Source organism: Phodopus roborovskii, unplaced genomic scaffold (genome assembly GCF_943737965.1).
Source record: "Phodopus roborovskii unplaced genomic scaffold, PHOROB, whole genome shotgun sequence".
NCBI lineage: Eukaryota > Metazoa > Chordata > Mammalia > Rodentia > Cricetidae > Phodopus > Phodopus roborovskii.
The window spans coordinates 2,356,751-2,500,929 of NW_026125278.1; the positions used below are offsets into that span (position 1 = coordinate 2,356,751).

At 38.1% G+C, this 144,179-nt stretch overlaps 1 protein-coding gene across 2 annotated transcripts; it reads right to left on the minus strand.

Moving 5' to 3' along the window:
• Positions 1–3,580: 3,580 nt before the first annotated feature.
• Pkn2 (protein kinase N2) lies at positions 3,581–108,698 on the minus strand. 2 transcript variants are annotated; one of them, XM_051194544.1, is made up of 22 exons: positions 108,615–108,698; positions 68,566–68,866; positions 56,201–56,355; positions 46,532–46,649; positions 45,245–45,390; positions 44,941–45,154; positions 35,769–35,954; positions 34,831–34,940; positions 26,079–26,222; positions 25,690–25,765; positions 24,870–25,044; positions 24,528–24,654; positions 23,945–24,075; positions 23,788–23,863; positions 23,620–23,711; positions 17,219–17,395; positions 11,339–11,401; positions 10,012–10,088; positions 8,951–9,093; positions 6,454–6,561; positions 6,145–6,225; positions 3,581–6,058 (listed from the first exon to the last, which is right to left on the minus strand). In XM_051194544.1, the coding sequence occupies exons 1-22, from the start codon at positions 108,660–108,662 to the stop codon at positions 5,855–5,857; spliced, it is 2,952 nt and encodes a 983-aa protein (XP_051050501.1). In that variant the 5' UTR covers positions 108,663–108,698; the 3' UTR covers positions 3,581–5,854. The 2 variants fall into 2 exon arrangements, with proteins under 2 accessions (XP_051050501.1, XP_051050506.1); XM_051194549.1 differs by lacking the exon at positions 26,079–26,222.
• Positions 108,699–144,179: the final 35,481 nt, after the last annotated feature.

A 144,179-nucleotide genomic window follows, 5' to 3' on the forward strand; every position in this document is an offset into this window, starting at 1 on the left:
GCGGGACTTCGGTCTCTTCATAGAAACTGCTTTCTATGACGCCAGACCACAGGGGATAATTTTACAAGAAGTTTGTCGCAGGACTGAGGTCAGCTGTATTGTTCAAGGAGCATTCTATTAAAGAGACTATTTAGAAACAAAACATACATATAGCTTTTTACAAAAAGCTTTTTAGTGTGCATTCTAGCCAATAAGTGGTGGCGCACACCTTTAATCCTGGTACTCTACTCTGGAGGTAGAGGCAGGTGGATCTCTTGAGTTGGAGTGTGACATGTCTACATCGAGAAACCCTGTCTAGAAAAAATAAAAAAAAAAAAGTAAATTCTTTTGAGAGATTGGAGAAAAGGGGTAAAACCCTTGTCACACAAACTTGAGTTTTATGCTACAGAACACATCTGAAAGCTGGGTGAGTGTGAGAGTCCACCTGCAAGTTGGCTAAGCAGAGTAGTAGAAACAGATGAGCTCTGGGTTGTCAAGAGTGGTTTAGAGCCACCTGAGGTCAGCTTTGAGCCTCTACATGCATGCCCATGTGTGCTTGCACACATGGGAGCCACATGGGAGCACAAATGTGTGTGTATACCATACACATGCAAATAAAGTAACTTTTAAATCAGCCCGGTGACAGTTAATAACTAAAAATTGCCCTTTAGCTATTCTTCCAAACTAAAAATGCCTGCCATTTGATGCCTCTTGACACTAAGCATTTGTGTTCACAGCAGTAAATGTACTCTACCTATAGCTGTCTTGAACTCATTTTTATCACAGGTGTGAGATTTAATTATCAAGGTGAACAGCTGAAGGGGTCAGCCTAGTACCCATCTGGTCTTAATCCAGGCAAAAGGTTTCTGTGCTCCATGCAAGTATTTCCAATTGTCAGTGGCCCTGACTTTTCCTGATGCTGGATTATAGTCTTAGCAACCAATTGTTGAGCTACTAAAGACTCCCCAACCCCCTCAAGTCATGCTCTTTTCACCCCCAGACACCTGTACGTATGCCCCAGGAGACCAGAATTTCATGGCATCACAATAAGGGCATGACCAGTTGATCTCCAGGTCAGAGAGACCCCAGCGTCTTTCCCATAATTCCCTCATTACTTTTTCACTGGCTGAGGTTGGGGAGGAGTGGCCTTTAGACTGGTTTTGACAGAAAAATGAAAGTATGACTTTGAGAGGAAAAAAAGCTTTTCCCTTACATGCCAATCACCTTGACAGTGTGTGTATAGGGTATGTGAGGGGCGTGTTTCCCTAAGTAATACCTAAACAGGTCTTAGGAATGATTTCCAACACTACCTACCTGGACATAGGGTCTGATTCCACAGATTCAGGACTGAGCCACACTTCAGATGCCCCATGATGTCCCTGACTGAAAACTGAAGCTCTTAACTTTAATTTCATTAATGTGTTACAGCAGGGCCCAAGGAGACATGCCTGCTAGCTTGTTACTTACAATAAAAGGACACAGTTGAACAGACTGATGATCAAGCCAATGTGCTAAGGGCAGAACTCGGAGACCCTCTTTGGGTACTCATCTACCAGGAAGTTCTTAACTGCTGTGTGAGTGGTGTGTGTATGATTTGCCTTTCTTCTTTCTTTTCTTTCCTTTTTCTTCCTCCCTTCCTCTCTCTGTCTCCCTCCCCCTCTCTTTCTTAATGATTTGCATATCTGAATAGGGTCTCTCTATGGAGCCTGGAATTTGAAACCGTTCTACTTCATTCAACCTTCCAAGTGGTGAGATGATAGAATTGAGTCACTCCATGCCCTTTAGGTTTTTATGGCAGCTTTCTTATGTGATCTAAGTGATGATTACATTACTGGCTATTGATATCAATATCCCTCAGCACATACCCCCATGTCAGGGGGTAGAGGATACTGGGTATTAGTGTTGGAAGCTCTACCTTCTAATCATATGGTTGGTTCCTCCTGGCAAGAATCATCTCAGAATAAGCTATCACCTAGGAAATTACAAACATCTCAGGAGTTGGGACAAGGAACAAAATTTTCTCCTATTGCTGGGAAATAGTTTTAGGGTACACCTGTAAGGGACCATGTCAGAGACAATAACGTCACAGCAACCACAAAACCACTTTTCTATCACAGAAGAACAATCCTCATGCCTTTTCCTTGGAATATTCTGAGTAGACAATAACATCCATGCACAAATAATGGCTATTTTGTTTCCTCTTTTGAATCTTGGACCATGGTAACAGTAAAGTACAATGTCAAAAAGACGTAATAATGACATGTCCTAGCCTTAATCCCAACTTAAAGTGTTCCCCCGACAATAGAGGATGCCGCCTTTGGTTATATCTCTTTGTTTTTAATAGACACTATTACTTCCTTTCCTTAAAAAGCAGGAACACAATCACCTTTAATCTATCACTTTTTAAAATCTATTTAATATGGCAAATAGCCCCATGTACTTGCTAGTAATAAACCACACTTGTAATCCTACAATGAGTCCAATTTCATATATAGCAGTATAGATTTTCAGATGCTACTCACTCTGACTTGGTCATATTTGACGCAGTACAATTGCTAGTAAAATAGTATCATCACCTAATTTATCTAATTATATCAATTTCATAGTACAAAGTGAAATATTTTTCATTATTAAAAACTTCTGTGAGGTGAAAAACTCTTACTGGGATGTTTGAATAAACTTATTTTTTCATTCAAAAAAAAAAAAGTCAATGTTTTATTTATTTTAGGGGGGGCAGAATTACACAATGTAGCCTTGGCTGGCATGGACCCCAAAGCTGCCTCAAACCTGCAGTGGGTCTGCAGCTACACCTCCTGAGTACTAGGACTTATAGGGACACAGCATTTGAATTGTAGTTTTGAGCACACTAATTCCAGCTTTGGGTGCTAAAGCCTTAGCCTGTCCACACTCCTGCACAAGCCCTTGTTTGGTATGCAGGGCTGCCAAAGTTCATTCCTGCCTTTGAAGAGATGATAATGCTTGAGTTTTTCCAGTGTCTTAGGGATTCTGCCTAGTCAGGATCCTAGAAGAGTGACATTAGGCAGGGATTTTGACAAACAGATTTCCAAGTTATCTAGGTACTTACCTCTATACTTGGACAAGAATATATACATGTAATTTTTTTCTTCCACTATGGGTTTTTCCTCACCAATCACTCAGCCGCCCTGGGAAGATGGGTAATACTTACACAATTTTTTGTCAGATTTGAGCCTAGAAGTCAGTTTTGATCAGGGCAGCATATCACTGTACATTTCTAAAATATACTTTGTTTAGCGTTATTACGAAGTGGCTGGCAATCTGCTTTATTACTTTGCCAATTTTCTGAAACGTCAGAACCTAATTAAAACGTTCCCCTGGGATGAATGAGAAAGCAGGAACGCTGCCACTGCTTCCATTGAACACTAGCGTGGGCCTCTTCAGGTTTGCAAAGCTCATTGCTGCTGGCCTCAAGTCTAGCGACAGCAGGCATTTTATGCATAGGGGAAAGAAGCTGAATGGAGAACTACAGTGTAGAATCTTCTCTAGATCTTGAACATAGCAGTACCAATATTATTTTTAACACAAGGAAAATCCTAAAAGGAATGAATACTTAAAACCAAAATTACAAATTTCAATCTATTTAAAACTTTAATTTGTGCATTTGTGGTAATTTATGACTGCAAAACACCCTTTTTCTTAGAATGATGTAAAGGCACAATTCATTTGGATGCATAGGGTACCATTCTAAAGGATCTGGTTTCTTTACAAAGTGCTTGAGCAGTCACATACATATACAGTAAAAGCAAAGTCTATTTACACTCTTAAAATTGAAAATATGCCTAAAATATATATATATATATTTAAACTACAGAAAAATTAGTGCTTTTCTCAGCATAATTGTGTGACTATGCCTTGACATCTAAATTTTTTAGTGATTGACTTCAATTAAGAAATTTCTGTACACTGTGTATATAACTCTATGTCAGTTTTTAATGCAAAAAGCCCATTTGAAACGCTTTCTATGCACATTTCAGAACCAACAAAGGTATGCAGACTGTACCTCAAAAGTAGTTAGTGTTTTATTTTGATATTGTGTTAACACTGTTCAAATTAAAGCTAGACAATTAGGCTATTTTTTTTTTTTTTTGTATTGTTCTTTCCCGAGGCAATTAACTGGCATTAAAGCAACTTAAAACAACATATTATTCCTCTTTTTATAAAATTTCCTTCCAAAGGATCTTGGGAGAAAAAGCATAATCAATTTGGAAGGTAATATAAAGTATCTGTGAACAATTTTAATTGTTCTCATGGTACAATAAAAATATGCCAGTATATCTCAGCAAGGCTGTTTTAAGCTCAACTCTTCATGTATCATCATGCTTTTAGGTCTCTCATCAGACTCAAATTTGGACAGCTTTAAGAGATGAGCTCACTGTGACTTGGTGGTTAATTCAAGTGTGGTTAGTTTCCAACTTGCTATTCCTGAGGTATAATGGCCCTAACATGCTAAGCACAGGATCATCAATGATACTGAATTGAAGAAAAACAATGAAGTGATAAGTTAGGAGGAAAAAAGTAAAAACAAACAAAAACCTTAAAAATTTCCAGCCAAGTGAAGTCATGATTTGTAAAAAGGCATACTGTAAGAAAGATAAAAAGCCACAAACGGATCCTCTGAAGATTGTAGAGTATTTGATCAAATTATTGGTGAGACTTTTGAGGTACAGTTTTAGTGTTATAATAACTTTTTATAAAATATAGACTGTTTTATCAAAAATATTTATACATTCTGTTACAATATATTGCTTTTGCCCTTAATAACTGCCAATATAAAATCTGGATCCAGTGGCCTAAAATGTACAAATGCACTTAATGTAAATGCTGGAGTCTGAGGTGTCTGCTTGGCCACTGTACAAAAGTGATGAAGTGGTGAAATTAAATAATATGCCTACAACACAGAATACATTACAACTTGTACACATACATGTTCACAGCATGTATACCACGATAAGCTCTATGGTTTAACAAAGAGTTCCCTTCTACAGCAGACACAAGAACAAGATGACTGGGTTGATGAAAGTGTAGAATGCATATCAATAAAGGGCCAGTCAGGCTTACTGACTTCGGAGTAACTGACTGAGCATCCTCCAGGGAGTCTCCACTTTGGGAATGCACAGTTAGCATGGTATCTTGGTTCCGGTTCATCACAAGTCCTCACTGTTCCTACTGTTTGCAGCACTGTTTACTAAGGAAAAGCTTGTTTGGCAGGTAGCTCTGCTGGAAAGCTATGGGGCTCTGCTGCACAGCTGGGGAAGTTAAGGCAATAAAGAGTGTTCTCCTGATAAATATAGAAAATTTATAAAATTAGATATTAATACATTCTCCTTTTTTTCTTTAAATCAAGCCACCAAAGGTGTACAAACTGCCACATTTTTCATATTATAGTGATTTCTTAAAAATAAATTGCCTTAGCCAAACAGAATCACACTTTATGTGAACAGTAATAGCTTCTGAAGCCCTATTTTTTTTTTTTTTTTTTCTTTTGTAAAACATAGTTAAGTGACTAATCTTCCTTCCATTTAAGGCAGGCCTAGGGCACAGATGGGGTCTATTAAAAGAGTGGTTCTTCTTTTTAAAAATAAGAGTACTGATGTAAAAGTATTTATTTGTAATGGATTTTCACGGCAAATGTTCACTCAGCCTAAACTCCATGAAAGAGCTTCCAGTGTTCAGGTTTATGTTAAAAACATTGAGAAGGTATTTAACAGTACTTTAGCCACACCTTCATGTGCTTTCAAAACCGTGGAAGCTCCTGGTGGCACAGCAGGCAAATGAAGGGCGCTGTTTTCAAGAGGTCTTGTCAGTCAGTTTACTTGGTTTCACAGTGTCCAGTAATTTAACACCAATCAGCAATGTAGTCAAAATCACGGAACATTTCCTGCTCCTCTTCTGAAAGTATCCTTGGTTCTCGAGGTGGAGTCAGAATAGGTGCTTCTGAGGTAAATTCATCATCAAAATTACTAACATCTTCCCGCCCTCTGATGGTTGGTACAAATGGTGGCTTGACTTTTTTGTCCATCAGAGCACTCCAGTCAGTTAGCTGGGTCATAAAACATAAAACAACCAGTTCAGCTTTCTGTTTCAGTCACTCAGGTCCCATAAAAACCTCTGCACTTTTGCACTTACCCGGAAAAATGGGTGCTTTTTCACATCCTCCGCATCTTTCTCACCAGCTCCCAGGCGCCGCTCGGGGTTTCTTCTCAACAGCTAGCAACAAAGCGAGCATGTGAGTCAAAATGTGTTTCCCTGACAGCGACTCGTGTCACAACTATCAGAGGCTTAGCATTTTTTGTTGTTGTTTGTTTAGATTTGTCTGAAGCATGCAGCATCTATGAATTAAAAACTTCTAACATTCACAGGGAACTTTTCTTCAACATAAAAATTAAATCTTAAATTTTTTTTTTAAAAGAAGAATTCTTGATCCTAATTTCTTACCCTTCTCATTATGGAAATGGCTTCTGTAGATAAGAACCTTGGATACCTCACTTCGTCATTTACAATACTGTCAAAAACCTCTTCTTCATCATCACCAGGAAAGGGAGACTAGAAGAAATATTTTCTAGTAAGATAAAAGTGCTAAGATAATTAAAAACAAAACAAACAAACAAAAACCCAACCCCACATATTCAAAAGTATAGCCAAAATTCAGGCCATGAGAATGAGATGAAATAAAACAGGACTATTAGAGTGTCTGCCTAGCAAGCATGACACCCTGGGCTCAATCTCCAGCATCTCCAGCACCACACAAACCAGGGATGGTCGGACAAGCCTGTCATCAAACCGCGTACTTGAAAGATAAAGGCAGGAGGAATAGAAATTCAAGGCTGGCCCCCATGACATAGTGAATGTAAGTAACTTGTGCTATGTCTGGGCTACATGAGACCATGTGTCAAACAAACAAACAAACAAGCACACAAACAAACACACAGTATATGAAGTTCAGATTGTGAGCTGGGCATGCTGGCTTATACCTATCATTCAAGCAGTATGAGGACCACAGTTGATTCCAGGTTACCATGGGCTACAAAGTGAGACCCTACTTCAAACCACCCCACAAAACAGGACAGGAAGTCCCAATGAGACAAAGAAAAAAAAAAAAAAGAAAGAAACAATCCAAAACAAATAAACAAACAAAAACCCCCAAAAGAAGAGTTTAGCCAAACCACACTTTGAACAGTTAAAACAAAGACCATTATCAATGAAGCTTCAATAATGCTATAAAATTATAATACAGACCAATAGGTTTTAAGTTTAATTCCTTTCTTGATTACCTTCCTGGGGAAGCACTGAAGACAGATGGAAATGAAAGGCAACTATAATGGAATAGCAATGCCTTCTGGGTATGTTTAAAACTCAACAATTTGGAAACCCTTTTCAAAACCAGAAAGCAGGAACTTCCTCACTTGTTTGAACAGAAAGTGGCAAAATCAATAGCCTATTAATACTGGATGATTCATAAAACTAATTTTTGCATGTTATTTCTAACACAAAGTACTTTTGGGGGTGGGGTGGGGCCTGAAACAGGGTCTCACTATGTAGTTCTGGCTGTCCTAGAACTCACTATGTATTCCAGGCTAGCCTCAAATTCAGACATCTGCCTGCGTCTGCTTCCTGCATCCTGGGGTTAAAGGCATGCACCACTATTCCTGGCAGAAAGTAAATTATTTTGAATCAGAATTAAATCTTAGTCTTAAATGCTATATTTAAAAATATGGAAACAGAAACTTTTTTTTTTCCCAAAAACTAAAGCGGGGACAAAGTTTACCACAGCCTCCAGCAACAATATTCATCACCTTAGGAAGACCATTACGTATTCTGAGGCTAAAACAATTTTATTCCATTCTCAATACCTAAAAACTGCTTTTCTAAACAGAGGTGGAAGATTCTATCTGGACCACGTGTCTCAGGAAAATGAATGGGGCCAGATGGACTTGATAACTGACCCTAAAGCATGAAGTGTGCAGCTCAGAAACAAATTCTGAAAATGACGAGAATGAATGATCGCAACTCTAACTCACAAGTGCTGTGGGACTTGTTATTAACCACTTTGTGTCTACTCATGTCCAGTTTGGAGTTTATTAAATGTTGATGAAAACTAAAAGGTAATATTTGTAAAATTCATAGCTCTTCTAATGAACCATGTCTTTCCCCTTTTTTGAGAGAATCTACTCCAATTTGACACACTGAAAGGACTGTTGTCCACGGGGCAGGTCTGTTCATTAATTAGGGTTAAGTGCCAGTAAACAACACAGACTAAAACTTCAGAACAATCGAACACACAGGAAGGCATCCATTCACTAAATGATTCACACCTGGGTAAACGCAATGGGAAACTACATGCGGTTGTGAGCTCTCAAAGGGTGCTGGGAAGTAAACCAGGGTCCTCTGCAACAACAATACAAACTCCTAACTGCGGGCCTATCTAACACTGCTGTTGCTTTTGAACGTCACATTTATTTCCAATAAATGGCTTTTCTTTCTAGTTGGCAGTTTTTGCTTTTTCTTTTTGTTATTTTAATTCAATGACAAGACGTTTGTGCCATGTAGCCCAGATTCATGATCTTCCTGCCTCTGCCCCCATGTGCTAGGGTAACAGGTGTGTACCAATACACCTGCCTGTAGGCACATATTTTATTAGTCTCCCGCTGTTCTATCCCCAATGAGATACCACTTACGTTAAAATCACAAAACATAACCACCTCACAACACTTAAACATAAGATGCTGTCTGAAGATATTCATGTTACAGTCCATCCACTATATAAAAATCTAAACTAGACTAGTAAAGACATTGTAGAAACACGGCTGGTCATTAGCATAAAAATGACTAATTCCTTCTACAGGAGACACATGTAGGTGTCTTTATAAAAATAACATGCTTTATCCTTCCAATCATCCTCCCTCTCTTCATCTACCTATTTCCTGCTGCTTACCTCTCCGACGAGCATTTCATATATAAGTACACCAAGGCCCCACCAATCTACAGCCCTTGTGTAGGATGTTTCTGTCAATACTTCTGGGGCAAGAAATTCAGGAGTGCCACAAAATGTGCTTGTCCTATCTCCATACCCCATTCCTGGAGATAGATGATAAATTCAAACATTTATTAGCAAAGAAAAAAACTGGCATGAAAATTACAAAGTGTGCTTAGAAAAGAAATTGACATTGCTGTACATGATATCTAACTCAAACATACCAAGACTTTACAAATCTATTTCACACATCAACCTACTGATTTAGTAAATATCACCAACAGTAAGATATCCAAGTAGTGTATTTGTAATCTATGGAAACAAAGTAATAAAATAAAACTACTAGTGTATAGGGGCGAAAGCACATATTCACTACAGCGTTAAGAATAAAGAGAATATCTTATTTAAAATATTGCTTACTGTATCTCATATTTACTATCATTTCTGGGAGAATGCATTATATTCACTTTTACATGAAAACTGGACTCAATGAATTTAAAGCATGTTCTTCAAAGACACACAGAATGTAACTGGGACAGCTGAGAGTCAAACCTGACCTAGAAGTGTGTTGTGTTACTTCCTCACACGACCTTTCGTTTCAGTCGTCTCAGCTTACTGCTTTATTTAGTCAAACACATAGAAGATCGTGAGATACTGACATACTTGATTTTTCCAACTGAAACTGTTAACGGTTCCAAGAAGGTGGCAAGGTCATTAGGTGCATGTATTTCCCTTGGCACAGTCCCAATCAACAAGCCGGCACTAAGTACTGTCTTAAAGTACTGTCAAGTTGATGGCAGAACATCAACCATACAGACAAGCTGAGCCTCACACTACAGCTTCTGGTAACACCAACTATTTGTATCCACAGAACAAAGTCTTGATGTGGTTACTGGGTTATATGAACACTCCAAATGCTTTAATGGAATAAAAAATTAAAACTAAAAATATATTTTTTGAAAGCCACTAAAGTATAAAGGTAGAATAATCTATGAGAACAGGAATTTAAAAAGTACAATTACCTTCTTTGCAAAGACCAAAGTCAGCAATTTTCACAAAGCCTTCTGTATCTAGTAACAAATTATCCAACTTCAAATCTCTGTTCAAGGTAGAAACATGGAAATAAATCAGTAAGCCACATAGTACAAAACAGAATTGGAGACCAATTTTGTCTTCTAGGAACATTTTCTTCCCAGTTATAGTTTTTCTTGATATATATAATGCAGTTACAAAATGAAAATTCTATCTCTTTAAACATTTATTTTAAATACAGAATCAGTTTAAATACCTTTTATCCAAGTTTAAATTTTTATTTATAGTCGTCTGAGTCCCAATTTGAAGTTTGCTTATATGCACTATGAAAAAATTAGAGCTAACAGTATAAAGTAGATGATTTAACTTTTAAGAGTAGAATTTGAAATAATGAGAAAGCTAGTCAATTACAGATTAAACTAGTTTAAAATACTAGGGACTGGAGAGATCACTGTCTGCTCTTCTAGAGGTTCTGAGTTCAATTCCTAGCAACCACATGGTGGCTCCCTACCATCTATAATGAGATCTGGTGCCCTCTTCTGGCGTGTAGGTATACACGCCAGAAGAGCATTGTATGCATAATAAATAAATAAATCTTAAAAATAAAATACTTTATTAAGTAAACAGAATCATGAGGAAATCTTTACCTTAAAACCCTTTCTAGAAGTTTGAATAAACACTGGCTGCCCCATGAGCTTGCTCTCAGTACCATGCAGTGTAGCAGTGTGAAGTAACAGCAGCCACTACTCAGTGTGGCCAGGGGCCAGATGCTGGCCACAAGCTGCTCTGCTGTTTGATAAGGAGCCAGAGCCAGGATATGAATGGGCTATATAGCAATACAGTTTTTAGTTCAGGTGATGGCAGTACTTCCTTATTTATTTATCTATTATTGTGATGGCGATCAAACCCAGGGTGTCACATATCATAACCTCTCTACCGTTGTGCTCAGTCCATGTTACTTAAAACATCAAAGGAAGAACAGCATGAGTTTACATTCTCACTGTTTGTCTCTCTCTGGGGCCATTGGTCTATACAAGTTTTTTGTAGTAGATGATTAAATGTAATCACTACATGAAGGTTGCTGGAGAACTGTGTCACCACAGGCCAACTCACACTTTTACTATTTAATTAGGAAATGAGCAGAAGTCCATCACACAACTCTCCATGCTGGTAACTATGTTTCCAAGTTGCGGTAGGACTCACTTAGGACTTAGGGGAAAACTAAAAAGTTGGTTAAACACAAAATATCCTTGTTAATTATCCTGAATTCCAATTCACATGGAAGTAGGCTATTAGAAACCAGACAAATGTACTTACCTATAAACAATTTTGTGTTCATGTAAATATTGCAATCCAAGAACTACACATGCTGCATAAAATCTGTTGGAAGATTTAAACCAAATGTTTAATAAACTTCACTATTTTTGGGCCCTTTTATAGTTCAATGCAAATACTTATTCCTACTACATATAAAGTACTGTGCTATTCAAGATGAATTTAAAAATTGAGGGTATGGGTACAGCAATGGACAGCATTTATTTGGCCTGGTGGTCACTGAGAGTACTTGTGGTTTGGTTCTGTAGGAGGAATTACAATGTGCTATAAGGATGGAAGGTCAAAAGCAGCAAATACAGGCCACTCCCTTGAAGGAGAGAGAGAACAAACGGGCATGGAAGCTGACAGTTTGACAACTAGTAAGGAATTTGTTGTGTTGTGGGATATGTATACACTGTGTAAAGATGTATTCACTGTGATTGGTGTAATAAAAAGCTGAAGGGCCAATAGCTAAGCAGAAGATATAGGTGGAATTCCCAGCAAAAGAGAAGAGGAAATGAATCTAGGCAAGTAGGGGATGCTGGGAGACACGAAGAAGAGTCAGGAGGCACAAGATGGAAGAGAGGTAACACCTCATGACAGAACATAGATTAACATAAGTAGGTTAATTTAAGTTGTAAGAGCTAGTTAGGAACAAGCCCAAGCTATAGGCTGAGCTTTCATAATTAATAAGAAGTCTCTGTGTCATTATTTGGAGCTGGCTGGCAGGACAGAATTGACTCACTATCTTTGGTGCCCAGTGAGTGGCATGTACTTCTACAAAGAGCCTGAGGACACTTAAAAGAAAACTTGAGGTAGGCAGTGTCTGCAGCACACCTGCACAGCTCTTTCACTAGGTAGAAGTGCCAGCCTGAGCTGGGGCAGATAGACTAGCTCCAGGCCCAGAGGCAGACCTGAGGTCCATTCTCGCACACTTGACGTGAGCAGAGCCATCGGCCAGGCCAGGCGCTAACTGGAGCCAGCAAAAAGGGCCTAGCCACTGCTTAATGTTTAAGGCTTAGCTCACAAGGACAGAAAAGCTACAGGTGAGCAGTAAAGTGGTCCAGACCAAGAAACCATTTAAATGGATACAGGAAAAAAAAAAAAAAAAAAAAAAAAAAAAAAAGGGTATAGACAGCCATAGGGGGGAAAAATAGTGTAAAAATGAAGTCTTAAAAAAATTAAAATTAAAAAATAAGCCACATAAGGACAGGAAATACACAGAATACCTTGATCTTGTATGGTGTTAATTTGAAATTATTTTAAATGCTATTGTGTGAAAAAACAACAGCTCTGAGAGACACTGGATTATGAAAACTAAATTAAACCAATCTAGATATTTTAAGAATATCTTCACTTCAGAATAAAAGTCGAAAGATATATTGCATCTTTTGTTATGCTTTTGTTTCTAAAGCAAACAAAGAATTATGATTCTCTTCAAATTAATAAAGATCAGATTTGATTAGGGGAGACCTCCTGAGGATCTTAGCTACAGACAAGGGGGGAAAAAAGACCACAAGATGGGTGACATATACGCTACATAGAAACAGCCCTGAGACTGGTTGAGACATGATGAATGCTGTTGGCTACAACGTCCTCATGACTTATTATTGCATGCCACCCTTTCATATGGCATGAATAGAGTTATAGTACAGCTTAGTTACACAGTCTAAATGGACTTACAAAGTTGTCAGATGCCTTCTATAAAACACAAAAAAAAAAAATCTTTGGCTGATTTGTACACACTGCATTCCATACTAATGCTAATACAGACATGGATGTTAATTTTAAAAGTTTATGTGTTTTCAAACAAGAAAAGGAAAAAAAAAAAAAAAAAAAAAAAAAAGACTACACACCAATGAAGACAAGTAGCACAGGTGATCAAGCCTCTCAAAATTCTACTTCCAGGACAACTTCAAACCTGCTACCAGAGATGGATTTTAGGATGGTAATACAGGTTATGATAGAAAATGGTTTAGGTCTAAAACTTTAAAATTCATCACAATAAGATAGATAATTGAATATTTTCTCTGAATATGCCAAATACAAATGAACTGGACAGTGTGAATGTAATTCTCACATGATAATTGTTCTTATTGTATCAGTTTTACTATGTTAAGAGTTAAAATTTTTCGAATTTGTTTAGACAAAAAAAGGGGGGAATGTAGAATATTTGCATACTGTGTGAAGATATTTGCTATGATTGGTACAGTAAAAAAGCTGAATGGCCAATCACTACGCAGGAGGTATGGGCAGAATTTCCAGGGAGAGGAAGAACAAGAGATTAATCTAGACAAGCAGGAGATGCTGGGAGACATGGAGAGGAAACAGAAGATACAAAATGGAAGAGAGGTAAAAACTAATGAAAGAACAATAGATTAAAATAATTTAAATTATTAAGAGCTAGCTAGCAACAAGCATAACCTATAGGCCAAGCTTTCACAATTAGTAAATCTCAGTGTCATTATTTGGGAGTTGCCAGGCAGGACAGAAAAATACTTGTTACAGTTGTAGATAAAGCACGGGATGGAAGTCTATGGAAGTCTAGCAGGACATCAAGCTGAAAAGACCTGATTAGGATCATGAATGTCATACAACAGATAGTCCATTTTCCTCTTATAATGATGGGAGATCAGGTCATTTTAATGAGGGAAAACATTTATATTAGGACATTCTAAGTACTGGAACAGAAGTAGATAGTGAAAAGAGAAAACAAACAGGCTTTTACAACAGAACAGAAGATCACAAAGACTTCCAATACAGTGCTAGCAAAGAATTAACTGCTACCCAAGAAAAGGGAACAGTAAAAAAAGGAAATGAATTGGGAACAATTAAAGAAATAAAGTATTGTTGAGAAAATGTTTGGCTATAGATGTGCAGACTTATAGGATTGTTTGTGGGGCCACAAACAGAGTCTAACATGGATACATAGTCTTGGGTTCCAGGAAAAACAGCCTGCTGGAATATCACTCTTAAGGGATAGCACAATCCTGACTCATAGTAAGTTTGCTGAGTGAGGAGGAGAATAAATAAGTGAATGAATTTACAAATGCAAATATAGGAAAAGTAGGTTCTTAATTATATAAAAGCATATTTTTATAGAATATGCATTATTACCTACCCTTTAACCAAATATAACATTCTACTCAGCAATCTATTCCTATCACTCCAACTCAACTGCCATACACAGAGATAATTATATTCTTTTAAGCAAAGTGAATACATTAATATTACATGGAGTATTATACTCAGGTTTAAAGTTTACTCATTTTTATGAAAATGGAGCTGTAATTTAGAAGAATTTTAAAATGCAACTACTTACAAATATATATTTAATTGTACATTAATAACAGTTAAAGCATTCCTATGCCTTTTGTTAAACTTGATACATGGATAGTTTTTCAAGCATTTTAAAAAAGCAAACATTATAGCAGTAAAACAATATTGCAACAATTAAAAGAGTTCCTCCTTTTCTGGCATTTATTTCATTTATTTATTTATTCATTTATTTATTTGGGTTTTTTTTTGGGACAGGATGTCTCTGTATAGCTCTGGAGCCTGTCCTGGAACTATCTCTGTAGACCAGGCTGCCCCTGAACTCACAGATATCCACCTGCCTCTGCCTCCCAAGGGCTGGGATCTTTTCTGGTTTTTAAATAGATTACACCGATTATACTCAACTTACAAAACAAATGGAAAACACTAAGTCTGGCATAGTCAAGTATTTTGTTAGTTGCTTTTCTTCAAGTCTCTATTTCACAGAAGCAGAAAAGAAAACACACAGAGGAAGTCTTTGTTTAGAGCCACACAACTGGAAAACAGCATGGCTATGAACACTAAACTGCTTTGGTTACACAGTCTCAGGTGGTACATATTCCCACTGCCTTAGGTGCAAGGCTCTCTTCTAGGTATCACACTCAATAGAATAGATATAGGACCCACTCCTCTGCTAATAAGGGGAGTAAATGCTTAACAATATTTATATTTCTTCAAAATCAAACCAAAACAAAAACAATTGCCACATATAGTAAATATCTACTTAATATAGTTTTATGCGTTTTTGTTTTTTTGACTCAAAGTACTACCCATGTAGTTCAGGTCGACCTAAATTCAGGATCCTCCTGGGATCATCTCTCCTGAGTGGAGGGACGACTTTACAACAACCATCACTTTAAAAATGTTAAAACACCTACAGGGACCCTACTCCTCTTTCTGTCTTCTGTGGGCACTGCATACATGTAGTGCCCAGACATACATGCAGACACTCACACATAAAAACATCTGGAAAACAAATTTTTACTGACTTTCTACTACTCAGCCTACTTCTAAAATGTTGCTATTCATCAGAATTAATTCCTGTTTTCCTACGTGAAAACTAAAAGCTGTGAAACTATCAGTGTCTATATACACACACCTCTAACAGTTAACACAGAAAATCAAAGGTGTGAAAGAGAAATTATGTGTATCAGTTGATTTCAGCAGAAAATAAGAGTTAAGATGATTCAAAAGTAAAATCAATAAAGGTACTACTGGATTTTTAATCTAATGATTTGGGAATGTTCTGGAAAGAGTTGATTGGATATGCTAATTGTATGGATGTTACAGGTGAGGAAAAAAGAGGACCAAGAAAGACATTCTGCAGTCTACCTTAAACAATATGGAAGGTAATATTGCTATTTAATAAGATGAGGAAGACGGGAAGAGCAGTAGCGGGCTCGGGAAATAGCAAAAAAGAAAAATAAAGGGGGGGGGGGCAGGAAACAACTGGACATGCTAAGTGGGATTTTTATGAGCCTTACGAATGGAAAAGCTGGTCCTGAGCTGGGTACTATTAAAAGTTGGATCACTGGGGAAGAGACTGGGGCTAGAGATGAAAACTTGTATGAGTTTTGTATGTAAGATACAGCTACTAGGAGTACTTTCCTGGGCTTCTATGTAAAAGCTGTAAAATTAGAACAATAAATAATACACTGTATATTGTCTATAATCTAAAATGCTTTACTACTCTTGTTTTTCATGTAGTTGAATAAGTTAACTGTAATATACAATCTAGTTGAACTACAAAAATTGTTTATCCTGAAGTCTCTTTTCCATCTCCTTTTTTGGAGGCAATAAGAATACAGATTGAACATCCCTAATCCCCAAATCTGAAATATGAAAGGCTCAAACATAACATTCAGTTTCAGAGTTGGGTGTATTGGTACACACCTACAATCCTAAAACTTGGGAAGATGGCGGAAGATGGTTATGACTTTTGACGCTAGTCTAGAATACATAACAAATTTAAGGTTCACTTGGATAGCATGGGGAGACCTTATCTCGGGGTGGGGAAGTACAGAACTTGTAGAATTTTATGATTAAGGATTCAGGATACTTGCAAAAATTTCAGTATATGAAGAAACAAAAATCGAAAATACTCAGGCTTCAAGCATTTTATGTAATGGACAATCAACCTATAACAACCTATAAGTTTTTTTTTTTTAAATATCCATTGAGAAATATGATAAACGTAAACTTAACCTTTAAGACACAAAAATATAAATATTTTAAATATGAGATATCAACACTTCAATACTTAAATATAATTTTCTTTTAAGGTTAAGATTCTAGATGCCATTCTTCAGGGGGAAAACTAATAGCTAAAATAAAAATAATCTAAATTTAATCTAAGTTGAATGTAAACTATCAAGTATGAAATAATGGTTAACTCATGAAATTTTCATGATGGACAAGAGTATATAAACATAAAAAATATTCAGAAAAAATATTTCTTACAGGGTCTACATTTATTAGGGAAGAGCCCAGGATGTAAAGGTTACAGCTCCTTTTGGTCTCAGAAAGGCATGAGTCACGAAGAGAGGTGGATGTCTAAGGCATACTCACACAGCTCTGGGTTCCGAGAAGACGTCGGTATGGATGTGCATCATCAGGTCCCCACCCGCAGCATACTCCATCACAAAGCACACATGTTCTTTTGTTTGGAAACATGCAAAAAGGTTCACCAGAAATGGGTGCCTGACGCTATTCACAGTCTCAAAAATTCTTTTTTCACACATTAGGCTGTAAGAGAAAAAATTATTTCAAATTTCTATGAATTTAAAAATCATAAAAATATATTTTACAGTATTATAAGAAATGCTTGACCTGATATATAATGATAACTGAAAATATATTGGTGAATAGCAGAACATATAGATTGTACAGTTAACATGATAATATCAGCCTGGGGCTAGTAGTTATAGTTAATTTACATAGAGACCCAACAAGTAAATAAAGTTTGTGACCATGGAAATTCCAAGGACAGCATTTATAATTTATTAGCTTGAGTATTCCAATTTTTATCATATGAAATATAAAGCTAAGAGATACAGATAGGCTGATAAAAATTTAATCTAGAAGAGTGACTAGAAAGCAAAGATAATTCTATACGTTTCAAAAGGGAATTCTTTGAAAACATGATCTTCTGTGGGGTCATACAAACATTTCTAGAAATCCCCAGAAGAGCAAGACAAGCTCTTGAAAGGAGTGTGCAAGCTCTTCGGATATAGAACATTTAAATTCCCTGAACAGCTAAAGTAAAACAATTCTTTCTCCAGAAAACATTTAGTAAAACTCAAAGTGAAAGAAAATTATGTCAAGTATTAAAATCAAATGACAATATTATTTGAATAAAAATATTTCTAAAGCTTAGTTTAATACTTTTCTTTCCTTAAATTTTTTGATATGCATTGGTGTGAAAGTGTCAGATTCCCTGGAATTGGAGTTACAGACAGTTGTTAGCTGCCACTTGAGTGCTGAGAACTGAACCCAGGTCCTCAGGAAGAGCAGTCATTGCCCTTAACTGCTGAGCTCTCTCAGCCCCTAATGCTTTTATCAGTGAGACATTTGAGTGGGTAATTAGCTATTTGAGGTCAGTGTCTATAACACAAAGCTGGGCAGAAGGTCACACCACAGACTTGCTCTCTGACCTCCATGGACACCCACACAAGACTATCTATGATCATTACCCTAAAATACTTTAAATGCTTACACTTAGATTTTTATTGTTCCAAACACACAAATGTCAATGTAAACCACTGATGTTACAGGCAGGTAATACTATTTCCTTTTGCATCTTTTTAAAAATGATAAAGTTGCCAGGCATGGTGGCACATGTCTTTAATCACAGGACTCGGGACTCAGAAGCAGTCATATCTCTGTGAGTTATGAGGACAGCCCAGTCTTCACAGTGAGTGGATCCAGGACAGTCAGGGCTATGTAGAGAGAGACTTGTCTCAAAAAACTAACCAACCCACCCACCCACAAACCAACCAATCAAAAAACCCCAAACCACCCCTCACAAATATGAGTATTCAAATTACATTATGAATGACTTGAAAATTTAAATAAGCCTGGTTACCATTAAGAATCATATTTATCACAAAGAAGTATTTTAAATTCTGTGTTTCTGTTCTACGAGGATAAGAGGAAACCCTTTCTTTTTTGTTGTTGTTCTTTTTTTTTTCCTTTCCCGATATAGTTTCTATGTGTAGCTTTGAAGCCTGTCCTGGATGTCCTGGGACTTGTTTTGTAGACCAGACTAGCCTTGAAGTCACAGAGATCCACCTGTCTCTGCTTCCTGAGTGCTGGGATTAAAGGTGTATACTGCCACTGCCCAGCAATACCTTTGATTTTGTCCTACTTAAATTTATTGAAAAATGTTTAAAAAATGTTTTTAGGTAGGATGGATTCTAAAAGGATAACATCTGTTTTGTTCAACCAAACTGCATTTTTTGAGTTAATGCAGGTGAAATACTCAGATGTTGTAAGACAAAGGTGCTCCAAGATACACTGGGCTTAAGCCAATTAAAAACATGAGGTATATTTATGTTATGAGTGAATTTATGACGGATCACCAGTCTACTTGATGGATGTCAGTTGGATATGAACTGACCATGTGAGAGGCAGTGTGATGGCTTGAATGAAAGTGGCCCCAAAAGGAAGTGTCACTATTGGCAATTGTGGCTCTGTTGGAGTGGGTGTGGCATTGTTAGAGGAAGTGTGTCATTGAGAAGGTCTCATATATGTTCAAGCCACCCCCAGTATCTCAGACTACTTCCTATTGCCTCAATATCTCTCAGCTTCCACTCCAATGCCATGTCTGCCTGCATTCCTCCATGTCTCATCATGATAGTGAACTGGACTGAACCGCTGAACGGTAAACCACCCAGTTAAATGTTTTCCGTGGTCATGGTGTCTCTTCACAGCAATAGAAGCCCTAACTAACAAGACAGGTAGAAAAGACATATTGACAATATTAAAGATAAGAATTAGAGAGGAAGAAGGCTCTTTAACAATTCAAATTAACAAAAATTTTAGTGTGAAGCATTTTACAGCATCCAAGAAAACTATATAATCTTTAAGCTGCTCCAATGTTGTCTAAACTGCATATTCCCCTTAAAAATTTTTCACAACAATTTAAACTTCACTATTTATATTTATGTATTTATTTTGTGCATTGAGTATGTATGTTGCTACTTGGGCTACTGCACAAATGTGGTCAGAGGGCAATTTGTGAGCACTAGCTGACTTTTTCCACCATGTCCAAAGATAAAATCAGGTTGTCAGTTGTCAGGTGTACCAAGTCTCATTTAGCCATCTTGCTAGCCCGTAACTTTAATTTCTGTATCTTTCAATTCCCAGTATAATATAAATTCAATTTCTTCTTTATTAAAAAAAAAAAAGGCCCTAAATCTACTAGGATATAATGATATAGTTCTAATACACTGTTATTGTCTGTAACACTTATTTTTAGGTTAAATTTATTTAGCCTTCTTTATTAATAATGATTAATAATGTTCGCCTAAGTGACCAGTTTTGTTCAGAGTTCAGCATTTATTAAGAGATAAGAACGAATAATGTTAATATTAGCTATTAAAATATATAAAAGGAATAAAAACATCTTAGCCAGTAGAAAACCAAACCATTAATAAATCTCAGGTTTTTGGATTAAAAGCTATGTAATATTAAAAGCTTTGGCTTTGTTCTATAACACACATACACACACACACACACACACACACACACACACACACACACACACACACACCCAAACCTGAAAGAACTTCTGGTTCTATTCTGTTACAATTAATATGAACTGGAGTGAGTAAGTGAGTGGTTACCATAAAGCAGGCAATGGAAGAGATGAACTGAATGTTCACAACAGCGGCAGGAAAACTGACAAGACTGAGTGCGATGAATTACATTATATTAAAGAAACTTATTGAAATGTATGGTAACCTAGGTAAAGTGGCTCATTTCTAAGTGGAATAATATAAAAGCAACACAGTTCAGACTACAGAACAAATTTAGAGACCTGTGATCAAGGGAAGGGGGAGGAGCATGACTGAATAATAGCACACGCCTGTAATCTAAGAACATGGAAAGCAGGACCAACTGCAATCTGCAGGCCAGCCTGGGCCACATAGAGACTATCTCTCCCAAAAGAACAACAGCAAAAATTTAAAAAAGAGTAACATGGAGTAAAAATGAGCTTGACAGAATTATTAAAAGGACAAAATACAAAGTAAATACAAATGATTTTGTTTAGTTTTAACTAGTATGAGTTATTTTCCAGTCATATTTATAAGTAATATATATCATTAAAAATATATTGGTTTATTTTTTGAAGTGATTCTTTTTCATGAGTTCTAGATGTACTAAGTTACCTTCCCCAAATTTCTTCAAGAGTGAGTTTTATTGACCATTCCTGAAACATTCTCCTTTTTGGTATTCATATTTGATATCTGTTTCCATGTTACCCTGTTGTGAAACAATCTTTGTACACTGTAAATATGTCTTACTCTCATTGGTTGATTAAGAGCTGGGCAGGAGAGACTAAGAGAATTTTGGGAAGAAGGCTGAGTCAGACAGTCACCTGCCAGATGGAATGGAAGGACTTGCAGAAGAGGTAAAAGCCATGAGCCTTGGGGTGGCACATAGATGCATAGAAAGGAATGGGTTAATTTAAGTTGTAAGAGCTAGTTAGTAATAAGTCTGAGTTATCAGTTGAGCATTTCTAATTAATATTAAGATTTCAAGTGGTTATTTGGGAAGCGGCTGCTGAGACAGAGAAACTCCACCTCTATTACCCAAAGCTGGAAAAGCTTAAAACTGAAATTATGTCAGTTTTTATCCAAGGCTAGGTTCCATTACACCAGAGGTAATGGCTTAGGATCTAGCCCTAGCTTAGGATCTTAGGATCTTAGGATCTAGCCTCTCATCTAAACCTTTTTATTTGTGGTAATATTAGGAATACTCTGACTGAGTTAATTAGAAAGCATCTTTTTACAAAGATCTGGTTCAAAGTAGTAACTATGTAGCAAAAAGCTATAAAAGCCATAGCATAACATAGTACTAAAGATTAGAGATATTATCTGAAGCACTCAAGGCCAGAATTGTTTCTCATCACAGGTAATGAGATACAACACTAATGGGCCCCAGATCTAAACACAAAATTCATTTTTGTTTTATATACCTTACATCCCAAATCAAAGTAATTCTATAACAATATTTTAAATAATTATGTATGACTACTTGGAAACACTGAATGATAGGGTTTGGCATCACACCTTCAGTCAAAAAGTTTAGAATTTGTGCATTTCGGGTTTCAGAATTTTAGATTATAGATGCTCAATCTATAACTACTATGTTTCTTATTATTTTAGGAAACAAACTCAAGACAAGGTCTCATTATGTAGCTGGGTAATGTAGTTTAGCGGTAAAGTCCTCACCTTTTATGTACAAGGCCTTGGGTTTAATCTCTAACTATGAAAATAGAGAATTAAAGCAAACCAAAAACCAAAAACTAACTACCCATATGTGGGAGTGGACAACCAAACCTGGTCCTCTAGAAAAGCTGTAAATGTTCTTCACAGATGTGCTCTGTATAGTCTCTGCAGAACTACTTTCTATTAATACTCTTAGTGGTGTAAGAAAAACACTACTAAATATCATACGAAAGCCTTTCTGAGAAACAAGTCATTTCGTTTTTACTGGTTAATGACTTTTTGTTTCTATTTATTTAGACATTTTTAAAATAATTTATTTATTCTTTAAAATTTAATTTTACTTCCCAACCAGTTCTCCCTCCAACCCCTCCCTATTCCCCTTACCTCCCCCAAGTCCACTCCTCTTCACAGGTGAGGGCTCCCATGAGGAGTCAACAAAGTTAAATATGTCATTTTTATAAAATAATTCCACATATATGCATGTATGTATGAATCACATTAAAATGTATTATTGAATTTTAATCTTTTATTCCTAAAGCACTTGCATTTTAACAACCATATAAAGATATATCCACAGCATTTACACAAATTAAACTCTTTGAAAGGAAAGGCACTATAGTAAAAAATATAATTTAAAAAAACACAAGGGGGGGTAGGGGCCTGGAGAGATAGCTCAGAGTTAAGGAGCACTGACTGCTTTCCCAGAGGTCCTGAGTTCAATTCCCAGCACCCACATGGTGGCTTACAACTGGATCTGTAATGAGATCAGGTTCCCTCTTCTGGCCTGTAGGCATACATGCAAACAGAACACTGTATACCCCCCCCCCCAAAAAAAAACCCAAAAAAACCCAACCAAACAACAACCCCCTCCCAAAACAAACAAACAAAACCACAGAAGGGGGGTAAGAAACGGCTCAGTGGTTAAAAGCACTGGTTTTCTTCTAAAGGAGTAAAGTTCAGTTCTTACCCACATGTTGGCTCACAACTGTCTGTAACTCAAGTCCTAAGGGATCCAACACCCTCTACTACTGGCCTCAATAGGTGTCACATGCACATGGTACACAGACAAACATGCAGACAAAACACTCACACATATAAATGATCTCAACTTGTATGCTGTATGCCAATGCATGTGTGTATATACAGACACTAATTATAAGTTTGTTAGAACACAGAGAAGGGAAAATTCATAAGGTGTACTTCAAAAAGTGATGGTACAGGCCATTGAGTAACTTGTGGATTATCAGGAAATTACATTTTATCTGCTTCAAAGGCTAAAATGTGGCTAGTTTACTTAAATTAAAAATGAGTAACAGTTCCATGCTAATACTTTATCAACAACTCAACTTATAAAAATGTAATAGAATTAATTTAAACATCCCACTGTCTTTACTTGATATCTACTAACCCAGCATAAGGCAGAGAAGTTACTGGGGGGGGGGGGGGAACAGTATTTAAACTTCATTGTCCACTCAATCTCTACTCAATGAAAAACTTTCAGTTTACAAAACTGACCTGTCTACTTCGTCTCGAGCCACAATGTCTCCTTTCTTTAAGGCTTTTATAGCAAACATTTCATTTGTGTGTTTATATTCAGCCAACAGCACCTGAAATGAGATTAAAATAATTCATTTTCATTTGACCTACCATTCTTGTATGTTCTCCTAAGTTTTGATAGATTACCTTTCCAAAATGTCCTCTCCCCAATACAGCACAGCACCTGAAGTCTTGCAGATTGAACTGAAACCTTGGTTGAGATCTAAAACAGTAATAATTAAAAATAAGGCAACTACAGAACCAAGCAGACGTCAGTAAAGCATTGTACCTACTTCTTCCTTACCTTTTTTCCTCAAGCTCTCGAATACTCCAACAACTTCGACCTGAGTCAGGAATGTCAAGCTCATATTCAGATTTGGATTTTGGACGCATGTTATTTCTGTCATTCTCAATATCGAAAACAGTTTCTGAACCCTGTAAAGTATCAAGTGCTCATTAATCTAGAAGAACCTCCAGGGGGAAAAAAATTGATAATCATAAAATTTGAGAAACAATTCCAAAAGCATCAGAGAAGAAATATCAGATTTGGTTACTTGTTCTTATTAGAAAAAATAGAAACAAAACCATGAAAAATATAACACATTATCTTCCAATTCATGTAGCCTATTGTATTCCTTTTGGCCTGTGATAACACAAAGGCTAATGACAAGTGTTCTAACAGGAAGAAAGTGGCTATCTCCCAACAACTTCATCTCTTTGAGAAAATTTACACCTAAAACAAACAAACAAATCAAACAACTCCTTCCCCCACCCAAAACACAAACTCATACTTCATACCAGTACTTTTAACTGAAATGTATACTTTAGTCACTACGATGCTATTACTGTAAGAACAAATTGTAGAAGGAAGGGTTAGAATGCCTTGCCTGTCCTGGTATATCCAAAACTCTCAATTCGGAAGATTCATCTATCTCTCCAAGGGAAGAAGCACGTGGTGGGGCTGGAGGAGGTTCAGGTTCAAGATCAAAGTCCAATTTGGTTACTGTAGAATCACTTACAGAAGACAAAGCAATTTACCGAAACAGCAATCAAAGTCTTTACTTTTAAGTAGCTGCAAAACAAAAGCAAACTAACTTCTTTTAAATGAGTGTAATAGTTTCACAATTCTACTTGGGAAAGACTGGGACTGAGCACAGCCACTGTAATCCATGTTAGGAAGTCACGGTAATGACTGTGGAAGATATACTTAAGCCTTCTAAAACATATACCTGGCTGGAGGTGCTAGTTCAGGGATGCGTGCATCAACCACTGGTACTGTAGCTGGCACAGGAGTCTGAGGGCTGAATGTGCCAGAATGATTTACTGTGGGAATAGCTCGTCTCACCAGCCTTCCCCAAGTGGCAATATTAATATTCATTTGAGGAGCTCTGAGAAATGTTTTGCCTGTAGAAAAAGTGAATAACAAAAGCAAGATAAGTAATTTCTTATATATTACCAAAAGCCATAATTTTAAAAATCCATATTCATCAGTTTATAATTTATGAACAAATAAAATTGGCAACTTAAAAACTAGTTTTCTAGTTCTTAACTTCTGTTTTTTATTAAAAGCTAGTGTAAACAGCACAAACAAATTTTAAAAATAGATAAAGCTTGGATTTTTTTGTAACGCCAGAAGTTTGGTGTGGTTAAAGTTTAAGGGCATCTATGGTAATGAACAATAGGATTCAGTGACACCTGGGTTTGCTTCAAATGAGCTCAGAAGGCAGAGAGTGGGTGGGAAATGATAGGACACTCATGCGTTGTTATTACTGAAACGCGGTGATGAAGCCAGGCATGGTGGTGCATGCCTATAATCCAAGCACTTGAGAGACAAATGAAGGTCAGACAGTGTTAATTCGAGGTCATACGAGCCACTAGACTGTCTCAAGACAAAAGAAATGGAGTAATGGATTCTATTACTCAAGTTATGTTTAAAACTACTTAAAAATGTTAGAAATGAACACTAAAAAGAAAGAAAACACAATTACTTTTAGAATGACAGCCAGATTTTCTATAAATAAGAGACTGCATTGATTCTTAAGTAATTACCTTGTTGTTTTGAAAAAATTTTCTTTTGTCTTTGGAGTTTTGGTCTTCTTTCAATAACTGGATTAAAAAAAGTAACCTGCAATAAAGAAAACCCAAGCTGACATGAAAACCGTAAGGGTTATGTTTCGTGCAATCTACTAGACTCCTAAGTTTGAGAACTTAAGGGAATATTATCTATAACTTACTCCAACCCCTTCATTTTCCAGATGAGAACACAGACCTAGAGATGACAAATGATTTTTCTCAAGGTCACACCCCTACTGTGCAGCAGAGCGGCAAGAGTTGAAGGTACCCATCTGTGACACAACGCTCTTGCGTTTCCACATCATGCTGCCAGCACACACAAGTTCTACCACAGTTATGCACATTAAATAAAATACATTCATTACCTCTGCAAACAAAGTACCCTGTGGTTCCAAATAGAGACACATGCCATGCCGCTGGTTGTCTAAAAAATCTTCTAACCTCAGAAATTTTACAGCACACAGAGATCGCCAATCACGCCAATAAACTGAAATTTCCAGTTCACGTGACTAAGATAATTAAAAAAAAAACAAAACAAACAAACAGAAAAGACATCATTGGACACACACTTGAATAAAATATCACGAAATATATAAAATACAAATACAATAAACAAAATGCACACCCAAATCGGAGTACTTTAAAAAAAACTGTAATTTTTTTGATTATGTATCATTTTTATCAAACTTACAATCTTTAACTTAAACAAACTTTTACTCAGACAATCTCTGCTAACGCATTCCTAAAGCTCAAGGCCAGAACACACACGGAGAACAATCAATAACCAGAGAACTTTCTCTCCCACTTAGAACCAGGTGGTTCAGGTTTCTCTTCTCTAAATCCTGTTGCCTGCTGCCCTGTCCTGCTGCTGGAACCTCCCAATGCTTCCACAGGAAAACCATGTCAACAGCCATTTCTTTGACCCACTCCAGGCCGTGTGCCGTGCACTGAGTGCTGTGAGAACATAGGGTCACGGACTTTCCAAAGACGACCACAAGGCAGTAAGGCTGGTGAGAGCAGCAGTCTGGGTCAAATGGAAGGAGGGGAGGGCTTAACCCAGGCTTTATATAGAAAGTGTTCACTTACTATAATCTAAAACAGACATACAAAAAATTAGTAGTAACTTGAATATCCAGACCTTAAAAACAAGTATATATGATTTCCCATTCACGTAAGACAGTATACTGTGATTAGAAATAATGTTTACATGTAAAAACATACTTAAGATTTTGACAACTTACTAATAAATATACCTTAGACAATAGTTTATATTTTGGTATCAAGTCATGAAACTGATTTGTGAAGTATGTTATAATTTATGCACATTTTAATTGGAAAGTACCAGACTCTTCCACTGTTTTGTTTTTAGGAATTATGCAGATTACCCACAATAAAACAGAAATGTATTTCCCTTTAGGTTCTGCAATAAATTACTTCTTTTATATATAAGAATTTTCAATTTGTGAAACTGCATCTTATTATGTAAGCTCCTAGTATACATAATAGATTTTTTACTTTAAATTATGTAACTAGTTGATGAACATGAAAACATTTATAAAAATGCAACATGAAATAAACATGATTCAAAATAGAACATGTCAGAAGTACTCTGTTATCACATGCATGCTCTGAAGTGACACCCCAGGACCCCGCTGAGGGTTTATGCCAGGTAACAGTAGCGCTTCTGGAAAGCGGAGGAGGAGTGTGTGGCTGGAGGGTACATTGGCATGCTGTCCTTCTCTCCTTGCTCTCTGGCTGTCAGGAGGTGAGCAGCCACCTCCTTTGTATGCTATCATCATGCCTGCTTTCCCCTGCGCCTAAAAACAACTGGAACAAATGACTATGAACCCAGACTCTGAAGCTGGAGGTAGGCTAAAGAAAACCTCTTCCTCCTTTTAGATGATTTTTCTCATGTGTTTTGTCATAGTGACAATGTCTGGCTAATACAGACACATTGATGGCAATAGAAAGGATCAGAAAATACAATTTTTATATGGAATTCCCAGGATCTCATCTCATTTCTGACTCATAATTAATATGGCAAAAATACCTGGAGTAAAAAGTATGAGAATGTAAGTATTTTAGGATTAGTTAAGTGGCATGCGTGCGTGCGTACTTATATGCTATTAGAATTTTAAGTATTTTTAGGAGCTGGAGAGATGGCTCAATGGGTAAGAGCCTTGCTGTTCAGGCACAAAGATCTGAGCTGTCAGGTTTGGCTGTGGGAGCAAGCAACCCCAGTGCTGAGGCTGGGAAGGGGTAACAAGAGGATTGATGGGGCTCAGAAGCCATCCAGCCTAACTAAAAAATGTGAGCTCCATATTTACTGATAAACCCTGTCTCAAGGGAACAAGGTAGAGAGTAATAGAGTAAGATTCCTGAATCCCAACCCCTTTTCTGGTGTCCCCATGTATATACATTGGTGCACATACCTAAGCACATGTGTAGGTGAGTATACACATACAAACAAACCACATGCACATACAAGGCTTAAATATTTGAGTCATTTTTAGAAACAAACAGGAAGAATAAACTGAGGCTTTCTAATTTAGGTTTACTTTCCCTTTTCAATTCAGGTGAATGGAGATGTATTGGCTCCTGTCCTCCTCCACTGTTGTGAGTAGAAAGACATTAAGGATCAAGAAGATGTATGAGGCAAAGGCTTACAGATTAAGCAGACTGCGGGGGCACAAATGTTAGTGGGAGAATTACTACTGTTTGTTCTTCACACTGCTGAAGCGGTGGGACTATGTGGACAGCTGTCCCTGTCAATTCATTTTTGCTATCCATTATAGTGAGTCTATTAAAACTCTTTTAATTGATTTTTCCCCCCAGTCTCTAGTCTGTGTGCCAAAGTGAAATTAATCAGAGATCTGAGACTTGGTACAGAATGAGAATTTACAGAGCTAAGGTAACTTTCTTGGAGTTCTACAAGTTTCAGGGCCCTTTACTTTTTGTCCCTTTGCACTGTTCCTATGACCTAGAGATCCTATTAGTGCTCTACAACTTATACCAGTTATGTCAGTTTTCTTTAACCTCTAATACCCAGCGGAATTTAGGAAAGTTGGCTACAGATATAGAAACTGAGGCATAAAGAACCATACAGATCAACTAACCCTTCTACATAAAGAGATGCCACCACTGTCTAGAATGTAAATTACGGGTGAGTTTTAAAGTCCAAGTGCTTAGAAGTAATTTCAAAGGACAGGAGAAATACAATCTGGACACAGTACAATTCAAAAAGGCTGGCCAATAGGACCCAAGTTAAGCATTAACTGGCAATACTGGCTAACTATACAGCTCCTACTTCATTTTGTTTTATTGTGAATTTAAATATAAGATGAAAGGAAACTGTACGGTATGAAGAATCTGTGTGGCTTATCCCTCTAGGGCTAGAATATAAGTAGAAAAAGAACACAAGGCACAAAGCCACCTTTACAGTTAGCTAAGGTACACGTGTAACAAATATAGTACTGAAATGCAATTAAAAGAAAATATGCACATACAAAGAGGCATGAAGAAGGATGGACTTTCAGAGGGAACACAGTGACATCTATGGTGCAGCATGAGAACTACCAGGCGAGGTTTCGTACACTTTCACTATTAGCACCTTGATGCCATCAAACTTTTACTAAGTTTCTTTTTCAATAATAACAAAAGAAAATTGGGGAGGGGGGCACACATACAAGAAGAAATAAGGGTCCATTTGATTCCAAACTTTGTAAAGCTGCATTTTGGATAATACACAGATATACCATTTATTACTTTTAATTAAATAAAAACCAAATAAAAGCATTTAACACTTGTTTCCCTAATACTGACTTTCTAGGACTTAAATACAAATACCAATTAACAATTATTTATTTTGTTTTTGAGATAGGGTCTTACTATATCCCAGGCTGCCCTTGAGCTCTCCTGCCTCGACCTTCTAAGTGTTGGGATTACAGTTATGCCTCACGTGGCACTTACTTCCTAAGGAAGGCAACCATGGGATATTTACTTATTTTTGCATTGTGGCCTATAGAGACGTTATGAAAAATCACTGGAACACTAAACTGTCAAAGTTTGAGCTTTTCTAAAATAAAGGAGAATGAAATTCTACTGCTAAAAAGAAAACACAAAAACAGCAAACTATTTGTCCTAAAGTTAAAAAAAAAAAAAAAAAGGTTCAGTTTTGGAAATCCACAAGCTAAGGAATAGTGACATTTTTACAAAAGTGCACATAACAATTATCTATTTACTGATCTTCAGTAAGCTTCTGAGAAAAACGTGTTATTGCAGCAAGCAAGCAGGTGACTGTACTAAAAAATATTTGAAAACTTTATTAAGATGTTATTAAAGTTAAAGAACAAGAGATGAGAACATGAGTACCTAGCTAGAGCAGGTGTCATGCCCTCTCTTAGGACAAAGCAACGAGAGTCAATAATTATCAGAATCCAGTGACCCTGGATCTTGACAAGAGGACCGAGAAGGGGTGGGCCAAGGCCAAGAAGTGAAGGAAAGAGGGAGTGCACACTAACTTTCCCATGCTCCTGCCCGCTCATCTCCTGGTATCTCTTATTCTAGGACACCATTCAGTAATTCAAGAACTTCACTGCTATGTACCTACTGGGGCAAAGAATAGAACAGGGAAGGCAGATGCCTGGAAGCTCCTGGGGGCAAAGACAAATGAACCACTTAAGGAAACAGTAATATCTGGTTCTCTCTGGGAGTCCAATGAGGAGATTCTACAGCTGGAAAACAAATGTGACAAGACAAAGAATAGACACAGGGACAATGGACAATTTAAGTCAGCTTGCCACAGAAGCACTGCGTGCTCCCTTGTAGGGAAAGAGGCAGGCAAACAAGTTGAACTAAATGAACAAGAGTATAAGTTATGTGTAACTCTTTGCTGTGTCAGCTCACACTCTTCCACAGCCTTCCCTTTATTCCAAACTCAAATAATTTTCTGTCTCTATATACTTATTGCTCCTATTTCTAAACTTGAATATATTTCCCAAGCAAAATGAGTAGACTTTCCTCCTGGTCTTGCCCTCATGGCAGTCCAACTGCCTCTATTCATCAAAGTTAAACATCCATTTGTCATAAAGGTGCTCTGAATAACTTCAGACCCTTGCTTTATTTTTGAGATGTGGGTATCTTACTCATTCTTCCAGAAACTTGGATTCTCAAATCTACAATTCACAATTATAACTGCCTGGAGAATTCACATACATGCCTGCCCTCTATTCCTTCACTTTGAATTCTGCTTAGTGTGTTGGTCTTCTTGCTCTATCCTTCATATGTCTTGACCTCTTCTGCATGAGTTTTAGAAACCCTCTTGTTTCATACTCCAAATAACTTCTTTAGCTCCATCACAGAGCCATTCATCCTCAATTTCAAACATAACATTCGTCACTTTTATAAGTTCTATTAGTTCTTCCCATGGGCATGAACAACTAATGGTCGGTCACAATTTATTTTCTGATTTCTGCCAATTATATCAAAATGAAATTAACACACCTTTAATTTCATTTCCTTCTTTTAAAACGCTGACTACCCATTTTGGTTTATCATTCATTATTCATTCAAGTTTTCAAACACTTATTAGTTCTTTAAACATTTAAACATTAACTTTATATTCTTTATCTCGATCCCTATTTTTGCTAAACATTATATTCTCCTCTGTTTTCATATTTTGAATAAAGGCTCATGTTGAGCACAATCCAGCTTTATGATTCCAAACTAACTTATAGATTTTTATTTCACCACAAACAATGTATTTTTTAATCTGCCAATCTTAGGATCTTTAATGGGAGAAACACTTCTTTTTCATTTCTCTTACAGTAATTTTATCTCAGTGGAATAAGACAGAGTAATAGATGACACAGGATGCTCTAGTCTGGCATCTGAGCATGGACCTATGTAAGCAAGCACTGGTGTGTGTGTGTGTGTGTGTGTGTGTGTGTGTGAGTGTGTGAGTGTGTTTATCACTGAATGACTAAACTGTGCCAGGATAATAAAAGGCATCATATACATACTGTGGCAGTCTTTCCACTGCACATTACTGTAGTCCATCCTGACACCCATCTTACATCTTACAGACAGCCAGACAAATGGGCAGCACTAAACTTCTATCCCTCACCACACTATCAGACAATTAAAAGATAGCAAATGGACTCAAAGACTTGCATCTGCTATCTACTGGCTTGTGCTCCGTCCTTCGAAGTCACACAGCATAGTCAATCTCTTCTTTAAGCGTCTGGCAAACACTGTTAATTGACTAGAATTATCTCTGAAAACCAGGACCTGCCCAGGAGAGACCCTTACGAATGTGTGTTAAGATACAACCTGGAACCCCACTGATATTCCTAGTCAAATCCTTTCTCCTCACTCCTCCTTTAACTGCAAAGAGAGTCAAATCTTTGCTAGCGGTTTCTATTAATTAATAGGTTTAAAATACCCATTCCCCTTGATTGCTCATGTGTGACAGCATGTTTTACCATCTCACCACTCCGGCAACTCTTCACTGGATAAGCTTAAGAACATATGATGGTCTAGACACAATCATACATTCACACCCCTCACCGCCACCTCTCTCTGTCTGGGATACTGCCTACGAGAAACTGTTTTGTGTTTTTTCACTGTGGACTAGTAGTGGCTTCTATATCACAGTATTTCTTTCTATCATTTGCTGTAATAAACCAGAGATCGAGCCCCTATTAAAAAACCTACAGACATAGTAGAACACTTAGAAATCAGATCTAAAAAACAAACAAAATAACCACCCCACTACTACCCCCAACAAAACAAAAACAACAGCAACAACTAAAAGACCTTGTCCTCGCTTCTATCCCATAGCCTGTAACTGACTGACAATGTGGCACCCCGTCTCTGCTGTCTCACTTCACATTACACCTCTGTCTCAGGGTTTGTTCTTTTTTTTGCTGGCAACACATCAAGTTCCTCTCTGTGTAAGGGAAGTTATTTGTTTCTTCTTTTGGGAATACTCTTTGGATCTTAGCAATCTGTCTATGAATTCCTATACCAGGTCCCAGGTTAAGTATAATTTCCACTATCTATAGCATTCCCACACTCCTGACCTGTTATATATGGCTCCATTCCCTCACTTCTGTGCAGATTTTAAACTGTTTACTAGTTATCTTTGACAGGACCAATCACAGCCAGCAATGAGATACTTGGAATAGAATGTAAAATCAGTGACTAGTAAGCCTGTGAGTTACATTATAAACTATGTATCTCTGGAAACCTATGTCCTATAAAAACCCTGACACATATAAGCTGCTGAGTAGATACACAAAGACAGGTCTTACAGATGGATGGGATTTCCTTGTGATCTCTAACTACAAGAACTTAGAACTTACCCTAGGACATACTCTAGAACTTACCCTTCTTTAGTGTAATTATTTTCAAACCTTTGTGACATCATTTTCTGTTCTATTTTCTTGCTCTGGATCCAGATCTACTTGGTAATTAAGTTTTACTAGTTTGCCTTTCCTTTTTTACATAAATCTTCTTTCTATTCTTCCTACCATAATTTAGCTCTCTTCTCTTACTACCTACCTTATGGTTATATGTCAGTAACAGCTGTCCACCAATCTATATGCCTTCTAATTCTTCTCCCTCACATTTATTTTTCACATAAATCCTAAAGTCAAGTCTTCTTGTATGAATTTTCAAAGCACACTACCATGAAGTATGAATACCAAAGTCACTGACTTTTGAGATGAGATCATTAGAATAGAGATAAACCTTATGAAACAAGGTAGCGAAGCCTAGAACTAATGAGATATATACTGAAAAGCTGGTGAAGTATACATTTATTTCTTAAGAGAGACTTGTTGATGTTGTTTACTGTTAGTCTGTACCTGGAAGTTCTGGGATGAAACAACAGTCAATACTTGATTAAATAGGAGTGTATAATAAATGGGTCATTCTGATCTGGGATGAAAGTACCATCTGCTGATGATCAGTCTGGTGCTTACAGACAGAGACTGGTTAGATTACTTCAGTGAACACTAAGTTCTCAGCATGTCTCTAAAATGTTGTATGGATGTAGTCCTCATATACCACTCAAGTGGGATACAGGAAAGGTTAGATATCTGTAAAAGTCATCTGACAGAATTTTGAGACAATAAAAGCAATAATAAGTCTGAAACAAGTTGCTTGTTTTGGAGATAAAATCGGTTAAATCAGAGAAACATTTCACAGGTAGATGCTACAGGTGTAACTGGCAACACTTCTATAGCCTATAATAATCCCCTCAGGCAACATATATACGCTTTCACTCACTGATATACGTAATTTTTAAAAAGCATAGGTACTGTTGATCATTAAATAGTATTATCAGTGACTTTTAGATCAAAATACAAGAAAGGCTAATTATTTTTCTCCTAGACTAATGGATGAATTTAAATCTAAGTTATCTGGCAGATTTGAATGTAATGTTGACTTCTGTTGTTAAACAGACTAGATCCTAGCTAATTACACCATTCTTGAAAGACATATTGACACACTGACAGCTGGAAAAACAGAGCATAATTTTGGTCACTTCTGCAAATCTTGATATGGCAGAATCACTGCAGTAAGTAGATTGCATGTTATTGAATACAAATAGCTGAGCATGCAGTGCCAGAGCGCTGCAATTCAAACACAGGTTGAGAAGGAATACCAGCAAAGAGAAACAATACAAAACAACCCCAGAGCTAACTAGCATACTCTATTGGCACGTGCGCACGCACACACACACACACATATTCTGGTACTGGATTTCACACCACAGACTTTCCTAGCTGACAGAAACTACACATTTCAAATTATTGCAAACTGAAGCTATTGCAGCAATCAGATATCTATGTCTAAAGAGGAATATATATACATTCCTCAGATGAGTAATGTCAGAAACATGTAAGCTACTTCTACTTTCACAAACTTCATGGACCTTTGTGGTTGCATATGCCTTTAATCCTAGAAGGAGGAGGACCTCTGTGTGTTAGAGGCCAGCCTGGGCATATAGTAAGACCCTATCTCAAAACACAAAACAATGTAATATAACAAAACTTCTTAAAGACTTCCAATAAATAAAAATTACACTATTAAAGTAAATTCTTATCTTACCCTGTCTAGTTCCAGTGTAAACTTCTGGTCCCACGATTGATTGGAAATAGGCTTCCAGCTAGTTTGACCAACCACAGTATTATCTAGCTTCAAAACAGCACAGACATCATCTGTAATTAGAATTTATAAGTTTGGTTAAAAACTTTAAACTGTTAAAAGACAATTATCACTGTTTTATAGCACCAAAAGTCTGAAGACTCTTTGCAAATGATATTTTATAATCAATATTGAATTGTCAGAATCTTAATTAGCTCTCGTTTGTATATACAAACATTCCTAATAGTTCCTCCAAAATTATGCTTTGCTTTTGATAAAAGCACAAACACTAAATGGTATTTTGCATATGTAAGGATGCAAACTACCCTTATATGTGTAAACATATTAGCCATCTGATCATCTTCCACTACATTTGTTTGATAGAGAGCTTATTGCCTTAGATAGTTCTTTATTTGCAAAACTTTCCCAGATCCCTCTAAACACAAGAAAGCTACTTCTGCACTCTAGAATGAACTGTCATTTACCTTCCCTCTCGCAAAAAAAAAAAAAAAAAAAAAAAAAAAAAAAAAGAATAGTTTGTTATGTACTAGTATATCCTAAACGTGTTTCTAAATCTCTTATCCACTAGCTATTTACCAAAAGTTCAGTTTTACCAAATCCAAATCATTAAATGAACCAAGATGTAGAATACTAGGAAGAAAACTCTCAGTGTCTGTTGCCCTTCATTTTGTTGAAGATATATTTTTGCCAAATGATTTTGTTATTTGTCACATACTCTCATTCAATTTTAATAGAGTTTCTATTTCCTATACAAATTTTAATTTTTTAATTAAAGCAATTAAAACTTTTGGTCCTATCTGGACACTTCCCATTTTTTTTCTGCCTCCATTGACAAGGCCTTTTAATCTGTGGCATGATTTTAAAAAGCATGGTTACTGAACTGGACAAGTCGTCGGTTTTCAGGAGGTTGCGACTACTTCCACTTTTACTTTTACTAGTTCTGCTCATAAAAGATGATCTGTTTTCGCTTGGACTCCATCCAGGCAATGCAACTGAAGTTGCTTTTGACCGTCCAGGGACATTCTCTAGGATATCTTGGCACCCCATAAGACGGACTTCCAAAGTACCTGTTAATAAATATAAAATAAGAACAATTGTAATATATAAAGCCATGTCTGTTATCTGTTTAGAAGAGGAAAAAGAGGATGATTTGCTAAACTAATCAAAACTCTTCTACAGAGGATCTGTGAGGAATCTACCACCCTTCTGCATACACTCAAAGAAACAACTGAAAACTCTTATGACAACCACAACAATTTTAATGGAAAAGACCAATGCCACCCATCTTAGTTCACTCAAAGAAACAACTGCAACAGTTTTTATAGAAAGGAACAGTAGCAATCAAAATGGTAGGCTACACCTGTTATGCCAGAACTTAAAGCTGAGGCAGATAAGGCCTTTGGGCACAGTCCATGACTACAGAGTTTTACTCCAGCCTGAGTTATATAGGAGACTTGTCTTAAACTAAAACAAATAAGGAACAACAACAGGAGAAAAAAGCTAACTGTGGGACACAAAGTAAGTTACATGAACAACACACACACACACACATATATATTCGAACATTATTTTATAATCAAAAAGATTAAAGAATTCAAAAAGATTATAGAATTATGTGGTTAGAAAACATGAGAGAAAAAAATGAAGCTAAATATTAGCATTCAGATTACATGCAAAAAAATTCTCAGTGCAAATGGCAGCTGTGTTTTAGAGTTAATAGAGTCAACACAGAAAAGTACTTTACCATTCTGCATAAAAAACAGCTCCTGTTCTATTTGAAATGTAAAATTACAATTTAATTTTTCCATTCTGACAAAATAGCCAAGTAATTATGGGTTATAGTTAAGCATAAAATAACAATTTTCTTAAACAAATAGATAAAAAAGGTGTTCAAAATGAAATCAAAGAACTGTGACTAAAGCTATCTGGAAACATGGCTTTGTCACTATGTGGACTAAATACAATTTAAAATGTTGCCTCAGGGCTGGAGAGATGGCCTAGGGGATGAAGACACTTACTGGTTTTTGTTTGTTTGTTTTGTTTTGGTTCCCCCAGAAGACCAAGGTTCAATTTCCAGCACCCATGTGGCAGCTAACAACTGTCTGTAACTACAGTTCCAGAGTATCTGATACCCTCTTCTGTCCTCTAAGTGATTGGCTTGGGTGTAGTACACAGACATGTAAGAAGACAACAGCAAAACACATTAAAAAGTATGTTTAAAAATGCTGTCTCTGTGTTCAAATTTTACACAGTATAAATATTTTAGGAAGACTATTCTAGCAGAACTGCCCAGTTAATTTTTTAAATGATTAATATATAATATCTAAAGCTTTTACTTACTAAAAAGGTAATGAACACCTTACATTTTCAAATAAGAAGTAGAAACAAAACAACCAGACAAAAATCTTTGAAAGTGTTAAGGCACCAGGTCACAGGCAAAGAAACACAGTGATCCCTGAAGGATTAGAAAAGGCCCTATGTCTGCTCCTAAGACTACCCCAAGAGGTTTCAGAACATGCTACACCCGGGGGGGGGGTGGGGGGGTTGGGGGGGGACCAGAGCATGAGGAGACAAAAGCATCTAGAGACTCCTTAGATTTCCAAGTTTCCCTCGTACCTGCTTGAAAATGAAAATCTAGAGGTAGGGAGGGAAACCATGAGACAAGACTAGAAAGAACAATATTCTGTATACAAAGGTAGGAACAAGTGTCCCTACCAACAATAGGGAGGAAGAAAGAAAAAAAAAAAAAAAAAAAAAAAAAAAAAAGCAAAAACATCAATTTGCAGCACACTGGCAGGGGTGAGGGGTGGGGTGAGTGGAATTCAAAAAGAATTTTGTTGTAACAGTAAAAGGTGGTTACTCCCAAATGACATTCTTTTCTATATAGCAGACCCTAAAAACTATACACACAAGATTAAATTATTCCTGGGTATCTGCATACTAGAACAAATCTTAAGGATGCTTACTCAACAGCTCAAAATTTGCAATGCCTGCTATCTAATCAATGATTACCAGGTGAGTTTGTTTTATTAACACATAGTGACTTAGATACAAGTTAGTATACAAGGCCATTAAAACAATTACATCTGCATTCCATCTGTTCAAAGGTTGTATAGACACATGGAAGAAATTAAAAATCTCACAAGTATTAAATTTCTAGAGAAGGAAAAGACAATGTCTAAAATTTAAAGCTATGTAATGGATGGCCTGTTGAGTACTGCAAAAGAAAAGGTTGCCTGAGTTAAAGACAACAGCATCAGAAAAAATTAATTCACCAGGGAATACAATAATGCTTATGTAAACCATGAATTTAACTTAGACAGAACCATGGAAGTTTAAATGAAGTTTCCAATAAAAAGCAGAAGTATTTTTTTTTTAAAGTGGATAAAGGCTCTCAAAATTACATGAAAATTAATTAGAAGTTCAAGATTCTCAGTGAATACCAAATCAAATAATCATAAAGTGTATCATATTTATTTATTTGTTTGTTTGTTTGGATAAACAGGAAGCATCACAGGAAGCAAGAAGAAAAATAACACCACATACAGAAGAAGAGAGATTAGGATAAGAGTAGGTTTCTCATTGGAAACAGAGCAGAACTACTTTCAATATGCCTGAAACACTTGTATCACTAAAAAGTGATACATGTTTACTTTAAAAAGTCATCATATGGTATACATAAGATGAGTGAATCCTATTGAATAATTATGCAGTAGCACAATTGTTATGGTGGGAAGAAGAACAGTTATCTTTTTTTCAAGTTGTTAGGCTGTATGTAGAGCAACAAGATAGCAGAGTGGCTATCTTTTTTGTTGTTGTTCAAAAGAAGCAACTTGTTGTGCTTATGTTTTGTTGAAACAATGGCAAACTTTCCTCATTTCCAGTGTAAATACTCTGCTGTAAAATTTATCCTGGGGAAAACTGAAAACATCTGGTTACTACTTCAAATCCTGGTGGCTTATTAAATATTTCAGTAATTTCAATGTATCAGGACATGACAATGCTCACCACCTGCTTTCATTTAGAACAAAAAAAAATCCCAGAGGGAGTTAAGATCTTTATTAAACATCTAGGGGTTTCATCCTTTTATGACATGGTATAATTACAATTGCTTGTAACCACATCAGAAATAGGGTAAAACTACATTCTTCACCTCATAAACCATAATACAAAATATTTAAAACATGTGAGTCTAAGAGCTAAATGTATTCATAAGCTGTTTTACTAGCTCAGCATTGTAACCTGTACAATTGTGTTATTAACTGCTACTGTTTTGAGATGAGTTCTTGTATGTAGTCCCTTCTGGCCTTGAACCCTTGATCCTCCTCTCTCATCCTCCCAGGGTTGGGATTGCCAACCTGCATACTATGCTACAGTTATAATCTTGGTATAACTGATTAATAGATTTTTAAATTCTGAAAAAAAAAAAAGGTATCTTCATTAGGGCTACTACTACTGTGATGAAAACTATGTCAGGATGAAAGTGTTTGTATTTCAGCTTATAGTTCGACAGCATAGCCCATCATTGAGTGAAGTCAGGGCAGAAACTCAAACAAGGCAGAAATTTGGAGGCAGGAACTAATGCAGAGGCCATGGTAACTTGATGCTTGTTGGCTTGTTCATCATGGTTTGTTCAGCCAACCTTCCTATAGCACCCAGGTCCACATGCCCAGGGATGGCACCACCCACAATGGGTTGGGGCCCTTACACATCAATCACCAATTAAGAAAATACCCCAAAGGCTTTCCTACAGCCTGATCTTAGGGAGGCAGTTTCTCAATTAAGAGTCTCCCTTTTCATATACATCTCTAGCTTCTGCTAAGTTAACATAAAACTAAAGCAGCAAAACCAGACCAGAACAGAGATTGAAAAAATAAAATTGTAGGCATATGAGCTCAATTTCAAGTGTGGCTTTATTATTTTTATGTCAATAATATCAATTTCCAAATACTTGAAATGTTACTTTACCGAATGAATCTTGAGAAATTCTTAAGAATAAGCACTAACCTAAAATATCATCAAACAATGTATTAAGTACTGTAGGTCCCTAATTATCACACAGTAGTTAGTAGTCATTTGTGGAATAAATAAAATGGTAGGTTGGTGATCATCTCTTCATTCACTATAGTTCTACATTCCTGTTTTGAATTTGAAAAATATATACACCATTATAAGATAGATAATATGGCAAAGACATTTAAAGACGACAGGGGAAGATGGCTTACAATGTACTTGAATTGTCAATGGGATCTGTTGAGCCAGCGCAAGTACCATGGTATGTAGGCAGAGTTTCTTCAGTGTTACAGGCTTTACATAAAACAGTCTGCTAAAAAGCAGTTCTGACATCTTAACAAATTAATAGCTATTTGAAAAAGTAATTCACACAACTAGAAATCCTTTTTTATTTCACTCATTAAATAAGCAATATTATTTCCTAGTAAGGGGCAATATTATTTCCTAGTAAGACTTCCTGGTCTACTAACTTTTCACATAGTAACGAAGGAAATCTCAACTTTACAGCACAGACATCACTTGTCAGAAGGACAGAGTTCTAGCTGGGATTCAAACTGCATACAATAACCTAGCAATGTGGATAGTTAGCTTAGTGTGGTGATGCTGTGCTGCCTCAAATATATATATCCTGTTGTGTTTCTCTGAACTCATTTTGACACCACAGTGTGCCTCAGATTTACAAGTTCAATTTGGGAGCTACAGCTTAGGATGATTCTAATTACTAACAACAGTAAAGGTGAAGTGTAAAAATTTCATTCAAGTTTTATGTCGGTTTACCACAGTAGGCTGGCAAGATGGCTTAGCAGGTAAAGTCACTTGGAGACAAACCTGATGAAACGAGTCTGATCACCAGGTCCCTAAAATGGAACAAGAAAAACAACTCCCAATATTCTCTTTGCTGCCCAAGTTTACATCCTCAGAACCCATTCAAAAGCTGGAGGGAGATGGCTACAGAGAGAAGACTCCCTTGAAAGTTAAGAGCTAGGCAGCCTGGCATATCAGCAGAAAAACAAGAATAAGTCCCTGTTTCAAACGAGGTGGAGGATGAGGACTGATACACGAGACTGTCTTGACTTCCATACTTCTGCCATGACATGTAGGCATCCACACTCACATACATGAATGCATGAGCTCACACACTCATAAAAGTGCTGAGAGAAAATGTCAAAACTATGATGCAAAAACGAAAGACTAATTAGATCCTCCTATAAAAATAAAATCCAAGGCAGTCCTTTAGCACATTACCTACTCAGAAGAGATATTAATGAAAATGGCTTACATTTAAGGGAAAGGACACTAGAAAGTAAAACCAAAGATTTGAAACCAAAGAAAATATAACTGACACCAGTAACACAAATGACACTAGTGAATATTAAAGCAAATACCATGATTTATGGTTCCTAATTACTTGTGATTTAAAAGACAAATAAATAAACATGATAACCTGTCAATGAGCAAATTATGTACAAAGACTATTTGTAACAGCAGGAGGAAAGAAAAGGTATATCTGTATACAACACTTCTTGTAGAGTATTAAAGAAATGCTGGCATCTCATGTAAACACACACGCACGAAACCCTAGAAAGGTTACACATTTTATAACTCATGCTATAACATCCTAGAAAAAGAAGAATCCTTGAGTTGGGTGTGTTGGTAAATGCCTATAATCCCAGAACTTGGGAAAAGGGAGTGGAAGAAATTAATAAAAAAAATAAAAAATACAAAGAAAGGGCTGCCAGGCTTGTAGACTGGGAATGGGACAGGGACTGGTAAAACACAAAAGGGAAACATAATGGGAGACGCCCATGGTTACAGAAGGCTAACACCTGGGTAATGTGTACATGAAGAGTGAGCTAGTTTAAGTTATGGACTTCAGACCATAACGATGTGTCAGTGTAGATCCACCAATTATAAAAATCTGTGATTCATGCCTGTAATTCTAGTACCCAGGAGAACTGCCATCACTTCAAGGCCAGCCTGGGATACAGAATGAGACTGCATTAAACACTATACCCCTAAAAAACAAATGAGATGAGAGGAAACAAACAAAAACAAAACCACAAACCAACCCCAAACCAAAACACATCCATGCCTGTCTGGGAGATGATGAATATAAAGATATTTGGCTTGTGAAGACTCTTCTATTTCATATTCAAATTCTGTATGACTATTATAACCTTTGTAAAATTAATTAATTAATTAAATAGTAAAAGAAAAGCGAGGGAATAAGAGACTAGAAAAATCTACAGAGAGCTTATATAAGGCTCTACAAAGAAAGTACCATTTGTAGAACAAATAGCAGAAATCTCTAGTTTAAATTTTAATTACATTGATTGTGTATGTATGTGTACGTGCATGTACGTGTGCATGCACACCACAGCATGCATATTATCAGAAGACACTTATGGGGAATCAGGCACCGGCAAATGTCTTTCTTTTACTTGATGAGTCACCTCATTGTGTTATAATACAGGGGTCTCATAGTTGCTCAGGTTGGCCTCATTCTCTAGTAGCTGTCTTTGTTTTATTAAAAAGAATTTTACCCTTAGTTTATGGTAAGGAGACCCTAAACCAGACAGAAGCTGTCAACCTGTGGCTCCTGACCCTTGGGATTTTTCAAATGACCTTTTCATGGAGTTGCCTAAGACCTTCGGAAAATACACATATTTATATTACAATTCATAATAGTAGCAAACTTATGAAGTAGCAATTTGAAACTGTATTAAAGAGTCCCAGCATTGGGATGATTGAGAACCACTGTTCTTCTAAGCCCTTTGAACTGTCTCTAATATAGAAATAGATAGCGTGCCTCAAACCACGCTAGAGTTTATGTCAACAAGGTGTCTCACTGTAGGTTCTTAAACAGTTTCATGATTTTGGGGGGGGGGGGGAGATGATATTTCCAGAAAGACTAATCCTGACATAGGGGGTTGGGGCTTTGAGTCCTATAACAAAGACTGATGCCCTGACCTCCTGAGCAGGGCAACTGGCTGAAGTTGATTTTACTCACATGGCAATGATTCATTCAAACACACCCACATAATAAATTCAGGACACCGAAAGCTCAAGTGATTGCCCAGTTGGTGAAAGGCGCTGGCTGACATGACAGGCAGGGCGATAAACCCTAAGAACCAGGAAGACTGGCCTAGTGCTTGCATTTTTGCTTTTGGCTCAACTATCTCTACCACCACCCACTTCTTCAGTTACATTTTTTAGATTAGTACACAAAATAATGAATTTCATTATGGCATTTTTCATACATGTGTATCATTGTACTTCAGTCTCATTCACTTCCCTCCCCAGGCGGCCTGGCCCCTTGACTGGGTCCCTTCATTTCACCCTCTTTTGCTTTATTCCTACATCTTTCATTCCTCTTTTTCTGTTCTCTTTTAAGAGCTCTTCATCCCTCCTCACAATCCTTTTTCTAGTTTTACCTCTTATACAACACACTCTTAAATCTAGGTTCTCCATATTAGAGAAAAACATGTATTTGTCTGAGTCTAACTCATATCCTTTCTAATAAAACTATAATGTTAAATATAGCCCTTCATGAGTTCCTCAGTAAACTGTCTCAGGGAACAGAGCCTGACACTCCAAGGATTTGTAGGCTCCTGTCAGAAGTACAGATGACCTGGGACCTCCATGTCTGAAGTGAAGGCAATCATATAGAATAACCCTATAAAAATCTAGTAGTTATTAGCATTATAATTTATTACATATTACCGGCAGTAACTGTAATTACAAATGGATGACACTATGTAGTTAAAAAGACTCTGGCAGGACGTATTAAAGATGATCCAATTGCATATTATCAAAAAAGACTCATATTAGATCCAAATATACACTTCACTATAAATGAAATGATAGAAAAGGATATTTCTTTCACATAATAACCACAAGGGAGAGTATATATGTCTAACCTATTATCAGACAAAAAGGACTTTACATCAAATTTGTTATAAAAGACAAAAAAGAAGACTGTATATTGACAGAAGTCGATTCATGAGGAAGATAAACTTGTATACTTAGATGCATCTAACAGAGACAAAAAAGTGAAACAAATAACTGAAAGAAGAAATAGAGACAGCTCCACCAAAATAGCCAGGGACCTCTACCCCACCTTCAACAATGGCCCTACTAGGATAGCTACAATAATTTAAAAACCAACAACAACAAAGGATATAACAAACACTGGTGAGATGTAGAGAACCCTTATGCGTTTGTTTTGGGGAATATTAAATTGTACAACACCTGTCAAAGTTTGAGTGTTGTTCAAATTTTAAATACAAAAGAACATATGGCGCAGCAGTGCATTCCTAGATAATGCGTCCTCCTAGACTGTAAACAAAGACACATACACCAGTGTTCATGGAGGCGTTATTCACAATGTCCAAATGGCAAAAAGAATTCAAATATCCTAACAAACGAAAAAAGAAAATGTGGTATAAAACTCTAACATGGGCATCATTCAGTCAAAACATTAGTAAATGTGAAATACACCAGATAGAGAAGGCCACAGGGCATATGTAATCCCACTTACATGAACTATCCAGGAGACAAATGTATTGGGCCCTAGGAAGAAGGATGGGGCACGGAATGAGTACTGGTTTTCTTTAGGGAGGATGAAGTAAGTGTTGTAGAACTTGACAGTGGTGATAGTTGTACATTACAAGTCTCTGAATTTTATACTTTTATAAACACTTAGAATAAACTTTATTTCAAGGCTGGGGAATGAATCCTTGTGCATACTAGGCAAGCGGTCTTCCACTGAGTTACATTCTCACCACTTAAGTTAATTTTTACTTTGAGTCAGGGCTTCGCTAAGCTCTCTAAGCAAGTCTAGAACTTGGGACCCTCCTGCTTCAGCGTTTCAACTAGCTAGGTTTACAGAGCCATCAGCCCCAGCAAAACAACAAATTATACTGTAGAAACCTAAACTATGATTCAGGGAAAGATCTTTACACATGTTCTTGATCCAACTATTAATCCATAATCTGATATGAACAAAACACACAGAAAAAAGAGCCTCACGCTACGCACCGGTTAGCGCTGCTGGTTTGGACAGTGTGCTATACTGGTTCTGCGTGGATATCATGCTCTGCCGCGGACTTAGGGTTGGTGATGTAACGAGAGAAAGCTCCTCAATGACAACACTGCTTTTGGGATGATTCTTGGGGAGTTCATTTAACCTTTGCTCTAATGAATATTTTAAAAGGTCCAACTTCTGACTTGATTCATTAAATCTTGCTTGAGCCTTGCAAGGAAAAGAGATATTGTTGTCATCTAAGTCATGTTATTCTTCATATAGCATATTAAAAAGCTAAAAATTGTTTTTTAAAATTACTTCTGAAAGTGCTTTTCTGTCTGTTACTTTTCCTGAGCCAAGTAATTTCATGACATTCTTTGCACCTTCTGCTACTGCAAACTCTATCCTAAAATGATGCCTTAATTCTTCCATCCGAAGCTCAAGAGGACTAATCACGGGTTTTGCTAGGAGAAAAAAGAAACAAAAATTTATTAATTGAATTATTTCACTTTCTAACATCTAGTGATTAAAACCAATGAAATGAATTACTGACAATGAGTTAGTTCTTAAGTACTGTACTAATAAGAGATAGAAGGCTGAAATACAAATGTTGTTTTAGCTGTTATGAACATGTACACCACATATCTGAAAAGGTTTTAGGACTGAAGACAGTGGTATGTAGAATTTGATGAGATGGAAGCACAGAGGTTCTTCATACCAGCAAGTTCCATATTAGGAGTTCAACCACCTCCAAACAAAAGTGTTTGAGAGAAAAACCCAATCTGTACTGATAATGTAAAGTCCTTTTGTTCTTGTAAATACTTCTTAAACAATAGAACTAGTTATATTGTGGTTACATTGCAGTAGGTATGATAAGCAATTCAGAGATATCGTATGGGAGAGAAAGCAACAATAGTCTTTGCAGATACTATGACATGTCCCACTTAAGACTTGAGCAATCAGAGATTTTAGGATCCATTGGGGACTTGAAACCAATCTGCATTTACTTAAGGACAACTGTAGTTTCAGGCTCTACTTTCAACAATTAGCTCAAGAGGAATAAAAAACTAAATAAAATAAGAATAATGCTAAACAAAAAATACTTTAAAATAGCAACATGCTTCTTAAAGCATCAGATTTAAAAAATCCGATTGCTTATTCAAATAAAAAAATATTTTCTACATGTGAAAAACAAAGGTCAAATATCTGAAAGCAATCCGACGTAAAACTCATGATAAATAAAACAAAAATCCCCCAGACCAAAACTTTCCTTCCGCCCTTAACTCTGAATGACAGTTTTTCTTTCCCTTTTTAAAAAGTTTTTTGTTTTATTTTTTTATTAAGATTTTATTGTTCTATGGGTATGCACACTTTGCTTGCATGTATGTATGAGCATCAGTGCATGCTTGGTGCCCAGAGGTCAGAGAGGGTGTTGAATCCTGAGGCTGTAGTTAGAGATGCTGTGTGGGTTCTGGGAATCAAACCCAGGTCCTCTGCAGCAACAAGTACTCTTAGCTGGTGAGCCCCAACTGCTTCTTTCTTAATGAATTTAGTAACCATCCCACACTAGTAAAAGACAACAAAAATTTAAGTGTACTCCATCACCATTATCAAAAGCCAGCTCATTGGTTTGGACGGCCTGAAGAATCTGCATTCGGATGACTTCTATTTTTGTCTTGCTGTCCTGGAGCAGTTGCTGGGCTGTACCATGGAGTTTCCGATCCTATCAAAAACGAGTTAGAAAAGGTAAGCAGAGAAAAGGATAAATCTTTCTTATCTTCTGAAAAAGATCAGCTGATAACCTAGCAACAAAAAGAGTTAAAAGAACTGTGCACATTCTAATAATAAAGTTTCGTCTTTTGAGACAAAATAGCTTGGGTGGCCTAAAACTAACTATGTAGACCAGGCTGGCACAAAACAGAGACCCACCTGCTACAGTGGGTGGAATTAAAGGCATCTGCCATAATTTCCAGCTTCTAATAATCTTAGAGACAGACAGACAGACAGACAGACAGACAGACACACACACACACACACACACACACAAGTCATCAAAACTTTAAAGGTTAACAGAAAAGCATTATTGGTTCAGACAATGAAAGAAACGAGTATGACTGACTATAATAGGTGAGTGCTCCTCCACACACTTAGCTACACTTCCAGCTTGAGAAGGACAACGTGTTCTAACACAGACATGACCTTCTCTTTACCCTTTCAGAATATATGTGTGATGAAGGCACCAAAAATCTATAATACAGAGAATTGTTAACTCTTGTGATGCTGACCTCATCCAGCACTGAGTTAAACCTCCACTCTCTAAGCATGTAATATTAACTACAGTTTTCTACCTATACTTCAGGTCTCTAGACTTATTAATCCACCCTAAAACCGTGTAGCCTGCAAGACCTATTTTTCCCCATTTCCCCTCTCATGTTGTCCCAGAACATGAGAGGTCTAGTGTTAATATTTATTCAGTTTTATTTTCAAGGGTCCACATTCAAATATGATCACAGAACATTTTTCTTTCTGTGCCCAGAAAATTTCACTTGGCCTGATGTCTCTGGATTTAGCCATATTATTACAAATATAGGAATGCTAGCTTTCAAATTTAATTTTTTTTTTTTTAAAGACATGGTTTCTCTGTGTAGATCTGGCTGTCCTGGAACTCATTTTATAGACCAGACTGTCCTGGAACTCAAGCGTTCCACCTGCTTCTACTTTCTGAGTTCCCGGATTAAAAGTGTGCACAACTACAGAGAAAAATTAAAATTTATTATTGTTGTTGTGGTGGTGGTGTGTGCGTGCCTGTGTGTAGCTTGAGGACAACTTTTGGGAGTTGGTTCTCTTTTTTTGTCATAGGATCCTGAGGCTGCACTCAGATCAGGTTTGCAGAGCAAGCGTGTTTACCCGCTGAGTCATCTTGCTCCAGAATCTCCCTCTTATAGGCAGCACAGTATTTTATTGCATGTTACATTTATATTATACATTTATCTATTCATCAGTTAATGGGCACTCTTTGAATCCTAGTAATATTTTTAAAAATTCAAAATTGCAGTTTTCTTCCATCTTTAACACAAAATAGGATGGATGCTCCTTTAGCACAATCAGTAACTCCCAAAATCTGCAGCCCAGTATCTGATGCTTACTGCAATAATGACAAGCTGAAATATCTTTCTGTCTTACTAGATTTCAGTAAGTAAGGTGGAGAGCCAGCTTAGCAGTTAAGAGTGTGCTGCCTTTGCAGAGGACCAGAACTCAATACCCAACAAACATGGTGGGAAGACACAGCCACCTGTAACTCCAGTTCCGGGACAGCTACTGCCTTTCTGTGGCTTCTGTAAGCACCTGCACTCACATGCACGTACCCACATATATAACCACATAATTAAAAAGTCTTTAAATTTGAGTTAAAAGTTCAGGGAGTGTCACATAATGGAAAAATTTAAATCCTAGAAAATAGCTGTGTTCCCTTAAATTAGGCAAAACGACCAAGAAACAGGATGAGTTAACATTGGTCTTGATGGTCATTAATGAGTTTTTATAAATTGGGGAGGGCCAGGGGTTGGTGTCACACACCTTTAATCCCAGCACTTGGAAGTGAGAGGCAGGTGGATCTCTGTGAATTCAAGACCAGCCTGGTCCACAAGAGCTAGTTCCAGGACAAGCTCCAAAGCTACACAGGGAAACCCTGTCTTGAAAAGCCAAAATAATAATAATAATAATTAATAATAATGATGATAATAATAAATAAAATAAAATTGGGGAGGAGTTATCGTTTGTCATCTCTTAAGACTTCAAACAAGATTCTGAACTAAGTAATATTGTTGTGGTTCTGTTTAATTTTAGAACCACTGACTGTAAATGACATGGAATTACAGAAGACACTAAACAAATAATGGCCTGATCAAAGATGTCCATGTTCTAATGTGAGAATCTTCTAGTTACCTTACTCATAAAAGGGATTTTTGTAGCAGATGGATTTAAGATGGTTAATCACCTGACCTTAAAATACTGAGAATATCCTGGTTTATGAAGGTAAACTCAGCTGGAAGACAGAACAAGCTAGAGCGAAGCGATGGAACGTGATAAGCACTAAGCCCCGATGTACAGCTTCCAGAACCGGAATCTCCCCTGTACTCTCCAAGAGGAAACAGATCTGCCAATACCTGTTCTGCACTTTAGTGAGGTCTAGTTCTGACAAAATAACTATAAAACTGTCTCACATACACACACAAAATGTACACTGCTTTAAATCTCTAATTTGTATGATGTATTGAGTGAGATATCCTTCATAAGTCTCAGGCATTAAAGTACTAGATCCCTAGTTAGTGGCTGTTAGGAAAGATTAGGAAGTATTGCCCTGCTGGAGGAAGTATGTCACTGGGGTCAGGCACTGTGGTTTCAAAAGACCTGTACCAGTTTGCTCTCTGGTTCTTGCTACTGGTTTGAGATGTGAGCTATATGGGCTTTTCTGGCTCCATGCTTTCATACCACCATTATAAACACTAACCCTCTGAACCCAATAAACCCAATTAAACTCTTTTATAAGTTGCCTTGGTCACGGAATCACAGCAATAAACAAGTAACAATACAATTTGTTCCATACAGTAATCATAGAAACCTAACAGAGGAATTTTTAAAACCATCGGAAGTTAATGGTATTTCCTACTATAAGAATTACATTTTAGCTGGGTGATAGTGGCACACACTTTTAATACAGGGACTCTGGAGGCAGAGACAGATGGACCTCTGACTTTGAGGTCAGCTTGGTGTACAGAGCAAGTTCCAGAACAACCAGGATTACAGAGAGAGACCATGTCTTAAAAACAAAAATAGAAACAAAAAACAATTACATTTTTAAAAACAGGTATCCACAAAACTTGATAGACTAATTAGGTTGGTAAGTAATTATTTACATGGTAGGTTAATCTTCACATACTATTATTATTATTATTATCTTTAATCATCAAGGCAATCAGTATTAACCTGAGAAAAAAATAGAATATATAAGCTCTATTCTCCATGAGACTTAGGACCAAAATTCAAGAGACAAGAATCACTTAAGAGTACCATTTCAATCAATCAATCATGTAGAATGGAACACTGTAAAAAGACGAAAACAGATTATGTATGGGTAATGTTTTACAAAGAGAATAAAAGGTGAGTTCTTAATATATAATATATATGTTTAACAGAATTAGTATATCATGGGAGAAATGAGTGACATAATTGTACTTTTTGTTTTATTATTATTTTGCATTTTTCCTGCTCCTAAGCCAGTAATTTTAGGAGCTTCTACATTTTACCAGTGAGAACCTGCTTGAATTTTGTGTTTGTTTGTGACACAGCATATATACTTTTATGAAAAAAACTCTTAATTTTCTAAATTTAAAAGGAAAACATTTTCCTTTCTTCTGCTTCTCTAGTGTTAAGAACATCAGACAAATCAAAGATCTGAAATATATACTGGAGGCCAGATCAGAGTTAAGAGAACAAAGTGTTTGCTTTGAAAGCCATAATTTAATCAGATGTCTCATGTGTGAAAATGACTACCTTCTGAGAGCTGTTGGTCTCAGAAGGGGATACAGCTTTCTGTGTTGGTCTCAGAAGGGGATACAGCTTTCTGAATACAGAGCTTCTGCGTTAGTAATACTAAAATTACACTGCCAGTGCATAATTATGGTTAAAAAACTTCGAGAGCAACAAGAGTGGTACAGTATCTTATCTTTAAATGTAAAAATGTAACTAGTAAAGAAACTATGCAGTACTATGTTTTTCATTAAAGCCATTTCCTTTATTTTATCCTATAACAATTCGTTTTCTCCTCCTCCCTGCCTCCTCCCCCTACCCCATGAGAAAGTTTCTTATGTATCCAAGGCTGACATCAAACTCGGTATGTAACTAAGGACAGCCTTGAATTTCTAAACTTGTCTCCAACTTGCCTGGTTTATGTGCTGCTAGGGACTGAATGAGAATAGTGTGCGTGCACTGGCAGGCAGGCACTGTAGCAGCCAAACTGTCCTTAGCCAGAGGTTCTTTTAACCATTTTAATACAATATGCAAGGAAAACTCATATACTTCATTTTAAAATCAAATGGATTTCCCAACATTGACCGTTTTTAGAAGAGCTGCTCAAATGTTACAATGTGATGAAGGCTTTTAAAGCTGACTTTGGACACCATCTAACATCTTCTTTGGTATATACTACATAACAATTTTAGAACAATATTTACTAATTTTGAACTAAAAAGTAGTAATTTCTTATGGCTCCACTAGACTAATTAAAGTGAATACTAACAACAAGCACTTTATAATGCTTGATAATTACATTTGGAATGGATATTTTATATAATAAGTCAAAATAATTACATATGTCAACTTATGTATTTTTTTATCATTGAAACTAGATTCTTCTCTCACACAGTATTCTATACATCCTGACCAGTTTCCCCTCTCTTCACTTCTCCCAGCTCACTCCCACCCCCCACCTCCCCAGATCCACTCCCTCTCCATCTCCACTCAGAAAAGAGCAGGCCTCTAAGAGACAAGCAAGCATGAGAAAACAAGATACACAATGCAAAAGCGTTGTTCTTTACCTAATAGGAAACAGGTGACCAGTCATGGTAGTGCATTCCTTTAACCCTAACACTCAGGGAGTGAGGCAAACAGATATCAGAGAATTTAAGGTCAGCCTCCTCAACCACCTAACAAGTTCTAGACAGCCAGAGCTACATAGTGAGACCCCCATCAAAAATAAATAAATAAATAAATAAATAAATAAATAAATAAATAAATTTTAAAAATGTATTGCTTTGTAATTCCATGGTGGGTTAACATACATCTCACAAATACACAGCTATCAAATAAATGAGCTGCCATTATTATCTTAACTTTTCTATCATATTTGTAGCTTACTTCCTATATGTTAAACATTACCAGACATAGTTACAATACAAGGTTTGGCCTGTTAGAATCCTAACATCTGAAGCTTTTAGTTTGATAGATATCAGGGAGTAAAAAATAGATAAAGGGATAGTGCCCAATTAGGAAAAAGTATGACAAGGCTTGGGAGCAGAAGGAGGAAAACATGGGAAAGAACCCTAGATCTTAATAAATAGCTTTATGTATTATCTGACTGTAAGCACAGGTGTGTCTCTTTAACAAGCTGTATCAAAACCATCAGAGAATAAACTGAAAGTCACTGATGGTTACATGGCCCCACCACTGCACAATGAGGGAATGCTACGACATACTACTCCTTAGATATTAAGGTAAAATAGATGCAACCCACTCCTGGTCTCTGTATTAATAATAAAAAAAATCTTAGTCATAAAATGGTAAAGTAAAAGTAATTACAGTACACAGATATGAAAACAGAAAAGAACAGTGAGCACCAAGGGCCAATGGAAGACAGTGGTAATAAATGGGTGACAGAGATGTACTCAGTCTTGTAAGAAGTAATAAAGTATGTCAGGGCCAGTAGGTAGGGATTCTTCTAAACAGCACAGTGAAAGAAAGCACAGCAACATTCTTGACCTACATAAAATGTGCACATAAAATGTGACACAATTGGTCATGTATGCGGCAGGCATGGCTGCAAAAACCTAGAAGAATCTCACTGCTCAGAAAGCAAGAGGCAGGAGGATCATAAGTTTAAAACCAGCCTACCTGCATAATGAGTTCAAAGACAGCCTGGTCAGACAGGGCTTTAAAAGAATAGTACGGTGAATGGGAAGAAGTCTCACATCATGCAGAAACTAAGTCCAGGCTAGTGGCAGGGCAGTGACAGGAAGAACAACTTATTTCACCTGGGACAGTGACATGGTTACCGAAGCACTTACATTTAGGAGAAGAGAATACTTAAGACAAAGGCCCCGAGTTAAGTAGACTAACTATTACATTCAAGGGGGTGGGGGTGGGGGAAGGTCATTGAAGGTACAGGACAAGAAGAAAAGAGGTGCTTTTAGAAGACACCTGGGGATAAATTTTATGTGCTTACCAAATCAGAATAAGGACTCTGGATTTTGTCTAACCTATGATGGAAAGTTTTGGGGTTTGAAGTGGAGGTTGAGAATATCTGTCCTAATATTTGAAAGGGAAACTCTGACTATACTACATATAGGAATAGTGGTTTTTGCCATAGAGAAACCAGTAACCACACTGCTGAAGAGAACTTCACTGACAAAATGAAACTAATCACCCCTGCCCCAACACTTCTTATTCCCTCTTCTGAATTTCTTATCAATGTGAAAAGCACACAATTCAGTCTGCTACATACCATTTAAGGGTCATTTGAACTGTGTTCTTCCTCAACCAGATATCAACAGCTTGACTCCATCACTTTTCTTTTTACTGCTGCTTCAAGACACATTAAGTCATTTAACCTGTACTCCCATAAAAACGAACTACTTAAACTCTGGCCTCCCCATGCATGCACACTCACCTGCATATGAATTTGTATATACATACATATCACACACACAAAAAGTAAACTCTACTAACTCTCAACTTAGGTTAAAATTAATTCTACAAATTCGTGTTATAGTCCTACAATGAATGACCTCTGTGTCTTAACCAAGCAACTCACACCACCATCCCTAGAAAGTACTTTTGTTGGCAGAGACAGTGTCATTACATGGTCCATGCTGGCCTTATACTTATGATGCTCCTGTCTCAGCATCCCAAGTGTTGGGATTATAGTTATGAGCCACCAAGCCCTGCTGAATTTAGTTTTTAAGTACAAATTGTCTCTCTGATTCCACAGTTGAAACTTAAATGATTTGATGCTGCATTTCCATGGCTCTTCTCCAGGGTTCCAGAGTCCTTTGCTCAAGCCACTCCTATGATTTATATTATTCACATATACTGTTGCCTTTTAAAGACAGATCTTCTAAAAGCTTATATCCTAGTACCTATCATGAGTATTAAATAAGATCCTTTCAATAATCTATGTAATTTAAATTCAATTTTATCTCTAATCTCATAAAAATGTACTTTTATCCTTGGAGAAGTTACCAGTTAAGAACATGTCTAGACAGAAGAAAGATGTTAAGACTGCGTTGGAGGCTATAGCAGCTGCTAATAGGCTTTGGTCTTCTAATTAGGTATCATTAATTAAAAGACTTCCAAATTAAAATTCAAGTGCTACTGGAAAGTAAATATCTGCTTTAGTATGATGCTTTCAGGTCTGTTTAGTTTGGACCTGTGGCTTTTGTAAATTATCCCTGTATTTCTTTAATTTTAGTATATTCATAACATTATTCAATTTAGATCTGTTGGTTCTTAGTCTTACAGGTCTCCAAGAGCACTGGAAAATACAAGGGAGCCTATGGACCTTTTAGTCACACTTTTTCTTTAGCTTTAAAGGGATCTTAAACCCCTTAAATTAATGCATCTACTTGGGATTTAAAAAAATCTTATGACAGACAGCACTAACTGGCTTAATTTAATTTTAAAATGCTTGGCATCATGTAGTAGAACATTTCATAACCTTTTATAAAAATAAAAAATTTCCTATACTAAAGGCCAATAATAAAACCACTAAAGGCTAATAAAGCTGGGCACATTAGCAAATGTCTATAATCCTAGTACTTGCGAGGCCAAGGCAGGAGGATTGTGGGTTTGAGGCCAGCGTGGACTAGACAGTGAGACACTGTCTCAAAAAAGCATTAATCAGAGAAGACTTGGGGAATGCAGAGATTTGTAGTTTCTCAGATTTCAAAAACAAATGACAATTGAGTGCTCATTCCTAACCAAGACATCTATACTATCAGGGAACATCATGGAAGAGGGAGTAGAAAGAATGTAATACCCAGACAACAGAGAGACTGTTGAGGTAAGACACAACCACTGCAAACATAAACCCATAGCAGCTTTGGTGCAGCATAAGTGTAGGCCTTTCAACAGAAAGGCATGAATAAAACAGCAAAGACACGAATATAAGGAAGGGACTTGAATGGAGGGCACTGATAAGAAGACAGAAACAGAAAATTGTAATTTTATCTCAAATAGTAAATATTAAAGATTAGTGAAGTAACAGCCTATCAAATAAACATACTCCACTAAATTTTTTAATGTTATATAATCTAGCTAGTTTTCATAACTAACCTTAACATCTTACTTATTATACACATTCTTTGTTCAGTGGAAGACTGGGATGTAAGACATTAAGAAATGATCCTTCCCTCTTGTTTCACATTCTATCAAAGCGCTACACACACACACACACACACACACACACACACACATACACACACACACTGCACACACGCTGGGCCAAGTGAGGAGGTTTGGATACGTGCTGCCAAACCTGATGGCCTACATTTGATCCCTGGGATTCACACAGGGAAAGGTGAGAACTAACTCCACAGTTGTCTTCTGACCTCTACGCATGCTGTGGGTCCAAACATACAAGCAACACACAGAAGAACAACAAACACATGTGAGTTTTAGAATATGAAGAAACACTAATATTCAAAGATAAGAATCTTTAAAATAACTGAGATTAGATAGGTAGAATTTATAATAAATGCATTCCAGGTTTCAGAATCATAAAACCTATGAAACTTTATGTTGGGAAGACTCAAGAGGTTCCCAATATTTTTTTTTCCTGACATAGTACTCTTCAATCATATGTTCTCATTACTAACTTCTCCCTCAACACTGACTTTCCAATAGTAGTTCCAACATTAGAATTTCAAAAATGTACAGTGGTATGTCATGTAATCAGTGATGCTAGGATATTGGCTTTACACTTGCCCTTTCGCAAAGCCTGCTGGTGACTAGAAAATTCATCTGTTGGGGGAATAGACTTTCTTGTTCTGATGTAATTGTAGGTTTATAGAAATGTCACAAATACAGAAGTCGTTCATTTTCATTGTTCATTAGGTTTTCAGAGAACACACAATTTTTATACTATTGCTTTTAAAAACATTTCTATTTTTTTATTTGTATTTTCCAACTTTGAGGCTAGAATTACTATGTACTGCTTAAACTCCGAAATTATCAACCCAAACCAAAAATATATGAACACCATGGCACTAAATGGAATAAAAAAGACACTTATTTGCAGCGGGAATGCTTTAAAAGGCGAGAGTCACCTGCTGACCTCAGAGGGAGCTCACACTGATAAGGAGGCAGGCCACCACTCTCTGGAGGTCAGTCTGCCAGTGACCGTCAAAGTACTCCTCTTACTGACACTGGGGCAACAAATGAATCTTAGGGATTAGGCAAAGTCATAAATATGTAACCTACAACTACTAGAGATTTGCTTACCTTTGAAGAGCCATTTGAGTACATCTGTATCATGTTCTCTGCACCTTGCTTTACTTTAAGTTCTATATCCAATTGTTTCTGTAAGGCCATCAATCTATTGTTGCTAGTAGAACTACGAGAGTCACTATTTGGAGTATCTGGAGTCCTTGGACAATCTGTGTATAAAATATGTTAATGTTACTAGGATCAAACGCTGCTTAAAACTGGATGTCAGGGTAAATCTAACCAAAGAACATTATCTGCATGTGTGAAAATAGCACAATAAAACCCATTATATTGACAAATGATAAACGTTAATAAAAATTATCATTGAAAATCTGTAGGTTAATATAGTTAAAGAATAACAGAATTTGAAATGAGTTTCAAGTCACTTAAATGGAATTTCCTTATGTTTATAGATAATAAAGAATTAAGTAATTCAAGCAAAGGAACTACCTGAGTTGCAGAACTACTTGCTAATTTAGTTTTATCCTTTACAGACATGACCACTTTGGGCCTAGCACAGTACAATTGCTATACACAGGATGTTGAGATCAGTGTAGGTTACAAAAGTAAATTTGAAAGCAGTCTATCTTAAGCTGAATTATGCCAATCCAAGGTTTTCAATATTATTACTTTTAAATTAAATCACAGCAATTTAACTATTCAGTTCAATAATAATATTCTCCATTTGTCACATTATTAATAACAAAATAAAATATCCAAATATTACACAAATTTTATCCTGGTAATTTAAAAGGCGGTGCTGACATTAAGTGCTAATGAATTAAGCATAAATATGTTAACACTGTGTTTTATACTGCGAAAATGTTCAACTACAATTGAAATTGTTTAAGGATTGACATCAAATTGGGAAACTGTTCATTGACATCAAATTGGGATAGGTAAGGATAAAGAGATAAAATATTATGTCTATATACTGTACAAAATATCATGTTTATATTTACATTAAAAACAAAATATAAATGACTTCAGAAGTGAATGTTTTTGGTAATTGACTTCTAATACTTTGACTATGTCTCTAAATGTTCATATTGAAGGTCACTGGTTTCTTTCGTATCTACACTGGTTCCCCTAATTGAAAAACAACAGGTTAGGACAAACAAGTAGGCCAGACATAGTATGTCTGTCACACCTGTAATCTCACCAGGAGAAATAGGAGTAGCTTGAGTTCAAGGCCCGCTTGGGCTACAGAGCAACTCTGCCTTAGAAAACATACATGCACGCGCGCATACACATACCATTTATATACAATTTACTAGATAAAAGTACTAATCAAAATGCTTTTTAAAACATGATTACATATGGAAACAAGACTGTTCAGCAGGTAAGAGCACTTACTGTGATGGCTGACGACCTGAGCTTGATCCCTAAGAGCTACATGATGATGGAGAGAAAGAAGTGATTCCTGAAAGTTGCCCTCTCACCTCCACACGCATGCTGTGATATGCATGCCAACATCCACACACACACCCAAATAATTAGTACAGTAAATGCAAATGAGCAAACCTCAATCTTCACAAGCAGCCCTGAACTACTACATTCGTATTACAAATAAGAAAACCAGGACACAAGAGATTAAGAATGTCATACAGCTATTAAATGGCAAAACCAGATTTGAATGTAATCAATTGTTTTGACCCCTACCCTACTGAATGCTGTGCTATATTAGGTGTTCAGCATTTATTCTGTTTTGCATTTAAAAGCCTGTAAGCAACTATACCAAACTGTATATAGATATGAATATTTATGAAAACAATATAATCATGTATCCCAGGAGTATGTATGCTATTAATCCTTAAGTAATCAACTGAGATGGATATACTTCAAGACTCAGACAAAGCCTTCAAGTTATTAGCTAGAATTCACTTCAAGAAATGCTTCTATGTTAACTGAATTAGCCAAATTTAAGATGCAACTAGACCTTCTAATAGAAAGTTGATATAACATGTACCTATGCTTTCAGATTAGCACACAGGAATAATTAACCATAGCAGTACAGGGGATAAAAGTGCTTACCATAGCTGAATTTGGGGGAGCACGCCTTTAATCCCAGCACTCCAGAGGCAGAGGCAGGCAGACCTCTAAATTCAAGGACAACCTAGTCTACTGAGCCGGTTCAGGGACAGCCAGGTAGAAACGTGGTCTCAAAGGGGGACAAAAAAAGGGGGGAGGGGAGGGAAAAGAGAACACAGGAAAATTACTGAATGGCTGTGCCCTATGTTCTTCTTCTGGAATGAAAACACCATGTGCCTCATGAGATATGGTGAAGATTAAATGAGTTATGTATAAAAAGGGTGTGGTGCATAGTAAATATTTAATGGCTATCAAATGGCCACATTTACTATAGAAAACAATCTCAGCTGAGGTTATAATTCACAATATCCTTCTGAAAACATTCTTCCTTTCCCCTTTTTATATAAAGGTTGTATAAAAAAATCAAAATCACACAGGCTCTGGGCATAATTACCATGAAAGCACATTTATAAAACAACAACAAAACTACAGTGTAAAGAGAGTACAAAGCCCTCTGCAGAGACAAGAACAGGAATGTGTTGTTTGTAAAAGTGCGGATGGTGGTTAGCCTGGGATGAGGGGAGAAACGATCCCTGTCTAAACATTTCCTTTAAATGACATGAAGCTGCCCTCATCATGTTCCACATAGGTCAGAGAGTCAATGGGTAAAGGTGTTAAGGACACAGGTCCTATCATGAGGTGAATTCCTAGTAGTTAGCACTATCTAACAACAACAATGTGGTTTGCCTATTGAGATATTCACTTTGTCTGCACCTGTGGCACAGGTCACACCCACTGGGGGTGGGGACAGGGGCGGATGTTACCTGGGGGAACTAAGTCTGAGGAAAGGGCTCTGGGAGCTCTCTTGCTTTCAGCACAGGGACAGGAGAACATCCGGAGGCATCTTGGGACCAGGAACCTGCTGCTGGTGTTCATCTGTCTATGTTGTGAGTTATTTCTCCTGAATAAACATCTATTCGGCCTATCTGTTTCTCCTGATCCTTATTAAACCTCAATATTTGCCAGAAGATATAACATATTTCCTAGTCTCTGGAAACATGTTTCGGTGGCAATGGTGCATATTCTTGTATATTATAGTAGGCTGACAGACACTGAACTATTACTTTATGTAAAGTTATGGAAGTAGTATACACTGACTTCAGTCTCAAGGACACAGGAGCATAGGAAAAGAACAGGTAAACCAGGATTCTAGAGTCTGTACTGTAGGTTAATTATCAGTGTAGTTACGACTGCATACTTTACATGGCTGCACTGTAGCTACTAGCAGGATCAATACGTAAAGCATACCAAAGGTATAATAGATTAAATCAAGGCTCAGCTAGGCAGTAGACAGTCCTCTTCATTTAATCTTTACAAAGAAGGAATTTTCAAAGCACTGACTTTTGGTATGCTTTGTTTTAATGAGATACTACTCTTCTTTCTCTCTCTCTCTCTCTCTCTTTTTTTTTTCCTTTTTTTCTTTTTTCATTTAGAAATTAGAGAAATAGCTAAGTATGGTCTCTCCTGACTGACTTCCAGGATCACAATGCAAACTGAGCAAGTACTGCTGATAGGTGCTCAGGTAGATACCTGTCCTTTGGTGTGGCCACAGGTTAAGTTGCCCATGCTCCAGTGGATGAAGAGGAAGAGAAAAGAAGAGGAGGGAAGAAGAGAAAGAGATGGAGAAAGGAGGAGGTCGTAGAAAAGGGAGGGAAACGGAGTCGACATTGATATATTGTTTACACATGGAACTCTCAAAGAATACTTATTTTTTAAAAATTTAACATGTTATGTGTGATATGAAATAAGTTTAGTTAATATATAAAATTGAAAGTACCAAAACGATTTTTTAAAAATGAATAGGGATAGAACAGATACAAACCAGAGTGGATCCCAGCACTGAGATGAGTTAGAAGACATGAACTCCCACCCCCAACCAAGACATTATCTATCTCTAATGAATAGCTTGCAAAGGAAAATTGCTTTCTCCAAGGGAGTCTCACTGGTATGCAAACCCCTACACACAAATGTGGGTGTGCAGGGATAGGGAGGCAAGAGAGACAAAGCAAACATAACTGCAAGGGGAAAATTGCGAGTTGTGATTCATGGCAGAAACTGAAGTAGTCTGCAGATGTAAGGTTATAACGGGAGTCTCTAATATGCTACAAGTCTGCTATGTTTTATAGAGACTGGAGACTACTGAAAACAAATGAGGAGACAATGGGATCAAAACATTAGCAGCACTCAGGAGTCCCAGGTCACTGGTGGCTCCTACCAAGTTTGACCCCACCTCATAAAAACAAAAAGAAAAAAAAATACAAGGCAGCAAGTAAACAAACCAAACCAACTCCCAAATCAACAAAAACCCAACTCCCTACTGAATACTAGGTTAAAAATAATCCTTGGTAACAATGTTTAAATTGGAGTGGAGAAAAAGTATAGAGAAGAAAAGAAACAATTACAGATTCATTAAAGACAGACCCAAGCCTTGGTGATCTGAATGGGAAAGTGAAGGTGGCCAGGATGATGTTCATCATGAATGTCAAGTTTTAATTATGGCCACTAGGGTGAGGTCATTAACATGGGAAACACAAGCAAAGCTTTACAAGTAGCTCTGAAGTGAAGAGTCCCACCTAAGACATGACAAAGGCAAGAGGACACCTCCTGTTTACCAACTCTGTACAGCTCAGAGAACATACCCTGGCTAGAGGCAGAGCTTTTGAGTTAGCAGAAGGTAGAGTGTGTATAATGGGATGACACTTCATTTGTTATCGCTCATCCTCATCACACATTTGTAGTAATCTGATGACACTGCTTTGGGTGCTTTTTCTTTTTGAATAACATTTGTAATGCACACACTAGTGACACATGCCAATGTATCACAATGTGGGACAACTTGTAGGAGCCAGTTCTCAGCTTCTACCATGGGTGTCCTGGGGAAAGAATTTAGGTGGGAAGAATTTCCTCCTCTAAGCCATCTTGCTGAATGATTCTGGCATTCTTAATATTTCTGATACAACCACAACTGAGTAAGTACTTCAAAGACATATTAGAGGTTTAGAACACAGGAATAAGATCTTTAGGTCAATCGTTTCCCTAACTGTTCTTTTAAAAATATTTATTTTTATTCCATGTGTACATGTGTTTTGCCTCCATGTATGTAAGTCCCTCACATGCATGTGGTGCTCACATACAGGAGCAGTGGACACTGGCTCCTGTAGAACTGGAGTTACAGTGGATGTGAATTGCTATGTGGGTGCTAAGAACTGAACTCAGGCCCTCCCCAAGAGCATCAAGTGCTCTTAGGCATCTCTCTAGTCCACCTTGAACCTCGTTGAGATTAGGAATGTGGTTGACACTAAGTTTTTCCTCTCTGTGCTAAAAAACTTTTCTTAGGATTTTACTAAACCCAGCAAGGTTTCACATTATGATTCAGTGAACTTAAGTGCCTTATGTTTGACACATACTTTATTAAAACATCTTGTTCACAAAACACCCTTGGAACATACTGGCTAGCTTATTTTTCTTTTTAATAAATAATAAAAACAAGGTTTGAAGGTCATTCAAGTGGTGAGCAACCATAACACTATGTAATGATCTAGCTGGATGTCAACTCAATCATGTGTAACCTTTGGTTTTCATTTATAGCTGACTCTACACTCAAAATTATCAAGGTGTACTTGTACAGCCAGAGTGTCTGCTTATGGTTTACTTCATTTAAGCATACGCTTATGCTTTACTTCATTTAAAACTGTTAAGAGGAAAGACAGTTGAAGCAAACTGGGACAAATCGAAATACATAAAATGTTATATAGAAGCATACTCATCCACTTACCCATTTCCTTAAGCTTTTGTCTACAAGTCTATAAGACACTAAGTACTGCTTACTAACCAACATTTTGGTTTTCGCTTGGTACTCAAATTGGTTTAAAAACAAAGTGCTTCAGAAACTTGTCATGTTCCTGTTCATACTTTCTGCAAAGTCTAAATTTTCTACGGGTAGACTTACCTCATATAATCACCTGTAATCTACTCAAAATGTAATGGAGCCTTCATATTTTGTATATTCATACTGAATGTTGTCAGAAGTTATAAACTAAAGCAATTTTGCTATTTAATAAACTCACACCAACTTTGATTAGGTTTCTTAGAGCATTACAAACAATGGACATGAGTAAGACTGTGAGGTATGGCAGCTTTTGATTAAGGTAAGACAATGTTAATTCCCAGTGTGAATTCAGAATTGCTTCTATGTTGCATCTTATTGTCTGAAAGCGGTACACTGCATCTTCTAGGAAAGGGGACTTCATTCTGTATATAAACTCTGCACTTCTTTATATAAACACAAGGCATATGAAGTTCCCTCTTACATTCTCCTTAATGCTTTATCCTTCTGCTTCCTTTCTCTAATCACAACAAGACACACTGCCAACCACGGCACACCTTAGACTGGTTACAAAACACACCTGAAATGCTAAGGGCTGGAGAGCATGTGGTATTACAGACTCCCCATGCACTGCTGGTGAGAACACATAAAACAGTTTCCCTTAAAATATTTGGCAGTCTCTTTTAGGTTTAAAGACACTATAGCACATTGTGGTGGTTTGAAAGACAACAGCCCCCAAAGGAAGTGGCACATAGTTGGAGTAGGTAGTCTAGTTGGAGGAAGTGTCACTGTAGAGGCAGACTTTGAGGTATCACATATGCTCAAGTCATGCCCAGTATCTCAGACTACTTCCTGTTGACTGTGAGTCAAGATGTAAGCTTCTTCTCTAGCACCATGTCTACCTGCATGTTTCCTTGCTTCCTGCCATGAAGATAAGGGACTGAACCTCTGAAACTATAACAGAGCCACCCCATTAAATGTTTTCCTTTATAAAAGTTGCCATGATTATTCTGCCTCTTCACAGCAACAGAAACCCTAAGACATGCATATCTTTGCAATCTTAGTCCTAGGCATGTATCAAAATAAAAGTGAAGTCTTACTCATACAAAATGCCATTCATGAATATCATCAGCAGCTTGGCTGATGATTGTCTAGAACAGAACACTAACTCCAATATCCTTGGTGAATGAATAACCTATGATATATATACCCACAGGCCAACTGACCTGAGTCATCCTTCTTTGAGGCTTCCTCTAGGCTACAGTAAGTTGAAAATAAGTTAACTATCAGGATGGTACAAAAAAACAAAATAAACAACAAAAAAAGCAAAGCTAAGTTTACCATATAGCATTTTTTTTTTTTTTAAGTACATCAAAGAATTCAAGTAGTAGAGCTGAAGAAATGGCTGGGCAGTTTAGAGTATTTGCTGCTGCTGCACAAGACCCAGGTTCTCACAGTCTAATCTTCTCTGTTCTCCTTTGGCAAGGACATGCATGTGGTACACATATACATGTGGGAAAACACTAAAACACATTAATTATAAAGATAAAAATAATAAAAATAAGAATAATTGAAATAATAACGACTCAGACACTATTTTATCATATATGATGATAGTGATTAGGAAACAAATCCAGGGATGGAAAAAAAAGTGATTCTTAAAATTCAAAATGTTTGTTGAAGAGTGAGAAATTCATTAGATGGTATCCCTACTGAGACATTATGTAAGAAACAACTCCATGGATTTAGATTCCATCCTTTTTTTTTTCTTTTTGTGGTTTTTGAGTCAGGGTTTCTCTGTATACTCCCGGGTATCCTGGAACTCAAGAGATTTGCCTGCCTCTGCCTCTTAAATGCTAGAATTAAAGGCATGTGTTTCACTGTTGGGCCCATTGTTTATATTATACTACACATAAAATTCAGGTTTATTTTCACACCACATTTGGATGACAACAGGAAAATTAAATTTCTATTTCTACTGTTCAAGAATGGTTTAATAAATTATACTTCAGTCATTGGGGAAAAAAAGATAAGATTAATAACTCTCAGAAAAAAAACAAGCACAAACCTCAATTTTGTTACTTACAGACTAAGACAACGGCATAGTGCATGTGTACTAGATATTAAGGAAAATAATCGCTAGATTAATAATTGTAATTGTTCAGTGTATTTTGATGGTATGAGAAGATAGAAAACACACTCACATCACTCACATGAAACAGTGGGTCAGGGATATAACTTAGTAGATAATGGCACTTGGGGTTAACCTCAATCAGAGATCAAACTCTGGGACATGTGGCATGTTTACCTCTCTCTCTCCCTCTGCCCCCTCCCCCTCTCTCTCACACACACACAACCCCCACAAGAAATACATATTTTTTTTTAAAGGTGAAACCAGGGCACTGAAACCCTGCTGCGTGTGTTGGGTTTGTGTTTGCGACAGAGTTTCACAATTTGGCTTGGCCTCCCCGGTTCTTGTACCACCATGCCTGACACATGCTGTGGTTTTCTTGTTTGACAGAGCTGCACTGTGTAGCACTAGCTGGCCTGCAATCCACTATTCAGTTAGCCTAACCCGGGCTGGCCTGAACTCCTAACCCTCCTGTCTCAGCTATCTAATAATGGGGCACCACAAAGCCCAGCATAATTTTCTTAGCCTCTTTTTAAAGAATGATTCATTTAAGAAACCAAGACTCAGAAATGATTCTTTCCCAAATTGTTCCTTTTGGAGTATTAGGTGCTGATTTACACTTAGACTGCAGCTCCATGTTACAGAGATTGGTAATCATTCATGTATGGTACATTTAGTCTCAACTAACCATACATCCTTAATTTTTATGTGTGCTAAAAATAATGTCCTTTTTAAAGAATTTTACTTTTCATTGGTGAATATACAATATGGTGTTTCATTTCTACACCAGAAACGCCCAAATGAAGCTAATTAACCAGCTCTTTGTGCTCTATTTCTGAGTTGAATGTTTTTGGCTATGTATGCAAATGGCCTGGTGTGTGTGTGTGTGTGTGTGTGTGTGTGTGTGTGTGTGTGTGTGTGTGTATATATATATATATATATATATATATATATATATATATATATGTATATATATATATCACTTGTCTCTTTCCATACATTATTGTCCTAATGATAATTCCCACTAGGTTCACCCATGTTTCCAGATATTTAAGGGTATGATGGTATTCCCCATATATGTAAAAGCACATGAGGGTGCAGTGGTAATGAGGCTTGGTGCTTGTTAGAGTTCCCAGACTTAAGCCTACTTTTAATTCATTTGTTTATTGATGACCGTGTCAACTGCTCCCACAGCTTAGCTATGGTGGAAAATACTGCAAGGAACATTTGGTTGCACCCAGCACCTCTTAGGTGTGATGATTTTAACTTCTTTGATCAAATACCCAGAAGCCGGACAGAGTAATGAATCTTTTGTTTGCATTTGTATTGCTAGAGACTGAATGGGGACCGTGCACACACTCTTACCGGAAACCTACTTTTTCTATCTTTGTTTATGAGAAACCTCCATACTGTTTCCCAGACTAGTTCCACCAACTTGCGATACCACCAAATATACACAAGGACTTCCTTCTCTCCAATCTTGCCAGCATGTATTCTTCAACTTCTAAATAAATAACCCACCTAAGAGAAGGGAAGAAATATCTTTCTGTGGATTTCAATTACATTTCTCCAATGATTGGGTATTGAACACTTCCATTTGCATGTCTTCTGAGAAGTGCCTATCTTTAGGGTTTCTGCTTTGTTTTTTTGTTTTTTTTTAACCACACCCCACACACACATTTGTATTTGTCTCAAAAATATCCACAGACTACTCCTACAACTCTATTCAAGTAGTCTTAAGTTTCGTGAAAAGCACCTTAATACATGATTTGCACATATTTTCTGCATCACGTGTGTTGTCTCTCCAATCCATTATTTCCTTTGTCATGCAAAAGACTTTAAAATTCACTATAGTCCCATTTATCATTTATCTATTTTTCAAAGGCCTTACTCAGGCCAATTACATGAATATACTCTCCGAGTTTGCCTCTATAATTTCAAATATTTGTTTATATTTACTTATAATTTCAAATATTACATTTAAACATTAATCCATCTTTAATATATTCTGGTAGAAGTGTAAGTTAAGGGTCCATCTTATTTTTCTACATGTTTTCAGCTTCCCTAAACACTATTCATTAAAGAAGCCTTCTCTATTGTGCATTCCTAGTACTTTGTCAAAATTGACCATAAATGTATAGGCTTATTTCTGAGGCAGCTTACTTCATTAGTTGATATGTCTACTTTATGGCAATATCATGCTGTTTTAATTAGTACACTTTAAAATATACTTTGAAAACTAGTAATTTGACATCCTACATTTTACTTTTTATTTATTTATTTTAATGACTCTAATCATTCAGTTCTTTGTAAATCCATACAAGTTTTAGTAACACACACAAAGCTATCCAGCTTGTCTTTTGAAGGAACTCAGGAATTTGACAGTAGGGCTTAAAGGAAGTCATTAAATAAAAACAAATAAATCTTTAAAGAGATGGTCAATATAATATTCGAAACGATTTAATGTTATGTGTTGAACACTATTAGTAGCTTCCAGGAATGAGGACTGGGAATGGAAACTGCCTGGGAAGGTAAAGAAGGGATGCATTAAAGTGATGGAACCATAGATCTAATGGCATGTCCCTAGATACATTAAGTTTAAACCATCAAATCATATACTGAAACATATATATAAACCATTCACAATTATTTATCATAGGCAATTTTTATTCCAATAAAATTAATTTTTAAAGAGGACTAGACAAACCAAATGGGCTACATTTTGTGTTACTAAAATGCTCATATTTTAATGAGTCACAAGGCAATTCTCAGTATTCTATGAAGGAAAAAAATACTTTCTCTAAATAGAGTTTAAAGCTCTACCAGTTTCTTATTTTAGACTTCTAAAGACGCAATAGGAAAGACATGTACCTTGGCAGCAAACCAAACACAACAGACTATCATAGTTTATAAAAGACTACTACTAAAAACGGAATTTTCACAATACATGTTTCCATTTATAATATAATTATGAAATTTGTGGGTAAGAGACTACTAGCTGAAGAATAGAAAGTGTATAACTAGTTTGACTATTCTGAGGAAATTAATTCATAACTGCAATTTTTTCAGCCCTAAAACAGAAAGACTGGTTTCCTACTATTTACGTCATTTTAAAGATTAAATCCTTGTACATGGTTGAAGTCTATATACAGAGCCTCCTCTTGGTAAAAGTTCTAAGTCCCAGATATAGAAGGTAATAAAATAAAGGAGGAATATTAAATACTGTATTTTCTATTTTTTTTTAGTTAATTTTACACTTATTAACCCTTACCAGCTAACCACATGCTCATCTAAAATAAGTGACTTTTCTTTTGTCCTGTTATTTACTGCAAAGAGTTATATCACTTAATAATACTTCACTCAAAATATCAGCTTTGCAATAACAAAAACTATTACACCACAAGTGTCTTAAATGTTTTGTATAAAGTTATAGAAAGAATATACATATTGATAAGTGGATAATGGTGTGAACAACAAAAAAGCAATGCTGCTTTAGGGAAGTGGTCTGAAGGAGAGAGACAATTTTCCTACCTTTACTTTTTGTACTGAAAAAATTCTAATATGTGTTGACTCTTTAAAAATAATGGCCTTAGGTTGGAAACATATGTTACAGTTCCCTCTTATTGTCTATACTTACAGAGAAGTGAAAGATAAGTTTGGGGTTTTGTTTTGTTTTTTACTTTTTTTTTTTTTCTTATTAAACAATAAGCCTGATAATGGAGGTGCTTTATTCAGGTTCTCCATATACAAAGCATCAAGGTGATAAATTTGATTAATGGCTATAAACTCTCAGCTATCTATTTTCACAGAATGCATATTTTTTTACACATTTATTTATTTGGGAGAGGGCAAATGGAAGTCATGAGAAAATGTGTCTTTTCACTCTGTGGGTATGGGGTATTATTAAAAGGTCTCAAGTCTTCAGGCTCCAGGACTCAGGCTAGAAGCACGTGTCCTTGGTGGAAAGCTACCTTGTCAGCCACAAGGAATAACTTTTTCACTTTTAAAAGTCACCTAACAAACTTCCGCTACTGATCATAAGGTTAAAAGCATGTGGTTGACTCACTGCAAAACAATACTAGACAATAGCTGCTCATCCTGTCCTACAGACTGGGGATAAATGAATACAACAGCTGCTTATCTCTAAGTAAATGCTTCATTTTTTCACAGCCATCAACTCACTCACCTGCATGGTATATAAAGGAGGGTTAACCAGAGAGAATAATCTGTACCTTTAAAACAGCTAAAAACTACAGTCATAAAACTTACAGTTCTCTGGAAGGACATATATTCTGCTAATATACCACATAAACATCAAAGAAAGTACAGTACCTGCAGCATCCTCTGGATCTGATACAACGATGTGTGCATTTAATTCTTGTAGCTTGTGATGTAATTCTTCTAATTTTTTATTTGACTTTTTCAAAATATTGTCTACATATGCCAAATTTTTCTTATCAGTTGTGACTTTCCTCAGATTTTCAGCTCCTTCTTTGATTTTCAGTTCTTTCCTTATTTCTCTCTTTATTCGATCCTTGATGTCATCCAATTTTTGTTGCACCATTGTATCTGAAAAGTCTAATTTTTGAACAGCACTCACGTTCTCCGAAAATGGAAGACTCCGGGAATCTCCCTAGAAGAAATACATAAACAAACATACAATATTGGAATCTAGAAAAGCACATGTAGGGATAAGTATTTGCATCATGAAGAGATAAGTTATTAACTGAATTACATTTAAGTTTCTACTTAATAGGCAACAGTGTATTCATTTCCCTTCATTAAAACCACATGGGCCAGGCAGTGGTGGCACACGCCTTAAATCCCAGCACTTGGGAGGCTGAGGAAGGCAGATCTCTGTGAGTTCAAGACCAGCCTAGTCTACAAGAGCTAGTTCCAGGACAAGCTCCTAAAGTACACAGAAAACCAACATGTGGGATACTCTAGCTACTATCTAAGTAATATTATTTGACAAATACACTTACATTAAAATGAGGTAGGCATAGTGGTCCATACCTTTAATCCCTAAGGGAAGCTGAGGCAGAAGGATTGCAAGGTTAATGGTTAGTCTGGGCTATACAGCAGTTTTATATCTCAAATAATCTAGTTAAGTACATAAATCAACATTCATGTACAGTATAAAGGCATCACAGGGTTGTGTAAAGATGGTTAAACTGTCACTCTTACACTATAAACTCTAGACAGGTTATTTAATCTTTAAGAACTCAATTTAATTACCTATGAAATCTGAACAATAGTATAAGTGGCCTTTCAGAGCTATTTGGTAATTTAAGACATTCTAAGCAAAACAAAGGAACACCTTCCTGGACACTTTTTATCATATCACAGTGCATATTAGGCTTGTGAAGACAGTATTCAGAATTCCATATATATTTTTCATGACTATCTCATCTGCTAAATTTGGTTTGCAATACAAAAACAGAAAATTATTAGCAGAAGATAACTCTAAATTATGTCTTTAAAAGTACCTGTATAATTATTTTTCTTAAAATGGAACGTTAGGTAAATCCAATCTACATTTAAAACAGTCAAAGTTACATCTTAACTACTTTCACTTGTGTCATTAGAGTAATAATAATAGATATTAGTCTAATAGCATTGCTTTGAACACTTGTAAATTCTGAGAGGAATCACATATTGGTTCCCTTTGAGAAGAGCTGATTGGCTGATGAGATATAATAGAGGTAAACAGTTCACTGTACAGCATGTTTACCTACCTCTGGAAATACAGAACTAATGAAATAAAAGGTTTTCGTTCATATCCCTGTAAACTCATCACACACATACACACACACATACACACACACACACGTATGAGCAAGTACTATTAAAATTTTGGTATATACCTTTTACATCTAGTTCTTAATCTCTAATAAAAATATGTATCAGGCAAAGTAGGGGGAAAGGTGAACTAATAGTGGCATCTTATATAAAAGATGAAGAAGCTGATTTCTATTCATTGGTTTCTAACATTCTTATGTCTAAGATCTCCTTGACAGTCCGACAAAACAAAACACATTATCCAAAAAAAAAAAAAAAAAAAAATTTCATATGCATGCCTATATGATTTTTATACTGTACTCCATGCATCTCACCTAAGCTAATTCCTGAAATGTGACTATTGGTTTTAAATGTAATTTTTCTAATTGTATCTAGGGTGAAATTCTTCAACATTCATTCATTCATTCATTCAAGTGCGATAAAACTCAAGCTTCACATGCTAGTCAAGCATTGTACCACTCAGCTACATCTCCAGTTCCTTCAACATTTATACTCCAATGTGAGTCTCATCATTGTAGTTTCCAATTCACCTCAAGTTAGGTATTGGAAACACCAGACATATGACTGCCAAAGAAAAAGAAATTCCTTCTGTACAGACTTATGTAAAGCAGACTGAAGCAAAAAATACTTAAGATGAAAAAAGACTTTAACTAATTCAACTAGGTATTTTTATTTCAATTCTTGTAAGTTAACCAAAACATGTCACAGAATCACTTTAACAAGTCCTTGGATTAATGTTATGCAATAAGGCACAAGTCCTTAGTCCAACTACCTTAATATTTGTGTTTTAACAACTTAGTCATGGTATACAGTAACAATACAAGTTGAACCAAAAATTAAATATTTATATATCAGCTTCAAAAGCTGTTAGAATAAACAGATACAAATATATTTGGTGTGAATTCTTTGATGGCCCTTACTTACTTCAACTTTTTTTTCTTCAGATTGGTCTCCAAACTCCAACACTATCAAGTTGTGGGAAATTACTTTGAGAGACCATTTTTCTTGGCTCCATCACCACACAAGTTTGGGATATACTACCTCTCTGTCTCCAACTATTTCTTCCAAGTTCCTTCTTGGCCTGGGTAACTTTTTGTTTCAAAGTTCATGGTAACCTTCCTGGGGAGGAATTTCCTGCCAGTGTTCTCCCTTAGGAGTTAAATGACTCTCCTGTGTGATGGTACCATGGATCTAGTTTAAATAATTATCCCTTTTGTTACTTGATTTCTGCAAAGACTAAGAGCAATTTGAGGGCAGGGTTGTAATTGACTGATAAACGTTTTTTTAAAAAAAGATACAAAAACGATATGCCATTTAAAATAGTTTACACACACACACACACACACACACACACGCACGCACGCACGCATTAAAACCTCGTGCTTCCCTCTTTTCTGTTAAAAAGAATGCTCCTGGAAGTGCAGCAGCAAACTAGGATTTCACCATCAAAAAGTCAGGTATGAACTTCGACTGATAACAGGTTGGTTGGCTCCCTCTTCCACAAATCTGACTTTTTAGTAACCATATTTTTACTCTTATCTTTTTCTGTGATATGAGTCAAATGCCTTTAGGACAGAAACAAGAGATGTACACAATATAGCCAATAACTTAGGATAAACAAATATTACAGATACCAGACTTCAGACTCCAAAAAGGTTAGAATATCCTCCAGCCCTACACAGCCTTTTTTAAAGCAGTCTCACTATACAGCCCTGGTTAGTCTAGACCTCTTTTGTAGGCCAGCCTAGCCTCATAGAGATCTTCCTGCTTCTGCCTTCAGCATGTGCGACCACTGTCCTTTGGAAACATTTTAGTTAGAATTTAACTTTTTAAATTTTAGTTAGACTCAACCTAAAGTTTATTTTAAAACAACCCTAAGTTCCTTACATTTACAATAAACAAAATAAGGTATTTACTTCCCTAAATTGTGATGCTGTCCCCAAAACAAAATCAACTGTAATGACAGGAACTATTACCAGTCAATGAAATAATACTCATAACCTGAATAAACTAAATTAGCTATAGGAAAATAGTTCACAACCAGTGGGAAATCCTTAGCAGCAACTTCTGCCTTAGTATTTTCTGCTGAGGGGGAACTGACTACCTACATAATTACTAGCTTCATGCTTTTATCCACTAGTTCAGAACATCTTTCTACAGAAAGTACAGTGTAGTGGCTGGCATATGCCTATTATCCCAGCACTTGACAGGCAAACACAGGAAAACTGAGACTAACTGGCCTACTAGCACACAGTTCAAGGCCTGCTTGAGCTACGTAGTGAGACCTTATCTGAAAAAACAAACTGGCAGGGAGTTGACTAACATGCCCCATGTCCTCAATTTGGTCCCCACTGCTACACTGTAAAACAACAATCCTAATTACAAAGCTCCTTTTAAATTCACTAATACACTCTGAAAGTACGAGAACGAGAGGAAATCAAGTCCATGAGCTAATTCTAGACATAAAGCTTAACTAGACACAAAGACCCACATTTTCCCTATTTTATCATGGAAACTGCAGGCTTAGCCATTCTAATTAAAATAATCTAAAGTCTGCTGTTTACAGACATTCTAGTTTTACTGTTTTTCAAAGGATTAAATGTTTTTTAAAACTACTAGGTCCAACATTACCAAATGACTGACCAAAACTGTTTAAAACATGGTTTTCACTATCAATCCCACCTATACTTAATATGTACTAATTTTTCTGTCATCTTTTATCTGTAAGGCAACATTCAAATTTTAAACGTGAACCCATCTGTGAAATTAATGCCCTAAGAATCATCTTTACAGCTGAAATGATTAAGAAAAGATGTTTCAATTGGCAGAATGATAAAAACAACTACATGAATAGACAAAACAAAAATTACAAGGATTTTCAGAGGAAACAAAATAAATTTAAAAATTCAAGTAAGATAGCTTAAGTAATAGCTTAAGTAAGAGACTAGAGATAATTAGTACAACATCAGACAGATAACTGAGAAAAACAAATTTCCAATATAAAAGTTAAAAAAATTCATCTGAATTAGTTTCATTAAAGAAAATTGCTGCTTTGACAAAAGACTACTCCACTTTTTGTCCACTTGACAAAGATTTTAAAACTCATATCACTGACTATTCACACAGCTCTAAGACTAATAGCATTAAGAGAAAGTTATTAATATAAATAGAAACTCATGATTTCTTTTGATTCAGCAATTCTAATTATATAAATACAAGAAAATAAATAGTAATTACTGCTAGCTAAAAACCACACAACTATAAAAGAATTCATCCTCATCAGCAAAAAGAAAAAAAAAATCAGGATACTACTTAAGTGTCATAACAAAACATTTACAGAAAAACAAATCTTATTTATGACTTCCATTAACCCACTCACAACAGTCATATGTATCTCAGTATACTGCTAAGCATATACAATATTTTTTTATTTCAAATGTTATGTTTAACATAAGACTAGAAAAAGATAACAAAATAGCCATGATTATCACTGGGTCAAACTATTAACAGGGATCTTTTTTTTTTTTTTTTTTTTTTTTTTAACTCTGTTCTTCAAAAATTTTACATATGCCTTTGGAAATAAATTTTCTCTATTCTTTTATTCTGCCTAATAAGGACATTTTTCAGAAGAAACCAGAAGCAGCATTCACTTCATTTCAAATTTGTCAAATTTTAAAATGTATAATGGTATCACATACCATATATTTGCTATTTAAGTTTTTGATTCAAGCATTTCTACTATAAGAGGTGGAACTACATATCTTCTCTAAGTTAACCATATTACTGCCAGCCAGGTATTTCTTTTCTGTTTTGTTTTCGAAACAGTGTTTCTCTGTATAGCTTTGAGCTTGTCCTGGCACTTGCTCTGTAGACCAGGCTGGCCTCGAACTCACACAGATCTGTCTGGCTCTGCCTTCTGAGTGCTGAGACTACCAGCCAGGTATTTCAAATGAAGAAATATGTTGTTTTTAAAGCTATATTTACCAAATACATACTTTATGAAACAATAAAATTCTGGTTTTAGCCTAAAACATAAACTGGCATTTTTCAATCTACTATACTTCAATAAATTCACAATAAAGCTAAGAAAATATTGAAATAAGACAACCAGACTTGAAAATCAAGATGAAGACAAAGACCACTGCTTGTGACCAAATACTTCATTTAAGAGGACACAGGAAAGGATGTTTATGTCTCATTGGCAAACTTCCCAGAGACGTGAAAAGGCTGTATTTCAGAAACATGAAACAGTCTGACTTGATAGATGCCAAGACATGTTAGAACACCCATGAAAATACTGGGTGTCATGATACATGTACTATCTTGACTACAAGGATTTAAAAAATCATTTGGTATAATTCTTTGACTAAAGTTTGAGGTGATCGGGTTCACAACAGCCAAGCAAATAATCTAAGATCACTAAGAGTCAGTAACCTGGCTGGTTCAGCACAGTGGCCTTCTGACTCCTACTGTACCTTCTTTAACAAGGCCCTTCAGAATACTCATTTACTACATTTGAACTAAGCCTTGACCTAAATAACTTTCATTACAGATTAATCATAAATAGGGGATACTGGAAAATACAGGTCTTCATCTCTTATTTCACTATAACCCATGCTTTTATACTTCAGAGGCCAGATCTCAACAAAGAATCCAACATCAGTTCAGACATAGCCCTACTAGGAGCTATCCAACACAAGCAAGGCATACCACCACCTTCCCTCTTCCCAGTTTGCTAACAACAAAAAAGGGTCTTGGTTTTTCTGTTTTTTAGTTTTTAACTTCTTATTAGAAACAATACACAGTAGTATAAAGATAAAAGTGACATTTTTTAAGTGTTCAATTTATTTAAGAAACCCATGAAAACCAGCTCCAAAACCTTCACACAAAGTCTGGTGGTGGTGGTGCTTGCCTTTAATCCCAGCATTCAGGAGGCAGAGGTAGGTGGATCTCTATGAGTTCGAGACCAGCCTGGTCTACAAGAGTTAGTTCCAGGACAGCCTCCAAAGCCACAGAGAAACCTTGTCTAGAAACAAACACACGCACACAAGCACGCACACACGCACACTACATGGATATTTAACAGAAGGCCAAATCAGAATCTAACATGAAGGAAGAGTAATGTGTTCAAAATCAAAATGATCATGTATAAATTCTAATATTCCAATCAGACTAAAACTTCAATTTCCTCATTATTATTATCATCAACACTACCTTAATATACTATGTCTCAATTCTAACAGTGGTTATGCCCAGGACTAAAAATTGTTCTGGGCTAGAGCTGTTAAAGGCTAGACTCACAAACGACAATGCCATTACTGGCACACAGGCCTGAAGCAGACTGCTGGCTACTGGGTACCCTCCCTCACATTTTCTTTTGGACAGATGCATCCAAGTGTACAGATAAAATTCTCACTTCATTAGCCTTTCTTGTGCTTACAAACAGCCACATAGACAATTCTTGTTAAAGAGAACAACTAACACCTTCTTGGAGATGGTGTTCATAGCTTCTTTTCTTTCACCTGGAATACAGACCCAAGGTTTGAAAATGTAGCAATGATATGTGACAATGAAGTACAAATAGGACAAAAGCTAATTCACCATGAATGCATAGCATAAAAGTCTGTGTTCTAGATATCCCTATTTGTCTGGTACACAACTCCTACATTGCCTACCCTTTGCCTCCAAAACAATTATCAGCATATAATCGTTGTACACAATGAGTTTCCTTTTGACATTTTCATACATCTGTCATATACTCTACTCATATTTACCCCCTATAAATTCTGACATCCTTTCCCTACTCTTGCAGGTGTCCTTCCTCTTCAAAACAATCCCTCTTCTATTTTCTTGACTTAGGAATTTAATATATGCGTGCTTCCTTCATATGGACTCTGTATATGAGAGAAAACACAGTACTCGTCTTTCTGGGGGTGCCTTATTTCATTTACCATGGTAATCTCCATTTCTATCCATTTTCTTGCAAATGACAATTTCATTTTTTTCAGCTTGAGTAAAACTCCAGTGTACATATTCTACATTTTCTTTATTCATTTATCTACCGACAAACATCTAGGTTGATTCTATAAATAGTGAAGAGTGTTGTAGTCAATCTGTAGTCCTTCAGTTATGTGTATTCAGAGGCATGCCTGGATCATATGGTTATTCTGTTTTCTTTCTTTCTTCCTTTCTTTTCTGTCTCTTTCTCCTCTCTCTCTCTCTCTCTCTGTGTGTGTGTCTCCCTCCCTCCCTCCGTTTCTCCCTCTCCCCGTCCCTCCTTCCTTCTTTATTTTGTTTTTTCAAGACAGGGTTTCTCTATGTGGTCCTGGCTGTCCTGGAATTCACTCTATAGATCAGGCTGGCCTGGATCAGAAATCTGCCTGCCTCTGCCTCTTAAGTGCTGGGATTAAAGGTGTGAGCCACTCAGTTTGGTTATTTTGTTTTCAATATTCATATTGACTAGTACAGCAACTATATTAACTTCAATCCCTTCACACAAATGGTTTATGATAGTTCCTTCAGCATCATAAATACTGACTTGAATATAATAAAACACACAAGGGCTCCTTTACCAATTTAAGTATTTATAATTTTTACTATGAGTAAAATGGAAATTCAGGGCAGTATTTGGCAACAAAATGATAGTCTGATTTGTGCTAAGAAAAATGAAGAAAATTCCACCATTATGAAGGCAATGGTGTACTGATACAAAAGGCCCTGAATTACTCCTCATTCCTTTCATTCTGTCTCTGGGTAGTTTTTTGACTTACTCTTACTAACCGTATGTGGTAGAAGTGACAGCAGGTGAGGTTAAGAACATTTCCATGGTTGGTCTTATGAGGGCTCAAAGATTCTGCTTATACTCTTGCAATTTCAAATGCTATCCAAAACCAAGGCTCTTCTGCTATCAAGTGCAGTGAGCTCTGGAAAAAGGGTGGAGCCACACAGACGAAGCCCACTTAGAAAAGAACAAAGTCCTCAGTTGCTCCCACTATTACAACTGTGATGGCAGACACTGAGCCCACAGTGAACACCCAGCTAGCCACCAGCTGACTTGCTCTGTACCAGTGAACCCAGCTCAGACCAACACAAAAAACACTTAATATTTTTCCAAATTCACAGGGTATCTGTATGAAGAAGACCTTTGACAGTGAAGCTATACTCAATCCAGGCCCAAAGTAGTTTCTTTAATTATATCCTATTACTTTTTGTGGACCCTTAATGGAAGCATCACCATTTAACTTGAGGAAAGGGAATGTTAACAATATTATAGAAAAATGGCAAACAATGCAATTTTAGTTTTCTTAACATCTTCCCACACACCATCTTTATGAAAACATAAACTATACAATCCTCCCCCAAAATAAGGTACATACATAATAGTTAAAAAAAAAAAAAACAAATATATTGACTAAATATTTATAATAGATGTTATTCCTGGACACTAGGCATAAAATGGTGAAAAGACACAATTTACAAAACTACAATCCATGACTACATGGATCATTTCATTTCTATGACCATATGGATCATTTTAATCTCCCTTTGCTTATTTGCAAATACTCACTCCAGAGAGAAACCTGGAGTCTATCCATCCATCTTTAATGTTCGGCATTACAAACTGATGAACTCAACAAGAGTGGAATGGTTACATGACAATCCATTTTTCTGCAAATGTACCCAATAAAAATCTATTTCAGGAACCATAACCTTTATACTTAAGGAATATTATTCCAATGGAAAGACAAGTCACAACTAGAAACTGTATTATACAATAGAGGAAAAGACCAAGGCAAAGAAAAGGAAAAACAAACACACAAAAAGCAACTCAAATTTTAGATTAAAATGTTGAAGAAATAGTTGTACGATACTCTGTGGAAGTAATATGTATTTTAAGACTTGAGCAATGATTAGGAATTATCTAAAAGGAGAAACAGAAGAGCTGCCCCTGCTTGAACTAAAATGATAGTCAGAGTTATATCATTGGTTCTTGAGAAGATTTAATGGTTATCTCTCCTTCTATCTAGTAAGTACAGCGAAACAACACACACTCCTAAGAAACAGAAGGTAATAAGCAGACCAAATAGGGAGTTCTAGTCATGAGGAAGATAGTAACGAGTTCTCTCAATTTTCTCCAACTGTATACTTCTCCCTCCAAAGCCAAAGGAAGAAAAAAGTAAATAGATAGACAAATAAAAAAAGCAAACAAGAAGGCCCTGCTCTTTTGTCAGAGAATTGCAAAAGAGGAGAGATAGCCAAGAAGGATGTAAACTTTTTGATGCTGCTAATCCACTAATTTTTACACCAATTTAAAAAAAATTAATAAAAGAGACAAAAGAAAATGAGCTTTATAAATAGCAAATATACAAAAAAGTCAACATAAACTAGTCAGTCTTAAGTAGATTCTGACTTACGATGCTTAACAGTTACTTTCTATTCTATGATACATTCATTGTTATTAATTATAACCTGCCATGATTTAACAGTCATTTAAAATTTTACACACACACACATACATTCTGAATAACTTAGAATATGGTTTACTTTAGTTTTGATAAGTTAGTACATAATCATAATTGAAAGCACATTCCTCCTAAAGGTAGATGAAGAGAGTTGGAGGGAGCTAGAACTGGCCAAGAAAATAGTTAAGTAAACTCTGGCTAGAGAGTAGTTAAGAAAATTTGTTGCTTTTGCAGAAGACTCAGGATTAGGTACCTAATACCCACAAGGTGGCTCATAACCATCTGTAACTCCAGTTTCAGGAGATCCAATGCCTGTCATTCTCTGCAGGACCAGGCACATACGTACCACATAATACATACATGCAAAACACTCATATACAGAAAATCTGGGGTTTGTTTGTTGTTTGTTTGTTTAATGGAGGAGTGTGGTGGTTTGAATAAGAATGCCCCCCATAGAATCATACATAAACTGTTTGTTTAGTCACCAGGGAGTAGAATTCTTGGGTAGGATTAGAAGGATTAGGAGGTATGACCTTGTTGTATCACTGGGGGGTGGCCTTTGAGGATTAAAAAGCCCATGCCAGGTTCAGCCTCTCTCTGCAGATCAAGCAGATCAGCTACTTTTTAAATGCCATGAATGTCTCCCTGCCCCCTCTATGAAGATAACAGACTAAGCCTCTGAAACTGTAAGCTAGCCCCCAGTTAATTAATGTTTTCCTTAAGAGCTGCCTTAGTCATTGTCTCTTCACAGCAACAAAACAGTGACTAAGACAAGGGGAATTCTGAGTAAGAAAACCTAAATTCTAGTCATAATTCTGCCATTGGTTTATTGTAGGATGTTTTTCAAACACTTTGCTTCTTTTCTAACACTGCTAAGTTCAGCTACATCGGTTTCAAATTATTAAAAATTTGAACAAGATAATGTGAAAAGGATGAATGTCACAGAATTCTAGATAACATAAAAACTTCTTCCTTATTATGGTTAGTATAAAATATGGTGCAAGGTTGGGCTTGGTGGCACATGCCTTTGATCCCACCAGATGGATCTCTGAGAGTTCAAGGCCAGTCTAGTTTAGGCTGGATCAAGGCTACAGAGAGAGATCTTGTCTCAAAACCAAAAATTGGCAACAAAGTGTAGAAGAGAAAGGGTCTTAGAAAACATTTTCTCCCTGACATTTGATAATCTCAGCTCACTTCTAGGAACCCTCCTTTCATTAACTCATCTTAAATCAAGTTGTTCCTAATTATTTGGTATTTATACACTCAGGCTAACTTTGCTAATAACATGATTCAATACTTCCCCAATGACTTCCTAGAGTACATTCCACCACCCTAATTCCTAGAATCAGTTTCACATTTCTAGCTGCCTACACATACCTCACTACATAAACTGTTTCATGGATTTGAAACCCAGTATGCCTCAAAATAAACACCTTAATAGTCTTTCCAAATTTCCCTATTTCTGTTAGTGATGCCAAAATCCTCAGTCATCCTGTGTCAATTCTTCATGATCAATTGTCATAATCCATACCTTTAATCCCAGCACTTGGGAGGCACAAGCAGGTGGATCTCTGTGAGTTCGAGGTCAGCCTTATCTAAAAAAAAAAAAAAAAAAAAAAAAAAAGCAACTTCCAAGACAGCCAGGGCTGTTACACAGAGAAACCCTATTTCGAGAAAAACAAAAAAACATCTTCACTCTTCATAATCAATCAATGGGCCAGTACTATAATAGCCACTTTTCATTTTCTCTGTAAGAATTCTTCATACGCTATTTATAGTCAAAATCATAATGCAGGAAGAAAATGTTTCCTAAAATTTGTTAACTATTCAAGACAAAGGTTAATTTTTTAAGTTTACTTAAGGAAAAACACATCACCTAATAAATCATAAATTTAAGTCTCAACATATGTTTATACTTAATCAAGTGTTTTCATAAGTCTGTGTCATTTTTACTCTCAGTGACATTTTGAGAATGGTATGTATTTCCCAACATCAATTCTCATTTTGTTAAAAAGCTTACATTATGGCCTTTGAAACCAGAAATCAATGTTTTTTCTTTTATGGGAATTTGAACTGTATGTTTTCTTTACCCCTACCCTTCACTACTCTAAATTTAGCAAGTGATGCATGGTTCCCTTTAAGTCCCACTATTCCTTGCCTAATTATTTAATTACTCAAGAACCATCACTACCATATTTAATAGTCACGAGAAAAGAAAATATACTGATTATTATTAAATATGTTGCTAATTACTATATGAACAGGCCTCAAAATAATACTTTGCATCCAGCAGATGTTTGTAAGTATTCACTAAATGAATGGAGAAATGGTTACAAAAAATTAGCATACTTAGAAGTAACAAGAAAGAGAAAAAGAATCACACTAGCTCATCAACTTTTCCATAAGGAGTACACAAAAGAAAAGTCACACACGTGAGCTATAGAATACTGTTTCATTAAACAGAATAAAGTTTCTAAAGTGACACATTCCATCGTAGGTGGAGTTGAACAACAAAAACCTATGGAGAGCCTGCTAATACCCACAACTAGTTTCCTTACTCTTATTCATATAATACAAGAATTACAGGTTTAGCGGGTTCAACCACACAAACCAAATTAGAGGATAACAGGTAGGTTACCATTGTGCTTGTACAGAATATCAGTAGACATTATGTGTGGGCGGGAACCAAAAAACAGGGTGAAGGATGTAAAGTACTGGTAGACTATTTACCCAGCAGTAATACAACCCAGGGATCAAACTCCAGCACACACAAAAGCACACACACACACACACACACACACACACACACACACACACACACAGATGGACGGACACATAGGCAGACGACGGGACAGCATAAATATTGTATCCAATATGCTACTAAATTTTAGTAATGGGGTTTCCTTCAAACATAAAATAGAAATTCATCAAAACAAAAAATGACAATGATAGAACCCAGAACATTTACAATTTTAATATTAATTATACAGATTCATTTGTCATTTTCTAGTGTTCTGACATAAAGAAACGTGAAATGAGATTACAAATGCCTTCCCATAACATTTTTGTTAGGAAAATATAACCAGGTAACTTATATAAAAAGTGATTCAGAATAGGCAATAAGTGAATGAAACACCAATTCTCTGTAATAATGATGAAGATACAATTAACAGTATATCCTTTCACCAAAATATTGGAAAACTTTTAAATATGAACTTGTAAAAAAAAAAAAAGAAACTATAGTATACAGAGAAGTTTGGCAGTAACTATGATTCTAACTTGACAGTATTTATCTATGTAGAGCCTGCAATTTCATCTTGTAATAAACCGAGAATGAAAATATAAGGAAGTTGGCTCAGCAATACAGACATCAAGGCTTAGTTCATTGTGTGTGTGGTGTGTATGAGTATTGAGAGACAATATATATAAAACACAAAAGAAATGATTATCATGTCACAATTGCTACAGAAAAACCACCACAATCAATTTATATAATCATTATAGAAAATGAAGACTGAGGTAAATGTATTACATAAACATATACTCTTTAGATAAATACTGAAAGCAATGTTACTTTGATTATATCATAATAAATATAAAAACTCCCACATAAGGAAGCTGCATTAATACCCAAAATCTAGTAATAATTATAATGTATATCAACAGTGAAATAAACAAATTCTGGCACAATCCATATAATTTTATTCAACAAAGTTGAATTATTAATACATGCAAAAGCATGGTATATTCTTTAAAAAAATCAGTATTCGATTGAAGCCTGGGCCCCTAAAAAAGTACAGATGATATTAACTCTTTTCACAGAAAAAACAAAGAACATATAGAGACAGGAAGCAGAAAACAGTTGCCAGAACCTGAGGGAAAGAAAATAATGAACATAGGATTACAAATGATTACACAAAAATCTTTTGGAGTAATGGACATTTTTGTTATGTTGATGATAATTTCACAAGCATGAAACTATGTCAAAATACTTCATTATAAACATGCAATTTGCTGCCTACCAATTATTTGTCAATAAACCACTTACAAAAGAAAGCCTTTTTCAATTCTTTCAAAAACTTACTGTAAACTTATATTTTCCTCTGTATTAACAAAATCCCAGAACCTACAAGGCAGCTTACAACTGCCTGTAAGTCCAGTTTCAGGGAATCTGGCACTGGCACACACATGCAAGCAAAGCACCAGTGCACATAAAAATAATTTTAAAAACATAAACTCAAGGTGTTGAAAGCACATACATTCTAGAGCTAGTGTTCTTGAGGGTGGTGCTGTGTTTTGATTAATGCACTGTCAAAGTGTCAAAGGCTTTGTCACTGGGTGATGCTATTGGCAGGAGGTGCACCCAGCAGGTACTCAGGCCACTAGGATCACATCCTCCATGGAGCGGGGGAGTCTAGTTTCCTTCCCCTTCCTCTGTAGTTTCCTAGACATGAGGCCAGTAGTTTATTCAGTTATATGCTCACTGTAATTGCCATCTAGCATGCCCATAAGGGGGCCAAAGGTATGGAGATTGTAGATCTTAGACTGGAACCTCTAATAGAGTCAGCCAAATAAAAAATTCTCATCTTTTAAATTATGTCAAATATTCACCTCTTTTAAATTATGTCAAGTATTGCTATATAAAAAGGAAATAAACCCAGTGGACAAATCACTGAACCTCTCCAAGTCTCATGTTGCTGCCTGTATAATGTCTGTAAACTAAACTGACACTTTTGTGAAACTTCATGAGCCTATATGCTAATATCCCATGCTTTCTTTAACTCTCTCATGGTATAACATGGTAAATCTCATGTTATAAATCACAGTGAAGGAGGGAAACATTTACTAGAAAATACACAAATTTCCATTATCATTTGAAATATAAAATCACTTACATGGACTTATATGGAACTATTTCCAAATTCTAGTAGGGATACCTTGCTATGTAGCATGGACCCATTACTTCACCTGCCTCACTATAAAAATCAGTAACAAATTAACAAATGTCTCTTACCTGTATTATAAATCAAACCCAACATACATGATACACAAGTCATAAAGTAACTAATAAGAAAGCAGTAATTTAAATCATGAAACATTTATAGCCTTAGATTTTATAGTATTACATGAAAGTAACTGTATAACATCAATTAAAACTTGACTACTGGCTTTACAAAGAATTATTCAGCTGCTGTGCATGGATAAGGAAGGTTAGGTAAGTGTGGTGGTGTGTATGAGAATAGCCCTATAGGCTCATATATCTGAATGCTAGGCCCATAGTTAGTGGAAATATTTGGGAAGGAGCAGAGGGTATGGCCTTGCTGAAAGCGATGTGTCTCCTGGGGTTGGGCTCTTGTGATTTCACAAGTCCATGCGATTGCCACTTAGCTCTCTGCCTTGCGCTTGTGGAACAGGATGTAAACTCTATGCCTGCTTGCAGCCAGGCTCCCTGGCATGACCGTCATGGCCTCATAGCCTCACCCTCTGAAGTCATAAGCTCCGATGAACTCAGAACTATCAGTTGCGTTGATCACGGTGTATGTTTTTTACTTTGAATTTTTAAAGTTTTCTTCAATATCCTAACACGTAAACTCACAGAGATCCGCCTGCCTGTTTCTGGAGTGCTGGGATTAAAGACATGCACCACCACCACCCAGAAGGTCATGGTGTCTTAACATAGCAATAAAAAAGAAACTAAGACAGCAACAATACTTAACGGTGTTCATTAAGAACTACATAAAGTAAATAATATTACATTTCATTTAACCTGCAGAGTAGACCAATAACAAGGTAACGTGAGGACAGGAATGTTACATAATTACTTTTGTATTTTTATTCCTGAGCCTAGAGACTTGAACTGTTGAGATGGCTCTCCAGCCCATATAAAACTTAGTAACAAAAATTAACAAGTATCTTTTACTTTTATTGTAAATTAAAATCAACTATGAATGATACATAAAAGGTGTTGACTTGAATGGTAATTAAAGTAATTATTAGTAAGAAAGTAGTGATTTAAGTAATGAAGCTTTTACATGTCTGTTTTTATAGTAATACATGAAAGTAACTGTCACATTTTTATATAAGATGATCAGAAAAATGCTCTCCCACAGACATTTGAATGATATATTTATCTCTTATAAACTGATTTTTACACAGAGTAGCACTAGATCATTAGCCAGACTTCTTTATTCCTGTAACTTGTTTTTGTAGGCCATGCTAACCTTGAACTCACAGGTCTGTGTGCCTCTACCTCTTCAGTGTTGGGATATATATATATATATAGATAGATAGATAGATAGATAGATAGATAGATAGATAGATAGATAGATATAGATATATATGATCCTTAAAAAGAACATAGCTTTTATATCAAAAACAAGGACAAAAATGTTTCAAGTGGCAAAAACAATGCCACAGAATTAAATGCATTTCAAAGAACAAAGCCAACAATTACTGAACAACTTTTTCCCCCATAGTGGTGGTTTGAAAGAAAATGGCCCCCAAGGGGAGTGGCACTATCAGGAGCTGTGGTCTTGTTGGAGCAGGTGTGGTCTCAGTGGAGGAAGTGTGTCACTGTGGGCAGGTTTTGAGGTCTCTTTTCTCAAGGTTCACTCAGAGTGAACTTCCTACTGCCTTCTAGACAAGATGTACCCAGCACCCTAGTTGCCTGCATGCTGCCATGCACCCTGTCATGATAATGGACTGAACGTCTGAAAACTCTAAGCCACCCCCTCAACTAAATGTTTTAAATGTTTTCTTCATAAGAGTTGCGGTGCTGCACATGGTGCTGAATTTTCAATTGCCTTCCTCCACAGCTGCTCAACTTAAGCTGGCATCCCAGAAGGGAGCATGAACCTGGCTAAGCCCTTCAGGTGGTAAGACTCAGTAGTCTACCAAGTGAAAAGAGCTACAGCACAGCTCTCCTTTAAAAATGTATATTCCTTACATCTTTGTTGTTGCTTTTTTTGATGCAAACAAAGAAAACAATACAACACCTCCATTTTCATACTGTTGATCAAGTTTAGAAACAACAAATAGATCAAGGCTATCCACAGTTATTAGACAAATTGCCACAAGAGGGGGAAAAATTACAAGAACCTGACCCTGGACAGTCTTAATGAAAAGTAGAACAATTTCCTGCCCTCATTATCCCACTCTCCCTGAACTTACTACTACTCTTCAGATATGTAACTTAAATGTCTTATATTTATTTCTATTTGTGTGTATGTGTGTGAGCATGCAGGTGTCCACGGAGGCAAGAAAAGGGACAACAGACCTCCAGAACTACAGCTGCAGGCAGTTGTGCGCTACCCAATGGGGGTGCTAGGACCACATTCACATCCTCTACAAGACTGCAAGTGATCTTAACCAAAAATCATCTCTCCAACCTGCTGCTTAAATCTTAACTGGTAGTTTTTCATGACTGTCTAAGTGCCACTGTCTGTGTCAGTAGTATTAATCACATGTCTGTGTAAATTTAACTCTAAATGAAAAAGTCAGTCCCTCAGACACACTAACCCTTAATTCAAGTGTCGCTAACCATGTGTTCCTAGTGGCTACCATACTGAATGTTATCAATCACAACAAGCATTATCGCTAAACAATGCCGCTCTAATGGTTAATGGCCAGGTCCAGTGTTTCTTTCAACACATCATAGTTTTTAACATAGCATACTTGGCAATGGTAAGTATTAGAAAGTATTTGGTTTTGTTTATTTCCTTTGAGACATTGCCTTGGCAGGTCTGAAGCTCAAAGCAATCCTTCCACCTCAGCCTCCCAAAAGCAGGAATTACAGGTGCAAGTCTCTGTGGCTAGCAATTATTTCATTTGATAAAGACTAATCACTATAATGATGAATGTAGTTCTAGCAACACATTTTGTTTGTTTAACAGTCTTGAAAAGCAATAACATGAACACAAGTACCCACAGCTCAAGAGTGGCTACAACTCACTGGTTTTCTATGCACGTCCCAGTCCCCCTGCCCTGCCCCCCCCCCGTTATTGTCATTCTCATAAGGCATGCAGCAAATGTATCTTCAGCTGATTAATTGCCTGTAAGTTCTCACTTGCTCTATACTATGTGGGCTTTTACACATTTGTTATTTAAATACTAGGGTTGATTTAGATCAGTTTTCTGAGCTGTAAGGAGTGTGCTTTATGGCTCCATTTAGATTTGTAGTTTCCTTTAACAACATAAGCCCTAATTGCTCTTTTTATATAAATAAAAGTTCAGAATAAGAATTTTTCATTTGGTTTCTATTGGCAATGCCTGTGTAAGAAAGTTACGCAAATGCACAAGTCCTAACAATACAACTTTGGAAATTAATAGCAAAAGTTTCTCTGGGGACAACTGAAATGATAATGAGTCTACTTTAATTTCATGACACTTCATTCGCTCATATCTGAGTGCAAAGGTAGATAGCATGTATTCTAAATTATTAAATGAATTGTACTCTTGCTTATATATGGAAGGAAAAAAGCTGCTACAAGCATCATAAGATAAAATGCTAATCAAACAGTCAAACTATGAAACTCTGGTTTAGAAACAATTTAAAGAATTTTGCATTTGCTGTCTCTGTTATTGCCGCAGTAGAAAAATCTACAAAGCAAGGACAAATTCCATTTACAATATATCTTTTCTTGATCACTGAAGGGATTTTTCTAGATATCTACATATACTGTATTAAAAAAAAATCAGCTGTTTCCTCTGCTCCACATAGTATTAGTATTAGCTCATTAATTTTAATTGTAGTAAGAAGAGCTAATAAAAAAGCAACCAACCAAAGCTGGTGAGATAAAGAACTGGACTGTGAACCAGTGTTCTTGCTTAGCTCACCTACTGCAGTTAACCCAAAGAGAAGCCCTGCAGAGAGGCTCATTATCAGTGTATCACAGACAGGCAGACAGACAGAAAGATGGGCAGACCCACCACCACCACCCCTTTAGTTTTTTTCTAAAGTGATAACCCTTTATATATGCAGTTTTTCGATGTGGGATACTAACGGCAGAATAGTCCTAAAAGCATGGCTTTTGCTCATTAAGACTGTTTTCAGTAGAGCCGGGGAAGTAGCTCAATGGTAGATTGTTTTCCAGTATATGCTAGACCCAAGGTTCAATCTCTAACACTAAAAACAAACAATAAAACCACTCAAGGCCTTCATATGCTCATATGGACCCAAAGTCAGTCTCCTATGTTAAATATGGAAAAACTCAGAGACAAAAATTGAAATTGGATCAATTTCTTCATATTTACTATTAAAAAGTAAAGCAAAATAATTTATTACATACACACACAAATAAAATAGTTATTATGTGCACATGCACGTGCGCACACACACACACATACACATACCACTTAGAAATAAAAATCCCTTAGAAATAAGGGAGTTCCAAGAAACTAGTCAACAAAACACCAAATAACCCTATTAAAAAAATAGGGTACAGAACTGAAGAAAGAATTCTCAATGGAGGAAATCAAAAAGGCTGAAAGACACTTAAGAAAATGCTCCACATCCTTAGCTATCAGGGAAATGCAAATCAAAACATCTTTGAGATACCATCTTACCCCTGCCAGAATGGCTAAAATTAGAAACACCAGTGATGACTCATGCTGGAGAGGATGTGGAGAAAGGGGAACACTCCTCCACTGCTGGTGGGAGTGCAAACTCATACAGCCATTTTGGAGATCAGTATGGCGGTTCCTCAGGAAAATGGGAATTAGTTTACCACAGGACCCGGCAATGCCCCTCTTAGGCATATACCCAAAGGATTCACATCCATGCAGCAAAGACATCTGTTCAACTATGTTCATAGCAGCATTATTTGTAATAGCAAGAACCTGGAAGAAACCTACATGCCCCTCAACTGAAGAATGGTTAATGAAGATGTGGCACATCTACACAATGGAATAACACCACTCTGCAGAAAAAAATAATGGTATCTTGAAATTCGCAGGCAAGTGGATGGCACTTGAAGAAACCATCCTGAATGAGGTAACCCAGTCACAAAAAGAGGAACACAGTATGTACTCACTCATATATGGATTTTAGACCTAGAGCAAAGGATCACCAGCCTATAATTCACACCACCAGAGGAACTAGGATACAAGGTGTATTCTAAGAGATTCATATAAGGTCCCTCACAGAACTGGGAAGGGACAAGTCCCCCAGAGCTCAGGTGAAGTGGGGAAGGACAGCGAATGGAGAGAAGTAGGAGAAAATGAGGGGGAGGAAAGGAAAACCTGTGCGACCAGGAAGATTGAGCCTGGTTAGGAATAGAAGATAGGAGAGAGAGACAGAGACAGAGAGAGAGAACATAAAAGAGGGAGCCAATATTGGTTTGAAGATAAAATTGAACACAAAGAAAGGTCGAGAGAACTACAAGACTGCTCCCAACTAACAATCTCAGCTTCCGTGGAAAGGCTATCATAAATGCCCTTCCCGGAGAGTGAGATCAACAACTAACTTATCCATGGAGCCCTCAACTAATGCCTGTTGAAAATAGGAGCAAACACCCATACATAAACACTGAGTCCAAGTAGAACCCAGAAGCAGATGGAGAGGACAAGACCATGCGGCAGAAGCACATAGAGACAGCTTACCTGAACAAGGAGGAGCTAATGGCCACTAGACTGATAGCTGGGAAACCAGCATGGGACTGAGTCAGGCCCCCCTGAATATGGGTCTCAGCCAGAAGGACTGAGCAGTCTAAGAGACCTCAGACAGTGGAGCCAGGATGTATCCCTGGTACACAAAAGGACTTTGCGAACACATCCCCCATGGAGGGATAACTGCCTTAATCTAGAGACAGGAGAGAAGCCCTAGTCCCTACTTCACAGGACCTGTCAGATCTACATGACCCCAACTGGATGGCATTCCCCTACATATGGAATTGGGGTGGGGGATGGGAGGGGAGGGTGTTTAGAGTGCATGTGAGAGGGCAGAGAGGGAGGGAGCGCTGGGGGGAGGGAGGGAGGGAGAAGGAACTGGGATCAACATGTAAAATAATAAATTAAATAAAAAAATGCTTTGACTCCAAAATTTAAGTTGAAGGACAAGTTACTGGGGAAAAGGATTTCTATTTTTGTTTCCACAGAAAATGAAAAGATGTGGATTCCTTCCAGACTAATGTGGTTTGATCACACCAGACCGCCTGAAACAGAGTACAAGCTGATCCTACATTCAGCCCTACAGACTACAGCCAGGATATCTGAATCTTCTTCGAATCCCCCCAAGACAGAGCCCCTTACCAGCAGGAAGTAGTTTGGAAAGAACGACGCCCAAATTCCCAAATATTGTGTATAAATGTTTGTTTTCATTTAATTGGACTTTGTTATATAAAATTAAATAAAATAAAAAAAATGGTTAAAAAGAAATAAGGGAGTTCATTCTTTTTGGTTTATGTGTTCCAATAATATATTCAAGAAATAAGACTTTTAAAAAACATTTAAAAACACAGCCAACAAATTCAAAAAAATATCTAACAGTATCTTTTAAAAGTAATTTTACAGTACAAGTCAACAAACTGGTATTAGTAAAAAGCAATGAAGAAACCCATGTTATCAAAGATGCACTAGACAAACTTACTAATTAGCTATACCTGAGATCAACCTGAAATTCCTCAGAGAATGTAGTTCCTATTCCCTTATTAAAGAAAATGGCTACAAAATGACTTCAAACTCATACTTTCCTTTCTATGAATTTTTAAAACAAAAGTATGTATGAATTTATATCTTAATAAACTAAATCTCAAATATACCTATGTTTTTACTTCTCATTTGAAAGCATTACATAAAAATTTATATAATACTCAGCTGGGAAGTGGTGGTACGTGCCTTTAACCTCAGCACCAGGAGATAGAAAGCAGGTGGATCTCTGAGTTCTAGGCCAGCCTTGTCTACAGAGCAACAATAACAACAAACTTACATAATACTTAACCAACTATAACGCTGACACTTCTCAGCCAGATTTTAAGCAAAAACACAAGGACTCAGTCTAAGAAACCATCCCCACCCCCACCCCGTTTGTAGAGAAACAGTATATCCAGACTGTCCTGGAACATAGACCACACTGGCCTCAAACTCTGCCTTCTGAGTGCTGGAATTAAAGGTGTGTGCCACCACCACCAGGTTTAGGAAATTATCTTTAAATGGAATGATTTATTTTCAAATCATACTAATACATTATTTCATTGAGATGTAAACAGAAATATAATTTACAAGAACTTTAGGCCTCATCTAAATTGACAATATTGAAATAATTTTCAAGAACAGTTCTATCAATTTTATGATATCACAATCAAAGTTGTATGATAATCAAAGTTGACATTATCCAATATAACTCCAATATAACAGCCACTGGCCAAATATGGCTATTGAGTATTTTATTAAATTTCACTAATTTAATTTTAATGGCTAAACATTAGCTGCCAGACATCAAATGATCATGACTACGTATAGTAAATGATTACACAATAGTCGCTTTCTATGTAATAGTTATTATTTTAGAGTATACTCCTACCAATAAAAAATAAAATGTTAATTGCAAAAGAGCCAGGTCAAAAGATACTAAGCACAGATTACAGCTCTACATGTTATTTTCCTTGAAGACAAGATTAAGATGGGGAGATAAAAAAACAGTGATAGCCCTAGACTATGTTAGTGCCTACTTAACAAAAATATTACTGCAGTAAAACGATAAAAAGGTAATTATATCTGAAACAAAACTTTACAGAACACGTGTGTTTTTGTACAAATACATACCGTGGACTTTCTGTTGTTTTGTTTTCTGAGAAAGGGTCTCTCTCAATACATCCCTGGTTGGCCTGGACTTGCTAAGTGGACCAAGCTGGCCTCAGACTTACCAAGATCTGCCTGCTTCTGCCTCCATGATACTGGGATTAAAAGCACACCACCTCTAGCCAGTATTTGTTTTTTGGGGTTTTTTGTTTGTTTGTTTGTTTGTTTTTGTTTTTGTTTTTTTTGTTTCTGATTTTTTGTTTTTCTAGACAGGGTTTCTCTGTATTGTTTTGGAACCTGTCCTGGAACTAGCTCTAGACCAGTCTGGCCTTGAACTCACTCAACAGAGATCCACCTGCCTCTGCCTCCGAGTGCTGGGATTAAAGGCGTGTACCACCAAAGCCAGGCTCAGTATTTGTCTTCTTAAGCCAAATGCTATTACAGACCACCAAAGTTTTAAAAACTTCAAGTTTATAAAATATCAAGTTCAATAAGCCAATTATTGAAGAAAGAGAAAATATCTTACCAATTTAAAGACATTTCAATTCAGTGCCTATAAAATCTTTAGTGGTGCACATTACCCACTCACCAGGACTTCTAATTTGACCAGTAAGTACTTCTGACAGAATATGTAACAAAATTTTAAAGTCACCAAAGGAAATGAAGTGCTTTTCATGGCTAGAAATATCAAATGATGCATCAGGCTATAATACACAGCTACACATCCCAGGCTAGGCTCTAGCTGGACAGACCAGTGGGTTTTTTCAGAAGGTACAAGGCTAGACGAAATAAAATCAAAGCTGAATTTCAGGTGTTCCTGCTGCTGCTGCTGCTGCTGCTGCTGCTGCTGCTGTTGTTGCTGTTGTTAGGCACTGGCAACAGAGCTGGCTTTTAGCAAGTCACATATTGAGCAACAGGAACAAGAAAACAAAAGAAAAACTGAATTACAGTAATTTTCCTTCCTTACAAAGACAAGTGTAGTGGAAAGGATGGCTGTCAGGTTTTAAAGAACACAGAAGGGAAAACTGAGGATAAGCCATAGGAATAACACCATTAAGAAAAACATTTTATCTGCCAAGATAAAATTAATATAAACGATGAAAATAAAGTAGATCATCCTTTTCCTTATTATTCTGTATTTAATTCTGAAATGCTAGGAGTATTGGGTGTTAAGATGTTACAGAAAAAAAAAAAAAACAATGGCTTACAAGTTGGGAGAAGGCATGCTGGGATTTGAGGAGAGAGGGGGGAAATGGAGGCTGAATAAGCCATTTCACTGCACGTTTCTATAAAATTCTCAAGAACAAACATTAATTTTTAAATGATTTAGGAAAGCTTGTTAGATACCAAAGTGAAAAGGAACTGACTCTTGACCTTTAAAATACCTTGTTATTTAAGTCACTTGAAACACCTTTATTCCCTGCTATCGTTTGAATTGTGTCCCTGAGGTTCATGTGCTGGAAACTTAGGCCTAGTGGGTAGTGTTGAGGCACCCTAGAAGAGGGTAAACAAGGTCATGAAGAGTAGGTCTGTGTCCTGTGACTAATGAGAGCTAGTTGTTATACAATGAGTTCACTCCACATATTTGGTCCTCCTGCAGGCTACCAAGTTCCCTTTCTAATTCCCCAGCACCACAATTCAGCTGTGATGTAGCCGGGGAAATCACTTGTAAGGACATGGCACTGTGCTGTATGAACACAACAGCTAACAGAATTATGAGCCAAATAAGTTGCTTTGCAAGTCTGTACAGTGTGTGACATGTATGGCTTCTTTTAATGTACACATAATTCAACTCACAAATACAGAAAACATCTAACTTCGTTTGTAATAGCTTCTTCAAGTGATTAAGTTTATTTATATAAACAGTAAACAAGGATAGGTAATTTTAATGTTACTAATAACTACATCAAAAAACTTCAATACTATCATGTCCAAGTGCCTAATCATAAATGCCAACTCATGGTCATTTTCAGTTCTCCTGAAAGATATTTCCCAAACTCATTTTTAATATATTTGAAAATTTTAAAATTTTTTGGGTTATTTTCAAAAGCTCTAAAAAGTAACAATACTAGAATAAATCCTTGAAAAACCTTGGGTTTTGCAGGCAAACTAAAACTAAAGCCAAAAACCCTACAAGGTGATAATAATAGAATTATATAGAAAACTTGAATGAGAGAGGAGCCAGCAGATGGAGGTTCAGGTTAAAGGTGACTTTGACTAAATAAATACAAACATGCAGATTGGGTCTATTACCTCTTCAACCCTAACAAGAAGAGGCATTTTAAGAGTGCAGCCAGGCTGCTCACTCATGTAACCCAAATACTTAGAAGACTGAGGCAAAAGGACTGATACAAAGTCAAGACCTGCCTGAGCTACAAATACACACAACAACAAAAACCTACAACGATCATTAAAGAACATTCCACGAATGTCATTATAAATACTGAAGTTACTATTAATATTTTCCCACATAATTCCCTTTATTTTCTATGAGATACCTGTATTACCAATAGCAGTTCCTATCTATAACCATTGTAGTATAAGTAACATAATAAAACAATGACTTACCACTTTGCCAGCCTTAATGAACTGAAAATGCAAGGTGCATACCTCATGTAAAATATTTAAAGTCCTCCACTGGTTATAAGACAATTTTTTTCTAGTTTGCTCTATAAATTTATTTATTATATATGTATGAGTATTTTGCTTGCATGTAAGTATGTATATGTGCCACTTGTTTATCTGGTGACCATGAAAAATCACAAGAATGTGCTGGATACCCTGGAATTGGAGTTCCAGATGGTTGTGAGACGTCGGGTTGGTGCTAGCAGCAAGTGCTCTCACTGCTGAGCCATCTCTCCAGCCCTGATAAGACTATTCTGGGCAAACCAACACCGAGGTGGTCTGAAAGACAAAGGCCCCCAAAAGGAGTGGCACTATTAGGAGGTGTGGCCCCACTGGAGTAGGTGTGGTCTTGGGGGCGGTACTGCCCAGTGTCTTCAATCACTTCCTGTTGCTTACCCATCAGGATACAGGACTCTCAGCACCAGCACCATGTCACACCATGATGGCAACAGACTAAACCTCTAAAAATGAAGCCACCTCAATTAAAAGTTTTTTTTTCTTTCTAAGAGTTGCTGTGGTCATGGTGTCTCTTCAGAATAAAGAAACCCTAAGACAAACACTAACTACAAAATTTTCTGTGAAGTTTTTCTATGGGATTTTTAACATAGAAACTTCTAGTTGAGTGAAAATTCAAACTAGAACAAAAATGTATAGGAAAATGAACATTCTCTTAATATTGAAGTACAAAGATAGAGTTTATGTAAAAACAAAATGGAAATTCAATTATGCTAAATAAGAAGCAAACTGGGCATTTAATATAATTTGCACATCAAAGCTCAAGTATATTCAATTACAGAGTTCATATTATTTAGTAATATTTAGAATATTGCCACAAATCTTTTTATCTAGAACAAAATGTACAGGACCTTTTGTACTTTGTAGCTATATACAATCTTAGTTAAAACTGATAAGTATTTCAAAAGTCTCTGGGAAAACAACAAAGGCAGGACATGACTTTATTTAAGCAGACCCATGGAGTCTGCAAGCAGTGCTACAGTTCAGTATTTGCAATGCACAAATTATAAGCACCTTAAATTCTTCAATGAATGCTCAATCCTAGAAATTCATCACACAGTGTAAGATTTCAATTAGCAGGCACACAAGCTCATCTTGCTGTTATTTGGAATTACGGCTGTCTTGGAAACATCTACAGGTTAAGATAGCTATCTGCACTGTCCTCTGCCTGCCATGAACAAAAGAAGAAAGAGAGCCATGATCAGTTATCTAGATTTTAGGGCAGCCTGTAACACAAGGTCTCATTATATACCCTGGGCTGACCCTCAGATTTCCACATCCCTGCCACACCTCCCAAGTGTTAGACTTACAGAATGTGCCACCATGCCCAGCAAAATGAAACAATCTTAAAAAAAAAAAAAAAAAAAAAAAAAAAAACAGAAGCGGGAAAGGGAAAATTGCATAGATATTTCCATAATAGTCAAAATACTTTACTACAAGAATCAACTGAAGAGGCTAAGACAGCTACTAATAAAAGATGACTAGATTTCTAGCATAGTCAACAAAAAAGAGATCTTAGAAATTTAGAGAAATGGTACATTGGTCAGAAGACTAAAAACAATTTTACATTGCTTATCAACTTGGGCATTTATTGAGCAGAAGTAGTATGCCAGGTACAGGGACATACAGTGAGTAAATTGGTAGTGACACATAATTTAACCAATGCACTAAGTGATATATTCAATGATAGGAGCTGTAAAATTGGAAGTAGCCCATTTTACAAATGGTCACAAATGCTAAATGACTAACTTACTAAATTTACTCATTTATAAAAAGCATCATAATACAGTGGTGTATGCCTGTAATCTCAGTACTTGGGAAGCTGAGGTAGAAGTGGGACAACCTGAACTACATGTGACCCTGTCAAAGAAAGATAGGTGGGGGAGGGGCTTTTTGATTCTACATGAATGTAACTTTCTTCGTATCGTTAGAGAATTGTCAAATTTGCCAAGTACTATTTATGAAGACAGACATATTACTATTCTCAAAACTAGAACATTATAAAAGCACAAAAATACAAAAAAAAGAAATGTGGCTCATACATCTTCAAATAGTTCAACATGTCCTAGCTTATGACAGACACAGAGAAAGGTCTAGAAAATCAGGACCAGAAAATGGAAGGTCTATTTCATTCTACAATCAAAAGAAAGTTATTAAAGTTTAAACGTGTGTGCTTTTTCCTACCCTACACTCACTTCTCAGAAAATAATTGCCATCCTGAATACAATGTCATTCCCCAAGTTACATAGCTGAATGGATCAAAGTGAATAAGGCCAACAAGATTTTCTCAGCCTCGCATTTGAAACTGTGGCATAGAGCACACTGGTTGGTCAGTTAGCCATGGGCTTGTGGGTGTTTGATCTGCAAGGCTAAAGAGATATGAGAACACAGAATCCAAGAAAGAAGAAAAGGAAGCAGGAAAGAAAGGCATTCAGTTTTCTGTTTAGCACTATGGGGACTTGGTACTACATCTTATTCTTGAATTAAGTGAGATCTTCCTGTAGTACATACATGTCAGTTAGTCATGGACTCGGGAGTGAGCTTGTGTGTACATATAAAAAACACCAGGTTTGTGCAGGATCTTCAAAACCTAAACATGAAAGTTACAGGAAGTTGAAGTAATATCAATTGTCCGTAAGGATTAGAAACAGAAGACCACTAATGTCTTTAAGAAATTAATTTTAATGGAATAATTGATATATAGGTCATATTTAGATAAAGAAGTAGAAAGTAAAGATAAAGGTAGCTGGGCTGGAGAGATGGCTCAGTGGTTAAGAACACTAGTTGGTATTCCAGAGGTCCTGAGTTCAATTCCCAGCAACCACATGGTGGCTCACAACCATCTGAAATGAGATCTGGTACTCTCTTCTGGCCTGAAGGGATACATGCAGACAGAATACTATATACATAATAAATAAATAAACCTTAAAAAAAAAAGATAAAGGTAGCTAAGGGGAATTTCTTATTTAAAGTGTGATTATAAAAGAAGTTTGAAACATCATGGTATTAAAAAGTCTAATAAAAACATTAGACATGAACATATTTTCAAGCAATAAATGGGGGGGCACCTCAGACTTCAAAGAATAAAATATAGCTACTACAGAGAATGGAAAAGACCAGGGAAGTACAGTCACAGAAAAGCAAAACAATGTCTCCTTAATTTTGTAGTAGCGATGGAGAGAGCAGGGAGAGAAGGACTAAAGTCTTAAAGCTTAAAGAGAAAGTTAAGTAGTCTACATTGTGGCATACCATGACAAGGTAAGTGATTTCTTGATTACAAAGGAGCAGGAATGGGTTGGACTTGGAGAAAATGTAAAGCTTGAGCTATAAATGGTGATTATTACGGGAGTCAAGAGAGAAGTTAAAGAATGATCTTTACTGACACAGATTTTTAGGGAATAAAGTGACAAAATACAAATTAATGTTACAAGGAAGAAGCCAGCTACAAATTAAGTAAGGATAACTTCAGGCATAATTCTTATATACCTAGTATGTATGATACAGCCTCAATTCTAAATGGAAAAACTGGGTCAAATAAAGCTAATTTAGGCATGATCCAACAGACAAAAAGGTATCCTATCTAAAATTTATGAGTGTATTTTATACACATTACAAATAGTTTTAGACATTTACTCAATAATCAAAAATCAACTATTAAAATGAGACATGATACCTTTTAGAGCAGCTAAAATTGAGGACACTATTCCATGCCGCAAAGGATGTGAAGAAAAAGAAACTAGTATTCCTTGTAGGTGAGCATACACAGTGCAATCAATTTGGAATATGGTTTGGTAGTGACAAAATTAAATAGGCTCTTCTCACACAATCTAACAGTTACATTACTTGGTATTTTTCCAAGGAAATTAAAAACTCGTACTCACAAAAAAATTTTACAGGATATTCTTTAGTAGTTTACTCATTATTTTATAACTTGGAAGCAACCAAGATGCTCTTTAATAAGTAAATAAACCAAAAACAGTACATCCAAACAATAATACAATTCAAGAAAGAGGCAAGACAATTTTGGCCTAGAGATGTAGTTCCACTGGCAGACTACATACCTATTAGCCACGAATTTGATCCCCAGCACCACATAATCTGTGGTGTAGTAGCACAGACATATAATCCTAGCACCTGGGAAATGGAGGCAAAAGGATCAGAAGTTCAAAGTCATCTTGGGCTACATAAAAAGTCTAGAGCCAGTCTGTGATACATGAAACCTTCCCTCAGAAAAAAAGTACTTATCAAATCATGAATGGATATAGAGGAAACTGATGGGAGATGTCATTCTGTATATGTTTCTCATACTGGTTAATGAATAAAGCACTGTTGGCCAATAGGAAAGGAAGATAGGGGGGACTAGGATACAAGGAGGAAAGAGGAAGTAGTAAGGAGGAGTCAAGATGGAGAGTCTGGAGAAAGCAGAATGCCGGCCGGCTCCCCAGTAAGATAAGACCAGGTGGAAATACATAGAAATGGGTTAATAATTAAGACAGAGCTAGCCGATAAGAAACTAATACCTGGCCAACAGCATTATATCAAATACAGAGTCTCTGTGAGTTATTTGGGGCTGGCACGGCGGCGGGACTAGACCAGCGGTGGGTGGAAAAACCTTACTCCTTACAGGAAACATAAGTACATAAGTACATATTGCCGTGTAAAAGAAGTGAAAGCGGGAATGCTACATAATAATGTATGACTTCAACTGCATGCCATTCTGGAAAAGAAAAGCTACAAAAACAGTGAAAATATCAGTTGTTCTCAGAGAACAGAGCAGGGGGAGAAATAAAGAGAGGCACAGAGGATTCTTAGTCCGCCATTCTGAATGATACTATAATGGCTGTGCTGGCTAATTTTATGAGGGAGGAACCTCAAACTGAGAAAATGCCTCCATAAGATCAATTGTAGGCAAGTCTATAGGGCATTTTCTTAGTGTTTGATGTGAGAGGGCCCAGCCCATTGTGGGTGGTGCCACCCCTGAGCAGATGGTCTCAGATGCTATAAGCATACTAGACAAACCACAAAATGCAAGCCAGTAAGCAGCACTCCTCCATGGCCTCTGTGTAAGTTCCTGCCTCCAGGTCCCTACCCTGTTTGAATTCCTACCCTGACTTCTTTTGATGTGAACCTCCCTTTAATATGACTGATATGGAAGTACAAGCAAAATAAACCCTTCCTTCTTAAAGTTGTGTTTGGTCATAGTGTTTCATCACAGCAATAGTGTTTCATCACAGCAACAGAAACTCTTATGACAATGGTAAGTATGTGTTGTCATACATTTTGAGCAAATCTATCAAATATATTATCTCAAAACTGAACCTAATGTAGACTGGGCTTTGGATGAAAATGCTGTATTAATGCATATTAATGAATGTCAATACACACATTCTGGTGAGCATGGTAATAGGGAAGCTATGTTTACAGGTAGTCAGGAAATCTGTGCCTTCTTTGGTTCTGCTTCAAAAATAAAGCTGCTCTTTTACAAAGCCTATCGAATGAAAAACATAAAAATAATAAAGCATCACTTATTTTAGTAGAAGCCAAAGGTGGTGGCACAATCTGTGACTTCAGTGCTTGATAGTTGAGGTAGAAGTAGTGTAAATTTAAGACTACTCTAGGCTACCTAGGGAGACTATCTCAAAAATAATAATGTCTTACTAGAAAACACAGGTATGTGTCTTTTAACCCAGGAATTGGGTTTAAGAAGCAATTTCTTAAGAGTGTAAGGCAATTATAATAAGAGAAAACATGGACAAACACATTAAAAATCAAGAATCTTTCATTACCAAAGGATAGCACAACAATCAGATTTCTAGGTTTGAAAATATTAGTAAACTGTGATAATGAATAATACTTTTTGTTGTTGTTTTATACTCAATACTAAATCTGACCAACTTCAGAAATAAACTGACAAGCTATGTACATATGGGAACAACTGACTCAAACTCATACATATACTGTCTACTAAACATAAGAATTAGACATTAATAATGACAAATAACAGTATTAAGTAATTTAGGAAGTGGAATAGAAAAATGAGTAGTTTTATCAACTTTTCACATAAATAATTTGCATAGACACCCCGAACTGATGCTCAGTCACTCAGATGGGGGCTAGCTGGCCGGAGGTCACAAGGTCAATAGACACCTGGGGTCCTCCAGACCCTGGTTGGTGGGAAGACAGCCAGGGGTCCACCAGGCACCTTGTGGCGCTAGGCATGTGTGCCTTATTACAATAAGGAAATATGTAGTAGAGAACTGGAAGTAATAGAGAAACAGAATGGTTCGTGTGCTATGGAAAAATGCAGAAAGGGAAAAAATGAATATGGAAAGGAGTCAGCAGATGTTGGAGGCCTGCTTGCCACCTGGATGCATGGTGACGGTGGTAAGGAGTAGACTTGCCACCTAGGGCCAGCTTGCTGCCAAGGGCCTTGAGGTCCCTGTCCCTATAGCAACCATGGTCTATGTTGATGGACATGGCTCCTGTTTGAGTGTTATCCTGATTCCAGTGACCTGGATCACCTCCTTGTTTGGGTCCACAACCCAAGCTGATGCTGGGGCCATACCCATCAGGGCAAATTTTGCTGCCACGTAGGACTATGGTAACAACCAGGTCTAGGCTGCTGGCAAGGACCATGTCTGGGTTTGTGGTCCTATCACAGCCAAGGTCTATGTTGATGCTAATAACCCATGAAGCCTGGGGTTTAGGTGGCAACCTGTGACCTTGATGATATCCAGGGACCATACTGCTAGACAGAGTCATCCTGATCCAAGTTGCTGGGCTACCACTTGGAGCTAGGGTGTCACAGACCAAGCTGCTGCCAGGGTCTGTGTTTAAGTCTGTGGACCAGGTTGCCACTAGGGCAAATACAGAGGCCCAGGATCTAGGCTGGAGACTGTGAATTTAACCAAGTCTAAGGGCCATGTCTGGGTCTATGGCCTACAGCAGTGAGGGTCAGAACTGACATTTGGGGCTCATGTTGCGACCAAGCACCATGAGGATGCCCAGGGTCAGATCAGCCACCTGAGTCCAGGTTGGTACCTGAGGGCCAGGATGCAATCCAGATCTGAGTGGCCTGCACTGCTAATCAATGTCATGGTGATGTCCAAGCTAGAGCTGTAGTCAAGGGCCATGTCAGCATCTGTGGCTTTACTGCAGCCGGCATCTGTGCTGATGTCCGATATTATCATCGAAGGTTATATAACACCAGATATGGAGGGCCATGTTGGGTGTCTCAAGGTTACATATTACCTGCGGCAGTGGGTAACAACCAGACCCAGCCACTGCTGAGGACCACATTGGGCCCATGGTTCTACCATGTCTGGGGTCTGTGCTGAAGTCTAAGTCCTGCATTGCCATCAAAAGTCACACAGAGGACCAAGGTTAGGGCAGCAACCATTCCCACCTGATGGCCAGTCCCTCCACCCACACAGAGCCAGGATATCTTATTACATTTCAACTTACCACCGTGAGAACTGAAAAGATTCAACCTCCAAGAAAACTATTGATTTTTATAGTGTCAGGCGGCCTTTTTATAAGCTACCATGCCCAAGCTGCTGCTGAGGGCTATGTCTCTATGGGTCTGTGGAGATGTCTGTGGTCTGTGTCACCCCAGGAGGCCCTAAGAACCATGAGAGATGAAATCAAGAGGGCCATGCTGAGCCAGCCATGCCTGTCACTGGCCCTGAGAAAGCTGGCCTTGCCTATCACTGGACACTACAGCTAGAGAGTTGGCCCCTGCACACTGGAGAGATGGACCCACCCCTCTCCATAGGCCAGGGTGAACTGACTCTGAGGGTATGAATGTAGGGGAGCTGATTCTACCCAGGGGTACAGACTGGCCAGCTTGGCTACTATCCAAGCCCACAGCCAGGCCTTGGGTTGACCCACCCTAGGGGTTTTTTTATTTTTGTTTTTATTTGCTTTTGTTCGCTTGCTTGCTCACTTTGTTTCCTTATGTGGGGGTCATGGCAGGGATGAGAGATGGATATGGAACCTAGAGGTGAACAGAATTGGGGTATATGGGTCAATAAAGAAGTTATTTAGAAAATAATTTTCATATTTATTTGTTTCTATATTTACTCTAAGTTATCTAACATTTAAATGCCTAGAATGTGTGAGATGTACATTTTATACAACTACCTGAAACTTTTCATTTGGAAAGTTTACAAACCATTGACATAAATTATACTTTTATTACTGTATGCCAAATCTGTAACAAATAATAACTGCAAGGTTATAGATCATGATTATGAATATTTCCCCAAATGGCAAAACATTTAAAACTGTTCTTCCTACCACAACCCCATAAACTGAAAGTAATAATTGAGCAACTGAAAGAAGATATTCAAAATATACAGAGATTTGGAATAAAGAATATACAGAACTCTTAAAATCAAAACAAACAAAAAAGGAAAAATGAACAAGAGAGAAGAAAAGAACTGAAAAAAAAAAAAGCAAAAACAAAAGGTCAAATAAATAAATAAATAAATAAATGACTTTCCAGGGTGGTTTGAGTGATGGCTCAGTAGTTAAGAGTACTTGCTGCTCTTACAGAGGATACAACTTTGGTTCCCAGCATCCAGGTCAGGAGGCTCTCAACCATCTCTAACTCCAGCTCCAGGGAAACCAAATGTGTCTCTCTGACATCTGTGGACACCTGCACTCAAATGCAAGTACCCGTATCAAACAAACACACCTATACATAATTCAAAATAACAAAGATAAATGTTTTAAAAGAGAAATAATCTCTATCATGAGAATAATGAAACATCAGGATTAAGAGACAACGTACTATGGCTTTTGGACTTGCAAAAGTTAAAAATGACACTATAAAGTGTTGAAAAGGACAGATAACAAAACCCTTTATTCTTTTACGTATCTGTTGGCATGGTTATAAGTTTATAGCAGCCCCAAAGGACATTCAGTATCACCTCTTGATGCTAAAAGCCTTAACCCGCTCTGTAAAGTGGCACATGGGCCTCCACATATACTGGCAGTTCTGTCAAACCACACATAGGAAACAAACACACTGTCCATAGTGTCTTTACTCGTAATTATGAGTAGCAAATAAATTACCAACTACAGTTAAGTATTCAAATATCAAACAATGGGAGATACCTACTCAATGAAATTACTCAATGCTGTTACACTACAGCAACATGCAATAATATGGATGCCTTCATCTGAAGTAGGTGGAAAACCAAGTTTTTATAGAATTGTGTTGAATATAATCTAAAAAGAAACATCTTTTAGGATTGTACATTCAATAAAATTACACATGAGGAAAAAATGGCCACATTATTCATAGTGATGACGACATGGGATGATAAGGAAGCAAAGTTGGGGGTAAAGAGACAGGAAAACAAAGCGTAGATATTTGAAGCGGGAAAGTGGTGGTCCACTAGTACTTCTTATGACAGATAATGATTCAGTGCAGTATGTTTGAGGTTTAATAAAAGAAAAAAAAAAACTGTATGTAGCTTGTCCAATGAAAGCGCTGAAACAGCCAGAATAACCATCTCCCTTTGTAACTACAGGTAAGAGAAAATAAAAAGACTAAGGTATAAAATGCATGCTACTTAGCACACATTAGCATACTAGGTGGCAAATCTATAACCAAATATAAATTCCAAAGTCTGTCATAATTACTTTCCAATATATTAAAATGCCTATATCCCTGGGCAGTAAACCATTAACTAATTAGGCAGAGTAGTCATTGCAAATCTTTTTATTAAATGGATATACTCTACTATCAATATTATGTAAGTCTTGTGTATCAGTCTATCTTTATAATTCAGCACTTTAGCATGTATGAATTGGGTTTTATAAATAATCTACAGGTGATTGAAGGTAAAAGGGAAGACTGTGTAGGTTACATGCAGATATCACTCACACATAAGACTTAAGCATCCAAGAATTCTGAGATCCAGGTGTCACGGGATGAATACCCTATTTATTTCAAGGAATCATTGTATTTGTAATATCCACACACATTCTTCAATACAATGCAAATGCTATATTGTTTGGGGGAATGACACAAAAATATTTGTACATGTACAATACAGATACAGTTGTTGTGGTTTTTTAAAACAACTTATTTATTTTTTACTTTATGTTCATTGATCTGTCTGAGGATGTTGAATCCCCTGGAGCTGGAGTTACAGACAGCTGTGAGCTGTCATGTGGGTGTGAGGAAGGAACCTGGGTCCTTTGGAAGAGCAGCTGGTGCTCCCAACCACTGAGCCATCTCTCTACCCTCCCCACAGTGGTTTTTTGTTTTGTTTTTTGAGATGGAGCCTCTCTGTGTAGCTTTGGCTTTCCTGGAACTTTATGCAGATCAGGTTGGTCTCAAACTCAGAGATTAAAGCACTTGGGAGACAGAGGCATTTGGCTGAAACCATGGATGAAGAATTCAAGGATACAAGGGTTAATTGTAATTGCGCAGGACAACAATTAGCATGAACTTCTCTTAAAATATCAGGATGGTTCTCACTGTAGGTAACAAATAAAGCCTTCTTATTAATATACCAAGCACCTTCTAAGTGCCAACACAGAATTAGGTTATGCACAAACTTAAAATGTAACCTATGACAGTCACTTGAGAAATCAGTCTTTAGGAGATTTGACACAAGCTTTTGATGCCTCTCATCAGAAACAATTAAGAGAAGTTAAGAAATTGTTGAGAAGAAAGCCTGGAGAAGGTTGTTTATATTGTTACTCTTTGTGGAATAATGCACCCTATTTGAAATTAATAAAGCACAGCTAAATTATACACTACCAGGTGAAATATGAACACCACTTTTTCCTGACTCTAGCAGGATCTTAAAGTTTACAACAAAGCTAACCCTGAGTAACAACATTTGAACCTATCTTTAGAAATTTTAATACAACACTGGAATACAAAACATTATGAATCCACAGAACTGAGACAAAATAGTGATGTAATTGAAAATACACAGATCAGAGTTCAAGTGCAGAGTTAACAGTATAACCATGGGAAATTTACTTAACATTCTTGTTTGTTGGTTAGTTGCTGGTTTTTGTTTTTGAGGAAGGAGCTTACTTTAGCACTGGCTATCCCAGAACTCAGTGTATAGACTGGCTTTGAACTCACAGAAATCCTCCTGCTTCTATCTTCTGAGTGTTGTAATTAATGACATGTGCCAGGCACACCTTAGCCCCTCCCCTTGGGGCAAAAGGCACCCAGTTCGCTGGCTCTGCATGCAGGTACAAAAGGTCCCTTTAAGAAACAAGCTCCGCCTACTCCGCCTCTCTTCCTCTCTCTCCTTTCCCTGTCTTCCCCCTTCCCCCAATAAAACTTCCCACATAAGTTGTGTCTATATGGCACAAGTTAGTCCCTCACCCGATATGAAATTCTCCAAGGGCCCCAGCCCCCTTGTGCCCTTTTATATCAACCATACCAGACAACTTAATACTCTTGAGGATAGTTTCCTAATTCATAAAATGGAAGTAGCATATCTTATCCTACTAGAGTTTTGTGAATATCAAATAAAACACACAAGGTATCTAAGAACAGTGTCTGATACGTAGCAAAAAATAAATGTTACTTGTCCTTTCATAAAACTCTCTAAATCACTCGGGAGGCAGAGGCAGGCAGTGAGTTCAAGACCAGCCTGATCTACAAGAGCTAGTTCCAGGACAGCCTCCAAAATCACAGAGAAATCCTGTCTCAAAACTACTAGTACAAATGCTATTTGTGCTATTCTAGAAAGTAAAAATCATCTTGTCATATTTAGATCCTTCAATAGTTTTGGTAGTCAATTGACATTTACATCTGATTTAAGGCTAACTACCATAACTTTTCATTTGAGCAAATTTCCTTTACCCAGGGAAACACTTAACTAGGAACTTTGATGAAGATAAATCACCAACATCAATATTTTAAGTATTTGGTTCTACTCAATACTTGGTTGTGGATTCTCTAAAATTACTGCAACAGCCATTTGGAAATTCTTTATACTTTTCATTAATCTCAGTTTCCTCAGAAATAAAATATAGGGCTGGGCATTGGTGGAGCACACCTTTGATCCCAGCACTCGGGAGGCAGAGACAGGTGGATCTCTGAGTTCCAGGCCAATCTGGTCTAGTATTGGGGGGGAGGGGATAAAATGTAGGGTTTCTCACAAAAATAAGTTTCCTGCCAATGCTTCCAACGGGAGAAATATTCATTATAATATAAAAGCTAGAAACTGCCAATAGAGTTTAAAATTTTTAACAGCCTGTTTTTGTTGTTTCTGTAACAAATATCCTTCCTTACACCTTCAAATCTCTGGTCATCAAAGTCAGTGTGCACTCTATTAATGTGTCCTCATTTAATAGCGTTCATGTTACTAGCAAGAGTTAAAAACATTACTCACAGAAACACTACAGTAAGTATGAAGGCAAGGTAATGTATTTATAGTTTTGCCTGTCTAGAAGCAAAATTATTAATGAGTCAATTCCAACTCCAGAAAACTATTTCAAATTCTGCAGTATGACTTAAAAAGAAACTGGATGATATTACAAACAACTATTTCATTGAAGTTATAATCAATGTCTAGTGTGAAACAGTATTCCTAAGACAAGACATAGTGTAGTAATAGTGTTAGGCAATTAAACACATTTTAAAATTGGTTATACAACTTAACACTTAGAAGTGTGTTTGGCAGATAAACATTATGAAATTAATGTTAAACTAGTTTTCTGTCTAAATAAATTAAAACAATTTAGAAGCTTTAAAAAAATGACTAAGTAAACTTTTGACAAATATTGGGGTCAATTACATTTGTTTCATGACCAAATGAAATAAGTATTTGAATAAATGAATTATTTTAATGACCATTTATCTTAATACATGTAGATAAGTATTTTAATAAACATGATAAACTTTAAATACAATAACTTTTCTTAGAACTAAAAGTACAATAAACCCAGAAAAAATGTCCAAAACATATACTGACAACATAAAGGTTATGATTAAAGTAACAATAAGAACTATTACTTTTTTCAGGGTGAGTTATACTTTATTATTATAAAGCCTAACTGCATCAGGTGTCCCTTATTTTGTTTTCATTATTTAAATTGTGATATTTAAAGTTTCCTTTAATTTGATTGCTTGTTACTGCCAAAATTGACCTTACTAACAAAAGATCCTAAATATAATTTAATAAACATATAAATGTTCGCTGTTACAGTGCCAGAACAAGTGCCATTTATGTCAACCCCCCAAAATACAAGGATGCCATAAACTTTATAACTCTAACACCACTGATAGAAAAATGAAATGACATTTTCTGCTATGAGAGTCAGAGTGTGCTTTTCATGCTTCAAAGTTAGGCAATATATGCTACTTCCAGAAATTTGAGGACATATTACTTTTAGAAGCATGCAAATTGAAAACAGAATCTATTCATTTAGGAAATGCGTGCAGTTAAGAGCTGATTACTAAAAACTACTTGTAATTAAAACGTTATATAATGGCATTTTCAAATGACAGGAAATTCCACTTTGTATGCCCAAAGGATTGCACACGTGTAGCGTTGTATTGTTTGTACCCTGTTCAGGACTCTTACTTTGTTTAAACTATACCAACTATCATAGCAACGCGTTTATGCTTACAACTGATTGACTAATAGAGTAGGTAGGCTTATACTCGGATCTAAGAAAAATGCATTTCAACAAGAAATTTACAGGTAGAAGCAATGAGTAATTTTGTCATACTAAAGAATCAACTTTTCCAGAAGAAATACAACTGTATCAGTCCTCACCCTGATCTCTGAGTAGCCCAAGTATATTTATAAAAAAACAAAATCAGTTTAAATAAGAGTCAAAATTTTAATCCAGATGCAAACATGTCGAGTACTGCAAAGTAATAAAAAGTGTATAAACTCCAGTGTCCTACACCACACCACAGAGATCTGAAAACAAAAATCGTGCTTGCATCATCAAATATCTAGCTACAAATGGGAAAGAATAACATTGCTTCCACACGAACTGCACTAATTACGGGAGCTACTTTGTTATCTTCCGCGGACATGTGCCGCCTAACGTTTTCACTTAATGAACTGTTCTCTGGTTTGTAAACAACTTCTGGGGCTCTTGTGTCCAAACCGGAGGGAAAATGAAAGTCTGGGGAGGAGGGGGGGGGAGTACCAGCATCTGAACTTCCGGATCTGGGCAGGGGGGAGCCATCGGAGGGACCACCTAGGTCTCCCGGAGTTAAAAGAGGGGAAAGTGACGGAAAGGACGCGGCGCGCATTGGCGCCCGCCCGCCCGCCCGCCCGCCGAGGGCACTGGGTCACCTGAAGGCGGCCGGCGGAGCGAGTCGTCCTGCGGGGTCTCTGCAGTTCTGGGGGCGCCCTTTGTGCTATCGGAGGGGAAGGGGAGGGGACGGCCCGCCGCCGCGGAGTCATTCAAAGCAGGCCGGGAGCGGGCTGGGGCTGGGGCTGGGGCTGGGGCTGGGGCTGGGGCTGCGGCGGGGAATGGGGGGGAGGGCGGGGCGGCCACAGCGGGAGGGGACCCGAGCGAGCGCACGGCCCCGCCCCGCCCGCCCGCCCGCGGGGACCGGGGGTCCCCCCTCCCGCCCGCCCTCCCGCCCGCCCGGTGGGCTGCGATGGCGCGCGGCGGGGCGGCCGGGCCGTGCGGTGGGGGAAGCGGCTCCGGGCTGGCACCTGGCGAGCGGGCGCGCTGAGCGGGCCGGGGGCGCGGTGCGCAGCGTCCCCGCGGGGCCGCGGCCCTTACCTGCAGCTCGGTGAGGAGGATGTCCCCCCGATCGGGGTTGGACGCCATGGCGCTGCGCTCGGGACTCGGCCGGCGGGGCCGGCGGGGCCGGCGGGGCGGGGGGTGAGGAGCGGAGACGGGGCAGCGGCCGCTTAGCGAGTCATGGAGGCGCGGGCCGGCTGCAGGCGCGGCTCATGGAGAGCGGCGGGGAGCGAGGGCCCTCGGCGCGGCTCCCCTCGCCGCCCGCCGCCGCCGCCGCCGCCGCCCGCCGGACTCTGTCCCCTCGGCCGCTCCCTCAGGGCGACGCCGGGAGCCGCCTCTCAGCTCTCGGTGCGGGGCGCAGCGGCCGCGGCGGCAGCTCCTCCTGTCGCACCATTTGGCTGTCACCGCGTCGCAAAAGCCGCCTCACTTGGCGGCCGCCGGCGCACGTGACGGCCGTGGCCACCGCCCCCGGCTGGGCGGGGCGAGGGGAGCTGGGGCCGGCGGGGACCCCGGGGCGGGGAGGGGCGGGGCCGGGCGCGCGGGGCGGGGCCTCGCGGGGCGGCCCGGGTGACTCAGGGCGAGAGGCGGGAAGGGCGCGCAGGCCACACCCACCGCCGGCCGCGTTTAACGGCCCAGCGCGAACGCTAGGTCTGGTCTGTGGCCGCAGGCCGGGCCTACCTTCCCCGGCCTCTTCCCCCCCAGCCCGGCCCCGGCGCCCGGCCGCCCCGGGCCGCGCCTCGCCTCCCTCCCGCACCTGTCAGGCTCGTGCCACCTGGCCACCAGTAAGGTGCTCCGCGAGCCGAACCGGCCTGGAAAGGGCTCTCTCCCCGGGGAAGTGGGAGCGCTGAGAGCCCCAGCGACTTCTCAGTGCCGTCCCTACGAGCTGCCTCTGCGTGCGGCGCTGCCCTGAAGTGCGCTTTGGGCTGGGAAACTACTCAGCGCAGAGCTGAATCAGCCCACTTGTTGCCTTTTTTCCTCTCTGTCTCTCTAGAGTCTATTGGAAAGAGAGGCAGAATCAAGGTCTGGAGTGGACAAAAGGCAACTGTGCTTGGGGAGGTGTAAAGGACAATGAAATCGTCCACTTAGTAGCAAAGCCAACTGTTGGAAGCTTAGGCTTCTAAAAGTAACACTTTGTACTTTGTATCCAAAGTATCCACAGAGTCCCTAAGCGGTAGCTTTTGTTTTGTCTAATCAGTGAATGGACATGCCATGCATATGCTGCACTCGAGATTCCGAAGCTTGAGTATGTATTGCTGGTTAAAAGCTATGTGGAGAAAGTGGCAGTGGTTATTTAGGTAAAGGGTAAGGGTTAAATGGTAGGCTTTAAGTAGGAAGCACCGAGTCTGAGAAGTATTTTACTTGGTGCTGAGATTGTGCTAATTTGACGTGAAAGTCTCACACCTCAGTTCAACACTGGAGATCTAGACCTCGAGGACTCCAAAGTATAGATTGGCAAAGTCTTTCTGTTATGTACTTCAAAAGTTTTACTATTTATATGTTTGATGAGTTGCCTGGATTGAAAATGATAAAAAGCAACAAGTACTTAAATAGTAAGTTGCAACAAGTACTTAAATAGTAAGTTGTATAATAAATTTTAGAATGTGTGTAATGGCTGAACACTGTTACTTTACCGTATCTTGTCTTGGGAATACTGTTTCACTCTAGATATTGATTATTCAATGAAATATTAATTTGTAAACATACATCCAGTTTCTCCTCTCTCTCTCTCTCTCCCTCCCTCCCTCCCTCCCTCCCTCCCTCCCTCCCTCCCTCCCTCCCTCCCTCTCTCTCTCTCTCTCTCTCTCTCTCTCTCTCTCTCTCTCTCTCTCTCTCACACACACACACACACAGGGTTACTCTGTGAAGCCCTGGGTGTTCTGGAACTGCATTTGAGAACAGGCTGGCCTTGAACTCATAAATCCACTTGCCTTGGCTCCCAAGTTCTGGGATTAAAGCTGTGTGCCAGGCATACACTTTCTTTCTTAAACATACTTTAGAATTTGAAATAGTTTGCTAAGGCTGGAATCAACTTTTAATAACCTTTGCTTCTAGAAAAGCAAATCTGTGAATCTGAAAAACATTACTTTGTCTTCATACTGTAGTGTTTCTGTAGTTGACATTTTTTTAACTCTTGCTAATAACATAGAGGCTTATTAACCAAAGAAGAAACAAAGAACTAACAACACTTGGAGAAGCTGGGATATAATTACCTTCCCTAGTAACCAAGAGCCAGGGAAGTTAGGCCCTGGAGTCATAAGTAAAATTGAGAAAGTCCAGAACAAGTGAGCTGGGAGTCCTTTGGGGAAATGTCATTGTGTCCAAAACAACTATAATGTGATTTTAAATGGCAGGTACAAAGTGTTGCGGGGGAGTAGATGCATGATTAGTATGATTTTTATTGTAAAATACACATAACAAAATTTATTATTTAAAGTGTCCAATTAGGGGCTCTGGATTCCTACTGGGGTGTGTGTGTGTGTGTGTGTGTGTGTGTGTGTGTGTGTGTGTGTGTACACCTTACTCCAGGAAAGACCTGAGATATCCAATATACACATAGTGAGTGGTTAACTATTAAATTAAGAATTACGCTTGTACATCTTACTCGTGTGTCTACTTGTCTACTTCAGGTGTGGTGGTTTAAAGAAACTGGTCCCCAAAGAGAGTGACACTGACATAAGAGGTGGGGCCTTGGTGGAGAAAGCATGTCTCTGTGGGGACAGGCTTTGAGATCTCTTTTGCTCAAGCATCTCTCAGTGTGACTTTTCCTTGATGTCCTGTTGCCTCTGGGTGAAGATGTAGCCCTCTCAGCTACAGCACAGGTCTGCCTGCACACCATCGTGCTCCCCATCGTGATGATAATGGACGGAACCTCTGAAACTGTAAGCCAGCCACCACAATTAAATGTTTCCTTCATAAGAGTTGCCTTGGTCATGGTGTCTTTCCACCCAAACTAAGGTGCCAGGTGTGGTGGTACACCCCTTTAATCCCAGCAGGTGAGAGGCAGAAGTAGCCAGAGTTTGTAGCCTGCCTGGTCTACACAATGAGAGCCAGGTCAGCAAAGGCTGCATAGTGAGACCCAAAGAGAAAATGTTCATATTTCAGCAGCATGGAATTTTAGATCTAGGAGAGTGTTACACATGTAGCCCAGATCTTGCAATATTATAAACCCTAGTCTGGCTAATTAGGAGAAAGGTGGCCTTATTACTAGGCGACACAGAGAAGGAGCCAAGTCTTAGAGCTTGTGTTCCGTTTGCCACCTGGGCTGGTTGTAATCTACACCGAGCTTTAAGATAGTCCTCACATAAACTCAAAGAGCATTGTGTACCCTCAGAATGTTACCACAGGAAAAGACTTGGAATCTTTCACGGTTCCGGTGTTCAAACACGTAAAATAAATAGTCTTAACCTTACAGATCACCTGCAAGTATAAACAACAGATGCATGAGGTTTTTAAAGTTGTAGGAATTATTTCTGAGATTGGTTGTGCTCGGGAAAGTAGTATAGCCCAAAGGGGAAGCAGTCGTAAAAACACAGAATCATGGCTTTTAAAGCAAATTAACTTAAGCGAATAGCTACCACCCAGCTTTTTTAAGGGTGGAGGCTAATAGAAAGTGAATCATTTGTAACAGATTGATACATGCTTGAAAAAGTTTTAAAGGAAATGCTCATTTTGACTCAGAAGCCTTGTGTTTCAGACTCTGCTTAGAAATGTTTTTAGAGAATCCTTAGTACAGTTCATTTCATTATAGTCTAATTTATATTTTTTTAAAAAGGGAGGAAAGAAATTTAAATTTCTGTTAAAGTCATTAAAATGCCTAGTTTGTATTACTAGTTATACAGCACCTCTTAAATTTTTATCACATATTTTAAAGATCTTTAAGTGGAGATGACCAGACATATATTTCAGTTGCTGACTATATAAAACGTGTTATCTCTGACTTCCTCTTTTATGATATCCTTTCCTTTCCATAGAGAACTTTTTAGGGGAAACTGTGGTAGAATTAACTTTGTTCTTTTTCAGTCCTGTTGAAACAGACAGTTATTCAAATGAACTGCACGTCCAGTGTCCAGAGAGTAAATGGTAATAACAATAAGACCAAAACCCAGGAAGATGAAATGAGAGCTCCCTGGCCAGCAGGGAGAAAGCTCAGTCTGGGGGGGGGGGATTGCTCTACAGGCATGAGAACCTGCATCCCCCACATCCCAGGTTTTAAAAAGCCAGGTATAGTGATACACACTTGTAGTGGACATGGTGCAGTGGGGTCAGGGAGGCATATGAGAAAGACAGGCAGATCTCTAGGGCTCATTGGCCAACCACCCCTAGTCTAATCAGCTGAGATTCAGGTGAGTGAGAAACTATTTCAAACAAGGTGGATGGCAGCTGAGGGGAGAGTTTCTGTCCTCCACACACGCGTGGGCACCTGCACATTTGAATGTACACACAAATACACAAAAGAAAAAACTATCTTGTCATCATCTTTCATTCCTTAAGAATCTCCTTTTAGGAAGCATCCCCTGTATACCATATGAGGATAACTAAAGAAAAGCTTGGGGCCAAGAACACAGAAGAGTTGGGTTAACTGTGTCAGATGGGTTTGAGAATGTCCTCAGTTCAGCCTCATCCCCTACACTGAAAATCTTCCCCACTGAGGAGACATCTCTGAAGCAGTGATGTCTGAGCTGAATTTAGATCCTGCGCTAACCTGACCAGAACACTGGTAGACAGACCATGTGCAGGTCCATACACAATTGGGATCTGCACAAGACTTCGGAGATGCTAAACTAGCGGAAAGTACTAGGACTGCCTTTTGATTCTAAAGCATATCTGATTTCTGCCTTCGTGGAACTTGCTATTTTCTGAACCAGATAAGATGACAAGTTAAATTCAGGCTTATGTGTTATCTATTTATTGTGGTGCCCCACATACTTGCCCATACAAGGCAAGCGCTAAATCACTGAGATACAACAGCAGCCACTTAATAACTTTTAACTGGAGACAGTCTTGCTAAATTGCCAAACTGGCCTTGAACTTGCAGTCCTCTTGCCTTAGCCTCCTGAGTTCTAGGAGGACAGTCCTGTGCCAGTTTGTGTCTAGGATCTGCCTTGTGGGTAAATGTGGACAAAAGAAGAAACAAACAAACTCCAAGGACAGACAATAGAAACAAGTTTGCTGTTACGGAAAGGCCAGTCCAGCTGCAGCAAAGAGATGAGCTAGTATGCCAGAGGCCACATTATGCTGGGGAACAAAATATTCTGAAAGATTCTCGGTGGTCTGTGATAAGATCTGTCTCCTGCTGCATGCCCTCATAGCTCTGTTCCTTGTCATCTTCAGTCTGAACTCAGAGTAGCAGAGCAGCCAGACTTTTGTCACACTGAGCAGCAAGGGACAAAGGGACAGGACATGGTGTCCTGTAGAGGAACACCACAACCAAGCAGACCCAATGCAGGTGGGTCTGATCTGTTCCATACCACATTTAAGATTTGGGCCTTTGTAAGGAGTAGCGTACATTGCCAAAATTTCCCATTTGAATAAATCGTGCTAGAACACAGTGAGGAAACAACAGTTTGGAAGCAGGAAAATAAGTTTGAGAAAGAAAATTAGGTCAGTTCAGTGCCACCCCCCCCACACACACACATACATACACCATAATTGTACTTTATAGGGTCAGGGCAGTGAGGATACATGAAATGCCTATTTTACTGATAGATGGGAAGGCCTGGTGGCCTTCCTTTAATCCCTGGGGGCGCACGCCTTTAATCCCAACAGTTTAGAGGCAGAGGCAGGTTCAGGGCCAGCTGAGGCTACATAGTGAGACCCTGTTTCAAACAAGCCGCAACCGAAGAGTAGAATAAGGCGAAGTGCAAGCAGCAGCGGCGGAGACAGGAGGGCAGGAGAAGCAGGCAGCTTGGTTCCTGACTGCCGTCTCCCAGCAAGTCCCTTTGCCATGTTTTATGTTTGTTCTTGGGCTCTCCGTATCTCCTTAATTAGTAAGTATGTATGCATGTTGTGCGTATGCGTATGTGTGTATATGTAGTCAAGGTGTAGTCAAGGAGATAAAACCATAAGTGAAAGTGTGACCACAGTTCTGCCCTAGGAAGCAGTTGACCGCCACAGGTTCCCAATCCAAGGGATGCCCCTGAATGTTCTCTCTCCAGGAGGGAGCTGGGGGCCGGGACCCCAGACCTAGACCTCAAAGATCATGTCTGCCCCTGTGCCCACGCCCCAACAGTTTAGCTGGTGTAGCCTTTGCTTCTAAAGACCCCACCTCTATCTGGTACACGTTTCCATAGGATCCGGGCATCGGGAGATGGGCAGATTATAAATAATAATTACATCTTAGGCCCGATGAAGTTTTGCCACAGTACTTTGTTTTCACATTTTATAGCCACTTAAATTCCTTCTCTGCAGAATCAATGTATATAATACAGCTTGTCTGTTGGGCTTTAATCACTAGAAAGGCACACATATTTTATATAGCACAATATAGCATTTCACAAGTAATAAATAACTATGTTTTTTCTACATTTCTGAATGTATAACAATCTTAGCCAGGGACTCACTAACCAGAGAATGAAATATTCTTGCCTTGCATGCTCAGTGGCATAGCCTATTGCATGGGAAATAAGATTCTGGAACACAATATAGGCTGATTGATGTTTATTTGAGGAGAAATCACACTAGAAACAGTTGACCGCCACAGGTTCCCACTCCAAGGGATGCCCCTGAATGCTCTCTCTCCAACCAGGAGGGAGCTGGGGGCCGGAACCCCAGACCTAGACCTCAAAGATCATGTCTGCCCCTGTGCCCACGCCCCAATGGACGTGGTCAGTGCAACAGGTGTGGGTGGGATGGATATCTCACTACAATAACCTCTGAAGTTAAGAGCCTCTTTCTTCCAATCCAGTTTTCAGGATTCTCTGGCAGGCTATTTTCAAATGCTTGCTACTTTTCTTTCCCACATATATTTCCACAGCATCCACACTGCTTGTATTTTTTGAGTGCCTACATTGTTGTGGGCTGGAAACTCAGTCCATGACCAGTCCCCCTTAACCCACTATCTCCAGCATTTCAAGATGCCACTAACTTCGTACAAAAGGTCACATGGTAGGCGGTGGTGCCTTTCGCTTCAGTGCTGAATCCACCCTCTTTTTTACCCTCCACAAACAAGTAAATCTCACTCCTTTCCCTGTTATAGTTTAATCATTCTCAGAGCCTCATGTTTCAATTGTTATTCCAAATAAAATCATTTTGGAATTCCTTCGAGGTACACAAAAGTTCTCCTGAAAGAGATATCAGAAAATGCCACTTCTTGATACATAGTCACTCAAGTCTGGTCCTCAAGAGAAGCTTTATTTTGTTCTTTCATGTTTTTTTTTTTCTTTTTATGTCCTGATTATGGTTTTCACTCCCTCTACCCTTTCCAGTTCCTCTCTATTCTCTTCCATCCAGATCCATGGGGGTGGGGGGTAGCCCAGCTTCTAAAGAATAATAAAATAAAAAATGAGATAAGACAAGGATGGCACATCAGAATAGGAGAAAAAAACAAATAAATAAAAGGAATAGAGCCAAGAAAAGGCTCAAAAAAACCAAAAACAAAACAAAACAAACAAACAAGCAAAAAAAAAAAAAAAAAAAAAAAAAAGGAATCCCATAAAAGCACAGAACTAAAAGCCATAACTTTTATGCAAAGAATAGTTTTTAGTATAACCCTCAGTCTCAGAAACTGAATGCCCCCCCCCCAATTCAAATCCTGGAATCCTAACAGTTGTGATGTTAGGAGATAGGATCTAGGATAGTACTTAAGTCATATGAATAGAGCCTAAATAGATTACTGTTGTCAACATTGTGACCAAATAACTGACAAGAAACAAGGGAGGAAGGATTTGTTTGGGCTCATAGTTTTTGAAAATTGCTAGCTTGAAGTAAGATTATCTTGGAAATGGGATAGTTACAACTACTAGCCATATCCCTACAGCCCCATGTCTACCCATGTCCATAAGATTCCACTTCCCAAAATAATGCAAACATGTCAGCCTGTAGAGGACAGGTCATATTCAAACATCAGCAGACCCCTTAGTGGATAAGATTTGTCCTTGTAGAAGAGGCTCAAGAGAACTCTTGTGTTCAACCACACAATGTGAGGATACAATAAAAGTCCAGCAGTCTTCGGCTTGAAAATAGTCCTCACTGAAACACAGCAGTAACGACACACTGATCTCGGACTTCTTGCCATCAGAACTATAAGAAACAAATTTCTATTTTGGTAAGCCGTCTATTCTGTGTTTTGTTTTAGCACCTGGAAATAATATAAACATTGAGGATCTCTTGTTTTCAAATATTAACAAAGACCTGATGAGTTACATCTTCTGAGGTTTGTTCTTTTAGAAGTTAAAGCCAAAGAAATTTTAAAATACAAGACTATACAGGCTTACATCACATTAATCTTTAAAGTAAAGGCCTTATTCTCCCTCACAAACCCCTGAAAAATGCCATCAGAGTGAAAAAGATAATTGACAACCTACCAGTGCTGTGGAAGTGCATTTGACCTTACCTATCTTTCTCAACCTCCCTCCCCCTCGAGCCACAGTAGGAGAGCAGAGCAGCTAAACTGCAGGGCTGCATCTGATGACTGGGTTAGCAATGATCTGTGTGAGTAGTGAAATGGGATCTCTGTCTCTTCAGACCTTCTGACAGTAGTCTTAGTTCACTTTCTGTTGCTATAAAGAAATGCCTGAGATGGTGTGAGGTATAGAGACAGATTGTGTCTTACAGTTCTGGAGCTTGGGGAGTCCATGTCCAGGTGGCTGCACCTGATGAAGATCTCACGCAAAGAAGAAAGTAGAAAGGCAAGCATTCATATATTGAAGGGGCAAAACATGCACGTGACACCTTCTGTCTTAGGGTTTCTATGGCTGTGATGAAGAACCATAACCAAAAAGGGAGGAGGAAAGGGTTTATTTGGCTCACACTTCCACATTGTAGTCCATCCTTGAAGGAAGTCAGGACAAGAACTCAAACAAGGTAGGAACCTGAAGGCAGAAGCTGATGCAGAGGCCATGGAGGGGTGCTGCTTCCTGATTTGCTCAGACTGTTTTCTTATAGAACTTAGAACCACCAGCCCAGCGATAGCACCACCCACCATGTTCTGGGCCCTCCCCCATCAATCATTATTAAGAGGATGCCCTACAAGCTGGGCATTGCTAGTGCACACCTTTAATCCCAGCACTGGGGGGGCAGAGGCAGGATCTCTGTGAGTTCAAGGCCAGCCTGGTCTACAGAGCTAGTTCCAGGACAGGCAATACAGAGAAACCCTGTCTGGAAAAACCAGAAAACAGGCTTGCCTACAGCCCAGTCTTCTGGAGGTATCATCCTAATTGAGGTTTCCTCCTCTAGTTGATGTAAACTATCCTGCACACCCTCACTATTGGCAGCCTGCTGTGGGACCGTCTAATCCAGTTCCATGAGAATTAACCCAGCCCCACGAACAAGACACCAGCTCCTTTCATACTCACTATTTCTGTGATGGAGTCTTGTTGTGCAGCCCATTCTGGCTTCAAACTCAGTCCTCCTGTTTCAGTCTCCAAGTGGAGCTGGGGTTATAGGTGTGTGTCACTCCATCCAGCAGTCCTCCTCTTAATATCCAAATCACCTGTGAAAGACCCAACGCTTCTCAACACTGCTACAGAAAGAACCAAATGTCAACTGAGTGTTTAGTGGGACCATGCCGTATTCAACCATAGCAAGTCTAATGGGCTTTTCCTGTGAAAAGCTGTTAATACATGAGAAGTCTGAGTTGTCTTTGTCAAAATAAATAGTATGAGACAGCTTATGTGAAAACATGGCCATTTACTAGTGCTTGCTTTAGAGCAAAACTAACTGCAACTGCAAAATGGCAGTGCAAAAGCTACTGACCATGCAAAATGCCTGAGAAGGTTTGAGGAGGAAGAGGCCACAGGGAGCTTACCTGCCCCAGCCAGCTCCTCAGCACCAGGCTACTACAATGATGCATATGGCAAATTGCTTTTTGTAACAGACTTCAAAGCACTATAGCTCAAAGAACACTGGATGCTTTCCTCTCCTCCTGTTGTAGTTTGGGTGTCCTCGTGTCCCCTCAAAGCTTCCTGTGTTTGGAGCCTACTCCCTAAAGTGGCTGTACTGGGAGCTGCTGTGGAATCTTTTAAGGATCGGTCTACTGGCAAGGAGAACCCGAGAATAAAGGCAGTTATCATATAATCCCATGGTTGCCCTCTCTTGAGGTTGCTTTAAAAGAAGCAAGACTAGCTTCACTGTTTTCTGCTTCTAGGCTTCACATGTATGTTAGTTTAGTTAGGGTTCTCTAGAGGAATAGAACTCGTGTGTGTGTGTTAGAATATACATATGTAATAGATTATGATATGTTTCACATGAAAGTATATACATAAGTACACACACACACACACACACACACACACACACACATTACAGGCTGTGGCCTAACTATCCAACAATGAGGCTGTCTACCAATAGAAAGTCCAAGACTCCTATAATTGTCCAGTCTGGAGGCTATGTGTCTCAGCCAGCATTCAGTGTACATTGAATCCTGAAGGAGTCAGCTGTTATACCAGTGAATTATGAACATGTCAGAGAGAACAAGGGCAAGCAGACAAAAACCAAGCCCTTTTCCCTTTTCCTTTATTTAGGTGAGCCTCAAATTTAAGGTAGCTCTTCCCATCTGTCTTAGCCATTGTTTTGTCGCTGTGAAGGCACCATGACCAAGGCAACTCTTATAAAAGAAAGCATTTAGTTGAGGGTTTGCTCACAGTTTCAGAGGATTCGTTCCCCAGCATGGCAGGGAGCATGGTAGCAGGCAGATGTGGTGCTAAAGCAGAAGCTGGGAGCTACACCCTGATCCACAGGCACACAAAGAGATCTGGGGCCTGGAGTGGACTTTGGGACCTCAAAGTCCATCCGCAGCACCATAGGTCCTCCAGCAAGGGCTCACCTAATCCTTCCAAGCAGCTCATCAACTGGGGACCAAGCTTACAAATAGATGTCTAAGTCAGTGGGAGCTGTTCTCATGCAAACCACCATACCACTGCAAAAGCAAATGATTTAATTAAGAAAAATCCCTTACAGGTGTACACACCACCTTAAACCTTGGGGTTTAAGTCAATTCCAAATGCAATCCAGCCAACAACCCAGAATAGGCACCACTCCATGTGACCATGAGACAGCCTGGCCAAGCGGTGGCCCTCATTACAAAAGTGAAGCCTCAAGAACCGTGAGCTTACTTTTTTTTTTTTTATTGAAAAAGCACTTTTCGTAGATGAACTACTTGAAGTATTTTGTGACTGTCATGAAGCAGTACTGTTTATGCAGAAGGACTGCTTAGAACAGCAAGCTATCAGGCTCTCTTCCCTGTGAGGCCATCAAAGGACTTTTGCCTCCTCTTTCTTGTTCTACTAGTAATTGTGGCATTCTTTGCAGTTGCGTATTTGAAAACAAGTCAGGGTACTCCATGGCCTACTTTCTGAGAAGAAACATAGATCATGGAGGGTGATAATGCTCTATGTCTTAAGGCTATGCCTCAGAAATAGGCATTCCCACTCAAGTGGAAACTTGAGTGTATGTAGTTTCAGACGAAGCTGAAGAGTGTCTCTGAGCAATGTCAGGGCCTAGCCATAAAGCTTCCTCAAGAAGGCCAGGTAGATTTTGATGGACAATTAAGACTACCAACTACATATTCAATGATTTGTGCCATCAGCAAAGCATTCTACTTATCAAGCTTTGTAAGTCCAAATCTATAGTTATTGGTTTCTCTAGGACCTAGAAAAAATGTAATTAATTGTGGCGGTTAAAAACTGTCATAAATTCTTGGAACATGTTCTCTTAGCTTGAACCTCCTTAGAACCCAGGAATTATTCTGATAAAAACATGGAGTCTAAAAGAGAGATCATACACAGATGCTATGCTCAGTAGTGATACTTGAGCCAGGCCTTCCCATAATTCTAGCCGTCTTTAATCTGCTTTGTTTTCAGTTGTTTATGTCATTCAACATGAGGCTATAGATGTTGGGATTTAGGCATTATGCTGGCTTGCTCCCTGTCACCTGGCAGAATGTGCTCAGGCAGTAACTTGGCAAACCCAGGATCCCTGGCTTCTATGTCTATGTAGTCTGCATGCAGGTGCAAGGGTTTCTTTAAGAGGCAAACTCAGTGGGGGCACACACCTTTAGTCCCATCACTTTGGGAGGCAGAGAGAGAGGCAGGTGGATCTCCGTGAGTTCAAGGTCAGCCTGGTCTACAGAGCTAGTTCCAGAACAGCAAGGACTATTTCATAGAGAAACCCTATCTCAAAAAAACAGAAAGAGAGAGAGAGAGAGAGAGAGAGAGAGAGAGAGAGAGAGAGACTCAGCCTACCTACCTCCCTCTTTCTTTTCCTCCATCTCTCTGAGGCAGCATACAGATCTCTTTTCTGTCTCCTCCATCTCTTTCCTCTCTGTCTTTCTTTCTGTTCTCTCTCCCCCTCTCTCTCCTATCCCCCACTCAAACTTCCTTCCCATGTAAGCTCTGCCTGGTGGCATGTTTGTCCTGCATCAAGGGATCCGCAATATTCCACCTTGTGCTGTATTTCCAACAATAGACATCAAAGAGGGACAAAGAATCCCTCCTGTGCCCTGTCCAAATTCCCAAACCATATAATCTGCAAGCATAATAAAATAGTCTTCTTAGTTTATTGGATTTTTAAAGGTGTGGAGGACAATGGATACAAATAACCATTAGGAGATACAGTCTAAGTTGTATGTTTAAATAGTCCTTTTCCTTAAACTTGCCCTTGATAGAGTTTTTCTGAAATAGTTAAATTCTCTACCCAATTATAAAATCACATTTACAGTTTATTCACTCATTTCTATATTTAGATAATACTACATTTTAATAGGGTTGCATTAGTAAATTACACCTGATAGGACACAATTGTATTGACTCTTTGGAGTTTCTGTGAGGACTTACAGCTTCTTGAGTGAAAAAATAATATTGGACTCTGTATCTCAGAGCACTCAGTATTATAAAAAAAGCTGCTTGTGGGTATAAAGTGCTTATTAAACTTATTTGATATTTTTAATTTACAGCCAACCTGTTTATAATAAGCACCTGTTCTTCTTGTGCACACAACCCATTTACTTGGGCGTGGCTAGAAAGACATTTTTCTATTTAAAAAAAGGACCACTAGTTATAAGTACTTCTAAAACATAAAACAATCTAAGTACATCATTTCATAAAGAGTCTTATGAAAGATGCCCTAGTAAAGATGCTATTTTGGAAAAGTGTATTACAGTCATTTGCATATTTATTTTTATATGTTGATAATTCACATGATCTGCATATTGCTTTCGTGTTTAACTGTAAGCTGCTCACCAAATGAAGCGTTACCTTTAAGGTATCTAATTGCATACACACACATATGCAAGCAGTTTGAGATCCAGACTAAGCTGTTTGGCTGTGTTGGCTATCATAGGAGAACCTCCTAAAGTCCTTTATTGGGAAGAAATGGAGAGGAATCAAATACTGTCTTTCAGCTGCCTTCATCATGAGGAGGCTTGTAAGATCTCAACAAGATGTGTTTAGGGCACCATCCATGTTTCAGACTGTGCTATCCTGCTATAAGCAATCTTCTAAACACCTCAGAAGCAGCTTACACAGCTGGGACTTGACTCCAGCCATGTGGACACCTAGTCTATTGACTTGAATTTGGGGCTACAGATAAGATATTCAAGATTTTCCTTGTGAGTTCACTAGCTAAAGACACCTCTCTCTCTCTTTCTCTCTTTCTCTCTCTCTCTCTCCACAGACTAGCCTTGAACTCACAGAGATCCACCTGCTTCTGCCTCCTAAGTGCTGGGATGAAGGGAGTGCACCACCAACGCCTGTAGCCCAAGCTATTTTAAAACAAAGAATGAATAGGCACTATTCTATTGGCAGTAGGAACATTTTAAAGGGTTTTACACAGAATTTGACATGCTTTTGGTTTTGTTCTGTGTTATATTGGCCTTACTATAACTTCTTCAGAAATATAGGTATCAACATGTTTTAATCACACTAACAAAATATCTATATTTGGAATAATTATTTACCTAAAAATGTATATCATACTGAGTTAATCTACATAAAAAACAATGTCTTACACTCCATCAGTTAATAAAATTATTGTGCCAATCAACTGTATTATATCTTTGATGTCAAACTGTGCTCAACTCTGAGTTTCACCATATTTAATAATAAAAAGAAAGGAGGAAAGGAGGAAGAGTTTTATCATAATAAGAAAAACTACTTACTTTTAAGTCAGTTGGTGATAAGGATGTCATTTACATTGAGACTGTAACATGTCAAAACTCACTATGTAGGTGCCATTCACATACAACTACACAGCATAAAATTCAGTTATAATTTCTTGGAAAAGACACTGATTAGCAGGATTTCTCAGTTTCAATTCCTTTTTGGACATGACACGACCATAGTAGTACAATAATAAATTGAATAATTTCATATAGCCTACTGAGATTTTTTTTACATCCTTTCTATTTTTCATTTTTAAATCTTATTTCTAAAACCATTAACCTTCAAATGCTTTTTTTCTCCTGCTGATTCATGATGTGGACTAGCATCTCTGAATGAATCATTTTTCATTAGTACATGTTTTACTTGCCCTAGGTTCCATGCCAAAAGCTGATCTCAATTTTTGCCCTCCCTATCCCTTTAGTGCTGAAAGAATTTAAATTCCCTCCTTATAATGATGCATGCAGTCAGCTCATTTGTTTTTCTTTGAAAGGTAAATGAAGCCAGTAGCTATAAAGACTTATAAGAACCAAATCTCATTCCAAATGTTAAAGATCTGATTCCTTATCTGCCTGAAGTTCATAAAGAACATCCTTGGCCTAAGGCTGTGTTAATGGATGAAAGATAAGACATTCCTGGCAGAGATTTGAAGTGTGATAGTCAGGATTTCCTCAGTAGTCACCCCTGCTGCATTTGCTGTGATATTGATGTGGTATGTGGTGGAGATCGCTTATAGACAAACTAGCCATTACTTCTATAAGTGGCAAAATGCATTCTTTTGTGTCTTCTTTCTGCCCTTCCCTACTCTCCACCTTCTCTACCCAACATGGTTTAGAAATTACCTTAAAGGGATTGAAGACATGAAGACAGTATTCACAGCAGCAATACCTATTTTTTGTAGAGTTTGGCTATTTTTGTCTCTGTCTTACTTTTAAATTTGTATGGTAATATGGGTTGAATGTGTCACCCAACTTACCTTTAGTAGAGACTTAAATACCAATTAATATGTAGACGTTTGTAGATGGAGTTTTTGGTAAATACTAGGGTGATTTAAGGTTGTCAGGATGTAGCCCCCATGTTGCAACTGGTTTCCTGCTAAGAAGAAAAGAGACCTTACTTGGCACACACATTTCTCACCATGCAATTCCCGTTGTCAAATAAAGCTGTAAAAGCATCACACTCACAAACTCCTGAGACTTCACAAGTCAAATAAACTTTGATTCATTACAAGTCACCTAGTCTCAAATACTTAGTTACAGCAACAATTTTTACAGCAACAGTTTTTACGTCAGCCATCCCAGAATAATTCCAACACCCAATCTCATCTCTCCTTTAATCCATGTCTTTCTGATTAATCATGGTCAGGAAGCTCCTGTTAGTCAAATCTGTGTAGTTTTTATTCATAAACCGAGTCAATTCTCTGCTCTCAACTTTGATAACTGCTCTCTGATTCACATCTAATAATCTGACCTTGCGTTAACTCTGACTCTGGAAAAATTAAGACTTTGCAGTATACACACTGAGTTAGATTAAGTAGGTGACTTACTCAAATATCTGTCCAGCAATCAATGTGTTTATATGTGATCTAGTTCAGTTTTCTTCAACATCAAGGGATTGTGCAAGACCTATCTGCCTTTTCATTTGTATTACATTGTGGGTCAGCCAAAATAAAGAAAATTCCACACCTCTATTTTCAGACACAGTTTAAGATTCAAAGTCTAGCAATACTTTCAGTCACCCTACAATTCCAGTATTGGTGCTTTTACCTGCCTGTTGCACTCTTAAGTTTTGCAATGTTTCATTTCCTGTGTTGACTTAAGCCACAACAGTAGAACAGCCAAAGAACAACGAGATAAAGATAGTGTTTGGGTAGAAAAGAAAAGAGAGAGAGAGAGAGAGAGAAAGAAAGACCAGAAGTTATATGAAAATTTAGTTTTATCTCTTTTCTAGAGAAGGCTTTACTAGCTTTAAATTCTTTTCTCAACATTATTTTATTTTATGTGTATGAATGTTTTGCCTGCATGTATATATGTATGCTAAATGCATGTAACACCCACAGAGGCCCAAGGGGGCATCAGAACCACTGAAACTAGAGTTACAAGCCACCACATGGGTACTGGGAACTGAACCTACGTCTTTTGCAAGAGCACCAAGTGTTTTTAACCACTGAGCCTCATCTTCAAATTCTGACTTCAACTAATGGGTCCTAATCAGGATTCATTTTCTGTCTCCCCAAAAGACGGCATACCTTTTGGGTTCAACCGTCGCATATGTCAAAAAATAACATGTCTGCAGTATATGTTGTTCGAATGGATTATGTATATGTCTCAGCTAATAATGATACCATAGTCAGTAAATATCAATTAGGATAGTTTAATGGTGTTACTGAAGTCATCTATCTATTAAATGACTTTAAAAAAAATCTAGTTTTTAAAATTACTAAATTTCCTACTGTTATTGTGGAGTTCTATATTATTCCTTTTAATTCTGTCAATTTTTAAATGTATTTTGAGGCTTTATTATTGAGCACATATCATTATCATTATCAAATCTTCCTGATAAATGTATTTTTTAATCATTGTTACATACACATCTGTCTTAGTTACTGTTCTATTACTGTAGATCAAGGCATTCTTACAAAAAAAATTGTTCAATTGGAGGCTTACCCACAGTCTCAGAGGGTTAGTTTATTATCACCATGGCAGGAAGTAGACAGGCATGGTGCTGGAGCAATAGCTAAGAACTTTACATTCTGATTGGGGGTTGGGAGGTGAGGGTACTATTAAGCTTGGCATGAGCCACTAACTGGGGTCTAATCATTCAAACATGAATCTATAGGGGTCATCCTCATTCAAATCACCACAATTGGCGTGCCCGATTTTATGTAACAAAAACTAGTGGACATAACGAAACAACTAGATCCAAATACTCTTACAGTGATTTCAACAACCTACTCTCATCAATAGATGAATTTTCCAAATTAAAAAAAAAATCAGCAAAGGAGCTTCTGAGTTAAACTAAACAGTAGTTAGGGAATTTTGAGAGTGAATATGTTCAAAACAATATATGTTTGTATGAAACTTATAACACATAACACTAAAATAAAGTGAAAGCCTGAACAATAGGTCGAATGGACAAGAAAACACGCCTACATTTGCAGCATGTTCTGCTCAGTAGCAGTGGAATAGGAATATACATTCTTCACATCAGCTCTCTGAACTTCCTCTAAAACAGATTACATTTTAATCCATAAAACAAGTCTTGGCAGATGCAAAAAAAAAAAAAAAAAAAGAGAGGGCAATAAGTTCTTGAATCTTATCAGATCATAATGGCATAAAATTACAAATCAGTAACAAGAGAAACTAAAAAAAAAAAAAAAAGCTATTCAAACACAGAGATTGAACAATATATAAGTCCAAATGATCAGTTAGTCATTGAAAGCGTTCAGGAGGAAATTTAGAAAGTGATCTATAGATTCAGTACAATTTTAATCAAAATATCAATGACATTTTTTCACACAACTAAAAAGAAAAATCACTTAAAAATCTATATGGAAACACAAAAGTTTCTGAAACAGCCAAAGCAATCTTAAACAGAAAGAGCAGGGTTAGGAGTATCACAGTGCCAATTTCAAATTGTATTTCATAGCTATAGTAATGAAATCATGTGGTCTTGACACAAAGCAGACAAAGTAGATGAACAGAATAGGTTGCAATGAACAGAAATAAGCCCATGACTACAGTCCTCTGATTTTTTGACAAAGATGGCAAAAACATGGGAGAAAAGACAATCTCTTCAACGATGTTGCTTTAAAGAGTATTTGCATGTAGAATACTAAACCAAACCCCCATATGCCATCCTGTGTTAAAGTTGATTTTAAATGGATCAGTGTTAATCTAAGTCCTGAATCTTTGAAACTACTATGGGGAAACTAGAGGAAATGCTTCGAGTTCTAGGTATAAGGTGATGGTTTTCTAAGTATAACTATGGTAACTCATGAAATAAGAGCAAGTAATCACAGATAGGATAAATGTCAAACTAAAATCTTCTGTATAGCAGAGGGTATAATTGGCCAAATGAATAGTCAGCCTGTAGAATGAAAAAAATTTGACAAAGACACCTGAAACATGATTTAATGTCTAGAACCTTTAAAGAACCCGAAACACCAAATACTACAAATTATCCAGCCAGTGAATAGATTAATAAATTAAGTAGACAGCTCTCAAAAGAGAAATACAAATAAAAACAGGCATTTGAAGAAGCATTCAACATCTTTACTCAGGCTTTGAGATTCCATCTTACCCCAGGCAGAATGACTATCATCAAGAAAAACAACAAACTCTGCTTAGCTTACAGGGGGAAAAAAATCACCCTCTTACACTCTTAGTGGGAGTGTAAACTAGTATAGCCACTATGGAAATCAGAATAGAGGTTTCTCAAAAAACAAAAATAGAAGTACTGAATACCAAATGACACAACCATAACATCCCTGAATGTGCATCCAAAAGAATCTAAGTCAGCATACGATAGTGGTAACATGTTTATTGAGGCACTATTCACAGTGGCTAACTTATACAACCAGTCAACTAACTACCAGTAGATGAATGGATAAAGAAAGTGCACATATACATAAAGGAGAATAACATTTGTCCTTTTCAGGAAAATGGATAGAACTGGAGATCATCATGTTAAGCAAAATAGGCCAGACTAAGAAAGATAAATAGCACATTTTCTCTTTCATGTGGAATCTAAATTAGAAAAGCCAAAGAAAGAAAACATGAAAGTCAAAGGGGAGTATTTGCAAAGAGAAAGGGATGAGCAGCAGTATCAGGGGGACAAGAGAGGATCATGAAGGGTGAATATGATTATAGTATGACATATATGCTAGAAAATGTCTTAATAAAACCCTTTGTTTTGTATACTTATACTAATTGAAAAGGAAAATATATTGACAAATATGAACAACTATCATTTTTTTGTTGTTTTGCACTTTCTTTTAGAACCCTATCACATTTGTTCCCTTCCCATAAGCACCTGTGGTGACCCATGAAGATGGTTTGCTACTCTATTCACCCACACAACCCTACAAAATCATGCAAACCAAGAAGTTTGAATCTTTGTGTTCACTTTAAGAACATCTGTGAAACTGCCCAGGCCATTGAGGGTAGGCATATCCGAAAAGCTGCCAAATGTCTGAAGACCATTAGAAATTCCTTTTAGATGCATGTGTGCAGTTCAGGCAGTATAATGGCAGGGACAGTAGGTGCATCCAGGTCAAACAGTGGGGCTGGACACGGGGTCAGTGGCCTAAACAGGGTGCTGGAATTTTGCTGCACATGCTTCAAAAATGCAGATAGTAATGCTGTGGTGAAGGGTTTAGCTGTAGATTCTCTAGTCATTGAACATACCCAGGCGACCAAAGCACCAAAGGTAGCCCTGAATTAAAAAAGCTAATGACTGGATGGATTAACCTGTACATGTGTTCCCACTGCCACACTGAGGTGATGCTCACTGAGCATCAACAAATTGTTGCAAAGAGGATGTTTCACAGGAGAAAAAGATACCTCAGAAGAAACCGAAGGTACAAAAACTTACAGCACAGGGATAAATTCAGCATGAAACAAAGGCAGATGAAAGTAAAAAGGTAAACCCTACCACGTTTAATATTGCAAAGTATCTAAAACCAGTTAGGGATTTGTTATGAAACCAGCAATGCTGTCTATGCATAACTGAAGGATCAATCAGTCTGGTTGCTGTCAATGCATTATGTATTCCCTGGTCTAATGGGGAGTGTATGGAGGTCACTCAGTTGGCTTTTGCTGGAACTGGGACTATCAAACCTCTCCGTGACTTAAAAACAAAACTGTAACTGGAGTTACAGATGGCTGAGGATTGTCCTGGATCCTCTGGAAGAGCAACCAGTGCTTAGAGGTGCTAAGCCATCTGTCTCCAGCCTCTCTTGGACTCTTCAGCTCTCACTTTCCACTCCGAGGCCCAGACTTTCCCAGCTCAAATGCAGGCACTTTGGACTAGATGTCTGTCATCCTCCAGTTATTTGCTTCCACAAGTCAGGAAATAGGAAACACAACCTTGGGGCCACTGGCTTAGGCATGCAGTGATTTCACTGCTCCTGGAGCTCAGCCACTCATTCAAAGATGAGCAAAATCCCCCTAGGCTCTGGCAGGATTCTAGTTTTCTTTGTTTTTCATCTCATAGCTTTAACAGTGAGCTCCTTTGATAAAGAGGCTATTTCCTTCCAGGTTTAGAAGGTAGAAGATACATAGCTTCCCTACACAATTCAAAAAGTCTGCTTTGTCTCATAGTGTACAGCCACCCTTTCTCTTTTGGTTACAATTTGCATGGAGCATTGTTGTTATTACGCCTTCCTTTTTTCATAGTTTTTGATATAAAATGAATCTCTTAGACAGCATATACTTGGGTAATGCTTTTCCATCCTTTCTGTCAGGCTGTCTTTGAGAACATAAGCTAAAGTGCTACAATGGCAATAATGACTTTGCCTTTGCCATGCTGCTTGTTTTCCATATGCCTCCTTCTTGCCTCTCAATCCTGCATTATCTTTGCGTATAGTTGACTTTTGGGGCAGGGAACTATTGAGTTAACTATGTTTGCTTTTAGTACGTGCACAACTTGTTTTGACCAAGTCCACCCCATTTCCAGCCCTTATCCATTCCCTCCACTTCTCCCAACTTCACGGCTCTCTCTCTCTTCCTCTCTCTCTCTCTCTCTCTCTCTCTCTCATTTTGAACTCACTGAGTACACTTAGTGATGCTAGTGTGTGCAGGGACGTAGGCCCATCTACTGGAGTCCCACGGAGGCTAGAACTCTGATGACAACTCGTTCTCCCTCCCCCCAGCAGCCATCAGTTGTCAATACCTTCTTGATGTTCTGACCTCTGGAAACGATTTGCATGGCACACCCAGTTGAAGCAAAGGAGTAAGGTACCAATTGTAAGCAATGGAGGTCAGCAAAGGGCAGGGCCTGGAGAAGTGGGGTGAGGTCTGGAGAAAAGGGGTGAATAAAGCAAGGACAAGTCTGGACTGCAGCTTAATTTGCAAGAATGGAATCTATCTTAGTCAAATTTCAGCTAACCCAACACCCCTTCATGATAAAAGTCCCGGAGAATCTAGGGATTTAGACTACATATCTCAACATAATAAAGGCATTATTAAAACAACAACAACAACCCACAGTCAACGTGCTAAATGTAGAAAAACTCAAAGCATTTCTGAAGATTCAGGAACAAGACAAGAATATTTACTTTCTGCACTTCTGTTCAAAATAGTGTTTATAGTCTTTTATAGTCTTATCTAGAGGAATAAGACAAGAGAGAGATGAAGGGAACACAAATGGGGAAAGAAGTCAAAGTCTACTTATTTGAAAATGATATGATTTTTTTACATAAAGACTAAAGACTCCACCAGAAAATTCCTACAGCTGATCAACATATTCAGCAAAGTATAATACAGAACTAACATTAGTCAATCAGAAACTTCCCCATATACCAAGAAAAAATAAACCAAAAAAGAAATCAGGGAAACAATCTCATTAAAAATAGCCTCAGAGGGAGGAGAGGGAGTAGGAACTGGGATTGGTATGTAAAATGAGAAAAGATTGTTTTTGAAATAAAAAAAAAATGGCCTCAGAAATATGTGTAATGAATTGAAAGATGTGAAAGACTTGTACAAAGAAAAATTTTAAGACAACGAAGACATTAAAGAAGACAACAGAAGATGAAAAGAATACCTATACTCATGAATTGGTGGTATCAATATTGTACAGATCCAGTGCAATACCCACCAAAATCCCAACTCATTTTTCACAGACTTTTTTAGATTTAAAATTTGTATGGAAACATAACATTAAGATATTCAAAACTGTTCTGAACAATAAAAACACTATGTGGAGGTATCACGATCCCTGATTCCGGGTTATATTGCAAAGTTTTAGTGATAAAACCAGCATGTTCTTGCATAAAGATACATTGATCAATGTAACAGAATTGCAGACTCACATAAAAACCCACACTCATACGGCCTCCTGATTTTTGGCAGCCCAAATGTTGACACTGGAGAAAAGGCAGAATCTCCAACAAATGGCAGTAGGCAGACTGGACAGTTATCTGTAGAAGAATAAAACTTGATCTTTGTTTCCTACCATGAACAAAATTTATAGTTCAAGGACCTTGTCTTAGTTATGGTTTTATTGCTGTAAAAAGACACCATGACCATAGCAACTCTTATAAAGGAAAACATTTAATTGGGGCTGGCTTACAGTCCATTATCATTATGGCAGGAATCATGGTGGCATACAGGCAGACATGGTGCTGGAGAAGGAGCTTGGAGTTCCACATCTTGATCTGCAGGCGACAGTAAGAGACTGTGAGCCACTAGACTTGGCTTGAGCATAGGAGACCTCAAAGCCCACCCCCTAGTGATGCTCTTCCTCCAACAAGGCTATATCTCCAATAACATCACTCTTTATGAGCCTACGGGGGCCAATTTTATTCAAACTACCAAAGACTTCAACATATGACACAATAGCTTAAATATATTAAAAGGGAAAGCAGGAGATATACTTCAACACATAGGTCAGGGAAGGAATTTGGGAGTAGGACCCCAGTTATAAAGGCAACAATTGACAAATGGAAAGTCATAAAACAAAAAGTTTCTGTACTGCAAGTAACAGTAGAAGTCCAGGAAATAGAGTTCTAAGTGGAAAAAAGTCTTCACCAGCTATACATCTGACAGGGGATATATATATATATATATATAATCAACAGCAAAACTGAACAGTAAGAAAATAGCCCAAATAAAATTTAGCATGTACAGACAAGGGGGCACATGCCTTTAGTTCTAGCACTCAGGAGACAGAGGCAGGTGGGTCTCAGTGAGTTTGACTACTATACAACAAGTTCCAGGACAGCCAAAGGCTACATGGTGAGACATGCAAATGGCTGAGAAATAATCCTTAAAATGCTTATCATCAGGAAAACGGCAACTAAAACCACTGTGAGATTCATCTTACTCCAATCAGAATTTCTAAGGTTAAAAAACCAGGTGGGCTATGGGGAAATGAGTCGGCAGATGGGCGGTGCTACTTGCATGAGGTGTGTGGTTCTGCACAATCTTCAGTAGCAGGGGAGGCAGTAAATGTATAAAAGGAAGACATTACCTTGGCTTACAGTTTTGAAGCCTGTAGCTCATGATCACTTGGCCCCATTACTTTCAAATCTGTGATGAAACAGCGTGTCTAAAAAGAAAGCAACTCTACTCTTCTCATGGCCAGGGAGCAGAAGAGAGAGGGAACAAGGGACAGGGTTCCCCAAATCTTTTTCAAACATGTAGTTCCACTGATCCAAAGGAGCCCACTTCAGGATCCACCTCACCAAGGCCCACCACCTCCCAACAGCACCAGAGGTTAGCAATCAAGCCTTTAACATGGGGGCTTTCAGTGGGATGGATAACAGTACCGTCTTTAAAATTCTTTCAAAAAATCTTGAGAAGTCTTTTGACTACTCTGAAACAATTATATGGCCATTTCTGGACTAATGTGATCAACTTTTTCAGTTCAATAGAGTAGGCAGAATTCCCCAAAGGAATAAATGGGCAAAAGTATCCTTTCCACATTCACTGCAAATCCTGCATTGCACTTGTTTTTAGTTCTCCGCCTGTTGTACTTCATAATGACCTCGAGGGTGAGGCATTTACCATATTAACTTTATACCTACCCATCCAAGGACATCATCTGGCATAGAAGAGGCCTTCAACAATACTTGTTGAGGAAAGAAATGAGCAAACAAACTGCAGCAATGAATTTCAAGGAAAGTATGTTAGGAAGCTGTGAATATGTCTAAATAACAGATGACATCGATAGAAGTGGATCTCATGATCGCTAAGTAGCTGTAGGCTTGGACATTTTCCATAGTTCTGGTGTAGGTAGGAACTTAATGGAATATGCCCAGTTCAGGATACAAAAGTGTGCAAATGTGTTGCATAGGCAAGCAACTGCCTTTGACAGGTAGTTCTCAAACAGTCTATTGTAGTTGTTTAATCATCTTGAAATTTGTGAGAAGCCATATTTGAAAATGTGGTTCAAGATGCTCTGTAGAAATCCAAATTACTATCAGAGAAATCAGTTGACCTGACACAAATGACGATGGACAATTTAGGCTTAATGGCTAAAGAACTGTAAAATAATTTCTTAGACAGGGTTCAGTTTTATCAAATCAGAAGCTTGGAGAGGATGACATAATTTAGTATGGGAATTCTACCAAGAAAAGATAAGAATTAAAACTAAAATGAGTAATGTTCAAAGTTGACTTCTTTGAGGGAAAGTGATAAAATTGCCAAGAAGGAAGGGGTGGGGACTACGTTAAGAAATGCTGTATTGGTGTTTAACTGTGCATCGAGGAATGGGGTGTATTCTGTTTGGAACAAGCCTCAGGATCATATTTAAAGAAAGATGCCAGGCAGGGGCAATCATTATTACCTACCTTAAGAGGAAATCTTTGTTTAAGAGGTGAACAGTATAAAAAAAGAATGTCATGAAATGATAGTGGTAACATGAAAAATTTTCTTCAAGTGGTTCAGTCTACACTCAAATTTTGAAAAAAAAAAACATGTCTATAAGATATAGTCTATCCCCATGTTTCTTAAACTAATATAACCTCTGACCCAATTCTCAGCTACTTGATCTATTTTAAAGATTAAACAAGATGTACTGATCCTATTTATGTACTAGATGTTAACAAGGTCCTACATGATATGAGGGCAAAAGAATCCTATTGTAGTCATTTTGCATTCCTAGCACTAGTAGAGTTCACAACCCACAGCGGGTACTCTATGCCCATTGAAGGAAAGATCTCTCAACTTATGGAGCTTTACAATTTTCAAAGTAGTTTTAGACACATGATTTCATACAATCCCATAATAGCCCTTTCATGTCTTTATAATGCATCTATCAGAATAGATTCAAAAGGAGAAATGACTTCGAAGTTACAAGAAATTTGAAGGCAAATCTTCCTTATTAGCTAATTCAGTCTATTGGCAATGTCTTAATAATGGAGTGTGTTTTGTGTGAGTGTGTGATGCATGTGTGTCTATATGCATATGTATTCCTATGTGTGAATGCAGATGTATATGTAAAACAGTACTCATATGGAGGTCAGATGGCAAGTGTCCGTCTTCACATTCCACCTCATCTGAGACAGGACTTGTTAGTTTTCTGTCATCTAGGCCAGGATCTAGAACAGAATTCTTGTTCTGCCTCCTGTCTCCCTGTAGGAGTGTGCTGGACTCATTGATATTTATGGTATGCATTCATTTCTGAAGTTTCAAGTTGAAATCCTGACATGTGTCCAGCCCTTTATCCACTGTGTCATCTCCAATCCTCTGTAATGGAGTATGTTTTAAGTCACCACAGACCCAGAGAAACAGAAATAGTAGGGGCATCAGTGGGTTTGTCCTTCCGGTTCCACAACTCCTTTGTTTGATTTGAGACAAGTTCACACTCTGTATCTCGGGCCAGCATCAAACTCACAGTGATCCTCCCACAACAACCTCTTGAGTGCTCATAGTGCAGGCGTGCCAGCACAAAATGCTTGCTTTAAAAATGCGTGCTTTAAAAAAAAAGATTTTATTTCAATATTTTGAGAGAGGGTCTCAATATGTAGACCTGGCTCACCTAGAATTCACTATGTAGTCCGAGCTAGCCTCAAACTCGCAGAAATCCTCTTGGTGTGCCTCCTCAGGTGCTGAAATTAAAGGCATACACCACCATGTCTCGCACACCAAGACTCTTTTGAGAAACTAAATGCAGGAATTCATATACACATATTTCTGTCACTCCAGTCACTGGGGTGGAAAGTGAGGTCGTTCTAGCCAATAATGGCACCCTGCTCACAATGCTTGTCTGACCTGAGGTTATGGTCAGTGCTTTTCTGGGACTTTTTTAACTTATAAGAGAAAGAAATTGACCTTTGAAGCTACAGATCTTCAAAGTGTGTATAGGTGGGTCTGCTCGTGGCCATGGCGAGACTATCCTTAGGAGAAAAATGAAGGAAGCCAGTTGAAAGAAAGTTCATAGACTGACTATTTCTAGTTGGTTAGACTCACTCCAGATATGTTCAGCCATGTGAAATTGCTACTTTAGGTGGGTAAAAATGGCTAAATACAATTTTATCTAATCTCAACATAAAAAAAAAAAACAAATGAAGAGATCACTTATCAGTCTTATCAAAACTCTAGAGATTTTCTTCCTGATCTTGTCTTGAGACAAATGGGAAAACAGAATCCTGGGATGTCACAGCACTAGACGGACTGGCAATGTAGCCCATTGGTAGAGCACCCAGCTAGCTGGCACAAGACCCTGGGTTCTATCTCCAGTGCTGAAAGGACAAGGCCTTGCTCAGTGTCAATGCTAATGGCATACAGTGCAGGGTTTCTGATGGTCAATTTAGGATTCTCTCTAGCAAGCATAATAACTAAAGTTGAATATTGGTCATTTTCAAATTTTATATCCAGGTGTTTTCCATTGATGGTTTTGTCTCTAGTTTTCATTGTTTTCCCTACTGACAAATATCTGTTATAACTCAAAGTACAAACTCATTATGTTCTGGGAAAATAATTTCCAGGTTGAAAAGTATAACCATTAAATTTTAAACTAAAAGCAAATATTCTGAGAGAAGTTTCACATTGCCACTGTGATAACAAGGTTCACAAAGCAAAATTCTAACTATGTGTTGGCCCTTCCTTTTAATTAGATTTTCCAAGAGAACTTTACAAACTTGGGCTGGAGAGATGGCTAAGCAGTTAAGAGCAGTTGCTGCTTCTTTGGTGGATATGAGCTCTGTTCCCAGAACCATATCAGATGGCTCAGCTCCCCTTAAACTCCAGCTCCAGGCAATCCATGCCTTCTTCTGACCTCTGTGGGCACTGGACACACACACACTCTCTCTCCCTTCCCCACCCCCCCTCTCTCTCTCTCTCTCACACACACACATACACACACACACAATCACACATATGCATAAATAAAGTTTTAAGAAAAAAACTTTGCAGACCCCATAGTGTGTAACAAGCATCCAGAGCTGCTTTTTGTTTTTTATTCCCCTCCTTTCCCTCCTCCGTTTTGAACCACGACTTTTGTCTCTATAGCGTAGGCTGCCGACCTTGAAGCTGACCTCAGCCTCACTTGCAGTAGGATCACAGGCACACCAGCACCCCCACTTTGGGGTTGCTTGTGAAACATGCGTACTCCCGACCCCTATGGCAGAGTACTGACTCAAACTCTTCAGGGATGGTCCATGTCTCTGCATCCTAGAGAGCTTACTGGATGTCCTCATTTGCAGGCAACCTGCCTCATAGTGAAAAGCATGAGTAAACATCCCAGGAAAATATCACTGGATGCCATAGTTGCCAGTGGGCCTTCATGGTTCAGAGTGGAAGCCAGTTTAGAACCAAAGTTTCCCACAAAGGCTGATTCATCAACTTTCATTGTTTAGCCTGTTACCTACAAGTGTACCTCCTACACAAACCTTTGCCCTTGAAACAAAAATATTTCTAATGAACTTCAAACCTCAAATATCTTCAACTCATGCCATTATTGTTTTCCCTGAGTCTACTTTTCTTTCTATACTATTTCAGTTAATGCTCCAATAAGGTACAGGTTTGATACAGCCATAAAATTCAGCCGCATCTTCATTTCCATGTTTTTTCTCTTCTAATTAGTCTCCTAATTAAATGAAACCCATGTGAAGAATCTTACAGAGATTAGTTTCCTTATAATGCTCATATTATTGCCTTAGGGGTCTCCCTTAGATGCTCATCATCATCTATTCTAGGCTTTTGAAATAACCTCTGTATGCATTTTCTCTCTGTTGCTGTGATAAAACACAGACCTAAAGCAACTTGGAAAGGAATGGGTTTATTTCATCTTAACATTCCCAGGCAACAATTCATCACCAAGGGAAATCTGGGCAGGAAATCAAAGCAGGAACAGAGGCAGGCATCTCTGTTTACAGTTTGATTCTAATAGCTTGCTCAGCTTTGCTGCTTATGCAACTTAAGACCACCTGCATAGGGATGGTACTGCTCACAGTAGAGTGGGTCCTCTGACTTCAACCATCAGTCAAGAAAATATCCCACATGTCTACAAGCCAGTCTTCTAAAGACAGGTCCTCAGTTGAGGGTCCCTTTTTATATGATTCTAGTTTGGGTCAAGCTGATAAAGACTGACTAGCACAACCCTCTAAAAGCTTGACCTGCCTCTCATCTCAAGCCTTCTGTCTTTCACCTCTCACACTGCCACTTCATGATAGCCAGCTTTCTATTATTGCCAATCAAGTTCTTAAGAGGAAAGGCTTGTTGTGATCCCCACCCTGGGAGGTTTGGCCTGTTTGCTTCACCCAATTGCTATTGGGCCTGTGGTAAGGCAATGCCTCATGATGGGAGCATATGGCAGAGCACACTTCGTGTTGGCTACAAGCCAAAAGAGACTAACACCCACAATCCTCTTCAAGAACATGTCTCCAGTATTTTAAAGCTCCCCTCCCACTATGTGTTGCTTCTCAAAGGTTCGACCACCTTTCACTTTGCCAAGATAAGAACTAAAATCTTTAATACATGGAGCTATGAGTCATATTCCAGATCTAAACCGTTGCATCCTACCTCAGGCTCCCAAGGTTTCATGTGGGTCTTGCAATGCAAAAAGAATTAAGTATATCCTTAAACATATCCAAATTCTCAACTGTTCCAATATTGTTGGGGGAGAAAAGCCAAGTAGAAAGTCTCCTTTGATACTCAAGGAAAACCATTCGTTGTGAGCACCTGGGAATGTAAAAAGGAGTTACATCCATCTGAGATACAGTGGCTCAAGATAAGAAATCCTACTCCAGAAGCAAGGAAAACAGTGAGAATCAAATGAAAGCAAGAGAAAAACCTAGCAGGAAAAAAGAACAAAACAAAACAACAACAACAACCAAAAAAAAAAAAAAAAAAAAAAAAAACAACATTAAATCTTAATACTCCATGTCTGGCATCTGGGGCACACTCTGGCCTTGGGGAAAGCTATGACTCTGATCCTTAAGGCTGCAGCCATGATCCGAACTATCCAGTCCTGGAAGCATATTTCTCATGTATAAATCAGACTTTACCATCCCTCAAATACCTCTGAATACCCCTCAAAGTCCAGTTTCTTTGCATGACACACTGTAATTTTTCAAGTTCCAAGGGCTATATTCTAGTTATACCATCAAAAAGCACAAATTTTTAAATGAAGCATGGCAAAATTGATTCTGTTATAATACTTAGCACTGTCATTCCTAATCCATTTCGGGGCGCAGGGTTGAGAAGGGTCTTTCTATCTGTCTATCCTGGAGCTGACTGTGTAGACCAGGCTGACCACAAATCACAGAGATCCTCTTCTACTTGTGTCTCCTCAGTGCTGGGATTAAATGTGTACAGCATCATGCCGAGTTCATTCTTATTTTTCTAAGATATATTTTTAAGTTGTGTGTTTATGTGTGTGGAAGTATGTGAATATATGCACAGGAGAGAGGTCAGATTCCCTGGATCTGGAGTTATAGGCAATGTGAGCTAGCCAACATATGTGCTGGGACACAAATTAGCGTCCTCTGCAAGAACAGTACATATGTGCAGGTACCTATGGAGACCAGAAGTGGCCATTGGGTCCTATAGAGGTGTAGTTATAGGTGGTTGTGAGCCACTCGATGTGGATGCTGGAAACTAAGCTCCGGACTTGGTTATGACAGTGCTTTTAACCACTGAGTCACCCCTCTATTCCTTTGATCCATTCTTTCTAATTTTTTTTCCTTTGGTGTTTGGAGACAGGATTTCTCTGTGTAGTCCTGGCTGTCCTGGAGCTCTAGTTGCAGACCAGGCTGTCCTCGAACTCACTGACATCCATCTGCCTCTACCTCCCAAGTTTAATCCATTCTTAGTGCTGTTTTTATTTTTCATTCCCTAAGCAGCTTTGCTAATCTTGAAAAGAATTTGTCTTGATTCCAAATGTCTTTAAGTGAACTTATTTCCCCACATAAGCATCAGTTTGAAAATTCTGGAGGCTTATTTCTCAGCTGTGTAGCCTCTTCATGCTGGTCCCATGAGCTGGTTAAGAGACAACTTAACACAGTCTCAACAACATCTTGCCTTCTTTCCAGATTGCTTTTCCTTGTCTGTTCTTTACAAGACACTGTAAGACATGGCTATAAACAGTGGATATTTCCCAGTTACAAACACATCAGAGCCCTCTGCCACTATGCACTGAAAAGTAACATTCTAATCTTGCCCAGCTATTCATCAGCTGCACTACAAAGTCCTTTGTTCTGCATTTGGGGGTCAGATGAATTCCTTCATTTTCTTGGCAGTGTTTATCTATAAAAGTAGCCCGAGTGGCTGGAGTGATGACTTTGTAGTTCAGAGTTCTTCTGGCTCTTCCCAGAGAACCTGAGTTCTCCTACAACGCCAGCTCCACGGGCTCTGATGCACTCATGTGGCCTCCATGGGTGCACACATATGGCACCCACCCACATAGACCCCACACATGGAGACAAATAAAAATAACCTTAGGTGTCCGTTGTCAATAGTCATAAAATCTGGAAGCATGTTTCAAATTGTAGTAACTTCTACTTTCAGAGGAGGAAATTGGACATCGTCACAGTCAATTAATTTTAGTGCTTGATAAGCCTGCTTCTGCCACTGCCGGGTGGCAGGACACAGGATGAACCCGATTCATTTTTGTTTTTCCCCACTGGTGTTCAGTGTCATGGCTATTGTTGGCCACTTCCCTCTTATCCATTCAGTAACTCCATCTTCTAATCTTTTTTAAAGAAACAAAACAAAATACTGTCTTCATCTTCATGATCCTCATGATGCCTAGGTTTGATGCCCCCGCATTTCTCCTAAAGTGGTAGCTGTCAGACTTGGAAGATGTCATGGTGGAGTTTTCCTAACATAGAAACAAACAGGGGAACGCTCCTTGTGGTCATTATGCTCTGGTGCTCAGTTTCCCTGGCCAGAAAAGCTTCCTGGCTCCTTCGTGGTCCTCTGGCTGTGCACATTGTCCTCAGAGTCTAGGTGGCTTGAGTGGCTGCAAGCCCTCCTATAGTTTTCTCTTGGTAATTAGTTTGCTGTTGTTTGGGGTCATTGCTGTCACCACTCAAGGCAGTGTTACTTGTTTCTAACATTTCTCTGGTAGTCTGAGGTCATGTTAAATTCCCCAGCTGCTTGATGGTTAATGGTTACCGTGGCCAGACAGGTCTGAGAGTGTCACTTCTATCCTCTTGTCTAGGTCATCCAGGAGTACTACAACACCAGGGCCATGACCATTTACCTTTGCTTCATAAACATCTGTAAGAAAATCAAAGGGAGAAATTTTCACCCAAATACAAACGAACTACAAACATCTCAACCCTCCGAGGGGGGGGAATCTTAAGAAGAAAGGTAGGGCCATACAAAGAGAAATAGAGCACCAGTGAGTTGAGAAAAAGGTTCCCATAGCTTTTGTAGCAGAGGCTTAGCATTCATCTTGGTGTTAGAGTGTGTGAGCCAATCAATAACACTGGCAACCGGAGCCTGTGTACCAGGAGAGGCCCCGCTGTTAGCCACAGCCACTCTGTGACTTCTGACTTTTGAAACATTCAAAATCTCAAATGGTTACCATACCGCTACGAAAGAAACACTGACAGACTGCACTGAGCATGTGGCCAGGCTGCATAGCTTCTTGTAGGTATGGGGGTTGGGGGTGGGGTGGGGTGAGTCTAGTCTTATTTTATGAAAAAACAAAACAAAACAAAACAAAAAACTTTGTTCATTAATTTATAACCATTGTGATCTACATGTGATTGTTCATTTAAAGCCAATAAGCATTTAGCACTTGTTATTTTTATTTTAAGACAGAGTTCCATTATCTAGTCCTTGGCTGGTCTCCATCTCTATTCCTATGTAGGTCAGGTTGTCCTTGAACTCAGAGACCTTCCTGCCTTTGCCTCCTGAGTTTTTTAAAGACTTATACTACCACACCCAGCCTCTTTCCCTTCCTCTTCCCTCTCTTCCCCTCCCCTCCCTCTCTTCTTCTTTAACAGGGTTGCACTTTATAACTCCAAGAAGACTCAAAATCCCTATGTGTAGCCCAGGCAGGCCTTGTATTTGCAGCAATCCTCCTGCCTCTTGCTCCTGAGTGTTGAGACAACAGGTGTGCCCCTATACTAACATTTGACTTTTAAAATTTAAATTTGGACACAAGCTTCACTGAAGTTAATTGTAGGATATGCATTATCATCACTCAGCTCCTTTTCTTTTAAGAGAGAAAAACTGAAGCTTATAGTACACTGGACAATCCAAAATGAGTGATTGATTTTTTTTATTTTAAGTAGCTTGGTTTTTCTCCATTACTTAAAAAATGATAGAAAGCAAATATTCTAGGTGACAATCTCTCTTGAGGCTGTTATATATCAACCATTCTCTGAACATAACATTTGACACACAGCTTAACTTTCATTTGATGTCACAGGTTCAGAAGAACAGGGAGAGTCATGAGTGTACCATGGAAACTCGGCTTCTGCCATTTCACAGCTGTGCACTCTGGGCAAGATGATAAATCTCTCTGGGCCTTGGATGACATTCAACCTAAACTACTGTCTCTGCCAGATTGTTCAAAATACACGAGGGAGAAAACTCAGAGCCTGGATTATACACTATTAAAAATAGCAACATTGCTGCAAATGAGTTTGTTATTCAAACAAGAAAGAGAAGTAACACCACATGCATGCCATGTTTGACCTCTTTTGATATTCATAATAACCCCATGCTTTGTTATATTATTCCATAATTCCTGTTGGCCATTATTCCAATTTCACACTGAGACATGAAAGTCAAGAAAAGTGAAATAACTTGCTCTCGGGAGCAACGATGAAACGAGTAGGCCATTTTGCAAAGGGAGAACCAGGGTCTAGAGGATCTGCTCCCATGTGTTCACAGAGTGGGTGAACTGAGACACAGACGCAGCTTTTTCTCTGTGACTTTTCGGGTGAAATTTCTCTTTGCTGGCATGCCTTTCCATTCTAGGTATCAATTAAAGGGACATTTGACTACACATTTGTTAGAATTCCTAGAGTATCAATTTCAAGAGTGTGGCAGTTATTATAGTTGCTTTTAAGGTATCTGTTATTTAGTTTGGAGGCCATATTTTTTGTTTTGTTTTACTTTTATCATGGTTTGTTATTTACTTAGAATCTCATCAAGCCTAGGCTGACCTTGAACTCAGCATCTGCTGAGCATCCCAAGTTCTGTGGCTAGAGATGTGCACCATCACATCTTCCTTAGAAGAGCTCTTTTCTGAAGATACACTCTGGGATACTGATGAACAAAGGGTTATAATGCCCAGAATTTGTTTCTAAGATAACTAGAGGTGAATGGGATTCCATGTAGTTTTAGGGTATTGAGGAAATAAGGTTCATAAGAAAAAATATATTTTGAATGTGGGAGTTAACATTTTCTTTTAAAGCCCTTTGATTCCAAAGCTGTGTCTTAGTTAGGGTTTCTATAGCTGTGAAAAGACATCAGGGCCACAGCAACTCTTATAAAGAAACACTTAATGGCTTGCTTATAGTTTCAGAGGTTTAGCCCATTATCATCATGATGAGGTGTAATGAGATACTTTAGCTGCTTCTGTGGCACTGACCATGCCCATTGGGGGTGGAGCCAGGGGTGGAAGTGACCTGTGGAACTAGGTCTGAGGAGGAGCCCAACACTCTCTTGCTGGCTGGACTCGGAGAGGAGAGTATCCAGTTGGAACCTGCTGGTGTTCATCTGTCTAGGTTGTAAGTTATTTCTCCCTGAATAAACATCTGTTCTGCCTAATTGTTTATCCCGATCCTTATTAAACCACGATAAAGGGGAACATGGTGGTGTGCAGGCAGTCATGGTGCTGATGCTGAGAGTTCTACATCTTGTAGGCAACAGGAAGTCAACTGGAACACCGGGCAGTATCCTGAGCATAGGAAGCCTCAAAGACCTCCCCTACAGTGACACACTTCCTCCAGTAAGGCCACACCCACTCCAACAAAACCACACCTCCTAATAGTGCCACTCCCTATGAAATCACGGGGGCCAATTACACTCAAACTACTACCCTGTGTGTGATCAGGTGGGAACTCAAAACACCACCACTGGCAAGGCTGGTACTGGGTTTTATCTGCATGGAATAAGTATTTGAAAGCCACTTCTTGGGACACTTACTTCCTATCTTTTGCATCTGAGTGTGCTTGCCCTTTGGGTGGTACTGTAGTAACTCTGGCCTTTCTCACTACTTCCTGGCAGGATTCAGATTCATACAGTTCCCTTATTTTGTAGGTATAGACACTGAAACCACAGCCGAAGCCTCTGAATTGCTATTGATGCTCTATGGCCTAATTTGCTGAGCCTGGTGGTGATTTCCAGTATTCCAATGGCCACTGATGGATGTGTTCTCTGTAGGTGATTAGCCCTCACCACCCTCACAGAATTACCCTTTACTGAGATTTCTCCTGGTTTTCCAACCTGCGTTGGAAGTCTTTCACTTACTGAAGGCATCATGAGGTTAGTGTGGGGTGAGTTTCAGGGCTATTACCCTTGCTTTCTGGGCTTCTTCCACAGCTTCGGCTATACTGTGGATTGATTCAATGTTCTTGTGCCTGGAGAGGTGACTCACTGCATCAAGTGCTTGATGTACAACCATCAGGATGTGAGTTTGGATTCCCCAGCTCCTACATAAAAGCCAGGTATCTCAGAGAGTGCAACTCTAGTCCCGGGAGTAGGCCAGAGATAGGAGAATTCCTGGGGTGTTCTGGCCAGCCAGTCTAGCTGAAACAGTGAGCTCCAGGTTCTATGAGAGACTCTGTCTCAAAAAACTAAGGTGGAGAGAAAGAAAGGAAGTAGTCCAATGTTGACCTATTGGCTTCCTTGAGTGCACAGAAAAGAAGGAAGGGAGGGAGAACGGGAAGAAGGGAGGGAAGAAAATACTTTATTTTACTACCTGTGAAGAAAACTGGAATTGTTCTGAGTTTATACTGCTGATTTATGATAGAAACTTTATACTTTCCATGTCTAAGTGCAGTCCTAAGGGTCCTTTCATCTCAGTAAGCCTTAAGCTTATAGGCATCAATATACAGACTGTGACGTTATTTTTATTATATTTTTTCTACAAGAGATTTTCATATCCTTCCAAAATCCTGATAAACAATAAAATGGGGGCTGTAAGGAAATAAATGAGTAAA

Coding starts and splice junctions, on each gene's coding strand:
- Pkn2 (XM_051194544.1), bottom strand. CDS start 108,662: ATGGCGTCCAACCCCGATCGGGGGGACATCCTCCTCACCGAGCTGCAG. Junction 45,155..45,244: donor ACAGAAAAGCACTTTCAGAA/GTAATTTTAAAA, acceptor TTTCCTTGCAAG/GCTCAAGCAAGATTTAATGA. Junction 24,655..24,869: donor GAACTAGCACCTCCAGCCAG/GTATATGTTTTA, acceptor GTCTTCTGTAAG/TGATTCTACAGTAACCAAAT.